The sequence below is a fragment of the Mus musculus genome, chromosome 3 (genome assembly GCF_000001635.26).
Source record: "Mus musculus strain C57BL/6J chromosome 3, GRCm38.p6 C57BL/6J".
In the NCBI taxonomy this organism is placed as follows: Eukaryota; Metazoa; Chordata; class Mammalia; order Rodentia; family Muridae; genus Mus; species Mus musculus.
In genome coordinates this window covers 36,424,642-36,551,663 of record NC_000069.6, presented here as the reverse complement: position 1 = coordinate 36,551,663, position 127,022 = coordinate 36,424,642, and the positions used below count along the sequence as shown (strand labels likewise).

The 127,022-nt window shown below is 43.8% G+C and overlaps 3 protein-coding genes, 1 long non-coding RNA gene, 1 other non-coding gene and 1 pseudogene across 5 annotated transcripts; 5 read left to right on the top strand and 1 right to left on the bottom strand.

Moving 5' to 3' along the window:
- Positions 11,567 to 12,495, top strand: Gm11550 (predicted gene 11550; annotated as a pseudogene).
- Smim43 (small integral membrane protein 43) lies at positions 30,252 to 36,037 on the top strand. The gene is made up of 3 exons (NM_001384269.1): positions 30,252 to 30,500; positions 31,197 to 31,311; positions 34,544 to 36,037. Exon 1 carries the CDS (start codon positions 30,273 to 30,275, stop codon positions 30,462 to 30,464), a length of 192 nt encoding a protein of 63 aa, NP_001371198.1. The 5' UTR covers positions 30,252 to 30,272; the 3' UTR covers positions 30,465 to 30,500; positions 31,197 to 31,311; positions 34,544 to 36,037.
- An 8,817-nt stretch (positions 36,038 to 44,854) lies between these two features.
- Positions 44,855 to 51,860, top strand: Gm11548 (predicted gene 11548). The gene is made up of 4 exons (NR_040590.1): positions 44,855 to 44,972; positions 47,325 to 47,372; positions 49,370 to 49,496; positions 49,955 to 51,860. It is a non-coding gene; the product is annotated as a predicted gene 11548 (long non-coding RNA).
- A 17,504-nt stretch (positions 51,861 to 69,364) lies between these two features.
- 1810062G17Rik (RIKEN cDNA 1810062G17 gene) lies at positions 69,365 to 75,727 on the bottom strand. The gene is made up of 3 exons (NM_028183.1): positions 75,425 to 75,727; positions 72,097 to 72,180; positions 69,365 to 69,888 (listed from the first exon to the last, which is right to left on the bottom strand). The coding sequence occupies exons 1-3, from the start codon at positions 75,527 to 75,529 to the stop codon at positions 69,688 to 69,690; spliced, it is 390 nt and encodes a 129-aa protein (NP_082459.1). The 5' UTR covers positions 75,530 to 75,727; the 3' UTR covers positions 69,365 to 69,687.
- Positions 75,728 to 75,776: 49 nt separating this feature from the next.
- Anxa5 (annexin A5) lies at positions 75,777 to 102,741 on the top strand. Its single transcript, NM_009673.2, has 13 exons — positions 75,777 to 76,091; positions 76,204 to 76,234; positions 86,329 to 86,413; positions 87,602 to 87,696; positions 89,670 to 89,783; positions 91,131 to 91,221; positions 94,126 to 94,205; positions 94,615 to 94,671; positions 98,100 to 98,193; positions 99,382 to 99,477; positions 100,968 to 101,026; positions 101,230 to 101,352; positions 102,258 to 102,741. Exons 2-13 carry the CDS (start codon positions 76,232 to 76,234, stop codon positions 102,318 to 102,320), a joined length of 960 nt encoding a protein of 319 aa, NP_033803.1. The 5' UTR covers positions 75,777 to 76,091; positions 76,204 to 76,231; the 3' UTR covers positions 102,321 to 102,741.
- Positions 76,140 to 76,203, top strand: Mir7009 (microRNA 7009). Its single transcript, NR_105976.1, has one exon. It is a non-coding gene; the product is annotated as a microRNA 7009 (primary transcript).
- Positions 102,742 to 127,022: the final 24,281 nt, after the last annotated feature.

Sequence of the window (127,022 nt, the reverse complement as noted above, 5' to 3'; positions counted from 1 at the left end):
ATTTAACAACTCTGAAACGTTCCAGTTGTCAGGACTGTAGTTTCTGGTCTTGCTCTCTGTTCTCTCCAGCTGTCCCTTTTCTGTGCTGCCTTTCTTCCAGTCCCGGCTGCTTTTGAACTATTCAGCTGCTGCTTCCTCGGCTGTCCAGCTGCCCGGCCTTGCCATTGTCTCAGCGTGGCCGCCAGACTGCACAGCTGCGTATGCATCACCGCTCTCAGCTGCCCCAGCTGCTTTTCCCGTTGCCCCCTCAGTTCACAGAACAGAAAGAGAAAAGTTTCCTTGAATCAGATGCTTCAAATCCAGAGAAGACAGCACAGGGTAGTGCCTTCCAAGCATCTCACTAGGTGATCCTGAGCATACATCTTCTATTTTTCTGGATTTTTTTTCCTCTCGTAAATATAATGGTTTAATTATGGAAAACAAAGAAGTTAATGTTTTTCTACCATTATTCTTCAGCGTGTACTAAATCAGTATACCTTTGAATTCTACTGTGTTAAAATGTTTGGTTTATGGGCTGGAGACGTGCCTTAGAGTTAAGAACTGTTGGTCTTCCAGAGGATCTGAGTTACCAAACACAGCAGTCACATGGGGTGATGCACAACTATAACTACAGCATCGTGGGATCCTAATCACTCTTCTGGCCTCTGAGGATACGGTGCACACATGCATAAACACAGAGACATGCACTCATACACAAGTACCTCCATCTTAGTAGTATGCAAATCTCCTTTTATCCTTATCATTGAAAATTAGTTTATTTGTTTGCTGATTTTCTTGTTTTTGTTAAAAGATGAGAACAAGCTGGGCATGGTGGCACACACCTTTAATCCCAGCACTTGGGAGGCAGAGGCAGGCAGATTTCTGAGTTTGAGGCCAGCCTGGTCTACAGAGTGAGTTCCAGGACAGCCAGGGCTATACAGAAAAACCCTGTCTCGAAAAATAAAAAAAAAATTTAAAAATTAAAAAAAGATAAGAACAATAGTCAGGTGGTGGTGGCACTCTCTAATCTCAGCACTTGGGAGGCAGAGGCAGGCAGATCTCTGAGTTTGAGGCCACAAAGGTCTACACACTGAGTTTCAGGACAGCCAGGGCTACACAGTGAAACCCTCTCTCAAAAGAACCTAAATAAATAAGTTTCCTCAAAGTTTGTTGTATGTTTTATTTGCATGCCTACTTTACATACTTGCATACTTAGGGGTACAGAAAAGTTTCTCAGGTGAAAAGAAGGCAAGAATGGGGAAAGTTTAAGATGTCCTAACATGGAGTTTACTAAGGCTCGCGATACCAAAAAATCTGACCCAAACTGTTCCTAAAAGCTATGGCTGAGTCCAGAAGACTGACAACCAGCTATAGTCAGTATGTTGTGTTCTCAGTGTCAGTGGGTGGTCAAGAAGGCTGGGCTGGGTAGAAATACAGCTGACTGATAGTTCTTTTACTCAGGCAGCAGGAAGAAACCAACAGCTGCTGAATAAGGAGTCATGTTGCCCAACCCCACTGTCTTTAATAACTTTTTTTTTTTAATTAGAAGGAACACTTACTATAAGAACACTAATAACCCTAATAGTGCCTTTCAGAGTTCCAAAGTGCCTAAGAGCATTCAGCATCTGTCTGTGCCCCAGGAAGAAGCAGCCCCCCTCGTCTATTGCACAGAAACTCTGGTGATGCTGTGAGAATTAACACTCACTTGGGGGGAGTTACAATATAAAGTAATTAAAAGCAGGAACTCTAAATTGTTTGAGCTGGAATTAGCCTTTGCCTTTGACTGTTTCTGAGATTCTGGACAAGTTCTTTAGCGTGCTGGCTAGTGTCGTGTCAACTTGACACACAAACTAGAGCTATCTGGAAGGAGAGAACCTCAATTGAGAAGACATCTCCATAACATCCAGCTGTAGGGCATTTTCTTAAATTAGTTATTAATGGAGTGAGTGGGGTCATCCCTAAACTGACGGTCCTGGGTTCTCTAAGAGAGCAAACTGAGCAAGCCGTGGGAAGTAAGCCAGGAAACACCCCCCCTCCATGGTGTCTGCATCATCTCCTACTTCCAGGTTTCTGCCCTGTTTGAATTCCTATTCTGACTTCCTTTGGTAATGGACAGCAATATGAAAGTATAAATTGGATAAACCCTTTCTTCTCCAACTTGCTTTTTGGTCATGGGTATTTCATCACAGCAATAAGAAACGCTAAAAAAGTCAAGAGCTGGAGAAGTGATACGTGCAGAAAGCTAAAGCAATGCGTGGTGGAAGAGGAAATACCACGAAAAGGCTTGCATGTTACCATGTTTCCTTTTGCTTTAGAAGTTGTAGGCTGTGCCCAGGTTGACCCTCATAGCCCCCCCCTCCTTTTATTCCTATCAGTGATACATTGTAGTCTCCATTTGTAAAACTTCCAGAATGTATTATTTAGTAAATACTTGCGTTTTTATTGTTTTAAGAACGAGTGGGGGTGGGGGTGGCACAAGACTTTAATCCCAGTACCAGGAACCCAGAGGCCAGTGAATCTTTGTGAGTTCAAAGCCAGTCTAGTCTATGTATTGAATTCCAGGCCATCCAACACTGCAGAGTACAGCCCTGTCCTAAAAGAAAAACAAGAAAGAGAAGAAAAGAAATCTCTGCTAGAATAGGGAGTAGACAATTCCCTCAGTTCAGAGAATTTAGAGTCTCTCTTCAAAAGACAAAATCCGGGCTGGTGAGATGGCTCAGTGGGTAAGAGTACCCAACTGCTCTTCAAATCCCAGCAACCACATGGTGGCTCACAACCATCCGTAATGAGATCTGACGCCCTCTTCTGGTGTGTCTGAAGACAGCTACAGTGTACTTACATATAATGAATAAATAAATCTTAAAAAAAAAAGACAAAATCCTAAGCAAATTAACAGTTTCACACACTGATTGGCGCTGTCTGAGTACTTGACTGTTTCGTAGGATTCTAGAAAGTGGTGACCTTTAAAAGGTGTTTCAAACAGAACGAGTTTGCAAAGATCAAGGCAAGATCGGCTCATGTGGCCAGCGGACAGGAATTGTGTCCACACATTAGTTCATTAGGTTTCGAGATAGCCAACAGGCTGGGGGATACAGTCTCTTTGAGCTCTTTGATGACAGATTCGTGTTTGTAGAACAGTTTCATACACTATTGGGTAAGCTAGTCATTTGAATATTCGGCCTCTCACAGCAAGCACTCAGTAATTTCTCTCTTTTTTAATTTTTGTGTGAATGTGTGTGAAAGTGCATGCCATAGCACATGGGGAGGTCAGAGGACAACCACTCATGCCATGCCTGCCTTCTGATTTGTTTGAAATGTGCTCTTGTTATTTGTCCCTCGGTATGTATCCCAGGCTAGCTGATCCAAGAGCTTTTAGGCCTTCTCTAATTTCTGCCTCCCATCTCGCCATATGATCTGACATTGCAGACACACGCAGTTCTGCATAATATGGCTTCTGGGAATCCAAATTGGATCCTCTGACTTCCACTGCAGACACTTTACTCATTGAGCCCTTGTCCCAGCCCATGTGATTTTTCTTTCTTTCTGAAATAAAACAGACTTTTATAGACATAATCTATTCTTTCCTGCAAGGCAACTTGGTAGTAGGAAAAAATTGTTTTGTTTTGTTTTGTTTTAGTTTGTTTTGTTTTGAGACATAGTTTCATCATAGCTCAGGCTAACCCAAAGCTCGCTGTCATCCAGGGTATGAGTAGCCCAGGATAGCTATAAACTCATGATAATCCCCCTGCCTCAGTCTCCCATATACTGGGATTATAGACATGAGCCACTATTCCCAGAGAAGATTATTTTTATTAACTGTTGCAGTTATTGAACTTTAATGTTTAATTTAATGTCAACCATTAAATTTCTTCAAATAGGATCATACTTTGTTTTTAAACATTTTTCTATTTATTTCATGTATGTGAGTACACTGTAGCTGTCTTCAGATACAGCAGATGATGGCATTGGATCCCATTACAGATGGTTGTGAGCCACCATGTGGTTGCTGGGGATTGAACTTGGGACCTCTGGAAGAGCAATCAGTGTTCTTAACCACTGAGTCATCTCTCCAGCCCCATACTTTAAATTTTTATTGTTGAGTGTGGTGGTTTGTATAAGAATGGCCTCAATTAGGTTCATATATTTGAGTTCTTAGCCAACCAGGGAGTGAAAAGATTTTGAAGGAGTGAGGAGTGTGAAAAGATTAGGAGGCATGGCCTTGTTGGAGTAGGTGTGGCCTTGTTGGAGGAAGTGTGTCACTGGGGGTGGACTTTGAGGTTCCACATGCCAGCAATAGATCCAGTATCTCTGTCTCTTTCTGTCTGTCTGTCTGTCTGTCTGTCTCTCTCTCTCTCTCTCTTTAGCTCTCTCTGTGCGTGTCTGCCTACAGATCAGGCTGTAAAGCTCTTAGCTACTGCTCCTACCAGCACACTGCCATGCTCCCTACCATGATAACAATGAACTAAGCCTCTGAAAGTGTAAGGAAGCCCCCGATTAAATGCTTTGTTTTATAAGAGTTGTCTTGGTCATAGTATCTCTTCACAGCAATAGAACAGTGACTAAGACATGGGGTTAGCTGGCAGCAATGCACATAAATGTCGAGAGAGTTGCAAGGTAGGCAATCTAATGGCCTTTTTAAAGATCATATCCTTATCGAAGGAGATGGTGAATGTGTCAGTTAATGTAACAAATGTTTTGTAGCTGTGATTAATTGAAATTTTGAGGTTCATGAACTATCCTGGATTATCTGTGAGCAAGCCTCTTGTAGTTACAAGAGTCTTTAATAGCGGAAGGCAGGAAAAGGAAAGAGACTAGGCCATGGTTGTGATAGGAGCTGAGATCCAAAAAGAAAGCAGGCACTGTCCATTCAGCTTTGGAAATGAAAATGGTTTCTAAACAGAAGGTTGCCTTATGAATACCTTTTAGATCTCCGATCAACAGAGTTCTAAACTGTTATGTTGCTCTGAACCCTTGAATTTCTGGTAATTTGTTATAGTGATGTCTTAGTTTAGACCACTGTGATAATACGCCATGGGCTGGGTGGCTTATAAACAACAGAGATTTGTAACTCACAGTTCTAAAAGCTTGGATGCTCACAATCATTGCAAAGCCAACTTGATGTCCAGTAAGAACTTGTTTCCCAGCTTGCAAATGGTTCTCATCTTGATCCTCACACAGCAACAAGGTACAGGACTTTGAAGGTCTCTTACAAGCACAGTATCCCACTCACTAAGCCTCTTCTCTCATGTCCCAAACATCTTCTCAAGCCCACTTTCTCAAACCATCGAATGGGGGGAGGGGCCAGGATTTCAACACAAGAATTGGCAGGTAGGGCAGGAGATGAGTATTACAAATCGTTCACCTACAGCAAGAAGCAGAAAGTTAGTTGTCAGATAGCATAAAAGATGTGTACTGAAAATGGAACTTCAGATAAACACATTATTTTGTTAGTGTGTATGTCCAAATGGTCCCAGATATTACAAAAAATATACTAAGTTGTTGGGAGCACAGCATGAAGGTCTTGGTACCCACAGTTCTCCAGGGAAAACCAGCAGTGTTGTGTAAACAGGGTTGTCCTCTCAAAGGAATAGGTATGAAACCTGTTCTTCCATCCAACAAGCTGAGAACTGGAGATGATCTGTGGTGTCTAACTGTTGAGCCAGGCCATAAGCTCCTACAGCCAGAACTGAAGGTGGCCAGGAATCTAAATGTCCTTTAGGGTCAGGGACTCCCCCAAGCTCCCAGAGCCAGGACCAGAGGTAGCTAACAGCCCAGAAGACCTCTCTATCTGTATGACCACACCAGGCCAGAGCCTTCCCTTAGGCCCTTAAACTAGTACAGTCAGCCTCTTTCTAGAACTCATCTTCTTGGACGAGATGAGTTTCAATATAATTATGATTCCTTGTACACCAGAGATTGTATTATACCAGGAAACATTTTTTTTCCAGCTTATACTGTGTTTAAATTCGTTGGGAATAAACTACCTGAGACCAGACTTCCCAAAGTCTTGGTCCAGGTTGAAGAAGTCAATCTGACCTGATTTGCTGTTCACTTTCCTTCCTGCCATGACCACTGGAAGGGTCCCGGTTACTAAGTTGAAATGTTTTATTTTATTTGAAATTCAAATGTTACTGAACTTTTCGTAATTTTTTTTGCTAACTCCAGAAACCCTGAACTAATATAATTTACTTATAGATTAACTTCTGAATAAATTGTGAGAACTATTTTTTATTAAATAACCCCCAGACCCCATTCCAGAAGAAACTGAATTAGAAACTCCGAGAGTGAGACTTAGCGGTCTGACGGTCCCAGCCTTTATTTAACATATTGTAGTTATTCTAAATCTACCTATTCTAAATATTCTCATTGTTCTAGATCAGAACCTCTATTCTAAATTTCTTGGAAAAAAAATACAGCCAGTCTCATGTAGCTCTCAGTGCCCGATCTGCTTTGGACAAAATGATGGCAGATGTAAGCTCCTCTTCCTCTTCCCAGTGGGCGTTAGCTACTTACAGAGTCCCAGAATTAGAAGGGATCAGAAAAGCACGATGAAATTCCCTCTGTGTGGTAGGCAGGGTAAATCTAACAAGCAGGATGAAATTCCCACTGTGTAGTAGGTGGGGTAATTATAAAAGGGAGGATGAAGTTCCTACTGTGTGGTAGGTGGGGTATCTATAAGAAAAAGAAATGCTTTTCTTAAAACATTTCCAATTCACTCTTCATTCATATTTTGTGACCTTCAGTTACAACTTCATCTTGAAGCATATTTAACATTGTGATTTTTTTTTTAATGCTAAATGCTAAGAGCAATTTTAGGTCTTCACTGGTATGGTGGTTTTAATATGCTTGGCCCAGGGAGTAGCACTACTAGGAGATGTGGCCTTGGTAGAGGAAGTAGGTCACTGTGGGGGTTGGCTTTGAGACCTTCCTCCTAGCTGCCTAGAGGCCAATTTTCTCCTGTTGGCCTTCAGCTCAAGATATAGAACTCTAAGCTCCTCTGGCACCTGCCTGCACACTGCCATTATCTTTGATGCTAATGGGCTGAACCTCTGAACCAGTAAGCCAGCCCCAATTAAATGTTTTCCTTTCTAAGAGTTGCCTTGGTCATGGTGTCTCTTCACAGCAATGGAACCCTAAGACACTGGAAATTGCATTCTGTTTATCCCCTGCCACAGCCTTTCTTCACAATAAACATCTCCTCCAGTGCTGTATTACTTACAACAAGCCAGCATTCCTTACCTTATTTTATAAGTACTTTACAAAACATAGAGAACTTGAGTAATTTTCCCATTTAAAAAGCGAGTATGTGCAGAACCAATATTTATAACCATTTAGCTTATTGCCAGTTCCATTCATAGCTATACCCCATTGCAGGATATTTGATCACACTGTGAACCCTGAGATTGTGTTGTTGTCTGGGAAAATCTGTTTCTAGTTGTGGTGTGGCTCAACCTAGCACACACCTTTAATCCCTCTGGCTGGAATACAGACACACCCTTAGTACACACATTTAATATCAAACAATGGAAGTAAAGTTAGTTTGTAGAAGGAAGCACCCATATTTAAAAAGGATGTCTAATAGAATGGCAGACAAAGTGACAAATCAGAGAAAGATTTGACAGAATAGGATCTGCTCAAACTCTCATAAGAACAGAGAAGAAAGAGATGCTACTTAAGAGAGAGCAGTGCAGGAGGAAGGAAGCAGTTTTACAGGGAGAGTTTTACAGGGACAGGTTGACGAGAGAACAAGCTAGACTCAATGAATCAGACAGACAGAATGAATCAGAGAATGAGGAGGAGCCAGAAGCTTAGATGAAATTGCCAAAGGTAGTTTGAGACCAAGAAGAGCAAGTCAGTCAGAGGCTGAGAAAGACATCAGATTGAATCAGTAAGCTTGGAGAGGAGTTTGAGCCAGAACAGCTGAGTTGAACCAGCCAGCCAGAGTTCAGAAAGAACTAGAAAGGGCGAGCTTATTCAGCAGTAAGTCTCAGAGCCTGAAAACATTCTAGGCCTAGATTAGATTGTATGAAGGCCAGAAGCTAACAGGACTAGGCCTAGGTTAGCAGATGGAGACAGCAAGCCTTGGAGAAAACAATTATATCAGGCAAATAAAAGTTAAATTTACATACCCCATCTTCCATCTTAAAATGGGAACCCACTTTCTGCTAAGTGTGTTTTCCACACCTTTACTATCAAACCAGGTTGCTTCCTATCTATACTGGTTGGTTTTATGTCAACTTGACACAAGCTAGAGTCACCAGAGAGGAGGAAGCCTCAATTAAGAAAATGCATAGACAAGATCCAGCTGCAGGCCAATCCCCTATAGGGCATTTTCTTAATTGATGATTTATGGTGAAGGTCCCAGACTGTTGGGGAGTGTGCCATCCCTAGAATGGTGGTTTTGGATTCCATAAGAAAGCAGGTTGAGTAAACCATGAGGAGCAAGCTGTCAGCAGCACCCCTCCATGGCCTCTGTATCAGCTCCTGCATCCAGGTTCCTGAACCATTGGTGTTCCTGACCTGATTTTCTTCAGCGATGGGTTATGATCTGGAAGTGTAAGCCAAATAAATTACGTTTCCTCCCGAACTTCATTTTGGTTAGGAAGAAAGCAAGAGTATCACATGGCCTTACAGCAATAGTAACCCTGACTAAGACACTATCTTTTAATGTGAAGACTTAAGCACCTCTCATTTGATTACTCCATCTCACAGAGAACCAACTGCTGTCATTAGGCTATTCAAACTCAATTCACATAAGTAGGGCTCCCTGGTGCAGAAACATGACAAGGTTTAATGTGGACCAACGCATAGGCAAGGAAGAACATAGTACAGGACCTTCACTATAAGGAATGGAAAGATTGATCTTCAAGCTCGGTGGACTCTTAAAAAGATGTTACACAGTCTTGGTGACTCCATTATTTCTAACCTGCTGGGATGCTGAACTTATGTCATCCATCAACTGGTTGTACAATTAGTGATGTAGCACTGACTTTGTTTCACCTCTTCTTAAAAGAAGCGGATGTGGGTTTAGAAGCTGCAGCTTCAGCAGAAGTGGGACACCATCCGACAACTCGGACTTTTAGTGAATGCCAGTGGGTCGCCAAGGTCATAACATGGCATCATGTAAGCCCCATCTGTCAGCAAGCAAAGCAGTGTTACATTGCAAGAGCATACCAGTGGCTTGTAGCCTCTAGAAGGGTCCCTGAGACTCCCACCTTTGAGTATTTAGGGCTACTATCATCTGTTTTTCTGGAATAACTTTCTTCGCCCTTCTGCGGATCCCTTCTCACTGTTGGCTGAGCAGAGACCAGGTGGCTTTCCCAAGGTCACACAGCTCTTTAAGTCAGAGTTTTAATGCAGGCTCTGGCTTGCTTCTGGTCCACGTTCTGAAGCTCTCTCTCCTATGACTCTTGCTGATAAGGGTTTCCATTTCACAGATAAGTGTGTTTTACAAAGAAGGTACCTGAGACCATGGTATGGCCCGAGACACAATATGACAGCTTAATAAATAACTGTGGAATGTTCGGCTTTGCAGAATTATATCCTTAGGAAGGAAAATAAAATACATGTTTTATTATAACTAAATAATTATTTGTTTATAATAACTAACTAGTTGTTATATTTAATGGTTTAAGGTTCCCTGTGTGTGTGTTACATCAGCTTTGCAAATTAAAAAATTTTGTAAAACTAATCTGACTTTACTTGAACATTAGATTATCTGGCAAATTTGGCTTAGACTGAGCCCATGCTTGCTTCTCACCCAGTTCTAAGAGCAGGCAGACCATATTTTTGGGAACTTGTTTTAGGATATTCTCCAAACACAGTAAAGGGGCTCCCCCTTTTTAGTTTACAGTTTTGATGCTTCTGGATATTTGGGGACTTCTGTTTGCCTCCAGATAAAATATTATTTATATGCATAAGTAATGAGGTCATAAGACATTTTCTTCATAAGTTTAACTTTTTCTAAGAGGAACAAGATGATGGCACAGCCCCGAAGAACATTTAAATATACAACAATCAACTGGTGCCCATTTGAAGCTATAACTCCATCAAACTGTGGGGATGTGCCAACACAAAATTAGAACATCTGTTAGCAAGAAAAGTTCCAACAGGAAAATGTAGGTAGGACATGAGTCATATGGTATGACATGCTCGCCTTGTAAATAAATCCTATTTAACTAAACCTATGTTTGGAAGGAGTTTTTTTGTTTTTATTTTTATATTTATTTATTTATTTATTCATGCAAAAGTGCTACATATTTAAGCCACTGACCTCTAGTCCTCTTACATACTTGAGCATCTCAAGGTAATAGACTTTGGGAATAAGTCAGTCATCATCCTTGTGGAAGCAATGCTTTCTTTTCACAAGTAATTTGCAATCATTAAAAGCCAGCAAATAATTAAACCATGCATGTTTTCCTTTCATTGTGTTGTTGTTGTTGTTGGTGGTGGTGGTGGTGTTCAGACAGTATGGTCTGACACGAAGGCTAGTATTAAAGGCTATAAAATATTAAAATGTGGAGCCCTCCCTTACAAATACTGTTGTTAGGAGGCCAGCCTTAAATTCCACAGTGCTGGCTGGTCAAACTAGCAGTTCACAGAGATAGCATTTTTAAAATGATGTTTTAGCTCCCACTGGGCGTTCCAGCCAACAGCCTGAATCAGAAACCACTGGGAAAGGTCTGGCTTTAGTTCCAGAGCCGTGAATCACATCCCACACTCTCTTCTCCCTTCTCTTCTGCTTTCAGAGTGTGGAAAGGTCTCAGCTGAGTCATGGAACAGCTACAAATGATGGAGGCACCAGGAGAGAAGCAAAGCCAGTTCTGGGATCCTGAGGCAACACTAACAAGGCATGGTGCTCACATCAGGCTATGTCCCTGCCATGTCTGCAGCTCACACTGAGCTTGCCTCTTGCTGTCAACTAATGAAAACCTGGTCTTTATTACTTGATTTTTCTGTCTCATGTGTCTTTGATGACATTTCCTCTCCTTTCTTCTAGGGCATTGTAGTTTCTCTCACTTTTCCTTTACTCTTTGGCCATTTCTTTTCTGCTTTTTTGGGGGATTTTCCTCTTCACAAAGTGACCAGGATGCAATAGCTCTTGACCTCTTGCTGAACTCTGGATGCTTCCAGATGTCCCATGGGTATTTCTAGTTCTCTCTAGCCACATGGACTTTGATATATTCTCCACAAACTTGTCATCCTTTGTGTCCCACCTGGTGAATGCCAACACCCTAAGAAGCCAGTTTTTATACTTTAATTTTCATTTCCTCCCTCACCACACTCCCCTTTCCTCATTAATCCCCTGAGTTCAGATGACTAGAGCCAGGCTGGTGACCTAAGACCTATAAATTGTTCAGAACTGAGACATTTCATATAATTTAAACCATCCTAAGCTATCTAACCATTCAAAATATGTTTCACAAGCTCTTCTACACAACGAGTTGTCTTGGGCATATTAGTTGATAAACAGGTTTCCCCAAAGGAACTCAAAGCTGCTTTCCACAAAGAAGGGCATCAGGGCTCTCTGATCCTCCCTGTTCTAGAGACAGCTGCATCTTATGCAGTGCCAGTGCCAGTGCCAGCATCATCCCTTAGACACGATGGTGAAGGTTAGAGTGAACGGATTTAACCTGATTACCAGGGCTGCCTTCTCATCTGCAGTTGGCAGAGTGGAGACCGTTGCCCATCAATGACCCCTTCATTGACCTCAACTACATGGTCTACATGTTCCAGGATGACTCTCCCCATGGCAAGTTTAGTGGCAAAGTCAAGGCTGATAATGGGAGTCTTGTCATCAATGGGAAGCCATCACCATCTTCCAGGACAACTCTGGCATTGTGGAAGGTACTCATGACCACAGTCCATGCCATCATTGTCACTTAGAAGACTATGGTTGGCCCCTCTGGAAAGCTGTGTCATGATGGCCATGAGTTTACCCAGAACATCATTCTTGCATAAACTGATGCTGCCAAGGCTGTGGGCAAGGTCATCCCAGAGCTGAACGGGAAGCTCACTGGCATGGCATGATCTCCTACCCCCATTGTATCCATTGCGGATCTGACATGCCGCCTAGAGAAACCTTCCAAGTATGATGACATTAAGAAGATGGTGAAGCAGGCATCTGAGGGCCCACTGAAGGGCATCCTAGGCTACACTGAGGACCAAGTTGTCTCCTGAGACTTCAGTAATAACTCCCACCCCTCTGCCTTTGATGCTGTGGCTGGCATTGCTCTCAATGACAACTTTGTAGAGCTCATTTCCTGGCATGACACAGAGTGGCAGACCTTGTGGCCTACATGGTCCCCAATGGAGTAAGAAACCCTGGCCCACCCACTCCAGCGAGAACACTGAGAGCAAGAGAGAAGCCCTTGGTTGCTGAGGAGTCCCTGTTCCAACTCGGTCCCTAAGATCTTCCTCACAGTTTTCTATCCCAGACCTCCACATTAATGGGAGAGGTCTAAGGAGCCCTACTCTCTTTAATACCACCAATAAAGTCTGCTGCACCCACAAAAACAAAAATAAGACAAAACAAAACAAAAAAGAAGTAGACTGTGTGTATTCATTGCTGAAGTGGTTTTAAATGGAAACACTCAGGTTTTATCCTGAAAGAGACACATGCTAGTGTATTACCATTGTGTAAGCTAAATTCATAGCAGTAAGTACTGAGAAAACTGATACATAAAATTCAAACCAGTGAGTGAATGCACTAGAGTGGTGAGATATTTGTTTTTGATATTTGTAAAGCAGCATAGATAAAAATCAGGAAGACGCAAGATCTGCTTAGCAAGAATATAGCTGCTTGAAGGGAATATTTGGCTTATTATCTGAGTAGACTCAACAGCCCTGGGAATTGTAGATGGGTGGCTTCCCTTTGTGGTTGCTTCTTGTGAGCTTATATATGCTTTGTGAGGAGGGAGGGTACATGTGTGTGTCTGTGTATGAGGATGTGAGTGTGTGTGTGTGTGTGTGTGTGTAGATCAGAGGTCAACCTCAGGTGTTGCTTCTCATGAGTTGTCCAGACTACGTGACCAGTGAGCTCTGGGGATCTGCTGTTCTTCACTGCCCCAGCAATGGAATCACAGTCATGCCACCACACCTAGCTTTTAAGTAGGGACTGGAAGTTGAGCTCAGTCCTTTCACTTCTCGAGTCCCTACAGACCTGTTGTGACTGTAGACTTACAGCATTGGTTAGCAAGACTTGATTCTGTCCCAGCAAACTGATGGTTGGTGAGCTTACTTACACTGTGGAGTCCTGAGCTTAGCCGTATAGCCATGCACTCACACTTGGTGATACATGGTGGCTACTGAAGAGCCTCCAGGGAGTTAAGAGGCACACAGAGGGATGCTTCCTGGGGTCAAGCTCATCCCACTCTCTCTGTGGGTGTTGGGAAACAGCTGGAGAGAGTTCGGGCCATTAGCAGGAAGCAGGCTTGATGTCAGAACCCTTTTGGCAAGGAGCATTTGCTGGTCCCTGTATGGGGAGTGCCAAGATTTTTTCTGAGCTGCCAAGAACAAGTGTGGGTGGGTGGGAGAACAGAGGCAAAAAGAACACCACAACTCCATCTTTGACCATGAGTGGGAATAAACAAAGAAAGGATGCCCCCAGAGATGGGACACAATCATTGATGGCTTTGGGATGGAAGACATGACCCACAGTGGGTGTGCTTCAGATGGGGAAGGCAAAAGAATGGCCAGACCATAGATGCTCAATGATAAAGTCCCCAAGAAGCCAAGAGCCTCCTCTGACTCAGCCAGCTGGGAGAGGGAGGCAGGGCTGCCACCGCATTGTCTACTAAGCAACTGGCCTCTGCAAGAGTAGGAGGTGTTCTTTGTGGCTGATCCAAAAATCTCACCGAGGACTATTGAGAGGTGTATAAAACTGAAGGGACCACACATTTTCCTGAGGACACCAGGGACCCAGCCCAGAGGGTTGATGTCCTCACCCTGTGCTTCCTCAGGACAGCAGGAGCCCAGCATTCAGGAACTCAGTGGGACAGCTCTGCACAATGGCAGGGAAATCTTTGGAGACAGGAACGGCACCCTGAGTCTGTGAGTCCACTAGGAAAGACGAGACTGGCTGCTGTGAACCACTGCCCAGTGACAAGGAACCCCAGAGAACAGGCTCTCAGGACCATGAGGTTGAACTATTTCTTGCAACAAGGAGACATCAGCAAGTCTTTGCAAGCCTCCAGCTCTTTCTCAGTTCCATAGCTTCAGATCTGAGTGTTGCCTGAGGCCTCATGGGCTGTGCCCTCTGGGCAATCTGCTCCGAACACTATTAGACAACTTCCTCAGATGAAGGAGGAGCTCTGACTTTAAAGCAGGATGTGGGACACAGTGCTGCCAGCAGATGCCAGGATGCTCATGATACACACAGTGGAGCTCTGAAGGGGCTGGGGCTCTTGGGCTACTGTCTGGAGGAGTTGGAAATGGTGTGGCCATCAAGGTGAAAACATTTGAAGCTGAAAAGGTTTAGAACAGAAGGGAGAGGGCCCCACCCATCCTCCAGCTTCCTGGGCCCCCACGTCCCCACTCTCAATCCACTAAGTGCTAGCATTCTGAAGCAGAAAGACAGGAGCAGCCCAGACTGACAAATCCACTCTCATTCTACCAAGGCTCCTTGGTAGGATGGCTGAGAATCTCCTTTTAGGGAGCTAAGAAGAGAGATGAATAGAGTGGGCCATGGAGACAGAGTCTTCCATATGTCCTCAAATTTGCAACCTTCCTGCCTCAGTCTCCCAAGTCCTGATATTCTAGGTGCAAATCACTACAACCAGTTGTATTTTTTAAAAGTGATTTTATTCCTTCTCCTTGAAGACATAAACATCACACTGTTTGAAGCCTATCATTATTTGTTCAAAACTTCAATAAACTTCTATTTCTTCTTCTGTTTCAACTGCCATTCCTATTTCCCCTTAGTGTTTTATCCTAATGCAATATAATTATGCTGAAAATATCTTACTAGTTAATCTTTTTTTAACCTTTTGTTTTGTTTTGTTTTGTTTTGTTTTGTTTTGTTTTTTTGAGACAGGGTTTCTCTGTATCGCCCTGGCTGTCCTGGAACTCACTTTGTAGACCAGGCTGGCCTCGAACTCAGAAATTCGCCTGCCTCTGCCTCCCAAGTACTGGGATTAAAGGCGTGCACCACCACCGCCCAGCTTTACTAATTAATCTTATCACAGTTCATTACGATCATATCCAGTGAACATAGCTGCAAAACAATTTCTATTGTACTGACTTTCTGTTTCAAGCGCTAGCAACCTACTTTTGATTGAAACGGCAGAAACTACAATCGTAATGAATAATCACGATGACCGTTAAACAGCACGGATAACTCGGGAAAGACACGGATAACACAGGAAACAGGAAGCAAAGCTTCCGGGAAGTCTCAGATCCAAGAGCCTGCGTACCCGGACTCTGTCAAGCTCAGCCCACAGAAGGGGTGTGTAGCTGCATGACCCTGTTTATGCAAATCTGAAAAAAGAGGGAACTCCTTTGGCCAGGATAGTCAAGCATTCTGGAGGTAGGCGAACTGTGTTAGAACAGGCAGGCAGCCAGTTCTTACTTAGTGAGGCTATCAACAAAGCCATGACCCAAAATAAAACTTTTGTTCATAAACTTTCTTTTATTGGTAAAGACCTGAGACTTCATAGCAGGAAAGATTGACTTATGCCTGGCCTGGTTTGTAGACAGGGCAACTGGGCAAAGAGAGAGTTGGAGCCCCCAGTTCTTAGGAATGAAGCCCAGGCTTCCAGTGCTCCGACAGGAAGTCACCACCTTCTAATGGGAAGTAGAGTCTAATGTTATATGCTTCTTGAAAATGCTTCATATTCTGGGGTGACAAGTAAAGTTCTCAAAGTTGTATCTACAGTAATAAATTTAAACAAATTTCATATTTCCATTATTAACCTTCTAGTAAAAAGATTACCTGCACTAATAATTCACTTAAAACATACAACTGTTTTTACAATTACTTTTATATGCATTTCATAACTGGAGAGTACAGCCGGCATTGTTGCAAAACTTATCTCACAAATTAATTTCACATTATAAAAATAAATTGCAGTGTGAAAAGTAGCTTTAGATATACTGTCACTGTGAGTGAGCTAATTTTTACAAATATTTATTCATAGTGTTTTTAAAGAATGGCAGATACAACAAACATTCTTTTACTAATATTCTGTTTGTGTTCAAGCTGAGTGTAGGTATTATTTTTCCATAACAAAGTGAATTTGGGAAATTCATTAAAAATGCAGTTCATGGGTAAACCAGCTTTCTGATACTTCTGTGAAATGATTATTGTGTTATAAAAGGAGATGCAGATCACAGATTACCAACTACTTGGTAACAAATATTGTTCAAGTATTACTCACTGTTGCTAAAGAAATATATAAAATGAGACAAATTTATACTCAAAATTAGCTGAAGACTAACTAATAGAATCCTTTTCCTTGGGGTGAAAAAATGCAGGATTCTCACATCTTAAGCCCAGACAATACATTGGTATGTGGCCTAAAGACCACAGGAACAAACTCACTGCCGCTCTGGTTATCTGTACAATACCTGGATAAGAACATTCCTATCTTCATTCCATCCTGGATTCTTCCCTGGGGAGACATAAACTATATCTATCCCTTCTTCATTTGTTCCCAAGGACAAACCAAAGAACAATTGCACCAAAGTTTGCCCCAGGTAACCAACTGTTTGTTATAGAGCCCACTCGCCTATAATATGGGGGAAGGGTTGCCTGCCAGAGCGTAGGTGACCCCCCAAAGCAGCTCCACTGGAAAGTCTTTAATCAGCACTAATGCCGGTTTCCCTCACAGGTGCCCCTCTTCCCCAGCCTCCCCTAGTGTATGTACTCTTGTATCTACCAAGACTCTGAAGTCATGCATAATTTGGGAAGGGTTGCTGACAAATGCCTCCGAGGAGCTGTGGACTCTCAGGTAAACAGCCAATATAACTCTGCTAACCCCTCTTCCTATGAGGGAATGTCAGTGGTCAGCGAACCTGATGGCAATGGATACTATGCAAGCAGGGACAGCTAGGGCCAAGGTCTACAGCTACAAGGAGGGGCCCATGAAACCCCATGCCTCTCAGAGGGACTAGAAGTTATAGATCATGGGAAAGGGGATGCCATTCTTCAGTGATGTCACCATTGACAAGTTGCCTGTGCTCCGGTAGAGAACCTCATAGCCATTCTTGTACTGGCAACTCAGTGGGTCACACACAGAAAAAAAGACAGGAAAGTAGGAGGGGAAGAAGAGGTCAGGTGGGTTAGGGAGGGAGGTAGGGAAGGGGAATGGACGAAACTGATTAAAATTTGTTATATAGACTATGAAACAAAAGTCAGGCATGGTGGCGCACGCCTCCTGATCCCAGCTCTGGGGAAGCAGAGGCAGGCAGATCTCTGTGAGTTCAAGGTCAGCCTGGTTAAAAAAGAGACAAAGCTTAATAGAAGCGGAATATTTGTGATGAGCGTTTATATAAACATACGTTACAAGTTTTTAAGTCGTTGTTGTCGGCTGTTTTCAAATCAAGTCGACCTGGCTCTCAGGAAATAATCTGTGGTCTGTTGGTTTGAAAAACCAGTCTGCACAATAGAAACATAAATCTCCTTTTACCTGAGAAATAGAAATTCCAAGACTTTGGAAACGAGTTTGGAGGTTGAACAGTAGGGAGACTGGAGACCCCGTTATTATTACTCTGTGAGTTCAAGGACAGCCTGGGCTACACAAAGAAACCCTGTTTAAAAATAAATAAATAAATAAATAAATAAATAAATAAAATTATACACATATATGTGTGTATATGTATATATATATGTGTGTGTATATATATATATACATACACACACACACACACACACACACACACACACATATATATATATATATGAAACAAAGAATGAAAAAGGGAGAAAAATAAAAGGCAGAAAACAAACCATCATACAACCTCAAACAAACAACAAAACACCAGCAAGCAATACTGCTCACCACAGCCTCACTAACATGGCTGCCTTTCTCACACCCTTTCCAAGTAGGAAGTGCTTTGGGCTTGCTCAAGGAACTTGGAGAGGTCTGTGTCAACAACTGGGAGCCTCTGGGGGCAGAGTCCTTTCAGTTTCAAAGAGACTCTAATACCTCAGCAGCTGGTTCAGGCTGGTGCCCAGGTTTTCTATAAGACAAAACACAGGAGAGAGACTTTTCACCACAGAAGAAAGAGTTAAAAGAAAGGCAGGGCCTGCCCCTGTGGCCTTGATGATTTCCTCTGGGGAACTGCCCTGCTGTGCTCAGTCGTGCTTCCTGGTTTGCAGTGAAGTGGCTGGTTAGAAACAGTTCCTTACATGGAATAACTAGCTAAAGGCAAAGGGAATAATGTCTGGACTGCTGGAGATTGCAGAAGTCTCTGATGTGGGTCAAGGTCCTTCCAAGAGCAAATTGCTCTCCAGGAAAAAAAGGCACTTTGGATTTTGAACCATGCCTATCATTATAGCAGCTGGGGACAATTCACCCGGATAATCTCCCTCTTCCACCACCCCTGGTTTTGGCAGAAAGAACGTAAGCCCTTTGAGTCTTGGAACTAGAGGATGTGGAGATAATTGTGTGTATGTCCCTAATTTAGGGGGACAGAGACACAAAGAAGCTACCACCATGGCCAGAGTTCAGGACTTGTGCCAGCAAAGACTGTCCAGAATGCTGGCCCCTTACATATGGTAGAGCTGAGATCCAAACACTCACAGAGACCACAATGTGCGAGGCAAAGATTTTAACTGGGCCAGGTCACCTGCTCTCTTAGGCATCAGGACTCAGCAAATGACCCCCAGCGGCCGCAGGGAGAACCTTCTATAGCTCTTTCATGACCTTTGCAAGTAAACAAAGCTTAATAGAAGCGGAATATTTGTGATGAGCGTTTATATAAACACACGTTACAAGTTTTTAAGTCGTTGTTGTCGGCTGTTTTCAAATCAAGTCGACCTGGCTCTCAGGAAACAATCTGTGGTCTGTTGGTTTGAAAAACCAGTCTGCACAATAGAAACATAAATCTCCTTTTACCTGAGAAATAGAAATTCCAAGACTTTGGAAACGAGTTTGGAGGTTGAACAATAGGGAGACTGGAGATCCCGTTATTATTTAACCCATATTAAAGTCAATAGTGAAGGCAGAAATGGGGGAGTCTGCTTCTAACATTAAGCTTTTACCCACTTTTTCCACAGCACCTGAGAATCCAAGGGAATTCCGCAGGGGCGGGAGGGGGCTGGGGGAAGGGGTGTCACTTGGTAAATAACCAAGGTGTCAGCAAACAAAGCTGACGTCTGGCTGGTTTCCTCCTGCAGAAACCCTTCCAGCCGGCAAATACAGGAGAAAAAGAGGGAAACGGGTGAGGTACAGCGGTGTTGGGCACTGAGTTATGAGAGGTGGCTGTGGTACAGCTTGGGTGGGCGGAGAAATTCTTGATGTATCGTGAAGTTCCGAGCCCGTAGCTCAGCCCTACAACCCACAGAGTGATTGATTATAAAGAGCACAGACGGCGGCGGCGCCGGAGGAGAAGGAACAAGCACTTCTTTTGGGTATGGCAAAGTTTCTGTTTCATTATTGAGTGTAATCCGACCAACAGATTTCAGATGGGGCGAAACCTACAAGGGCGTATTGGTAGTCAAGTACTTTTAGGTTTATCAGTACCCTGAACATTTTCTTTTTACATGCTCTCTGGGTCATAAAGAAAAGAATAGGACAGTCTCTTCGCTGTTGAATTTATCACCCATGGCTTCTGACCTTGTAGGAAAAGGGCTAGAGTCCATTTACACCTCTGAAACTGGACATCTTGTTTAGGGGTTGCGATTTATTCCTCTAATGGCAGCACGTTCGTTAGATCAGAGTGTGCATAAATACAATTAAACTGTACCTGTTGAGATCTCCAGAGGAAAAGATCCCGACGAGCTGTGCGTATATTTTCTTTGCTTGCTTTACACATTATTCTGCTTAGTTACAATTCAACTACTGGATGTCTTTAAACTATTTTAGCATCATCTGACAGATAAGAAAAGTGATGGTTTCTGCAAAGTACTCTCAGAAATGCCAAATTTTAAGATGATATAATGTGGTTTTGTCCAAAATAGGACAAAAGCAAGCCTTGGGGACTGGTTGGATTGCAAGGCCAACAGTGCCACCAGGGCTACAGGCTCTGTCTGTTTGCTTTGCCATGCGTTATCCAGTGAGTTTACCCTGGGGCTGTTTCTGGAGGATGCAGGCTGACTGCCAGCAGAAACTTGGATGCCATTCTCATTTGCTTATATATGGAGAAAGAGGAGAGAAAGAAAAAAAGAACAGGAAGGGAGAGAAGAAAGGAGAGAGGGTGGAACGGAAGGGGAGAGGAATAGAGAGGGAAAAAGAGAGACAGAGAGAAAATCCTTAAGTGTGTATTGTAGGATCACATTAACCTTCAGGGCAGAAACTCTCTTGGGCTTCCTAAGTCTTTTCTCTCTTCCCTCCTGTGGAGATCATCTGGACCACCTGCTGTGGAGGAAACCTCCCTGCCCCTGGCTTCTTGAGGTATCTTGGGAAGTGGCAGATAACTGGCCCCTACCTCTTGCAGAAGGAGTCAACTCCTCCAGCACTTTGGTGGCCCTCCCAACCCAATGACAGCGAGCTCTGTAGTACTGATCAGTCCTTTGTGCCTCCAGCCCGGGCCGTGATTCTGTGGTATCTAGACTTCACTGTTTTGCATCTCTCCCCACTCAACAGCCTGTATGCCTACAGATGATGAAGCACTGTTCAGCTTTCGGGAAGGCTTACTCATATATTTCCATTAGATTAAGTCAATGTAGGCCACAGGCTCTCTTGTGGACCAAAAATAAGAAATCATTCTATTCTCCGAGTGCATTTTTAGACCATTCAGGACCCACTTCTCAGTTTTATCCATGCCATAAGGGAAGAGGGAGACTCCTGAATCAAGTCGGAATTCTGATTAAGAACACTGGGTCTCAGTGGTAACTGAAAGTGTCCAGGAGACCCAGCTGGCAGGGTAGAGTGCCCAAGTTAACAGCACTTGAAATACCAGGGCAGCTCACAGCACTGTGTCGCATAGAAAAGGATAGAGTGTTGGGGGCCAGGGCTGGGATCCAAGTCTGGCTGTCTCAGTGTTCACTGTGGATGTGTGAACAACAGCTTGGAGCACCAGATGTGAGCGCTCAGGCTGCGGCTGAAGGAGTAGCCAGATCTGACAAGCTACTGACTCACCAAGGAGGCCTTGGGTTATAAACGAAGGGCCCTTTCCCTTCACTTTCTTTTCGTCTTTGGGTAGCCCATTTTAGCCTTAGCCATACTTTACCTGTGCTTAAGCTCACGCAGCTCCCAGCATCATCAGTTCCTATAGAGTCTGTAGACCTTGTTGGTGTCAGCAGCCTCACCACTGTTAAATAAAACTGGGTTGAGCAAAGATTTGCTGCTCAATAATGCTAAGATTCTTTCTTTTGCTCCATGACAGTATCAATCCAAGTCTCAGGTTAACCACAGTCATATTGACTCCAATATTCCTGGCTAACTTACCAGAAGACTCTAATGTAAACAAATCCTGCTTGGTCACGATTGCACTCTGCCACTTAATGTGTGTCTTCAGTAATGGATGGATTTGATACATCATCTGTTGTGTTTAAGGCATTCCATGCCAAGAAGAGAATCTCAACTGTTTTTTGCAGAAGTTTTCTATGTGATAAATTCTGGGATCATCCTACAGCCCTGGTGTCTTAGTTAGGGTTTTACTGCTGTGAACAGACACCATGACCAAGGCAAGTCTTATAAAAAAACAACAATTAAATGGGGCTGGCTTACAGATTCAGAGGTTCAGTCCATTACCATCAAAGTGGGTGGGAGCATGGCAGCATCCAGGCAGGCATGGTTCAGGAGGAGCTAAGAATTCTCTGTCTTTATCCAAAGGCTGCTAGTGGAAGACTGACTTCCAGGCAACTAGGGTGAGGATCTTATGCCCACACCCACAGTGACACACCTACTCCAATCAGGTCACACCTATTCCAACAAGGCCACACCTCCAAATGGTGCCACTCCCTGTCCCAAGAATATACAAACCATCACACCTGGGCTGCCTAATTTTCTGTCAACCTGAGTCATCTGGGAAGAGGAAACCTCAGTTGGAAAGATGTCTTCATAAGGTGGGGCTATAGGCAGGCAAGCCTGTAGGACATTTTGTTAATTAGTGGTTGATATGGGAAGGCCCTGTCTACTGTGAGTGGTGCCATCCCTAGGCTGGTGGCTTTGGGTTCTATAAGAAAGCAGGTTGAGTAAGTCATGATGAGCAAGCCAATAAGAAGCACCCCTCCATTGTCTCTACATCAGCTCCTGGCCTCTAGGTTTCTACCCTACATGAGTTCCTGTCCTGACTTCTTTCAATGATGGATTATGACGTGAAATATAAGTCAAATAAACTCCTTCCTCAGTAACTTGATTTTGGTTGGTTTGTTTGTTTTTATCATAGCAGTAGTAATCCTAAGACCCTTACAGAATCTCTTCCCAGGTATCCCTGCTTCTTTCCTGTCTTCCCTTCTCTCTTCCTCCTCATTGACATCCCTAGATGGTTATATGAGACCATCATAAGTAACTCATCACAGATGTCTTGTCTCCTGAAGAGTATCTCATTGTAAAAGCATTGCATAACCATCTCAGCTATTCCCATGGGATGGAGTGGAGAAGAGAAGGTATGAACTGTGGATATTGTTGTTGGGTTGATGTGACAGCTGTTGGCTAGTTAACTTTATACAACATCTTCAAGTAGAATGACTCACCTTTCTGCCCTCCCACAGATGAGGATAGCCTCACAGCTTTTCCAATCCTCATCTGACGTTTAATAAGCATGAATAAGGACAGTTTCAAGAGACTGTGTTTCAAGATTCCAGTTTGAATCACTTAAAAATGGACATGGAGCTATATTGGTGAATGAACCAGAGGCAAGGAAAATGTGTGCATCACAGTGTTGTGGGCAGTATGGCTAGAGGACGTATGAGATATTATTGGCCATGATGACCGGGGCTGCTTTCAGCCTTTACTGACTTGGACAGCATGTCCTGGGGCCTGGAGACATCCACAGAGTGTGGATTCCATCCCAGAACGTAATGAAGAGCTTTAAAAGCTACTTTAACTAATCAGAGCTATCTACAACTAACTCAGTTCTCATGGCCCACAGCACCTAGGAAAATGTGCAGAAGAATCCAGTCCTGTCCATCACGATCACACCACCTCTCAAGATCAGAGCGTGGAACAGAATGCTTCTTTTGTTTCTCTTGTTCATTTCAGACCAAACTGAGCCAGCTTTATACAGGTTCTGGAAGCTTCCTGCTCCTTCGCCCCTGCCCCCTGCCTTCTCCCCCCACCCCACCCCACCCCCGCCCCACTCCCCACTACAAAGCTGCCTCCATCCTGTAGCAGCCCCAACAGGTAAGCTTAGGGACTAAAATATGTCCACATTCTATTCTGGTTCCCTTCTAGTTCTGAAGTACAACCACAACAATAAGACAAATAAGCTCTGTGGGCTCTTAGCTCTTTCTGTAAATGTCCGTGGTGCTGGTTATGACATGGGATACTCTCTATGCAAAAGGAGAGGTAGGGAGGAACCAGGAAGCCGAATAGCTTTCAATAAAGCACCACAGATGTTATAGGTCTGACGTTGGAATCTGGAGCAGCATTCCTATGGGGAGGAGACAAAAGGCTTGAAAACGCACAAATCCTGATGGAGGGGGTGAGGGGAAGAGTGGAAGTATGTGCACCATCCACTCTGTGGGCGATGGGATGGATTCCCCCATTCCTACCTGTGCAATACAAGGGCTCTTTTTAGCTGAGGAATGTTCATAGCTTTAATCTGTAGTGGGCTCCTCTACTTTTAGGAAAACTTAGGCATTCTTTCCGTGAATTTCCACTAATATGCATACCTAGGAAGAGAAAGATTTGTTCCTTTGAGCCATCTAAATCTTGGAACCCAAATCAGATGATATAAAATGTTATCACAGCCTAGGAACATGGAATACATTAAATATGTTTCTTATGGTAACAAAGCTAGTTTAACTGCAAATTCTATTGAGAGTGGATTAAGTATTTATTAATATTTATATTTTTTTAAGTTACTGAGATAGTGTGTAATCTAAGTAGTTACCTTTAGGAATCTGAGCCTGGCAACATAAAGCCTTTAACCTTCAGCCTCTTTCCAGACCATTCTTCAGGCTGATACTAGTTCACTTGACATTTTGTCCTTTGAGTTTTGTTTTTTCCCCTGAGGCAGGGACTCACGCAATCTCGGCTGCCTTTGGATTACTGAGCCTCCTGTCTCCTCTCAAATTCTGGGGTCACAAGTGTGCTCCACTACATCCACCTCAACCCGGAAGATTTCCAGAAGAGGGTCAAGCCCTTTCATCCTGGCCTTTCAGGCTTCTGTTTGTTCTATTGCATTTGTTCATTCTGCCTCCAGGAGCTCCTCCTCCTACCCTACCTCACCTTGGGGACCCCAGCTCTTGGTGCAGACCCAGGGTCCCCTTAGCTCTTTCTGTCTACCCTCCTAGCTCATCTTCATGCCTTTGAGTCAGCTTCTGATCTGCAGAAACACTTCTTCCCAGGGACCCCCAGTGGCCACACTGGGCTGGAATGGAAATAAACAATTTTCACTATCCTTCCTGCCCTCCATTCTGGCCTCTCCAGAATCACTCTTAGGTCTCTTACCTGACCTCCATATGCTGGGACTCAGGCTCTTCATGAGAAGCCCAGTCCCCACAGCTCTCTCTCTCTGCCCTCTCAGCTACTCCTCCTAGCCCAGCCCCATTCCTCTGTGTCACTTGCTGAGCGGCACAAGCAAGCACTCTGTTCCAGGGACCCCAGAGCCACCACACTTGCATGGGTTTCCGAATAGGCAATGGCCAAAGAGTAAAACAAGGCCAGATATTTATCCCAAGAAACACTGCAAACATTCCAGATTCCTAGATCCCAGCGCAAAAACACAAACGTGAATAGCCAAGACAATATACTCCTTAAGAACCCAGCTACCCCATTTCAATAGGCCCAGAGACAAGCAGTTAAGATGAAGCACAAGACAAGCATGTCAAAATAGCAACTATAAATATGTTCAAGGACTTTAAAGAATAAATGAAGAAATGTTTTAATGAAAACCATGAAAACACAAACAGAATGAGATAACAAAAACATTTTAAGACGCAAAAGTAGAAACAGAATCATTAAAGAAAAGTCAAACTGAAGTAAAACTTGAAATAAAAAACTAAGAAGTTAAAAAACAAATAAATGAACAAACAAAAACCGAAAAACCCTCAGAGATCAGCCTCACCAACTGACTAGAAGACATGGAAATAAAAGCTCTCAGATGTTGAAGACAAGGAAAGAAATGGTTAACTCATTAAAGAAATGTAAAATATAAAAAAAGTCCAGGCACAAAACATCCAGGAAATCTGTGACACTATGAAAAAACCAAGTCGGGGCTGGAGCCAATGGATTGGCTAGATGGTCAGGGACTTGGAAAGATCACAATTGGAAAATTGGTGAGAAAGACATCTGGGGAAGAAGTATGTGGATAGATCTCTCCAAATGGGCAAAGGATGTGAAGATATTTGTGTCCCATGTAAATGCTCACCAAAAGGTGACTTCAGCCGAGGAGGAGTTCAATAATCAAGTGGATAAGATGACCCGTTCTGTGGACAGTCAGCCTCTCTCCCCAGCCATCCCTGTCATTGCTCAATGGGCACATGAACAAAGTGGTGGCTCATCCGAGGAGGGCACTGGCTGTTCTTCTACATGGCAGCTCACAACTGTCTTAACTCCAAGATCTGAAACCCTCACACTTGCAGGCAAAAACACCAATGCACATAAAATAAAAATAAATAAAATTTAAAAAAGGAAAAAGAAAAGACCAAATCTAAGAATGATAGGATTAGAGGAAGGAGAAAAACACAGGTCAAAGGCACAGAAAATATTTTCAACAAAATCGTAGAGGAAAACTTCAATTAACCTTAAGGAGATGCCTACAAAGGTTCAAGAAGTATACAGAACACCAAATAGATTGGACTAAAAAAAAGAAAGTCACCTTTGCACATAATAATCAAAACACTAAACATACAGAACAAAGAATGGCTGTTAAAAGCTTCAAGGGGAAAAAGACCAAGTAACATATAAAGACAGATTTATTAGAATTACACCTGACTTCTCATTGGAAATGCTGAAAGCCAGAAGGGCTTGGATAGATACTCTACAGATCCTAAGAGACCACAGATGCCAACCCAGACTACTATACCCATCAAAGCATTCAGTTATAGCAGATGAAGAAAACAAGATATTCCATGATAAAACCAAATTTAAGCAACACCTATCTACCAATGCAGCCCTATAGAAGATGCTAGAAGGCCAACTCCAATCTAAAGAGATTAACTGTATCCAAGGACACAGAGCAGGTAAGAAATCAGGTCATCAGGTCATTCTGGGCTTCAGTTTTCATCCTTGAAACCAGTGGATATCTAGCTAGTGCATGAGGGTTGTTTTTGTTTTTGTTTTTGTTTGTTTTTGTTTTTGTTTTACTCAAACACCTTGTTGACTATAGTGCTTATCTCATGTGCAATGTGTGAGCAATGCTTTCCTAGTCAGTCAGCATGCATATCTGCAAGCTGTCTTTAGCCACCTCTCCTAGCTGCAGGAGGAGAACCCCTCGAGTACCAGTGGCAGCTTACAGAGTGGAAACAAGGCAGAGGTCCCCATTTGGGAAGGGCCAGGAGTCCGGCTGCTGTGGAGGTGGGTAGCAGGGACCAGGTCCTGACCCTGAGATAGTTCTTGATCTCAGAACACCAGCATGTAGACATATGGACATCTCTAACCATTACCCCCAGTCTGTCCTTTCCCAAGTGTGAGTCTGGCATAGAAGATGTTTAGTCATGTTTCTGGAATGACTCTTCATGCCCGTCTCTCTGCACTGTGTCAGAGTAGGGCAGAAACTATATCTGATACCCAGGTTTCCATAATAGCATGAGGAAACGGAAACTTAGCTTGGGGATTTGTTCTCTTGCCAAGATTACATAAAACAGAGAAATCTACCCAGAGGAACATGTGGTGCTTCCAGATCTGGGATTTTGGAAAGTCTGAACTCTTAAATGTGGAAAAGAATTTAGGTTCTACTCAATAGCCCTGTGAGAGTGGGTCGTTAGATAACACTAGCAATAGGCACTGGTCCTGATTGGCCCATTTTCTGGGGGCAAACTCTCTGCCTTGTTTGAGTTTCTGTCCTGACTTCCATCAATGATGAACAGTGACATGGAAGTGTAAGCCAAATAAACCCCTTCTTTCCCAAGTTGCTTTTGGTCACAGTGTTTCATCACAGCAATAGAAACCCTAACAAAGACAATACCTTCACTGAGCAAGCATGGTTAGGGAGAATCAAGCAAGAGTATGTAGCAGACCCATCTGACAGCAGCAACAGACATGCCACAAATCCATTAATAACGGAGATGCATAGAAAAAATCAATGGGAGGATGAGGCTTGAGTAGTCATTTGTTGTTAACATTATTAATTTATACAATATAATTTCTAATAATAGCTGTATTTTAGCAATTTTCTTGAAACACTTAAGAATAATTCCTAGGAACCAACTCCAACATAGATAGCCCTGTCTACAAAGTAGATCTATATCTCTATGCCTCTGTATCTCTATATTCTATATAGTGTATATATTTTTATATAGTACATATATAGTGTGTGTATATAGAAAGAGACAAAGGAAGAGAAAGAGAAATAGAGACAGAGGCAGAGAGATAGTGAGAAGAGTGAGATAGTGGTGGACTACAACTATCTATCTATCTATCTATCTATCTATCTATCTATCTATCTATCTATCTATTACCTATCCATCTATAGACTGACTTTGTGCCCAGCAAAGACTTGTAAAAATTTAACAGTAGCCTGTAATAGCCAAGATTCTAAAAACAGAATATTGGTGCATGACATACATATAGAAAAACAAATTGTTAACATCCCAATCATGTGACTCTCATAGCAAATCCAAGGGAAAAGTAGGCAAAGGGAACACAGACTGGGAAGCTGTAGCCATCGCAGGTAGAGCTGAGACTAGAACTGAGTCCTGAGTCCTTCCGTTTACTCCCACCATCCTGTCTGTGTGACTTGTGATATCACTGAAATGATGTCACTTACTGTGCTCAGGCCATTACTTAATCTGGGATGTGTTTGTCAGGCCTCATCCCACAATCTCAGTCTTGGCAGCTCTCGAATCTTTACACATAATGAGATAAAATTGGAGGTCTGGGAAGTAGCTTAGGTAAACTTTAGTGACAGCCAGACTTGAAGGCCTCCAGGAAGCTTTTCTCTGGAGTTCAAGCCCCCAGACCCTAGGGATGTGAACTGTTAGCCATTAGGGCGTTGCAGAAGCGATGACTTGTGACTTCTGCAGCTAGTGGGCACAGGCGCTACAGCCTCTGCCTAACTCTGGCCGCTGCCTGATCTGTTCTGCCAGATGCTGGTGCCTATGGAGGCCTATGGAGAAGGCCATTTCAAAGGGACTGAGGCCTGCCACCATTAACCAACATTACTCCCACTGTGAGTCATCTGTCCTCACAGCTGAAGAACCTGGGCTGCAGAGCAGTCCTCAAACAACAGCAGCTATTCACCCAGATTTTAAAACACACACACACACACACACACACACACACACACACACACACACACACACCACCCCACACAGCAGGGGTGGATGCTCAGGGTCAACTTGGCCTAAAATTTGCTTTGTAGTCCCAGCTAACCTCAAAATCATGAGCCTCCTGCCTCAGTACCCAAGTGCTGGGACTGTGTGGTGTGTGTCAGCACACCTGACTGAAAGTAACTTCAAAATATTCTTGACTCACAGATCCCTGGAGAAATCAGCAATGTCCTTGCTGGTTTTAGCCACTGAATTTGGGTAACTAGTTACACAGTGTTAATGTGGGTATGAGGTGTCCTTCAAAAGTTTCAGGTGCCTAGGGAGTGGTCCCCAGCTGGAAGTGGCAATTGAGAGATGGCTGAATCGTGAGGATGCAAACTTCATCGATGGATGAACGAATCCATAAATAAATTCTGGCCAGAGTGGGCCCTCAGAAAGTGGGGCGTGGTTGGAGATACTAAACCACTGAAGGTGTGGCTTTGAAGAATGCCTGTTGTCTCTCCCACTTCCACTGTCTTCTCTTTGGCTGCCTGAGCCCAGCCGCCTGTCCTGAGCTTCTTGGATAGTGCAAGAGGTCTAAGAACAGTGGAGCCAGCTAACCAGGACCCAAACTCCTGCAGTGATGATCCCCAATCACCCGGCCCTCCTTAAAGCTGATTTCTCCCATGCCTTTTGTCATGTAAATGAAAACTGACTGGCACACTCAATAACAAAGAACTTCCTTTCTCACAGAGCTTCACCACGGAGGTGTGGGTAATTTCAAATACGGGGCTATTGGGGGTCTCACAAAGCACCTGGAAGACTTTATGTCTCTCTTCTCTCTTCTCCTCTTCTCTTCTCTTCTCTTCTCTTCTCTTCTCTTCTCTTCTCTTCTCTTCTCTTCTCTTCTCTTCTCTTCTCTTCTCTTTCTCTCTCTCTCTCTCTCTCTCTCTCTCTCTCTCTCTCTCTCTCTCTCACACACACACACACACATTGAATTTCAAGTCAACAACAGAAAGCTTTTGTAAAATATCACATTCGAAATGTCGAAATGTCTTTGGCTGTTAGTGCTCTGTAAGGACCTATAGCACAGAGGAGGGTGTGGGGAAGCAGCCTGTTAGTGCATGCCTTCTGCAGTTCTAACAGGCAAAGCAGCTTGAAGTGGAACCGTGGATGCGTCGGTAGTTCACTTCACAGCTAGGAGCATCTCCCAACCCTTCAGACCGCACCTTCAGGCACCTTTTATTTTTTCTGTGTCTCTTTTGGAAAAGTGCAAGTGGCGCAAATTACGAAGAACCTTAACTACGAAGGGAGGGGACAGAGGTTCCATTGGCTGTCCCCAGTGAGAGTCTTAAAGACACCTGCAGGCAATCAACTGTCCACACCGGGGAACACTGAACCATTGCTCCTCGTCTCCACCCGCTGAAGTTAGCTCTCCAGAGCTAGCTCGCATCCCCACACAGAAGATCTGCGGCGCTCGCTGGTCCCGGGTCGGGCGCTCCTGGGGAGCCGCGGAGGCCGGGCGGACCACAGCGGAGCTGGAAACCCGGGGGCGAGCGTGCGGAGCCTTTCCAGGCGAAACGCAGCGCGCACCGCCCGGGCGGCGCCCAGCATGGAGTGGAAGCTGAATCTGCTGCTCTACCTAGCGCTCTTCTTCTTTCTGCTCTTCCTCCTGTTCCTCCTGCTCTTCGTGGTCATCAAGCAGCTGAAGAACTCGGTGGCCAATACGGCCGGGACCCTGCAACCCGGGCGCCTGTCCCTGCACCGGGAGCCGTGGGGTTTCAATAACGAGCAAGCTGTGTGACCCAGCTGGCAGGGTTTCAGCTCCGCCGGGATTCAGGTACACCCCTCTAGAGCAGCGGCAAGGGGACACACTCTCTTCCTTCCGGGACTCTGGGCCCGCTATAGAGCAGAGGACCCCAGGGACAGGAGTCTAGTCCTGGACCCGAGTTCTTCTAGAGTAACCCTGATTTCGAGAGAGGAGACTCGGGAAGAGAGGATAGCTTTGGGGGATGAGAACAGTATGCACACCTGAGAACTCTTCTTCCCAGACCAACTTCACTGTATCTAAGGGTGGAAAACTCTATTATTCAGTCAACTTAGTTCAGCCACTTCCAACAAAATTATCTAAATACTGAAGAGTGCGAGCTTTGAGAGGCGTTTCAATGGTGGTGCCCAAGAGAAACGATTCAGTGGCCTCCTGGGGGTGGGAGATTTCCTCCTATTCTTTATTGCTATTCCTAGTCTAGCCTGAGGTTTGTCAAAGGTGAGTTTAGACTCTGGGACAACAGAGGGCGAGTAGAAGAATGAGTCGCTGGAAAATGACCTTTGGATGTTGGCTTGGAGGGCAGACAAGGGGCTACTTTGTATAGTGTAGGAGAAGCAGAGGAAGCTGGTGTGAGGGGAGAGGCCTGTTTGTGGTTAGTATAGTAGACCTTTTGGAAAGGGCTGTCAGGAGTAAAAGTCACCTGTATGAGGTGGGGCAATGGTAGTTTGAGAGATCCTTTCGTCCATCAGATCCGATTGCTTTTCCTAGATCTATGTCATCGGGACCCAGACTGGTACCCTTGACCGGTGACACCCAGGACCGAAACTCCTATCACAGCCTAGGAGCCCTGCAAAGCCGGGGAGTGGAGGAGATCTTGCAAAAGGTTTGTTGGAGCTCCTCCCTATGAGTGACTGTCTCAAGATCCAGGGTTTCGGAAGAGATGGGTCCGGATGCAAGAAATAGGTACCAGGAAATTAAGGGTTTTTCTCCTGCTCTGAACTGGAGAGCTTCCCCCAGAATCAAGAAGTCAAGGTGATTTCAGAACCTTTGCAAAAATGAACGAGGAGACCAGGGTTTGTGGGAATTAGAAAGAGAAGCCAGGGGCATTTGCAAATTTAATAGCCACCCCTCCCATCTTTTTTGAAAACAGTAGAGGTGAGAATATCATTTGTTTTCAGTAGGGAGGGTTTGGAGTTAATTTTCTCAGGACAGGACAAACTGCTACAAGGAAACACTCATTTTACACACACACACACACACACACACACACACACACACACACACACACAGAGAGAGAGAGAGAGAGAGAGAGAGAGAGAGAGAGAGATTGAGAAGAGAGACAGAGTCAGAGATAGAGACAGAGACAGAGACTGGAGTGTTAAGATCCTTAACATTAAATTTTGCCTAGGCTGATAACACAGAGAACTGTTGGTATTTTAAACAAAAGGGAAAACAGGTCCATCTCGGTGAGTCACTATCAGAAATGATTTTTGCCTGAGACAGTAAGTTGATTTCGTACATATTCTATTTCATTTGGACACAATAAAGCCAGTCTTAAACAAAGAAAATGGTTCATTTTAGCTATTATGTCTTGAGTAAATTCTCATCTCCTTATCACATCTTTATCAGAGCTATAGTAAGGCTTGCTTTTGATTTCCAGTCTGAATTCCAAACTTAGAAGACATGAATATACATTATGATTTGCACAATAATCCTCTAATTAGCTGATATCTCTGCGGTGATGTTTTGTTACAGGCCAGCAAAGTTAATATGAATGTGGACAATAAGCGTGGGAGTGATTAACGAGCAATTATGGTTGTTTATAAGGACAGAAAGTAATGATTTCATACCTGATAAATAATCAGAATATAAACTATTTAACCACCAGCTTGGCTTCTTGACTTTGTAATTTTTTTCATCTTCCTGGCATTTCTGCCATCCAGAAGTGTGATCCACCCCAACTCTTCACTGACTGCAGAGAACAGAAAACTTGGGCATCTCAGTACTAGGCTGAACTCTGTGCAGATTAATAGACAGGTTGCTAAGAAAGAACTGGCTGCCTTTCCATTTTGGGCTCAGGGCCATTTTATTACCACTACACTAATTTGTTAATTACTAAGTTCTCATTTGCATATCCTCGCCCAAGCTCCGCCCAAGCCCCGCCCAAGCCCCACCCAAGGTTGTGTATTCTTCCCAGCTGGGATCTACCTGGAACTTATTTCTAAACGACGGGAGTTAGGATTCCTCATATCTGTAAAATGGGTTGCTGGCACTTTCTGCCTGCTCTTTTGTTAGTAATTCTGCCTTTGAAAATTTGACATCTGTAGAAGAAATGCCTTTTCTAATTCTTTTATTCCCACTACCATTTTCCAAGACCCAGCATAAGATTGATTCCCCAGAGCTACTTCTCTTCCATCTCTTCTTTTCCTGAGGTAGAGACTTGCTATGTAGCCTGGGTCAGCCTGGAATTTGCTTTGGAGACCAGATTAACCTGGGGCTTTTGGTGATCATTCTGCATTCTGGTATTACCATAATGTGCCACCATGTTTGGCTTAAAAACGTACATTTGTACTAGAGCTAATGCGCTGACATCCACAATATCACTTCTATGTATTGATCACTCAATTCAGTGACCACACCTTGGCTCTGATAGTATATGTCAGTTCTAATATGTGTATGACTAAGATAGGGCCTCATTCTGGAGTCCAGGCTGACTTGGAACTCAGCATCTGCCTGGATCACCCACCATGCCTGGCCATATTTTGAAAGGTGATATAAATGTGAATTAGTCACTAAAACATTCAGTAAGTCAGGGACATTTAAAATAACTGCTCATTTTGTGAATGTAATTTTATTATAAAATATTATTGATTCATTTTTGACAAAAAAACCCTCACAAATGTTAGAATGCAAATTTCCTACATTATAAGGAAATGGGCCATAATGATAAAATGCGTTATTAGTGTTTATTTATTATTATTATTATTATTATTATTATTATTATTATTATTATTTTGGTTTTTCGAGACAGGGTTTCTCTGTATAGCCCTGGCTGTCCTGGAACTCACTTTGTAGACCAGGCTGGCCTTGAACTCAGAAATCCGCCTGCCTCTGCCTCCCCAGTGCTGGGATTAAAGGCTTGCGCCACCACTCCCGGCTAGTGTTTATTTTAAATGTTGCTATTTAATAGTTAGGTATATATTTTAGTTGTTTAAAATGACTTCTCCTCTTATTAGCACAATCTTGATTATTCACTAATTTCTAAACTTGTAATATAATGAATCTACAGTCCTGACTAGAGAAGATCATTCTGTTGAATGAGAGTGTATCACATTCCCATTTGCAAAATCTAAAATGTCTGATAAAATAGGTTCCTATGCCCACACTTCAATTGCAGGGTACAGGTGTAGCTGCGGGCCTGATGCAGTCTGGTGCAGCCCCACAGCATGGGGGAGTCACCCAGAGTGAGCCCCGCACTGGCTTCTGGGGAGAAAGGGCTTGTTTTTGGTTCATTGCAGAGGTGGAAACTTGGAATAAGGTATGCAAAAAACATGCAACACCCTATTTTTAATGTGACATTATAATGTTCCCAATTTTGCCTCGTTTCAGAGTAAGTACAGTAGAATTCAGTTATAAACGGTGAGAATTTTGAACATTTTGAATGGTTAAGCCATTTAAAGAGAGTAGGGAACGGGGTTTCCCCCTCTAAACCATATGATCTAGAGACTTTTAGAATCCTAGTTATACTGATGTAGAAAAAGTATCAGCAGAGCTCTGTATATCAAAATAGCTCTGGGAGCTAGTCTGAGCTACTTGTTCTTATTTAAGCTCGATCCGTAATTAAAACTCTAAAATCACTAGAATTAGTCGGGTATTTGTATTACATACAAGCGCAAGTGAAGAATTGAGCTCTTGATGTAGTGGGGTCTTGTTCATTTTGTTTTTTCACTTGAATCAGTTACACAGATTCTTCCAATATCCGTTTGCTAGTTTGTTTACATAAATAAATAAGGACCCAGGTTAAATGTCCCAGTAAACAGGGGCTTGAACAAATTAGGGGTCTTGTTATGTCTCATGGAACTCACTCTTTATATGAGGCGCTGTTTGTTTTTCAGATTCTTATGTGATCTCCGTGGCTCCCCAATAGAAGGAGGAAGCAGGGAAGAAAACAGAATGTGCCTGTCTGAGTCCATCTTCCTTCTAAAGAGTTTCCCGGGGACCAGGACTACGTCACGGGCCACTGTCTTTTAACAATATGGATGCTGTTGCCTTCAATCAAAACCCAAGCTCTCTAGATTAGGACAAAGAATCCTGGGTGGACAAGATCCAGAAGTCTATGCTCTAGTACAAAGCACAGTTGTGCAGAAAGCAGTGTTCAAGATGGAACTCCTGGTTCCCACACAGCCCCACCGATGTGGCTGAGCAGAGTGACGATGTCTCCCTAGTTCTCAAGAAATATTTGTCAGGACTGGCTTCCTCTCTGGTCAGCTGACTCCCCTGTACCAGGATTTTCTAGGCATGTAGCCTGGAAGCCTTACATTTGTGTGTGTTGGGGGATCTGGAGGTTGAGGGGGTCTTCATAATCTCCTCACGGAACTTTGGTAACAGATCAACATAGGTTGTTTTCTTTTGCTCCTTTTTGGTCCCCTCCATCACGTTCCAGTTAGTTCAATTTTGGTGGCAGCTAAGTTTGTGTATTTGATCCCTATAAAGGCCATCCCTTCCATGCACAAGGAAAGACACTCTGCTCAGAAAGGCTACCTCTCTTCCTTCCACCCTCGATCCAGGAATATCCCGGGAGATTGCCTCTCGAGCTGCTTCTACTCACAGCCTACGTACTGGCCAAGCCGAGGGAGAAGAAACACTTCCCACACCCAGAGCTGTGCAAAAGAACTTTCTGTGATATGAAACTGTTCTATATCTGTGGTGCCCAATACGGCAACTACTAGTCACATGTGTCTAGTAAACACTGAAATATGGCTAACGGGGCTTAGCTTTTATTTAATTTCACCCGAGACAGCCACTTGGGGCTAGTGGCTATTGTATGTACAGTTCACACCATTCTCGTGTGTGTGTGTGTGTGTGTGTGTGTGTGTGTGTGTGTGTATTAGAGTCAAAGAGGGGAGGTGGCTGCTAGCCATGAACTCCACATCCCATGGTCTTCATTGTTTTTCTTGCTTTCAGTTTTTCTCCTTGATGAAAAAGAAAGTCAGTATGTTAGCTCTAAATTGAGAATGCTACCATCTACCTATTGCATGTCTTCTTGTACCAAATGAGATAGGTTTCAGTGATAATTGACCATGGTAAAAATGGAAGTGTTGATTCACTACATCTCCATATTCCCAGTCCTTGCCCCTGACCAAGGTCACATTGTCCTAGGCACTTTATTCCATTTTAGTTCTCTTTTTAATATTGTGAATCCCAAGCAATTATTGTATATGTTTTTCAAAATACCTAATGGTTTATATTTTTTAAGGCTGTAAAATAAAAATTGACAATTACATGTAACTCAGGTTTTGTGTGTATGTGTGTCTGTGCAATTTTTAGTAACTTACTACCCAAACTTTATTGTATTGATTAGGATATGAATAAATGGAAAGTGATATTGATTTTTGTATCAGATTTCAAATTTTTTTTTCCAAGACGGGGTTTCTCTGTGTTCTCTGTGTAGCTCTGACTGTCCTGGAACTCACTTTGTAGACCAGGCTAGCCTCGAACTCAGACATCCGCCTGCCTCTGCCTCCTGAGTGCTGGGATTAAAGGTGTGATCCACCACGCCCAGCTGGTGGATTTTCATTTTAATGGACATATTTATACGCCAATGAATACTTTATTTAAAAAAATATTAAATGAGTCTTCTGTTATGGTCAAAGCTTGAATAACAGTAGTTGTCTCCAGGCTCCCAGTTTGTATTGAGTTTTAGAAATTATTAGACCGCCGCAGACATATTCCTTTCACAGACGCATAGTCTCCCACCTGTGGTTAATCTATGGATTTAATTGCAAAGATTTTTTAAAAGGTGTATTATTAATTTTGAAGTTTTTAATTTATCCATGTTTTGTTCATTGCTTTCTGTGTCCTCTTTAGGTGACATTTGCCTACTCTGCCCTCACCCTGGCTACCAAACGGGATTCTGCTCTGCCTTCTTCCATACTAGAAGTATAGTTTTAACTTTTACTAATCTATTTCTCATCTTGAATTGAGGTTTGTACATGGTATGGAGTAAAGAATAATTTTCCCTTTTTGTAGAAACATGCCAGCTTTCCTAAAGAAAGCTTTTCTCATTCCTTCACTCTTCCTTTTCCCTCCACCCTCTCTCCTTCCCCCTCATTTGTTGGACACACTTTACATCCCCACTGTGTCACTGTGCCTCTTTCATCGACCCCCAATGTGTGAATAATAATGGGTCTCTTTCTGGATCTCGTCTGTTCCATGGACCCCTCCAAATGCCAATGTCTTAGTCACACAGTAAGTCTTATCATTTACCATAAATAGTATGAATAGAATTACTAACACGAGCTTCTAGTCAAAGGCTGAGAGTGCACACTAGGAAGCTTGAGTACTTTGAATTAAAATCAGTAAGAAAACTCCAATGGAGACTAGGATTCCTTCATTTAAATCTGAGTCCTGATCTGGGGTGTTTCTCAGTCCTGTCTGTCATGGCAAACAAGAACCATACCCTTTACTGTTGGTACAGGTGGGACAAGCAGTGTCCCTGAAGTCAGAGCTCAGGGATGAAGCTCTGAGTTGGTTTTCGTTGCACATAAGCCTACACATAAACTTTCTTTACCCAGTCTATGATGAGTACAGTTCCCTATGTCCACGTCATCTACACTGCTCCAAATCTTTGTATGGTCTCGTCTTCATTTGCTGACGTGGGGCAGGATGGGTTGAAGATACAGGTAGTTTCTGAACTTACTGTCTATAAAAGTGGTTGGGAATTGAATGGTGTCCAGGAAGAGAATATATGTTTTTATGTTTCCATGAACAGAGCAAGAGTGTCCATCTCGATACCCACACAAACTCTGCATTTTGGGGATCTTTTTGTCTATCAGCATGATCTGCCGAGGGAGGCTTGGTTGTCCTTGGCGTTAAATACGTTTCTAGTTTGAGCATTGATAATTTCTCTGTGTTCTTTCATCAGCTTCCCTTCTCTGTCTCAGCGTTTTTCAGTTCTTCATTAGTCTTCAATGACGCTTTGTCTTTATCGGAGAATTTTACTCATACATAGGAACACAATAAGATTAAATCTTTCTCCTTTCCCTAGCTCCCATTAAATTTCTTCATCATAGCTACCAGATTCTGGTGGTGGTAGCGGTGGCAGTTTGTTTAAGATATGGTCTCAGTCAGCCTATACTCAAAGTAATCCTCCTGCTTCAGGACCCTGCCTTAGCTTCCTGAGTGCTGGAATTATAGGTTTGAGCCACCATACCCTGCATGACCACCAGATTTTTATGTATCCTTTTAGATATGAAATATATGTCTAATATTAATGCACATATTTACATTTTAAAATGGAATTATAATGTAACTAAATGTAAAATGTAACCAAATGACAAACTATATACAAATTTTGTACTTTGTTTTAAAATGCATCATCTATTTCATATTCATTTATTAATCAATATTTACTGAAGACCTAGACATAATTCTAGTTTCTTAGGCTTGATTCATAAGCAAAAAAGACAAGTTCTTTTCTCATGGGGCTTCCTTATACTGAACACATGTGACTGCCTCTTTCTAACAATTTTGTAGTATCCCAGGGAAAAGACCCTTTTGCTCAACTAATGCTTTCTTACCTGGAGTTGTCTAGGTTTTTGGCACTTCTGGGTACATGTGTTCCATAAAACTTTGTAATACAATTAAAAAAATTCTAAAAGTAAAGGAAGCAAATTTTCTCTCAGTTTAAAATTTTATCTATCTATCTATCTATCTATCTATCTATCTATCTATCTATCTATCTATCTATCTATCCAGTTTTTTGAGACAGGGTTTCTCTGTGTAGCCTTGACTGTTCTGAAACTCACTCATTGGACCATGCTGTCCTTGAACTCAAAGAGATCCACCTGCCTCAGCCTTCAGAGTGCCGGGATTAAAGGCACGTGCCACCATGACCTGGCTTAATTTATTCTTTAAACAGTTCCCACAGCTTGAGAGAACAATTTTAGGATTACTGAAAAAATTAAGTACAAAATAGTTTTAAAATATACCCCTTCCTCGAGTGACACAGTCTCCTCTATTACTCTTAAGATCCTGTAGTCGTATGTCATATTTTGTGTGGATGTAAGATTTTTTTAAAAAGTTTATTTGGAGCTGGAGAGATGGTTCAGCAGTTAAGAGCACTGACTGCTCTTCTGAAGGTCCTGAGTTCAAATCCCAGCAACCACATGGTGGCTCACAACCATCTGTAATTAGGTCTGATGCCTTCTTCTGGTATGTCTGAAGACAGACACAGTGTACTTATATAATAAATAAGTAAATAAATAAATCTTTTTTATTTAAAGATTTATTTATTATTATATCTAAGTACACTGTAGCTGTCTTCAGACACACCAGAAGAGGGCATCATTATGGATGGTTGTGAGCCACTATGTGGTTGCTGGGATTTGAAATCATGACCCCTGAAGAGCTGTCAGTGCTCTTAACCACTGAGCCATCCCTCCAACCCATGGATGTAAGTTTTAAACCTCTGTGGGCAGATACACTGGAACTCATTGCTGGACGACCATTGGTCTGCTGGCCTTGTTACCTCAATGTTAACTGGTGCCTGCACAGCTTACATTAAGATTTACTCTGTGCTCTAGCTCTGTTTTAACAAGCTGATGTGACATGTATTGCCATTACTACATCATAAAGAGGTTTCGCTGCCTTAAGATCAGTGTTCCATCTCTTTTATCTCTTCCTCTCTCCTGTAAGCCCCAGGCAACCACAAATCCATTTACTGTCTCCAGCTTCTCCCCTCAGAGAGCCATGCAGTCATGATCAGGCAGGGCTGCAGCCTTTCTCAGATGACTTCTTTCATTCAGCAAGGTGCACTTAAGCTTCTTCCTTCTCCTGAATGGCCAAGGGTTCATTTCTTTTGACCTCTGATGGATATTTCAGTGTCTGGCAATACAATGTTTTTTCATTCACTCACCAAAGGACATCTTGCTTCAAGTTTTGCAATTATGAACAAACCTTCTGTGAGCTTTTCCATACAGGATGGGTAAACACGATGGCGCAAGACTGTTTTGTAAAACGACTGTCTGGCCTTCCCAACATGAGTCCCAGTTACCCTGCTGGGGAGCCTCTTGAGCATCCACCATCACTGGAATCTCTGTCTGTATTCTCATATTTATTGATTTATTGTGCAGGAAAGGTGGAGGGGTGCATGCCACCGCACACGTGTGGAAGCCAAAGCACAACATGTAGGAGTCAGTTCTCTCCTTCCACCACATGGGTTGTGGAGATCGAACTCAGGTCCTCAGACTTGGTGACAAGCGCCTTGGACCAATGAGCCACCTCACCAGCCCCCAGTGCTTCTATTTTTGAGAGTTAAGCAGGTGTGCAGAGTGTATCATTGTTGTAATCTGCAGTTCCCTGGCAACACAGGGTGCTGAGCGTCCTCCCACATGCTCACATGACATCTCCTTATCGTCCTTGCTCCAATTTATCTTTAGACCTTTGCCCACTTTAAACTTGACCATTTTCTTATTGTAAAATGTGACTTCTTTGTATGTTAGAACCTTAGTTTTCACAGTGGTGGCTTGTGAGTATTCCTGCTTTACCGTCCCACACTTGTCTTTTTTATTCTCTCTACAGTGTCTATTGATGAAGTATCTATTTATGATGGAATACAGTTTACCACACTTTTCCTCTTGTGGATTTTGGTGTTGCATCTGGGAATTGTTGCCTAAACCATTTTCTCGTAGGGTAAAGTCCTTAGAGGACTTTATTTTTATTTTTTAACTCTTCCTTCCTTCCTTCCTTCCTTCCTTCCTTCCTTCCTTCCTTCCTTCCTCCCTCCCTCCCTCCCTCCCTCCCTCCCTCCCTCCCTCCCTCCCTCCCTCCTTCCCTCCCTTCCTTCCTTTTTTCTGTTTTAGACGTTGTCCAGAACTAAGGATGTTTTTCTGCTACCCTGGGCTCTGACTCCTTTTCTAAACCCCCTCCCCAGCACGTGGTTGCTTCTCCTCTGAGTGTCTGATCTCCATACCAGCCATTACATGGCTTCTTACTGTCTCCTTCATTCTCTTCCTGAGATGGAAGGAGGAAGGCAGCTGGAGAGATTTACAGGTGTATTAGTTAGGGTTCTCTAGAGTCACAGAAGTTGTTGGTGACTTACAGTCCAACTCCCCAACAATGGTCAGTAGCAGCTGTGAATAGAAGTCCAAGGATCTAGCAGTAGCTCAGTCCCACAAGGCAAGCAGGCAAAGAAGTGAGCGTCTTCCTTCTTCCAATGTCCTTAAGTAGAAAGTGTGGCCCAGATTAAAGGTGTGTTCCACCAAGCCTGGATCTGGGACTTGCTTTGTCCCAGATGACCTCCAACTCAGAAATCTCCTTGCCTTAGTCTCCTGGGATTCATAGCCACTATGCCTCAAGATCTCCATACCAAGATCCAGGTCAGAAACTTGTATCTCCCAGCCTCAAGATCAGGATCACAGTTGCCGATTTGTGGATGCAGGGATGCAGGGAAGTGCTTGCTGAAGGGAGCCTGTTACGGCTAACTCCTGAGAGGCTTTGCCTGAGTCAGACAAATACAGAGGCAGATGCCTGAAACCAACCATTTGGACTGAGCACGGAGGAGTTCTCGATGGAGGAGTTGGAGAAGGGACTGAAGGAGCTGAGGGGGTTTGCAGCCCCATGGGGGGGGGGGCGGCGGAGCAACCTTGTCAACCGGCTAGACCCCCCAGAGTGCCGGGGGACTGGACTACCAACTAAAGAGTACACATGGAGGGACCCATGGCTCCAGCTGCATAATGTGGCTGAGCTTGTTGGACATCAGTGGGAGTAGTGGCCCTTGGGCCCTTGGGCCGATTCCCTAGGAATGCCAGGGCGGGAAGGCGGGAGTGGATGGGTGGGTGGGGAGCACCCTCATAGAGGCAGGGAGAGGGGGGATGGGATAGGGGGTGTCTTAGTCAGGGTTTCTATTCCTGCACAAACATCATGACCAAGAAACAAGTTGGGGAGGAAAGGGTTTATTCGGCTTACACTTCCATACTGCTGTTCATCACCACGGAAGCCAGGACTGGAACTCAAGCAGGTCAGGAAGCAGGAGCTGATGCAGAGGCCATGGAGGGATGTTCTTTACTGGCTTGCCTCACCTGGCTTGCTCAGCCTGCTCTCTTATAGAACCCAAGACTACCAGTCCAGAGATGGTCCCACCCACAAGGGGCCTTTCCCCCTTGATCACTAATTGAGAAAATGCCTTACAGTTGGATCTCATGGAGGCATTTCCTCAACTGAAGCTCCTTTCTCTGTGATAACCCCAGCTGTGTCAAGTTGACACAAAATTAGCCAGTACAATTGACCCCTTGTCAACTTGACACACAAACAAATCACTAGTAAGCCTCAACCCTTACATTCTTATTCATCCCCAAGATTTAAATAACTTTAAAAGTCCCACAGTCTTTACATATTCTTAAAATTTCAATTTCTTTAAAATAGCCATCTCTTTTAAAATCCAAAGTCTTTTTACAATTAAAAGTCTCTTAACTGTGGGCTCCACTAAAACAGTTTCTTCCTTCGAGAGGGAAAATATCAGGGCACAGCCACAATCAAAAGCAAAAGTCAATCTCCAACCGTCCAATGTCTGGGATCCAACTTACAATCTTCTGGGCTCCTCCAAGGGCTTGGGTCACTTCTCCAGCCATGCCCTTTGTAGCACACGCGTCATCCTCTAGGCTCCAGATGCCTGTACTCCACTGCTGCTGCTGCTCTTGGTGGTCATCTCATGGTACTGGCATCTCCAAAACACTGCATGACCCCTTCAGTCCTGGGCCATCAATTGCAACTGAGGCTGGACTTTCACCAATGGCCTTCCATGGCCTCTCACAGTGCCAAGCCTCAGCTGCTCTGCTCAACTCCTTCATGCCTTCAAAACCAGTACCACCTGGGTGACCCTTATACATTACCAAGTCCAGCCACAGCACAAGGTACAACTTTGGCTATATCTGGAACACAGCCACTGTGCTCTCAGAAAACACTTCCCAGAAGATGTCACCTCAATGATGCTGGTCTCTTCTTAATCACTGCTAATTTCTTAACTCCAGCTAACCAGCATCAATAGTCCCAGTAATGCAAAGTTTTTGCTTTAGTAGTTCTGGTATCTTGTTAATCACAGCTGATTCTTCAGCCCCAGCTAACCAGAACTACAGAATCTTCACAATCAAAACAGCAATGGCCCTGAAAAGAGTCTTTAATTTTCCCTCTGAAATTTCACAAACCAGACCTCCATCTTCTGCAGTGTTCTCAACATTATCTTCCAAGCTCCTACACAACATCTGACAGAGCTTTTAACAACGGGTGGATCTTCAAGCCCAAAGTTCCAAAGTCCTTCCACAGTCCTCCCCAAAACATGGTCAGGTTGTCACAGGAATACCCCACTTCTGGTACCAATTTGTCTTAGTCAGGGTTTCTATTCCTGCACAAACATCATGACCAAGAAACAAGTTGGGGAGGAAAGGGTTTATTCGGCTTACACTTCCATACTGCTGTTCATCACCACGGAAGCCAGGACTGGAACTCAAGCAGGTCAGGAAGCAGGAGCTGATGCAGAGGCCATGGAGGGATGTTCTTTACTGGCTTGCCTCACCTGGCTTGCTCAGCCTGCTCTCTTATAGAACCCAAGACTACCAGTCCAGAGATGGTCCCACCCACAAGGGGCCTTTCCCCCTTGATCACTAATTGAGAAAATGCCTTACAGTTGGATCTCATGGAGGCATTTCCTCAACTGAAGCTCCTTTCTCTGTGATAACCCCAGCTGTGTCAAGTTGACACAAAATTAGCCAGTACAGGGGGTTTCCGAAGGGGAGACCTGGAAAGGGGAAAACATTTGAAATGTAAATAAAGAAAATATCCAATAAAAGGAAAATAAATAAATGAAAAAACATCAGGATCACAGGTGAGCCTTTCACTTCTGGATTGTAGTTATTCCAGATATAGTCAAGCTGACAACCAGGAATAGCCACTACAACAGGTTCCCGACTGTAGGAGATTTCTCTTCTAATAAAATCGTCTTTGAGTTATGGTTCCCAGGACTGCGTGGTTCTGGCTCCTCTTCCTCTCCTGTATGTTCTATCTTGTCTCCTCATCTCTGTCTTATTTGTATTTTTGTTGTTGTTGTTGTCTGGGTCTGTAATCCATTTTGAGTTAAATTTTATGAAAATTACGAAGCACAGATCCCGATTATTTCTCCCCTTTTCTCCAGCTTTGAATGCGGACGCTCATTTATTCCAGAGTCATTTTTGAAACCAATTATGTCATCAAAAAGTAAGTCAGGGGCTTAGTGGAGAGATGGCTTAGTGTCTAAGAGCACTGGAGGTTCTTCCAGAGGACCTGGGTTCAAATCCCAGTACCCACAGGGCAGCTCAGGACTGTCTGTAATTCTGGTTTCAGAGAATCTGACACCCTCACATAGGCATGGATACAGACGAAACAAGAATGCACATAAAATAAAATTAAATACATTTTTTTAAAAGCAGATCTGTATCTCTTCATACTTCAGATCGCTACCTAGTAATTTGTTCTGGCTCTGGCTCTCATTTGCTGTAGCCCAGGTTGGCTTCAAATTTAAGGTACAGGTGAAGAATGACCTTGAACTCCGGATCCCCTACCTCCACATACCCTCTACCCCCTCCAGGGCTGGGATTTCAGGCATGCACCTCCATGCTCAGCTTTGTTTACATTTCTCTTGCATAACAGAAAGGGTGGCCATGTTTTGAACCTATTAGATATTTAAGCCCTTAGATTCTTGATCTGGCCAGCCACTGTAGGCTGAGACCTGCTTCCTAGTTAGGACTGGGTTGCAAATGAGAAGTTCAAACTCAAACTGGGGCAGCAGACAAAGGGAAACCTTTTTTTTTTTTTTTTTTTTTTGACCTGCTCAAGGAAAGACCCTGAAGTTGATTTAGTTAAGGCACAGAGTCCTACTGGATATAGTGGTGCTTCCCTGTAATCCAGGGTAGCCACACTTCTTAGAGCTCACACCCACCTGTGACGCCACTACTACTGGGAGGAAACTCACTGTACTGGCTGGTTTTGTGTGTCAACTTGACACAGTTGGTGTTATCACAGAGAAAGGAGCCTCCGTTGAGAAAATACCTCCATGAGATCCAGCTGTAAGGCATTTTCTCAATTAGTGATCAAGGTGAAAGGGCCCATTGTGGGTGGTGCCATCCCTGGGTTGGTAGTCTTGGGTTCTATAAGAAAGCAAGCTGAGCAAGCCAGGGGAAGCAAGCCAGTAAGCAGCATCCCTCCATGGCTTCTGCATCTACTCCTGCCTCCAGGTTCCTGCCCTGTGTGAGTTCCTGTGCTGACTTCCTTGGTGATGAACAGCCATGTGGAAGTGTAAGCTGAATAAACCCTTTCCTCCCCAGCTTGCTTCTTGGTCATGACGTTTTGTGCAGGAATAGAAAGCCTGACTAAGACACTCACTCAAGGCAGAGACTACATCCGTTATCCAAGGTCAAAGTCTAGAAGCTGTATTAACAAACAGCTGCTTATGTCAGTCACCACCTGACAAGGCCAGGTGTGCCAGCTAGGTGCTGCAGATATAAGGACCTTAGCCACCCCAGATGTCTCTCCACGAGGACAGATCCTCGTCTTCCCCTGTCTCTCTCTCTCTCTCTTCTCCCCCCTTGTTCTTTCTTTGTTCCCTATCTTCCTGTTTCCCTGTCTGTATGTCTGCATGTCTGCTTGTTTGCCTCTCTCTCTCCTTCATGTCCTGAGATGTCTTTCACTCTCCCCTCCCCCAATAAACCTCCTACACCAGATCTGTTGTGTGGCATAATTTCTCAGAGACACACCTTGGCGTGGGCCCACCAAAGGTACTCCACCCCTCGCTGGCATTCTTATCCTACCAAGCAGTTTGCCTCTAACTAGGAGGGAACATAAGTAGAGGACAGGCATCATTTTGAACTAAAGACCTGCACAGATGCCAGGGACTTAGTCAAAGAGAATAGAGAGACTGGCTCCGGTTGCAGACCACCAAGCTGAAAAGAGCCACTCATCTGACTTAGCAAGACAGCAGCCATGCCTCCCTAGCAGGCCAATTTAAATCAGAACAGTACAGATGCTCTCTCTCTCCTTGTCTTAATCCTTGCACAAAAGAAACAGTGTGAAATACCCAGATGCTCTCGTCCTGTCCCGTCTCTGCATTACAAGCAGGGTAATTTTGAAACAGCCAATGTCCTTTTGTTTTGTTTGTTTGTTTCTGTTTCCCTCGAGTTCTTTTCTGTTCATAGAACCAGTCTATTCAGCTCGCTGGAACATGATTCTGTTTTTACAGAATGAAATGTTGTCTGATTCTAGACTTCAAAGTAAAACCATAGATAGATTCGAGTGTCATCAAAATCCAGTGTTTCTCTCAGATCGCCTCCCAACTCTGCTTTGGGTGTTTGACTCTCCCTCAGTCACAGTTATTGAGCGCCTGCATTGTTTCAGTCACTGCCTAAAATGCTGGGAAAGCAGTGTGAACGGGCAGGTGAAGCCTGTGTGTGTGTGTGTGTGTGTATGTGAGAGAGAGTGTGTGTAACTGTGTGTGTGCATGTGTGTGCATGTGTGTGCTCACGCATATATATGTGTGTGTGTGTGTGTGTGTGTATGTGTGCGTGCGTGTTTACATAGACACGTGGAGGTTGAAGGTCAACCTGGGATGTTGTTCCTCAATTGCTGTCCAACTTGTGTTTTGAGACTGGGTCTCTCACTGACATGAACCTTATTGACTAGGCTATTGATTAGATTGGCTAATTAGTGAGACTCAATGATTTACCTGCTTCTACCTTCTTAGCACAGAGATTATGATAACATTGAGACCACTCTTCCCAGCCTTTGCTCCTGGGGAAGAGCTCAGGTCCTCTGAATGACTATTAGTGTAATATTTGAAAAAGATGAACCTGAGCCATGCGTGGTGGCGCACGCCAGCCTGGTCTACAAAGTGAGTTCCAGGGCAGCCAAGGCTAGACAGGGAAACTCTGTCTTGAAAAACCAAAAAAAAAAAAAAAAAAAAAAAAAAAAGAGAAAGAAAAAGATGAACCTATAATCAGTATGGATGTTAATTAGATATGAACTTATATAAATATTGCATTATCAATGCTAATTTTTATATAGTAAATGTAGGGTTTTTTTGTTTGTTTGTTTGGTTGGTTTTTTTTCGATACAGGGTTTCTCTGTATAGCCCTGGCTGTCCTGGAACTCACTTTGTAGACCAGGCTGGCCTCGAACTCAGAGATCCACCTGCCTCTGCCTCCCGAGTGCTGGGATTGAAGGCGTGTGCCACCCCGCCCGGCTAAATGTAGGTATTTTTAACAGACACTTTATAGAACCACAACAAGCTGTGAAAAGAGTTCTCAGGCTCACTTTGTAAAATCCTAAACCTGCTTTATAGCTCTATTCTTCCTGAGTTCCAGATGCCACAGGCAACATAATAAGGGTAGCTTGGTGGCTGCTCTGTGCCCCAAGTCTCTGAAAGACACATTAATTCAAGGGTAAAGACTCCTTTGGCATCATCTCAGGAAACAAAGGTGGAATTCTATAGGGCTGGACAGCGCCAGGAAGGGGTTTCTGGGAAAGCAGATTGGGCAATATGATGAGACTCTCTTTAAAACGTTTCTTTCTTTGATGTTCCATTGTAAACTTTTGAATGTATCATCTCAGCTTTGTGTTTGGGCGTTATTTGAATTGTTCTTTTTTCTATTCCAGAGCCATATACCACAGATGTGGAGTACTTAAAAAGTTGAAATTGTCCTTGTAAGTCTAATATAATTAGTCTAATATAATTAGTCTAATATAATTAGTCTGCCAGGTTCTTTGTTGTTGTTGTTTTTCTTCTTCTAGTCTTAGGCAATCTCATAAAAAGACATAATTTTTGAAACAGAACAAATAAAAATATGATTTTTTTACACATTCAAAATATCCACATATCTGAGCCTGTATGGTAATTTTACAGTCAACTGTTTGTTGCTATGGACAGCATTAGCTTCTAAATTTACTCATCGCATATGTACCACAGAGGTACTTCAGTGGTTCTCCATGTTTTCACACTTGATTAACAGAGGCAACACAAGCCTAAACACCTTTGCAGGTCAAATGGATTGTAGAAAGGCATAAGGGTGTGTGTGTGCGTGTGCATGTGTGTGCACACATAAATGCATTTATATGCATTGAGTGCCAGTGTATATGTGGTTGCGTATCTGTGTTGTTTGTATAGTTGTGTATCTATGTGTGCATTTTTGTGTAGCTGAGTGTGTGTACTTTTACATGGTTGTGCTATGTGTCATGTGTTTCTGTTTGTGAATTGTGTATGTGTAGGTGTATGTAAGCACATATGCACACAGGCATGTGTGTGTGGGAGAACGGAGGGCTCTGACCAGCTTGATGACATCTTCTGTACCTTCAAATATTCTTCAGAAATCATAAACATCATGCAGGCCAGACAGACACAGCAGGATCACGTTCCGTGGTCAGGCGTGCACAAGGTGTCCAGGTTATTTCTAATAATAGGAAACCTGAAGGGACATCTCAGGAAGTCCTTTTATCCTAAGATTTCCATGTCAGAAGTGGACTGAGATTTTGCAACTTCCGTGTTACATGGCCTCTGTGTACTTCAAACAAACAAACAACCAACCAAACAAACAAACAACCCTACATCCACCAAACCCGTGAGAATATTAGCCTGACCACAGTTTTAAAATGTGTGAAAATAGTCTGATGCTAAAAATTGTTTTCAAAACATCTGTGCTACTGTTAAAAAAAAAAAAAGTCACTATAGAAACTTTCAGTAAATATTTGACAACAAACTCAATCTGGTGGCTGCAGGATGATTCAATACAAAGTAGTTACTCAATGTGATAGCATGTAGTTACTTAAAAGCGAAATGTAACAAGTTGATTAGGTGGCTCAGCAGCCGAGAACACTGGCTGCTCTTCCATCGGTCCCAGGCTCAATTCACAGCAGCCCTATGGTGGTTTACAACCATCTGTAACTCCAATTCCAGGGACTCTGATGTCCTCTCTGGCCTTCTAGGGCACCAGGTACACAAACTGCATAAACATATATTCAGGGAAAACACCCATACATACAAATTAATTTCTCTAAAAACAAAAAAATTTCAAAGTTGCGAATTTAAAAAATAACAAAAGTAAAGCATAAGAAGCCCGTGTAGCGACAAGACAATATTCTAATATATTATGCTAGAAGTCCTTCCATAAAATTTTATGTTTACCATTGCTATAACTACACAAACCGCACATACAAATAGGCCATAAACAAATAAACGTAACTGTGAGCTCTAGGGTTCTCTGACTTTTTAAGCTTTAGAACTAGCTTGCTGCTTAATCATTGAAAAGTGAATTCATTACTGATAGACTCACAGGTGGAGGCCAGTGAAGTCGCACATCTGGGCGAGGAATGATGACATGCCAGCTGGGCACGAGGCAGGAGGATTTCTGAGTTCGAGGCCAGCCTGGTCTACAGAGTGAGTTCCAGGCCAGCCAGGGCTACACAGAGAAACCCTGTCTTGAAAAACCAAAAACTAAAAAAAAAAAAAATAATAATAATAATAAAATAAAATAAAAGGATGCTTTATTAACAAAAGAAAGAAAACCTGGTTCTCCAGGACTCTTGAGGTACAACATCTTCTGTATGATTTTTTTATCCCTTTCACCAAAAAGTATTAAGTCATATGTTTGCGTTCTTTTTCTGATAATATTCCATAAAAGCTTTCAATTATTTTACACCCTTCACAGGTTACTGTCTTTGCCCCATGCTGCAGTTTGGGTAAACATGAGACATTGGGAGAGCTGGGGAGATGACTGAAGATAAACTGCATACTGTGCAAGCTGGAGGACCTAAGCTTGGATCCTCATCACCCAGGTAAAAAGCTGGGCGTGTGTTATTAATAGTAAAATATAAAAACCAATTAGTGGCTGGTTAATTGCTAATTAATGGTCAAATGTTTTGTGTGGCTCTGGCTTGTGGAGTGTGAGCATGAACAAAATAGGGGGGCACCTCACCTTTGTGGGGGTTAGTTTGAGACAGGGAGACAGAAAATAAACACTAGGTGTAATCAGTGAGTTATTGCATATATTTAAAGGAGATGGTGCTGCCAAGAGATAAAGTGGAGCCTAGTGAGAGCGTTGGGGTGGAAAAGTAGAGAGCCCATGGTTGTCAGGCCGGCGAACAGAAGAGGTCCTGATGGGGCAGCTGAGCAGGGATGCCTGGTGGGGATGCTGCAGGCTGAAGGGACAGACATGCAGGCTCCCTGCTGTGGCTGGTGCCAAGACTCACTGTAGATTCCCTCTGCCAACACATCTGGCTTCCTGGGTTGTCAGGGTACTCACCATGCATGCCAACGGCACAGCAGAGTATGGCTCAGAAAGGCTGCCACTGAAGAAGAGGAACTGCAGAAATCCACCTGGAATATCAATCACATGTACCCCAACAAAACATACCTGACTCGCCGGTTTTCACCCCGCTTTGTGGCTACCTGCTGACAGCTATCATACTGGATTTTGGTGTAGATTGACACCTCACTCAATCCAATCACACAGTCTCCTTTGCCTCTGATCACACTGCCTGATCTTTGAAAGCAAGACCCTTTGCCGGCCCTATGTGTGTGGTACCCATGTCCATCAACAAGGTTCCTCTGCATCCTTGAGCTATGAGAAGTGAGAGGCTGCCACTCTCAACCTCTGTTTCTTCAACACAAGCAGGACAGTGGATAGCAGCTTTCGCGACAGCTATGCCTACTAGTCATGACAACACTTGTATCTGCTGGTCCTTTGAGTCGGACTGCACTGTTCTGCCTGACGTCTGGCCAGGATGCCCATTTCAGAAGAATTTCTATTTTCTTTCTCATTGTTCCCCAACAGAAATGATCTCACCGTGACTCAGCTCTAGCTCATGGATTCCCCTTATGTATTACTTACTGCTTGATGCTCCCAGTTAGAGAGGCAGCACTAAAAACGTCAGAGCACTGACATCCTGGACTCAGTCCCTCAGTCCCCCGTATGAAATACAGAGATGATGTGCTTCTGTGTCATTGGACTCTGTGAGGGACACGTGCTAGCCGTTTAATCCCTGAGCTATAGCAGTTTTTGAGACAGGTCTTCATGTAACCCAGGCTAGCCTTGAACTTTCTCTGTAGCTAAAGATGAGCTTAAATTCTTGGTCCTCCCCATCCCAAATGCTGAGTTTGCAGGGATGCCCCCATCATACCCATCTGTGCAGGTACCCGAGGGGGTCCGAAGAGGTGTTGGATCCCCTGGAACTGGAGTTGCAGGCAATTGTGAGCTACACAAAATGGGTACTGGGAATCAAACTCCAGTTCTATAGAAGAGCAACAAGCATTACTAACCACTGGGCCATCCTTCCAGCCCCCATAACCTTGAACTTTTGACTCTTCATTTCAGCCTCCTCAGTAGTTTGGATTACAGGCCTGGCCAGCAATAATCCTTTTGAAGTATATTGAACACACGTGCCTGTGTGTCACATATACAGACTATTCAATGGCTGTCAGCTAGCGTTTTCTCAGGCCAGGTCACCTGGCATTGCTGGCTTCTTACATCTTGCCCTGGCACATCTTTTCTCTGATGAAGCACTACTCACCTTTTGCTAGGGTTTCAGATCCACTTAGCTTACAGCCTATACTTGTATAGAGATAACTAAAGTCCTTGTCCTCTACCCAGCCTTCTTAGTCTGTTTCTGTGCTATTGATACCTCTGTGTACTAGCTACATTTCTGTTGCCGTGATGAAACACCCTGACCAGGCCAATGGAAAGGAAATTATTTGGCTTCCAATTCTATAATTTTGAGGAGGTTAAGATCTCAAGCCACTAGTCATATTATATATGTAGCCAAGATGAGGGAGAAATGAATGCCCTCACAAACTGGCTTGCTACTGGCTGGCCATTGCCTGTGTTGTACTATTCACTGCCCAAGGGAATGGTGCCGCCCACAATGGACTGGGTCTTCCTACATCAGTTAATAGTCAAGACAACCCCTTCCCCAAAATATGTACACAGGGCAACCTGTGAGATAAAATTTGTCAATCACTTTAAACCCATGTCCCCTATTTTCTTACAAGGAGTATCTTTCCCGGGAAAGGGGTCCATGCTTAAGATTTTATCTCACTTCAGATTTGTCCCCATATGTGTCCTTCCCTGGTAGGTCTGGGGAGGTCCTAATTAGCTTCATCTTGGAGTCTTCAATACAAATCCACGTGAAGTGTTTACCTGGCATGCTCAGGTTGTGTTGTTGGTTTGTCTTGACTCCAGCATCCCGCAATGTCCCCTGATAGAGTGTAGTCCTTATGTCTTAACAACTTCCTCCGTGCCTGCCTTTCTTCATATCCGCGGCACATCGTTGGGGTCGAGAGTTCACCGTTATGACTGGAGGGTTCTGCAGACTGTAGTTAGGGAACTGTTATGGTCCTGATGTGAATTCTACACAGCATGTGGGGGCTGGCACCTTTAAAGGGGTGGTCCTGGAGAAGATAAGACTGTGATTCTGAGTAGACTACAAGGATGCTGCACACTGGTCACTTGTGATAGATGTTTGTTTCTTTTGTTTTGCCTTACACATGCTAGGCAAACACTGTACCACTGTGTATAAGCTATGGCCCTAGAACATTTATACTTTTTAAATATCAAGTGTGTGTATGAATATGTGTGTGTATTCGTGTATGTGTGTGGTATGTGTGTGTGTGTGTGAGGGTGTGTATGTGAGGGTGTGTATTCTAGTGTGTGTGTGTCTGCATGTGCAAACTACAGCCTATACTTATGTGAAGGTCAGAGAACTCAGCTCTCTTTTCCACATTATGGGTTTTTGAATGGTACTCAGAATTTGGGCATGAGAAAAAGAGCCAGCCTAAGAAGAAGTGGCAGCTGCCCAAGTGTGGGAGAAACCAGGATGCAGAGTTACCTGAAGCCGCATGAAAGCATGTAAAGAGGGTATTTAAGGAGAGAAACAGGCCTGGTAGACCCCTGACATTACACCCTGGCCTTGATCTTCAGCACTGTAAGGAAACTAAAAATCCACAAAAGACACAAAGTGGCAAATATGAGGTCCCTGGCCCTGGCAGCAGGGGTGGCTCTCTGGGCTGCTTGGGCCCAGTAGATAACAGTGGAGTACTTGAGAGCAGTGTTACCCACATCTCTCCTGAGCATGGGCCACAAGATCCCACGTAATCACCTTCATGGCGCATCTGGTGTTCCTGGAGGGTCCCGATAGAGAAGGCGTGGCAAGTCATCCTGTTGGAACTATAATCCCTTTCTTTCCTTACTTTCATTTATTTTCTTTTGGTGTTTTTTTGAGACTTGGTTTCTCTACGTAGCCTTGAATGTCCTGGAACTCACTCTGTAGACCAGCTTGGCCTCAAACTCACAGAGATCTCCCTGCTTCGGCCTCCAGAGTGCTGAGATTAAAGGCATGCACCACTACCGCCTGGCTCCTTCTATCTTTAAACACCTCTTTTAACAAGCTGTTTTAGACTTCCACTTGGAATGGAAAGGTTTTTTGTTTGTTTGTTTGTTTTTTGTTTTGTTTTTTTAAGTCCAGAAGTTGCCTGAGCCTACAGCCTGGCAATGCACCAGAGGAGCAGATGCTTGAACATGCTGAGTCAGCGCCTGGAATCGCTAGGGCCACGCACGCACAGCTGGAGAGAAAATAACCAGTCAGTAAAAATAATCTAGGTGAATTCTTTGCTTCTTAGGCAGGGTCTCACATAGCCCAAGATGCTTTAAGTTCCTACGTAGTCAAAGAGACCCTGAACTTCTGGATTTGGGATTTCAGGTAGGCACTGCCCTGCCCCAAGAATATACTTACCTCTGTTCCTTAAAGAGGACTTGAAAAGAGGGAAGAGACAGCAAGACTTAAAATATAAATATTTTCAGAAGACAAAAAAGGTTAATATATTTTGCTGTTAGTCATTTCAAGCAGAAGTGTGAAAATCACTTTTTAAAAATGCACGGGAAACAGGCAGTAGATATATACAGGCCAGGCTTCTCTCAAAATGTGTTGGAGCATCTGTAAAAAAGTGTATGTGATTTGATTCACTTCAAACAAAGCTTAAGGCAGGAGCAACACAAAGTAAAATGCAAATAAAGGAGTAGGCAAAGAAGGTTGAAGTAGCAAACGAGTCCTTTTCTCCAGGAAGGAATGGTTGTTTTCAAATCAAGCGTTTCTCACATGAAGGCTGCCAAGAATTTTGTATTTGTGAACACATGAACTTGGTCTTCTGTGTATGTGTGCACAGTGTGCATTACTATGTGTGTGGGTGCTGATGCAGGTGTCTGTGCTGATTGCGTGAGTGCCCCTGTGCATGTGGAGGCCAGAGTTTGATGTCCAGTGTCTGCCTCATTCCTTCCCATCTTAGATATTCAGGTATGGTCCTGTACTTGAACACAGAGTCCCCTGATTCAGCCAGTCTAGCTAGCTGGAGAACTCCTTTCTCTGCCTTCTAAGCACTGGAATTACAGATGGGCCATCACATCTACCTGACATTTGTGTAGGCTTTGGGAGTCTGACCTGGTGCCCTTAAGCTTGTGTGGCAACAGTCTCACCCACGTATCTCCCAGGCTCTCGTCCCCTCTCTATGGACACGTTTTCAGTGTATCCCTAACTGACCTGGAACTTGTTATGGAGCTCAAGCTGGCCTTAAACTCAGAAATCCTCCTGGCTCTGCCTCTCACGTGCTGAGATTAAAGGTGTGGGTCACCATTCCAGGCTCTCTCTACTTTTAAAGTTAAAAGAAACAGTTTTTTTTCTTATGAATAAGCAACTTTGCCTTTCTAGACTAGTTTGGTTAGACAGGCATTAGAGAAATTATTTATTATTAATTTCCTCACTCCTGATTTTAAAACAACCATAAACTACTTGACGCTGCTAGATTCCTGCTGTTACCTACATGTTACGGCGTGTGTGTGTGTGTGTGTGTGTGTGTGTGTGTGTGTGTGTATGTGTGTTAGGAAGCTCCACTTGTCTTCAGGGAATCATGCATCAGGGATGCGGTAGGTTATAAAAGGAATCTGAGTCATGACTCTATGAAGCCGCTTGGGGGCGGCATCTCGCCGCTGTCTCTTGCAGACGTGGCAAAGCTGTGGGCCCCAAAGTCGCAAAAGCTCTTCAGAAAAGTCTGAGAAGCCAGTTCAGCTTCGGGCTTTCGGGCTTTCTCTGCCTGAGCCTCTTCCGTCCTGGTGAACGCTTCAGTCCTGAATCCTGGGTCTGAAACAGCTTTGTCCACAGCAGGCTGTCTCCAAACCTGGGCAGAGGACTATTCTAGCAATTCCGTGCACAAGGGTAGGCATCAATGTTCACCCAGGACAGGCGGCTGGAAGTGACTACCCACTAACTCAAGCAGAAAGTCTTAGTATGGAAAGTCTCTTATTTAGTAGCAATAAATAATGCCTTTCCTACTGGGATCCAGGACCCAGCTAAAAAAATTTGTCTCTCTGCCAGGCCAAAACCCACCTGAAAGGCTAAGCCTGAGAAAGTCACTAAACTCTGTCTTAGCGGCTCTTCTTGGCACTGGCCTTCTTCACTGGCAACCAAAGCTGCCAAGTAACGCAGTGTTCCCAACATTAGGCCCGGGACCAAAAGTCTTTCCTTAAAGGATACCCCTGCCCCTTGAGAAAAACGGAACATCTAATTCTATCTGGGCGCGCGGGGAGCAGTCTCTAAATGTGAGCATTCATGAAGTAGAACGTTATAATTTGTTTGTTTTTGCAGATCCCTTGAGGGCAGTGAATGAAAACACGGGCATGGTCCCTTCTAGGTATGGTTGAGAGAAGGTTTTTATTGTAGATAGGAGGGAGAGAAGAGCCAGAGGCATCTGGACGAGTACGGATGGACGGAACATGGCCAGCAGAGAGGAGAGATGGGAGGGAGAGAAGAGAGGAAGAAGAAGAAGAAGAAGAAGAAGAAGAAGAAGAAGAAGAAGAAGAAGAAGAAGAAGAAGAAGAAGAAGAAGAAGAAGAAGAAAGAGAGAGAGAGAGAGAGACAAGAGAGGGGACCAGGAGAAGAAGAAGAACCAAGAGGCCAAGAGTCCAAAGGGTAACCAAGAAAGCCAGAGGTCAAAATGGGTGGGTTATATAGAAACAAGAACAATGATGCTCAGAGGCTGGAGAGGTTTGGGGCGGGAGGTAGGGGGTGGTACTGAGAGATGCTGAGAGAGCCTGGCCACTAGCATCCGCTTTTGCGAGCTAAATAGGCATTTCAGTTAGCCTTTTGTCCTGAGTTTCTCTGAGACCTAACAGGCAGGAGCCATCAGAGAACTGCGCAGGCCTGAAAGACGACTCAGGTCCCTTGCACACACTGAAGTGAGACTTCTGTGAGTTGATTCTCTTACACACTTCAGACAGAGTCCGCCAGGTGGCGCTGCTTCCTGCTTCCTATCAATTGAGGCGCTTCTCCAGCCAAGAGAGGTCACAGCCCTGGGATAACAGCACAAAGCTGACGTGATTCATATCAGGCAGTTAGCAAATGTCCAGCCATGATTGCTGCTGTTGTCATTACTAAATAAAAGATAGCTAAGGAATCATTAGCTATTGGTCCTGTGCCACCTCCAGGGAGGAGGTACAGGCATTACAAGTAGCTCAGCTCAGGATATTAAATTAGCCATTAGCTCAGGATTTTAAAAGCGAAACCATTACTTTTCGGCACCCTTGACCTGCCTATTTTCCGGCCAACCTGACTTTGCCAATATATTGTGAAGCAAGATGGAGGTCACCACCACAGGGCTAAGCTTCTGACATGGAAATATTGATCACTTTGGTTTGGGTCCAGGGTAAGCTGAAAGAAAGTCTCCAGACATTGCTGGTTGTCTAATAGAAAATGCAGCTTCCCAGATAGTCAGCTTTGGCAGGACTGGCATTGAGGCTGGGTACTTTCTCCTTGTCTGGGGCCACAAGCAGTTTCCCCTCACACAACTCTGATGAAAGTTAAAAACGCCTGGGTATTTTTTTGTCTACTTAATAAATGATCTGTGACTAACGGTGGGCTATAATATATTGAGGCCCCCTCACTTCTGTTTTGTAGCTGGATGTAGTACAATTTTGATGGAAACTGCTAGGGGAGATTTTATGCATTGGTATTTTATTATGGCTGTATAATATCTAATAATGGTTTGGCTTATAGTCTTTTTAAAAAGAAATTGTATTCTGTACCTCACAGAAGTAATTCCAGCACGTCTGCTGGTGGCTGGAGGAAACCCTAACAAGCACATGGTTTGGTGAGTCACTGTTCCTGGCCCCTCAGCAGTAACACAGGCTGAATTGGGTGCTACCCCAGGAAACTTTGTTTTATTAATTTATTCTCTCATATATAACATCCCAACCACAATGTCCCCTCACTCCTCTCCTCTCAGCCCCCTGCCCTGCCACCTCTTTCCTTCTCATCCACTCCTCCTCCATTACCTTTCAGAATGGCGCAGTCCTCCCAGGGATATCAACCAAACATGGCATATTAAGTTATAATATGACTAGGCAACTCTCTTTATAATAAGACTGGACAGGGCAATGCAGTAGGAGGACGGGGTTCTAAAGGCAGCAAAAGCATCATAAACAACCCCTGCTCCCTCTGTTAGGAGTCCCACAAAAACACCAAGCTAAAATAACTAATACACACACACACACACACACACACACACACACACACACACACACACACAGAAAGGCTAAATAACAAGGAGGGCTCAGGAGGGGATGCACGGATCTCCCTGGGAAGGGAAAATAGAATAGATGTTGTGGTGGACTGAGGGCAGGTGGGCACAGGAACAGGAAAGAGCCTGATTGGGTCTAACCCAGGCCTCTAGGAAACATTTAATGACAGTCCTGTGGTTTGTTTGTTCTGTTACAACTTGAAGCAAACTCAGGGCATCTGTGGCCAGTGACTCACCTACGAGAACATTATCTTTGGCCATTTAACCTCTGTCTCATTTTCCTCCTCTTGACGAATGACAATGATAAGAATAACTTCTCTGTCCCACATAAGAAGCTTAAATAAAGTCAAAACCCTAAAATACAAAAACACACACAGTGCAAGCTTCACTCCTGGATAACAGAGCCCCGAGATATCATTCTCTTGACTGTATGCCCCATGACATAGATCTGGCTGAGTTCTTTTCTCTCAGAGGCTCTGTTTACAAAGGACTCTGATCTCAGGTAGCACTTCTTCCAGCATTGTGAGTGATGATGTCTCAGTGCTGCCTAGCAACAATGGCCATAGCAACAGTGAGTGCACACTGAACATTAAGAACACGCTCAACAACCCTGCGAAGGAGGCTCTATCATTAACTTCCTGGATGGAGATGAAAACAAATGAATTATTTGTAAAGTGCCACAGTTGAAACAAGGACATCTAATTAATAAAGCCCCACTCTCGACAAACATGTACTGAACAGACATTTGTTTCCTGTGTGTTTGAGACTCTGAGAATTGAGAATAAAATTCACTTCAAATCCTCAGAAGACTTGTGATCCAGCAGGTGACACAGACATACACAGAAGAATGTTCATGGGACGATATGAGAACAAGAGGCCAGTGTTTGGTACAATGGAAACACTAACAGGGCAATGACAGTTTTCTGGGTACTTTTCTTAGGGAGATAAAGAGACCTTTGAATGAATGAAAAATGTCCAAGGCTGTTCCAGAATATAGACCATAGATTGCAAGAGTTCTCCATTGCTAAGGTAATTGTGAGACCTATTGAGATAAGATTCAAGCTGTCATTAGTCACTCATCCCATTATTTTATTGCCAGGATTATCTTTGGGGAAAGAAAAATAATACGCTACTATTAGACTTGAAGCAAAGTGGTTGCGTGTATCGCTCTTATCAGCGAACCCAGCGAAAGTGATAAGCATTACCCTGTCCTGCAAAGACAATGTGCTGGTTTGATGTTTCTTCTCTGTGGTGACTTGCTGCCTTCAGCACTGGGCTTTAAGATGATGGTCTTGAGTTTCCCTCTGAGCTGTAAGTAATTAGAGATGTCTGGTGCTGCGCCCTTCCTCCGTGGATCCACTTTCTCTGTTGAATACTTGTTTTCTGTGTTGTTAGGGAAAATGTGAAGTGGTGGGGCTCCTCCTGGGGCAGGCTGCCCACCAGGCATATGTTTGTGTTCTTCTCCTGATGGGGCTGGAAGAGAACTGTGGTTTGGAGAAATGCCTTTGGTCTGGAAACGCCCATCTGTAATGCTCTATGGCTTTCAATCGGGGAATTACTTAAGGGATAGGAAATCAGTTTCCATTTTGATGTTTCAATAGAGTGCAGTCCCTAGAAGCCACTACTTTATTGTTGTATCCTGTGCTTCCCCACTCAAAAGTACAGTTTAATGGAAGTGTCACGTACCGATCTCTTTGGGACCAGCGTTAATATGTATAGGCAGAGTTTTAAGCATTTTGAAAGGTTGTTGCAGAATCCAATAATAGTGAATTCCAAGCCCGCTAGAACAGGCTTCCTCATGAAACTGTGTTTTGTGTTCTGAGAGGAGAGAGTCTGTAGAGGTGTGGATAATGTATTGGGAAAAGGATGAGGGATAAGCCTGAGGGCATGAGGACTGTGAGGGAAGAAAAGTACATAAGTGACACTTCCCAGAGGTCTGCTGTGCATCACACCAGCCAACACACATCATATTTGCACTGAAAGCAACTGCAGGCTGGGTATCTGAAGCTCTCAGTGTGGTGGGAGAATGGAAGAGATGGAAAAACAAGGAGAAGGATGGGGAAGAGGATTTCACGGATTGCAAAAACAAGTAGGTGAAAGGGAATCGAAGCAATCTCTCCTGCTGTGAAGAATCATTGCTCCTGGGAGTTTGAATGGGAATGGCTTGCATAGGCTCATATGTTTGAATGCTAAGTTCCCCTCTTAGTGGAACTGTTTGGTAAGAATTGGCAGGTGTGGCCTTGTTGGAGGAGGTGTGTCCCTGGGAGTGGGCTTTGAGATTTCAAAAGCTCACACCAGGTTAGTCTCTCTGTGTCCCCTGTCCCCCTGCTACCACTCTCTGCCTGATGCCTACAGATCAGGATATAAAGCTCTCAACCACTGCTCCAGCAGCATGTCTGTCTGCTCCCCACCATAATGACCATGGACTAACCCCCAAACTATAAGCAAGCCTCCAATTAAATGATTTCTTTTATGAGAGTTGCTGTAATCAGAGTGTCTCTTCACAGCAATAGAATAATAACTAAGACACTGAGCGATATCCATGCGTGTGAACCTCTCTGATCGATGCCGTTGCTTCTCAGAGGTTGGCTGAGCTGCCTTTTCCTGGAATTTCCAGAATGTTACTGCTATCTCTTCCTACCCTACTGACCCCCCAGTTATCAGGAGTCTCAGACTCCTTCCTAGTTGAACTTCTGCTATTCTTCCCTTACCCGTCATTTCCCCTTCCCTACCTCCCTGCACAGCACCAGGGGAGGCCAGGCAGGCTGGGAAGCAGGCCTCCACACAGGATCAGCCAGTGGCAGTAAGTCACCCTCCACAATCAGGAGATGGTGAGAAAGGCAGGGTCACCTCCCCTCAGCACAGATTTATCCATGAGGCAAAAATGGGGGCTCTTCAGGTCATATGCCTGCCAGTGTTTCAGTGAGTGAAGACTTGAGTGCAAATTTCTGGACACTTGAACTCATGGAGAACGAGTCAGCCTGCATGCCCAGGAAAACACTCAACAGAGAGCTAGTCAGAGCAACCTAGGAGAAACTATCAGCACAGTGAGGAATCTGGCCTATGCCAACATACCCGGCACCTTTTAATTTCACAGAGTGGGATGGCCCCAAACCTGTGGGGCTTCTAAAGATCTCTGCTATTACTAAGGTAATGGCTTGTTATTTCATTGTAGACCAAAGGCTCACACTCTGTAAGACTGTAAGAGGCTTCTGCTAACTCTTATACATTGTGTCTTACCTCAAAGTCCAAGTCCCTGAATGCAACATTACTTGCAATATTGAAGGATCTTTAGAAATGCAAATAAGTAACAAGGTACCACACAAGAGTTACCCTGGTTTAAATGGAAGAACAGAGGACAGTCAAACAAAAGCGCTTCTGTGAGCGCTCTTCCTGGATACACAAAGTCTTCTGTCAAAGTCATTAAAATTCATTATAAGCATCTGCCTTGTGCCTGATACCACCCCAAGTGTCTTCAAGCTTATTATTCTTATGAAACCCTCAACAGAGTCTGGGAGGTGGATGATGCTGTTTTAACCTTTTAATGATTCAAAAAAATAAATAAATAAACCCACACGCTCTCTGACAATCATCTTAACAGGTGGTTACTTCATCACAGCAAAACGTCACCACCCTCCTGCCGTCACAGGTGGATGGAAGTGTCATCAATTAGTACTAGTAAGAACAATGACAGCTGCTTAGAAGATGCTTGAAGAAATTAAATCTAAAGGCAGGCTTTCTGGGCCAGAAGAAAGCACTGGGAAAGAGTGCAGGGTTGAGGGGAGGGGAGCGGATTCCTGTCTTGAGCCCGCTGTCCTTTCACATACATTTCTGCACTGTTTATGGTAAGACACTAGAGCCAGCATGGGCATCTATCCACAAGGACTGTGTGGGCCAGCTTTACTTAGGGCAGAGAGTACCTGTGTGCTGGAATTCTACCCAAAGCTAGGACAAATGAACGGAATTTGTCATTTTATAGCCAAGGACACACAGAGATCAATGGTGGGTAAGTGGGACATGTTTAAGTTTGCAACATGACTTAAGAGCTTATGATATTGAGCACATTTTCATTTGTATGCTTCTTTCTGTGAGTTTTCTTTTTAAATTTACTTAACAGGAAGTATATTTTCCTCATTCTTTTATATTCTCAGACAATTCCAACCCAGTAACTATTGGGCAGCACTATTTAAAAAATTGCATATCTTTACACGGAAGTTAGTAACCTCCGTATTCTTTTGGATCATCTGCAACTGTTGTGTGTAAGTAGGACCCATGATGGAGACAAACGTCCTCGGGTTACACTCCCTGAGCTGGAATCCCAGTTCTTCCGTTTACTAATCTTTGACCAGAACCATTTAACCAGCGTGTACTTCAGTTTGTTCGTTCATAAAGAGGGGACAATAATAGCATTTATTTCACAGACTGTAATAAGGAATTAGATGACAAAAATGTTCTACATGCAATAAACAATAAATGTGAGAAGCTGGTTTGGGTATATATTGTACTTCCAATATATATTTGGCTTTAAGTAATGACAGGGTTTATTTTTGTAGCCCTGGGTGACCTGGAACTCACTCTATAGACCAGACTGGCCTTGAACTCACAGGATCTGCCTGCCTCTGCCTCCTAAGTACTGACACTAAAGGCATGCCACCACCAGCTGGCTGCAGTTTTTCCTACAAGTATTAGTCACATATACTGTTTGTATTAGTCAGAGTTCTCCAGAGGAACAGAACCAACAGAATGAGTATGTATTAAAAGAGACTTGTAGATTGATCGGTTTACATGACACAGCCTGGCTTGTCCAACAGTGTCTGTCTTAGTCCTGCAAGCCTGGATGACTTCACAGTCCCATTCAGGTGCTGAAGGCCTAGAGGGCTCCTGGGGGGACAACTGGTCTCCACATCATGTTGGGAGACAGAAGAATCTGGGTTATGATGTTAGCGAAGGACAGCAGTGGTGGCAGCAGCAGCAGTGGAGGCGGCAACAGCATAGGTAGGTGAACTCAGAAAGGAGAGGCCAGGTCAGGTCCTATTTGGGGTGTGGCTTCCTGTTTCAAATAACCTAGGAAAGTACCTCAGGGCCGTGCCCAGAGGGTCCTCATGTATGACTCTACATCTTGTCAAGGAAACAAACTTAACAGTTGTAAAAAAGAAATAAACTGAAACCATTTTGAATAGGGGGTCAGATAAAATTTAATCTCCCAAGACTTCCCTGGGTAGCTGACATCCCATTTGGCAGAAAGAGACATGTACGTGGGTAATTGACATCCCGGTTGGCAAGTTGAGACATGAATGCTAGGCAAGTCACCCCACCACAGCTGACTAATTCAGCCAATGGGAACAGGATATGTGTACCACAAAGACATGTTCCCAACGACATCCCCTATCCCTAAATCCTGATTGGTAGAAAAAGGTAGTTGCAACTTGGCACAGATATTTGTGGCTTTCAAGCTTAAAAGCTCTGGAACATTCTGCCTGGGGTGGGGTGGGGTTGCAGTTCTGATGGATCAGTAGTGACTGGATCACAATACATTTTTGTCATCTGCATTGACCTGGTGTTTGTGTTGTGTTGGATCTAAGCTGACCCCACAACTCAGTCACACTGCTTGTGGTAACTAAAGTCTTTGGATTAGATGTCTATTCTGTGTTTTTCTTCTTGGTTTCTAGGGATCCCCCCTCCATCTTTTGGAATTCCCTTTGACTCAGTGCCAGGTGTTGCATTTTAAAGTCACACAAGTGCCACGGCCATAGCCATCTCCAAAGGACATGGGTCTTCTCTCCATTAGGCACCTGAGACTTTGACAGACTGACCTAGCTCCAGGGTGCAGTGAAGGTTGGCTGCCTGCCTGCCTGCCTTCCTTTTATTTTTTCTGTTATTTCCTCTTTTTTTTTTCTTTCTATAGTTTTTATTTCACATTTCTTTTCCTTTTTTCCTTTTCCTTTTTTTCTTTTCTTTTCTTTTCTTTTCCTTTCTTTCTTTCTTTTTTTCTTTTTTTCTTTCTTTTTTTTTTTTTTTTTTTCTTTTGAGACAGGGTTTCTCTGTGTAGCCCTGGCTGTCCTGGAACTCACTCTGTAAAACAGGCTGGCCTCCAACTCTGAAATTCGCCTACCTCTGTCTCCCAAGTGTTGGGATTAAAGGCATGTGTCACCACTGCCCGGCTAGTTTTTATTTCATAAACTATATGTAACAGGGCTTCAGACCTTAGTGGGCCCCAGACCTTAGCGTAACTGACTCCATGATAGAAATGCCATTCAGACTGTAAAACTCAGTAGCAGACAGCACCATCTGCCAAAACTGAAACAAAGGCCTAATCTGTCAGCCGCTCTAGTTCTGGGAAAGTCTCAAGATGTACCAACCTTGCTTTTTGGCTTCTGTAGTTCTGCTTCTGGCTAACTGTTCTCCCTAACTGAAGTATGTCAATCTAGAACATGGTTTTTATGTTTTTTAGAAAGCTCACTTTAAGAAAGATTCAGTGCTATACTAGAATTTGGACACCCTTTGTAGTTACTGGTCAGCTAATAAAGACTTTCTATTGGCTTAAACCCATGTCTGAGCAGTCTTCCGGGGTGGAGACCTCACAATACCTAGTGTTAGAGTCATAGCAAAATTAAGTGTAACTGTAGAGATCTCTGTCTTCGTCCACACAGAGTCTTCCCCATCTATGACATCGTCTATCTTGGTAGTACTTTTGTGAACTGCTGAGCCTGCACTTGCATCACGATCATCCGATGACCAAAGCTTACCACCCACCCAGACCTCGCTCTTTACAGTGCATACGCTGCATGTTCCGGCATTGCACATGCACACACATCACATTAACACATCAAGCAGAGCGTTGCTCCTTCCCTAACACTCTTCTTGCCCACCTAGACCACCCTCTTTCCCAAACCTTGGAAGTGTCAGTGTTTTCAGTCTCTATAGCTTTGCCAGAAGTCATGGAGGGAGTCCCTTCTCCATAAGGTCCTTGGAGGCTCTCTTCTGTCTCAGACTCAGCTGGTTATAGATGAGTTCCATCCAGGGTCTACCAGGGCCTGGGTGTTCACCATGGCAATTCTCCTGAATGAGTCTTTTTTTAGACAAAACAAAAGGCCCAGGTGTTCATGAAATGAAATTTTTTGGTTTCTTTGGAGACTCAGTTCTGTCATATGTTTTTCTGGAAACTGTCTTATGAGAGGATATTTTTGCTGAAGCAGACTCATGGGAAGATGCTTTGCTGAGAACAGACACATAACGTTTTTCTGGAAGCTGCCTGGAAAAAGGGCATGCAATGCTTTGCTAGAACAGATGCTTGGGAGAACATTCGATGTGTGGAAAGAGTATAAATATAACCCAACAGACACTGTGTGGTATCGGTTCCCCTTGTCATTCTTTGCTGATCATCATTTGTCATGACTTTGGAGAGAGAGAAATGCACCAAAGAACTTCTGGTGGTGTTTGGCAGCTTCTTGACGATTCTGTAGACTTGGGCGGATTGGCAGAGCCTCGTGGTTTCTTCTGTAGCACACCACCCTTGCTAATTCATGAATGATGTTTGTGAGTGGATTTACCTACCACTGAGGGTTCCTGTGAGCTGAACTGCTGCTATCCTGACAGTGCAGATTGGATTCACTCCCCCAAACTATTTCTAAACAGGTCCACATCTTCCTTTGCCCCATTAACCTTTACTTTGCACTACCTCTGGTGGGTGGTGGGCTAGATGGGAGGTTAAAACATTTAAGTACACTTATTACAGTAGGTTTTGATAAGTAGCATGCTCATTATCAGAGAAGCTTTCTGCTTGATTTTTCACGAAGCTCCAGAATTTGGTAAATAGTTTGGTAGAAAACCAGCCCGGTCTAAGCTCTACACCTTCTTGTTAGGACCCCAAAGGCCAAGATTCTGCAGTCTCCTCGCCCTTAGTGGCTCTCCTCTGGTCGTTGCCTGGCCTCTTGACCTCTGCCCCAGTGCTCAGAGTGAGCCGCTGTCCAAAGGAAAAGCCAGTTTCAAAACAGGCTTCTCCAGGGTGCCTCCTTCCCTGGGGTCATCTTGCTCAACCCCCAGTGTCTCAGCAACCCTTCCAAGCTTCTGAGTGATCCTGATCTGTGGCCTTAGCCAGCCTTCCCAGCAGCCCCTGCACGTCTCTAACCCTAACCTTTATCTCAGCTGAAGGGGTTTCTGACATACATTCATAGCAGACGATTTCTCTTTTATTCTGTATTTCTTTCTATTGATAACAGTATGAGCATGGTGACCATGGCTGCAGCCACACTTAGGAGGCGAAGGCAGAGAGATCAGGAGTTCAAGGGCAGCCTGAACTTCATGAGATCTTGTCTCAAGAAACAGCAAATCAAACCAACCAACCCAAGAGATTAATAATAATCCACTATAAACTTTGGATGAAGAATCTATATGTCTCATTGTGTGTTTAATTTTACAGATGACTTGCCTTAAATTAGCATGTTGGTATATTAACATACTCGGTTACTGGCCACTAAAATATTATTCTGTGACTTTTTATGAAGTTAAAATTTTATCATATTTGTTTTTATTTCTCTCTGTCTCTCTGTCTCTGTCTCTCTGTCTGTTTGTCTGTCTCTCCTCTCTCTGTGTGTATGTTCACGTGCCATGTCAATCAAGAATGAAGGTCAGATGACAGCATGTGGGAGTTAGTTCTTTCCTTCTTTCCATGTGGGTCCTAGGGATAAAACTCAAGGTGGCCAGTAAGCACCTTTACCTGCTAAGCCATCTTGTCAGCCATATATCTGTGGATTCTAAAATGGCTATTAGGTGATCAGAATCCCCAGATTGGATAGTGTATATGAGACCGAGGCTGGGGATGATAGCACACACCTGAAATTCGGCACTAGAGAGAGGCAAAAGGATCACCATTAGTTTGAGAATTTGAGTATAGCCTGGTCTACACAGTGAATTCCAGGCTAGCCAGAGCTACATAGTGGAACCCTGTCTCAAAACGAAAGAATAAAGTAAAATAAAAGAGCTGATCAAGAGATTGTGGAAACATATTTATAACTAAACACTTTAATTCTAAATTTCTATTTTACTTTGGGTGATAAAACCTCAGGAAATTTGGGGTTTTCTTGGGGTTGTATATTAGCAGCAAGAAGCTTATGAATTGCCAAAGCATCAAGGTTGGGGTGGGGGAATCATCCACTCAAGATGTACTCCCAAGTGGGTGCTTCCTGGCTGCTCATAACCCATGTTCCCTTTAGAGTCCTGCCTTCCTCTGAACACTTCATTCATGAAGGGCGAAGGGCTTGCCCTGCTCCTGCTCCAGTCTAAAGAGAAGAAACTGCATGTGGCCTAGCAGACATGTAAACCCTGTGCACACATGGCCCTGGGTCTCTCTCCAGCTGTAAAATGCTCCCAGTTGTCTACACACGCTAGCTAATGATTTTTCCCCCTTTGGGCTTCGCTGTCTCTGGGAAGAGAAGTGTAGCCTGTCCTTCTGCATTTATAGAAATGATGTGACAACAGTACCACCATGTTTGACCCAGTATTTTATGTTGCATTTTAGTTTTACTAAAGATGTAAGGTTTTGCATATCAAACTAGGAATAGCCCTGCATGTTCTCTAGAGGAATAATCAAGCAGATGAAATGGGAGATGTGTGATGCTTTGGAGAAACTTGGTTAATGTTCAATAAATACCACTGAACTGGATGCAGGTCCTCATGTGCTCAGCGAGCTCCTACTCTGTGTTAGGGTTTACAGTAGACTGAACTGAGTTGGTTAGAGGCCTCACCTCAGCCTACCCCTGATTTAACAAGAAATACGGGTGAGAAAAGGGATGACTTTCAGATTAAAAATGGCAGCATGAATACATGTTCATCACTATCCCTCCCAAGATTATAAAAAGTGACTGCGAAGCGATTTTATATAGCTAACAAGGCATGCAGTCATAAAAATAGGCGTGAAGCATATGTGGCTGTGGAATTCTGGAAATGAGCTGGGTTAGCTTTAAAACCAATGTTAGGAGGCAGAGAGAGTGGAAAACTCAGTTGGAATCAGGAAGGCTGGTGGTCTGAAACAAGGAAATTCAGAAATATGTTAGAGACATCAGAATAAAGGTTGAATAAGAGGATTTACTGCACATCTGTGAATGAAGCGAGTTGGCACCCAAACTTTTACTGGGGTAGTTGGCTGGGAGCAAACCCAGAAGAATCTAACACAGTTAAACTGCCCAGCTCACTCTAGGGGTGTGTTCCAACCTCTTTTCTACCGTTTGTTTGTTTATTTGTTTGTTTCTTTGGAGACAGGGTCTTGCTACGAGGCTTAGGCTGTTCTCAAACTTCACCTGTCTCTTAAGAGCTGACACTGCAGGCAGGTATCACTAAGGAGAGATTTTTTTTTTTAAATGTGAATCATCAGACATTCAAGCTGAACATATATCTTGATGGATATAAACAAACAAAATAGATACACAGAAGCAGCAGCTGAACTCAGAGAGGAAGGAATCTTACAAACACAAATCCCTATAGTTATTACTGTCTTCATGTGGGTAAGAAGAGACGTGCCTGGGGTAATGGGAGGAAGCTGCGGTATAAAACTGTTCAGAGACTCTAATATAGCTTTCTGACAGTAAATGTAGTAGAATATTTCAGAAGTTTGGAGGGTGAAATTTAGGAAGTTGTCCAGAAAGACGATAAAAATTTAAGAAATAGAAAGAGAATTCATTAGAATTCATGAAGCCCAACACTAATAAGAGGCATTCCAGGAATAGAATTCACATATATGGGGAATGGGGTGAGATATTTTCAGGGAGATATTTGAAAAGTCGTTCCTGAGTACTATGTGAAAAGATGCTACAGAGCCCCAGAGATTAAAAAGAGCAAGAGCCAGAATGGCTTCTGGAAAATGACATCAAGCCTAGAGTCCTTCCCAAGCCTGGGTCCCTAGTCAGCAACAAGGTAGGTTCAGATATGCAAGTTATTAAAAGTTTACCACCCCTTTCCAGTCTTTATCAGGAAAAATACTGGACTACGGGATCCATAAAGTCAGCAAACGAGCCAGGAAAAAGACGAACTAGGGTCCAAGAGCATTTGGGTAGGCAATCACTCATTCCAGGCTGCATGACCCAAGGGGGCTGCTGGATTTAGAACTCTCTGGTGGGGAGGGACTGGCCGGGACAGACCACTCCACTGAACAGCTGGAATGATGTTTCCACGGGAAGGTTCCCGCACTGTTGTGAGTTTGCATGTCTGAAAGGAATTCCTCTAGGAATTTAAAGATAAGAAAGCTGCAGACACAGATGAAGGCATTGAGGACAACGGGGAAGCAGTGGGCAAGTAGAATCAGCTTGCTCCCTGGACTCCTTTCTGACGTATGTTTGTTTACCACGGTTATGTAAGCACTGGCTAGGGTTCCAACCAGGATTTGTAACGATTGGAACGCATGGGGAGATCACTAGATCGTTAACTGGTGTGTAGGCTCATTAGCTATTATTCTTTTTAAAATTCTGTATAGTTATAGTAGCTAACATAGAAATTAATTCCAGAAGGGAAAAAATGGGGGGTGGGTGGGGGGAGAGCGTCAAAAAAATATACTTCCAGAGGACGGAAGTTGGCAGGCTCTAGTAAGGCAAAAGGCTTTTTAACTATAGAGGCAGCAAACATTTTTGACTTTTAAATTGCAGGGCTGGCAAGATGGCTCAGTGGGTAAGGCGCTTGCAGGGAAAGCCCGGCAGCCTGAGTTCCATCCCTAAACCCATGTAGAAGTGGGATGAACTGACTCCCCGAAGTTCCTCTGAAACCTCTACGTGACAGCCAGAGCCTGTAGTCCCCCATCATATACACAAACACGTGCTAATAAACAGTTAAATATAACTATTTTAGTTTAGTATTTTTCAACATACTAGATGTTGAAAAGAAATAACATCTTGCAGCTTATGTTCTTTAGCTTGAGTTATAGACTGGTTTGACATTCAGAACTTAGAATCTTTATGACGTCAGATATATTCATTTTTTTAATCATGTGCATCTGTGCCCACATTGCCTTCATTCATATGTTGAAACATAATGTAGAGTACAAAAACTGTTTAAAAGCATGTATAATAATAGCTATATCAAACTTAGACATGCCAAACAATGCTGTATGTTGCTTTTTATTAGATTCATAATTGTGAATATGTTATATACAAATGAGCATAGCAATGGATTCTGTAGTTTTACTTTCTGGACATAAAATACAATGATAAGGCGTGCCCTGGACAGACCCAGGGGACCACAGAGAGGCCTTTACCTTGATTAGGAATGCCTCAAGGCAGGCTCGTGACCTGTGAGCCAGCTGGCTTGCAGCCTCCTTGAACTAGGACACCGCATTGGCTTTCACCGGCTCCACAGGGCTCCTCTCTTGCTAACATGGCCATCCTTGTCTGTTACAGCTGCAGCACAGGCGTCCCTAGAGAAGCCTCAGACTAAAACTGGGAAGGCTTTGTTAGCATGTTTTCCCTCTTCATTTCCCTTCTGAGCTGAAGTCCTCCTCGGGTGGCCTCTTGGGATTCCTGGACGATGAGTCATTTGTGGCCAGCAAACGCGCCCCACAACACACCGAGTGCTGGGCCTTTTATACCCTGGAGGGCCCTTTCTTCTGCAGCCTACGTTTTTTCTTTGCTGGGAGAAAAGTGAGGAGAAAAGATTGTATCCCAGCTGAGGCGCCAGGGGCTTCCCCTTCTCAAGGGCAGATTCTGAAAGTCCTTGGAAACACGGGCTTTGCTTTACTTGGGTGTTCTGAAACCTACATTTTAAAAGCACATTTTTATATTGGAATTGCATGCAATTTTACATCATCTATACACATATATTGAAATAGGAACCTTATGTTTATTTACTAGTAAATGCTGAAAACATTCTTTTTTTTGTGACTATATTTAAATCCACAAACCTCGCATCACTTTAGAAACTGTTCTCTCTTGTGCTTTTAGTCAACTAATAAATTCCTCCCCTAAAATAAGCAGCCCTTCTGACTTATTACTAAACTTCATCTAGATGGAAACAATAGATTAGTCCTTCCTAAGTCTCATTCCTCTTGTTCAACAGTTTTTTTCTTCCTTCCTTTGTTTCTCTGTTTTGTTTTTTTTTTCTTTTTTCCTACTGAGTAAGAATGAACTACATAGTATTCACCTACTCACCTACCTTCTTCCAGTGCAGAAGATCAAAACCAGGGCCTTGACAGATTATAAAAATGCGACTCAGATTTCTTGATTGGTTTCCTAGGGACTTTGTAGGATTCACATGGGTTTTCTAGAAAGGTGGGAGCTCAGATGAAGAGACTGTCTGTTTCCTTTCCAGAGTCTTTAAAGCCATGTAAGCCGTGAAAGAAATTTGGAACTGTTCTTTGCATGTCATTCTATCAGACACTGATCAGACAACCGGCTCAAGCTATCCCCAGATAACCCACTCAAGCTGTTCCCCAGATAGCTCACTGAGGCTGTTCCTATGTAGCCCATTCAAACTACCCCCAGATAATCCTCTGTTCCCTGTATAACCCATTCAAGCTGTTCCCCAGGTAACCTATTGGAACTGTTCTTCATCACAATACTTTAAACCGTATCTGAAAGTGAAGAAGTGGGGAAAATAAAGATAGGTCACAGACATTATTTAAAATCCATGAATATCATGACCTTGGAAGGTGGCCCTGGAATTTCAGTCATGTTGACCTCCAACACAGACTGTTTGAACATTAATTATGCCTTTGTAATAGCTTACCCTCAAGGCCACAGGATCTTACTATGACTGTAGGTCAGGAATCCGGAACAGGCTTGCTGGATTGTATGACACTTAGGGCTTTCCCTGTGGTGCAATCAAAGTGCTGAGATAAGCTGAGGGGCTCCTTGAGGTGGTGGTGGTGGTGGTGGTGGTGGTGGTGGTGGTGGTGGTGGTGGTGGTGAGTCCTTCATGGTGTCTCCTTGAGGCACCAGGAGCAGCAGGGCAAGGTTAAGCCTCTAACTGCCCACCCTAAATGCTGACTCTAAAGGCTTCTCTTTCAGTGGATGGTGCAACACACACATCTTGCTCATACATGTACGGTATGTCTCTCTAGTGGAAACACCAGAATGGCTGCCCCTGCAGCCTCACTCCTTGTTATAGGCTGCCAGCACACAAGCAGGGTGGGGCTGAGGTCTCAGTGCCTGCCCCATATCTCCTTTCCACTGTATCTTTTGTAATAGGTTTTATAATAGCTTTTATAATGAATTGATAAGTAGACGTAAATCTCTTACTGAGTCTTGTGACTCACCATTCAATTTTATATGAAACCTGAGGAAGAGGCTGTAGGAAACCTGATATATAGCCATTGTTCAAAATTGTTGGATGAGGGGGGCTAGGAAATTGGCTCAGCACTCGCTGCTTCTGCGGAGGATCTGGCTTGATTCCCAGCACCCATAAGGTGACCCAACCATCTGTAACTCTAGTTCCTGGGGGATCTGACATCCTCTTCTAACCTCCTTTGGCACCCGACATGCACATGGTATATATACATGATACATGGAATCAACATGCTTATGTCCATAAAGTAAATCTCCTTTTTTTTTTCCTTTTAAATCTATTTTTTTCTTTTTCAACCCAGGACTCACAATGGGTGTCTGAAATGAAGATAGTCTTATGGGACTAAACCCATAGTCTATCAGGTAGATCTTTTCCCCAGGTAGAGTCAAAATTCAATTGGAGTTTATACAATTAGTATCTGAGGAGTTGGAGAATTGCTTATTGTGAATGGAACACCCTTCCCCCCACCCCAAATTAACTAGTATATGAAATCGTTCCCCCTTTTGTAAAACTTTGAAAAACAAGACCAATGAAATACATACGTCACATACATACACAGAGACTGATAAGAAATTGCTCATGTGGCTGGAGAAGCAAAGGGTTGTACCATCTGCCATGCGTATGCAGGAGGTCGGGAGGCTGGTGGGAGAGCACAGAGGAGAATCATGAGTAAATCCTAATTCCAGTCTGAAAGCCTGAACCTGAAGCACAATGGGAGGAAGACTACCATCCAGCAGTATGGCAGAAACGAACCAGTTCCTCCTGGCCTTTTGTTCTATTTAAGCCCTTAGCAAAGGGGGTTAGGCCTACCAGGGAGGTGTCTGTTTTACAGAGTTTACCAATCCAATGCTAGGCTATTTCAGAAATGCCTTCATAGACATAACATAGAGGCGACATCTAGCCAGACATCTGGGTACCCTGTAGCCCAGCTAAGCTGACACATAGACCTTCCTACTGCCATGCGGAGCTTTCCCTGACTGATTCCCTCACTACCCAGTAGCTTGCTTAACCTGCCAGGCTGCGTGCTAGCTAGACAGATTCGGTGTACCTTTCCTCCCACCCCCTGTGCTCTCAGTGTCAAAGGCAAGGCATAAAATACATTCATGGATGAATGAACAGAGTGAAAGATGCAAATGTTAGCAGGACTGGAGGCTGGAATGAGGTGGAGTGTGTGGGGCGATGGTGTGTTGGTAGCCGGTAGCTAGGCTCACAGCTCCGGAGCTGTGAATGGATTTAGAGAGATGTATTTTCATTTTTGAGTGGGATGGGTAGGGATTGAATCATCAGCATGAGAAATGAGGGCTGGGTTCGGTGGCCACAGTTTTTGGAAGGAGAAAGAGGCACGAGGAATTGAAGTCAATCATTCTGTTATTTCAAGAATTGAAGAAGGCAGCTCCTGTAATTCCAGCCAATACCCCAAACAAGGGAAAAATCAAATCACCATCCAAGGTTGCATACTAATATGATCATAAGACACAGTTTTAATCACGAATGGCCTTCTACAGATTCAGACACTGTCTGAGAATACATCCATTCGTCTAGGAAAGTTCTCTCAAAGTTTATTTTGATATCACTTAATAATTCTGAATACTAGGAATTTGTGGTAAGTTGTAACCTTTGTTGAAAGGCAATAAACCCATTTTACACTGCATTCATGCTCTGATGTATTCATATGCTTTAAATATGAAATGTCTCCCATAGGCTTCTATGTTTAATAGTTCTCAGCTGGTGGTGCCATTTTGGGGAGATTATAGAAATTTGAAGATTACATCTGGTCTCCTTCCCCATTCTGCCCTGTCCATCATGAGGCGAAGAAGTTCTTTCACCACATACTCCTGCCGACATGATAGTCTGTCCAGGAGTGTGGGCCAAGCAACCATGGAGCAGAGTCCCTAAAGCTGTGAGCCATTAGGTCATTTTGTTCACAGCCACACTAGTGTGAACTCCTCAAAGGCCTGTACTGTGGGAGGGGCTCAAGGTCCAGCAGCAAATGAGACACAGGATATCTGTCCTTTCCTAAGTGTATTTTGAAGATCCTCTCATTGCTTATTTATTTGTTTGTTTGTTTATTGCAGCACTGTGGACCAAATCCAGGGTCGTGTGCACAGTAGGAAAGCACTGGACCCCAGAGCTACATCCCCTTCCTAACTTTACTTTGGATTTTAAGTCAGAATCCCACTAAGTTCCCCAGGCTGGCTTTGAACTCCCTCTGTAGACCAGACTGACTTTGACTTTTTCATTTCCCTGACTTAGATTCCTAAGCAGCTACATCAATAGGCCTACACCCTTAGGCCTGGCTAGCCCTTTAAAGACCAAAGCATTCTTTCTGAAAGAGTCCTATGACATATTGTAATTATTTATCCAAGATCCACAGTCTAGTCTCCTGTTGGGAAGTTGATTAGCTTTTTTATTTTTTGTTAAATACAAATGTTTTGAATAAAAATAATGGAAGGGCATCTAATGTTATGAATCTCCAGAGTCTCTGCTTTTAAGTTCTTGGACAACACATCCACAGGCTGTTAGCATAGTGGCTCCAGACACCGTTCTGAAGATGTCATCTGGTGAATCACTCCCAGACTGATATGCTGAAAACCCAGCTTCCAAGATCATAGGATTGCTTTTAAGAAGCGTTAAATTATGGACATTCCACTTTGTGATTGGGAGTAATGCCCTGATAAAGGAGGCTTCAGAGGCCAGTGAGCATCTTGTGCCATGTGATGCTTCAGTGAGATGAGGTTCTCTGAGGAAGCCGACCCTCACCAGACCCTGAATGTGCAGAGCCTTGATCTTGAATTTTCCAGCTTCCAAACAGCTGAGAAATAAAATTCTATTGCTTGTAAGAAACCAAGTTACAGCATCTCGTGCTTTCTTTCACAGTGTGCCCTCTCCTCAGTGCTACGCTATATTTAGAATATTAAGGTAGGCCATTTTATGAATGTCTCCTAGGTGCTCAGAACACTCAATAGCATTCAGTCAGGCTTCCTTCCCTCTAGTAGGAAAGGCTTCTGAAAAGCCTTCTTGGGAAATAGTGTTCCTCTGCCCTCTCATGCATGAGCTCTGCCTTTCAACACGGAAAGTCAGCTTGCTCCTCCAGACTGGGGTCCAGGTGAATAAGCTAATTGTAATAGGATGTAAAGGCAACATTTGCTGGGGAAGATCAAAGGTCTGGGTCTAATAATTTATGTTACTCCTTGGCTGCAGGGCGGATCACTAGTCACTGCCAGCCGTAAGGCAGTTTTCCACAGCACTGTTAAACAGGCTTCTGCGGTCTTAACTCCAGAGAAGGAGGACACGGAGTTGAGTAGATGTAAGAAAAAAAAATACTTAGGTCAAAGACTGAAGGAGATGCTAGTAGAAAGAAAGTAGATAAGTGTGAGCGACTGAGAGATAGGTGGGCCTTAAAGGAATGCGGGGGCGAGGAGGCAGGGAAATGGTTGCATCGAAGTCATAACCGTACTTGAAGGGTCAAGTGAGAGGATCCCTTAGTGTAGGCAAACAAAACAAAACAAAACAAAAACCAAAGTAGTCTAGAAATTACAATTCCCTGGGAGAGGTGCTGGAATGTCTAAGGCTGTGGGAGCGGCTAGGTCCCCAGAGAAGGGGGCGCATGAACAGGAAAAGCAATAGGACAAGGGTACACAAGGGAAAATGGCAGGCTTCCCCTCCTCAGCGGCAGTTTTGTCTGCTTTTCCAGAAAACCATCAGTCTACCTATCAGGGCCAGACTCAGCATGTGGCAAGGCTCCCCCAACCCCCACCCTCGGTTAGCTTCTTCTTGCTCAAAAACCTGATTTTGATCCTTCTAGAACATCCGCGATCCTTTTGCAGCGTCTTTAGGCCTGGGGGCGGGCGGGGGGGGGGCGGGGAAGCTCCATCTTAGTCACCTTGCACCTGGGGTCTTTGAAGTTACAGGCTGAGTTTGGAAGTGAAACCATTTCCGCTCTGAGGCTTTGACACTGCCAGGTACAGCTCTTAAAAGAGCTGCCCATCAGCTACACGGACATCCAGAGGCAAACACTAGCACGAAACACTTGGAAAGCAGTCTGGAAAAGGTCCTCACTGTCCCATGCTTAGAGTGCGGTGCAAGACGCTGTGAGGTGCCGCTGTGACAGTCCCTAACTCTCTAGACACACCCAGACCCCTGGGCCTGCAGCGCCTCCAGCGTAGCGAAGAGTGAGCGAAAAGCCCCACGCAGGCGCAGGAGCATAGAGGCTAGGACGTGGCAGGGCGTGTCCTGATGGGGGCGCGGCCCGGGCTGGGACCTAATTAGGGAGGTGGCCATGGTAGGGGGGTGGCCTTGTCTGAGGAAAGTACCGTATCCAGGGATGTGGCAGCTGCCTGGGACAAGGCGGGGCTTATAGTGCAGCGTCTCTGGGGGCGGGACCCTGGTGGGTGTGTGATCTTGGCAGGGGCGTGGCGTGGCGGGGCCAGGTCGGGCTAGGCTGGGCTGCCCAGGGCGTTTCCGTTGCACGGAGTTGTGAAGAGTACTGCCTTGTCCTTTGGCGTGTGCATCGGTCCTGCTCTCACCCGCAGCCTGCGCTCTACTGCCTGGTAAGTGGCCGTAGTCCCGGGAGCGACTCCTCCACCAAGGGCTCAGGGCCCTTTTGGGGTCAGGGGACCAGAGCTCCAGTGACCCTGTCTCTCTTTTCCCCTCTCCCTGCAGCTCCAGTCCACTCCTGACCGACAGCATCATGGTAAGCCGTGTGACCGCGACCAGGGCGATCGGGACCCTCTCTGAAGGCAGCTGCCTTCGCAGTCTCTTGGTTTTCGCCTTTCCCATCTGTGTCCCGCTCTGTGTCCTCTCTGTGACCTCTTGGGTGTCCCCCTCCGTGTGCGCTCTCCTGTTTTCTCCCTCGCCCCGGAGTGTCCGGAACCAGCCGGTGTTTCTCCCCGGTGCATGTGAATCAGGCCGCCCCAAATCCAGAGTTGCCAAAATTAGATCCGGAGCAGGAACAGTTCTCTTGGTCATGTGAGGAGAACGCCCTTTGGCTTCCCCTATTTTTTTATTTTTCCCGCAGTTTCCTGTGTTTGAATACTGGGTGTGCGTGGGCAATCTCCATGGTGCTTCAGGGGAGCTTTTTCCAGCGCAAGGCGCAACTTATTTAACAGGAACCGACTGTGCCTTTTCTTTCTCTTTTTCTGCTAAAGGCAGTGAACCAAAAAGCTGGGTTTCCAAAGTAATGAACTGGCAAAACGAGTTCTGAATTGAATTTGCCTTGGGATTCTTTCAGAAGTTGACTTCCGAATAGGTTTTTGTTGTTGTCATTGTTTTAGGAGATCTCTTAGTATTTTTCAAGACTGTAGCAAAGAAAAGTTGATTTTTGTTTTGTTTTGTTTTGTTTTCCAAGCTAGGGTTCCTCTGTGTTGCCTTGGCTGGCCTCGAACTCACAGACTGCCTCTGCTGAGGGCTAGAACTAAAAGCCTTCACCACCACCGCCCAGCGTATGTAGTAATTTTTCAAAGCTGGTCATGTGAAGAAGTTATCATACCTAAAATATTCCGCCCTGAGGCAAAGTGGTTATACCTGGAATCCCACATCTTGGGAGGTAGAGGCAGGAGGATCAGGAGTGAAAGATCATCTTTGGTCATCAAGGGCCTTGGCTTTAACAGGCGGCCTCAACAAACAAAACAACAAAGCTTTCATCCTGAATGAAACTAATTTAATCTTGCCAATGTGACTGACCTGTTCAGAGTCTGGACAATCTTTTAAATAAGTGTTTCAGCCTACTCAGTGTGCCTGAAAACACACACACACACACACACACACACACACACACACACACACTCACACACTCGATCTCTCTCTTCCTCTCCCTCCCTCCCTCCCTCCCTCCCTCCCTCCCTCCCTCCCTCCCTTCCTCCCTCTCTCCCCTTCCCCCTTCTTCCTTCCTTCCCTCCCTTCCCTCCCTCCTTCTCTCCTTCTCCCCCTTCTTCCCTCCCTCCCTCCCCCCCTCCCTCCCTCCTTCCCTCCTTTCCTTCCTCCCTCCTTCCCTCCTTCCCTCCCTCCTTCCCTTTCTCACCAGTTAACTAGCTTGCTTGCTTTAGTACCATTGGATAAGATTTCATGACTCTTCCCAAGAGGCTGTGGAGGGATTAAGATGATTTGGTAACGCTATTGAGTTTATACAGTGTACAGTGTTGCCATTCTCTGGGTTTGCACATGAATAGATAGTTTGCTCATATTACCTCAAGGGGACCTTGGATTTAGGTTCTTCAGCAATAAAGTGCATTTTTTTTTTTTTTTTGTGGGATTAGCTTTACTCCTCTGAGGAGTTTATTTTCATATGTTGGTGTGGTGATAGACATGGTGATTATCAAGCCTCATAGAACAACCCCTCCATCCTTGCCTATTTGGCTTACTCTTAAATAGCTTGTAAATTTCCCAGGGATGTCTCCAGTGTTTTGGTTTTGACAAGGTCCTGATGTGCAGCCCAGGTTGGTTTGGAAGGGTAGGCTTCCTCTTTCTGTGAGACCCCCTTGCCTCAGCCTCCCAAGCCCGGAAATGACAACCGTGCCACCGCAACCGTGCCACCGCAGCCAGCTTGCAGCTTCTCAATCAACTATTTTTCACTATATCCACTCTTTATAGGTAGTATTGGAAACACTGTAGCACGCTGAGCTTTTCAGTGGCTTTGTCAGTAATCTTTGGAAAGCACATAAGTAAACCACTTCCTTAAAATATCTCAGATTAGGGTAGTGTTTTGTATCTTGCATTTGGTGATACAGTATGCCCACCCACATTTTATAAGTGCTGTCCCTCCCTCTCCCTAGTGGTTTTGAGGACCAGATCTCAAAGAGTTCAGCCTGGCCTTGAACTCAATATGTAGCTGAGGATGACTTTGAACTTTGACCCTCCTGCCTTGACTTCCCAAGTGCTGGGCTTACTGGTGTGCACCCCCATGTCTGTCTATAGCTGCATTCTGCTGTCCTCTGGATTCTGATGTCGTCTAGGAAAACTGGAGCTTTATGTTAGGTTTCACAGAGTTTCTTTTGTTGGAAGAACTTTTGTTGACCCAAAGGATAGGAACCAGAGACTTGCATTCCATGACATCTGGAGAGGATGGTATTAGATTTCTACCTCAGAGGTGTGTGCTTCAGCAACTAAAAATGCATTGTTTAAATATTAATGTCTCTTGCTTATTGAAATAGTTTTCCACTACAACAATTCTTCATATTTATGAACTTTGACTATGTACCTATATTAATAATTTACTTTTACTTATGTTGGGACTGCACCATTTATAAAAGTACAAAAACACAGAGGCAGGTGTTTAGGCAGAATATGAGTATGACCATCTTGCTAAGAATTTAAATAGAAAGAATTGGTTGAGCTAGGTAGTGGTATACTCCTTTAATCCCAGCACTCAGGAGGTAGGGGCAGGTGGATTTCTGTGAATTTGAGGCCAGCCTGGTCTACTGAGCAAGTTCCAGGACAGCCAGGGATACACCACAGAGAAACCATGTCTTGAAAAAAAGTTGTCTGTATCTCATAGACAAATGAACCATTTCATAAATTTTAATTCTGTTCAAAGATTTCATTTTCAGGTAATCAAATTTTAAGAATTTAATTTTGGGCGATCTGAATTTAATTTTACTAGTTTTGTTGTTCTTTTTTTTTTTTTTTTCTTTTGGGGGTAGTTGCTTTTCGAGAGGGTTTCTCTGTGTAGCCTTGGCTGTCCTGACCAGGCTGGCCTCAGACTCATAGAGATCCACCTGCTTCTGCCTCCCAAATGCTGGGGTGAAGGGTGTGCACCATCACTACTCAGCTGGTTTTGCTGTTCTTAAAGAGTTAATATGTTCACTAGAGTAGGAATGTCATGAACACAAAAACTGGGCTGTATAAATGTTCAGTAGAAACTCCAAGAGTACCAGTTACCTCTGTGATGTGTATTTAAACTGTTTAAGAGTTGGTTGGAAGATTTGGGAGTTGGTTTAGAATTGTGGACTCATAGCAGTAATTTACCAAGGCCCCTTGCAGAGCTGGCAGGATCAGAGTAAACACGTTCATTTTCTCTGAGCTCATTACAAAGGAATCTGTGGACATTGACTTCCATCTCAGGTTGGTTATCTCTGGGTCAAGGTTGCCTGTGGCCCATGGCCTGATGCCCCGGCTCAGTGTGGCACAGACCCCAATCCCCTTGACTCTGGCTTCCTTTGTTTTCTGAGAAAGCAACTTGGCTGCTCTGCAAGCCACCGAACCCTTCACTGGCATCAGCAAGGCCTGGTTTCCTTATCGTTTACCTGAGCTCCTTGGAAGACCTCTTCTGGTGTTTAAGTGACCTAGAGATATGTGGATTGTGACTTTCTTCTGTTAATGACTTCAGAGTGCAAAACAGTAAATATATTTCTAATCGTAGATCCATTTCTGAAACACACTTTAGTTGCATAACTGTCTACTATTCCAAAATTGCACAAGTGTATTAGTTGAGTTAGAAGTGTTGTTCCTAAAGTCTTTGCTTTAAAAGTGTTTTTGATTCATCCTTTCTTTCTGTTACTAGCTCACACAGTATGCAAACATGTAAGCCACTGGTTGGAAGGAACGCATACTGCAGTTGGCTTCATTTCTTGGGACTCTTGCTTCCCTTGCCTTTACTTTCCCTTTGTGTGTGCATTCAGACCATTTGGATATTTGCTTTCCCGCTCCATCCAGGTATTGTCTCCTAGGTCTTGTGAGACTGGATAGCATAATTGGAGCTGTGACTAAGAGTTGTTGCTAGGATGGGTACTTTGCCAAACTTTTCAAATGCATTATCTAGTACTTGAGATACATTTTGGAAATAGGTATTACTCTTTTTTGAGGTGGCTTTGCTGGCACTATTTGTGTAGGATAAAGGAGGGGAGGCATCGGAAGTAGGCACAGTGGGAACAAATGCAAATGCTTAGGGCATGTCGGAGAATTCGGCAGGATGGAACTTTAGTAGCACTGCCAGAGTGACCATAGTAAGGGAGGTGAAAGGTGCCCTGTCTGGGAAAGGGATACCAGGGAGAGAGGCAGAGCCAGACCCCAGTGATAGGAATTGTTCTCTAGGTGGTGGAGAGCCCTTCTTGGGCCATTAAAGGTGAGTATGCCTGGACCAGATTTGTGTTTAAGACAGAGTATTATGGAGCTAGCATGGTGGCTGCATTCCTGGGGGCTGTAAAAGAGAGATAGCCTTGTTGCAGTTGGAAGGGAAACTGGATCACTTGGGAACGTGTTCCAATAGTCCCAGGGAGTGCCTTACCACCACCACAGAATTAAACTAGGTACTGGCAAGGACTTTATTATTATTATTATTATTATTTAGACAAGATCTCACTCAGACACAGGCTTGCCTTGAGCTCACAACAATCCTCCTGTATCAGTGTCCAGGTCCTAAGAATACAGGCATTAGTCACCATGCGGGACACAGCTGGGCCTAGATAGGAGGGACCTATGGGAGAAGGGGACCACCTTGATAAGTGACGGAGGAGGTGTCTGATGAGGGCCAGGTGCAGGACCGGCCGGCTGGCGGCTGAGTTTAGGCTTGGACAGAGAAGACAGAACTGGATTTATTGAATTTGAGTTCCCATCAAATATTAAGGTAATTAGTGCTCACATTAGGCAGGCAGTTCACAACTGCCTGTAACTCTAGTTCCAGGGGATCAAATGTCTAATTGTGGCCTCTGTGGGTTCCCATACTCTGGTGTATATAGGCTCACATAGGTTCACATGCATACACATCAATTCAAAACAAAAGCTTTACTGGGCCTGGAGAGATGGTTAAGGGCACTTGCTCTTGCTGAGGATCCGGTTTTTCCCAGCATCCACAACTGCTTATAACCATCTGTTCTAAGTAGCCCTAGTTCTAAGGGGCCTGATGCCCTGTCCTGGCATCTGTGGGCACTAGGCACTTGTGTGGTGCACATGCATGCACACAGTCAGACACTCACATACAGAATTTCTGAAGTGTTTAGGCCGCACTTCCCACTGAACAGCAAGGTACACTCACACTCCCCAAGTCCTCCCTCATCTCTGCTGATTTTTATATTATTTATCTCTGTCTATAACTAGACAGTGCTTGAAATGTTTCTACCTTAGCATAGTTTAAGTCATAGTCATTAGATTTGTGCTTCTGAAATACACAAGGAAATAAAGCTTCGAATCTGTTGACTCATCTATAAGCCTGGTTGTTTTCTGATCATCTTGCAAATGGATTGGTTGGCTGCTTTCCAAGTGGTGTTGACAGAATGCCCCTCAGGACAGTTAGGTGAAGCAGCAGGCTCTCACCTATCTCGAGAACTCAAAGGAGCTGAAGCTATTGCACACATCAGCAACAGAGACACCTCCCTCACTGCTGGCAGCTTCTCAGAGCACACCTTGTTTCTTTCATTTACCAATGTTTGCCATTGAAAGACATTCCGCACTGGCAGGGAAGGTTAAAACCAAAACATACAGCAGCAAAAAAATACACACCAAAGATTTCTTTGAAAAAAAGCCTGGCACTGGGGACAGAACAGGGCCTCCCATACACTAGGCAAATGCCCTGCTACTGAGCTGTATCAGCAGCCATTTTCTTTGTTGTTTTTTGAAACATGTTCTCACTAAGTGGCCTGGGCAATCCTTGGAAGTCACTCTGACTCCAGTTCCTCCAGTCTCAGACTCCTTAGTAGCTGGGATTATAGGCTTGTCCCAAAAGCCCGACTAAGAGAATTTTAGGTCATTGTCTTAGGGTTTCTATTGCTTTGATGAAACACCATGACCAAGAAGCAAGTTGGGGAGGAAAGGGTTTATTTAGCTTACACTTCCATATCTATGCTGATTATTGAAGGAAGTTAGGACAGGAACACAAACAGGCCAGCATCCTGGAGGCAGGAGTCGATGTGGAGGCCACTGAAGGATGCTGCTTACTTAGTGGCTTGCTTCTGTTGGCTTGCTTTGCCTGCTTTCTTATAGAACTCTAGACACCAGCCCAGGGACGGCACCACCCACCATGAGTTAGGCCCTCCCCCATTGATCACTAATTGAGACAATGCCTTGCAGCTGGATCTCATGGAGGCACTTCCTCAGTGGAGGCTCCGTTTCCTCTGATGACTCTAGCTTGGACAGGGTCAGGGAAGGATTTGGGTCAGTGCTGAGATCATGTGTCTGACCTAGATGTGTCATACCCCTGGGTCCTGTTAGAGTCTGACCTTTTCCCAGTGTTTATTCCTTTTGTAATGCTCAATTGTATCAGGCTCACTTTGCCAGCTGTTCTTGACCATCCAATGTCTTTTCCCTTTCTTTCCTTCTTTTCTTCTCTTCTCTTCTCTTCTCTTCTCTTCTCTTCTCTTCTCTTCTCTTCTCTTCTCTTCTCTTCTCTTCTCTTCTCTTCTCTTCTCTTCTCTTCTCCTTTTCTTTTCTTCTCTTCTCTCTCTCTCTCTCTCTCTCTCTCTCTCTCTCTCTCTCTGGTTTTTCGAGACAGGGTTTCTCTGTGTAGCCCTGGCTGTCCTGAAACTCACTCTGTAGACCAGGCTGGCCTCAAACTCAGAAATCCTCCTGCCTCTGCCTCTGCCTCCCAAGTGCTGGGATTAAAGGTGTGCGCCACCACTGCCTGGCTCGCTCGTTCTTTCTTTCTTTCTTCCTTTCCCTTTCTTTCTTCCTTTCTCTTTCTTTCTTTCTTTCTTCCTTTCTTTCTTTCTTTCTTTCTTTCTTTCTTTCTTTCTTTCTTTCTTTCTTTCTCTCTTCTCTCTCCTTCCTTCCTTCCTTCCTTCCTTCCTTCCTTCCTTCCTTCCTTCCTTCCTTGACAGGCTTTCTCTACGTAGCCCTGGCTGTCCTACAACTAACTCTTTCTATAGATCAGGCTTGCCCCAGACTCACAGAGATTTGCTTGCCTTTGCCTCATCTTAATTCAGTGATAAGAATGTCTTGCTCCTCATCAGTAGGTCGCCTTATCACAGGGAAGATTAGTGGGCCTTTAGTTTATTCATCCAATCAGACCTTCCCGTTTCTCTGGGAGGGGGTGCAGGACTCTGTTTTCCTGTCACCCCAGCTTTCCAGGCAACAGATTTATCACATTAAAGACTGAATGAGAGTTAAAAAGTGAGTTTTACGTTGTGAATAGATGTTGTGCATGCAAGTGTCATACATTTTTCTTGTGGGGAATTGTTGGTGAGAGATGGCGTTACATGAGGATAAGCTGAGGCTGCGTGAGGGACCGGAACCTGATACGGATGAAGCTTATACGGATGAAGCTTATTTTGGTAGGGTATGGGGATTTCAGGAAATGGAGGCTTCCCAATGAGTCACTCAGAATCAGATTGCATTTTGTGTGGGTAGCAAGGGGCAGGCAGAGCCCTAAGTAGGGTTCTGTCCACATTACTCATGCATATGACTCACGTCTGATCTGCTAGTGCTGCCTGCCACGTGGCCTTACTAGCCCTGTATGGAGTGGAGCACAACTGTGTCTCAATCTCTAGAAAGTTGTTAGGTGTGTATCTGGAAGTTATTTCTTCTAGCAAGTAGTGTGATCTTTAAGATGTTTTCCTGCCCTACACCTGTCAAGCAGTTTCCTCCAGTCCCTAGGATCAGGTGTATGTTTTGAGACAAATGACTTCTACCTTTTGTTCAATCTTTTCCATGTTTAGCTCTATCTGCAGTTTCTTCATAACTTACAGATCAGATCAATATTTCCCTTTAAAGTGCATTTGCAAACCGTTGTTTGTGAGATGTGACTTCCCCGAGGCAGACCATCTCACTGGCTTGCAGCATACTTTGTCTACCTCAGGGATATATCTGCCACACCCTCCTGTTCCCATCTCTGGGCCGCCCTTTGTTCTGTCCCCTCCTCCCCTCTCTTCTGTCTGCTGGATAGTTTTATGCCAACTTGCTACAAGCTAAAGTCATCTGAGAGGAGGGAACTCCTGTCAAGAAAATGCCTCCATGAGATGGGCTGTAGGCAAGCCGGTAGGGCATTTTCGTAATTAGTGATGGATGGGGAAGGGTCCAGCCCATTGTAGGTGGCCTTATCTCCGGGCTGGTGGTCCTGGGTTCTGTAAGAAAGCAAACTGAGCAAGCCATGGGAAGCAGTAAGCAGCATCCCTCCATGGCTGCTGCATCAGCTCCTGCCTCCAGGTTCCCACCCTGCTTGAGATCCTGCCCCACCCACTTTTGATGATAAACTGTTACACGGAACTGTAAGGGAAATAAGCCCTTTCCTTCCCAAGTTGCTTTGGTCATGATGTTTCATCACAGCAGTAGTAAATCTAACTAGGACATCCTGGGAGCCTCTTTCTTCCCATCTTCTTGCCTTGGGAGGTAGCTCAACACCTCATGGTTAAGGAGCCACAGGCCCTTGGCTTGAGTCAAGTCTTAACTCCTACTTAGTTGCTTGTGAAGGATTTGCTAAACTGTTAAGTTGGTGTCGTTTGTCGAGTCTTACAGAGACACCCACAGCACATCCACACAGCACCAGTGGTGTATGCAGCAGGTAGCCGCTGCCTTTCTGATCCTGATCACCCCTCTTTCCTTCCTTCCACCCACTTCTTCCCGCCTTTTTAATGCGTCTTGATGTACTGGCTCCCTCCAACAGCAATGCTGTCACCTGCATGACCTCGTTACAGCCTTCCCCTTTCCCCAAGTGCCTGCTGTGGGCTGTCCAGTCTAAATTCCAAACCAGCACCATCGGCTCCAACTCCCGTTCCTGCTGGCTCCCGCTCCACGCTCCTGCCCGTTGCATCTCTTCAGCTCTTCCTTCCTTTCCCTTGTGCCACCTCTGGCAGTCCTCTTGGCCATATTCTCATAGAGCCCTGTGTCCCACCGCTGTCAGTCAGTGCCGAGCAGAGGCAGCGCAGACCTTTACTATTCGTGTGACATTTGCAGACTTTTCCTGTGTTGATTTGTCTATCCAACCTGATGCTTTTTTCCGTTCCACTGTAGCGCTTTGCCTGGAGTACTAGGTCATTTTAGTCTTGTGTGGTTTTGTGCATGCTGACAGGTGACATGCTGCAACCCCTGCAATTGTCTAGTTTTATGAACTTGGCAACTTTACAGGCAACTTTTAAGTCTTGGGGTACTCCCCCCTTGCCGCCTCAGTTTCTTCTCTTCCCACTTCTGCACTTTCTCTCTCACGGTCTCTCGGGTGTATTTCATATGTGTGTGTTCATGTGTGTTCGTGTCTGTGTGTGTGTGTTCATATGTGCGGTCCTGATCAGTGTGTGCACCTGCCTGCTCTGCTGCCCTCGATTATTTATGTGCCCATCACTTTCCTGCTGTAGGAATCATGGGAGCTTAGTAGGACTTCATATGCTAATATGAAACAGGAAAGCTTATAAAGAAAAGAGTATCTTTCAAGGTACTCCTCCGGCACACACATTACCAAGTATTTTCAGAAATTGCTGAATCATCTAAAGATTGCCAGAGCTACAGGCCCTAGACTCAGTATGAGGGCCACGGGAACCAAGAGCTGTGTTTCCAACTGAGTGCTCAGGGCGGGGCTTCACATTTTAATACAAGCTCGATGGGCTTCCGGATTGAATGGGGAGAGACTTAGCCAACAGTGGAAGGCAGGTGAAGCAGGCGGCGGCTTTGGTTGGGCAGGATCACAGTGAGGGAGAGGAGGGATTTGCCCCTGATGAAGCTACTCTCAGTGGGTCTGGGTGTCTTCTCTCCTTGGCTGGCCTTGTCACTTTTCCTGAAGTGGTTGCTTCTCCTTTCAGTGGGTCACAGATCTTATCAGAAGGCAAATTTGCTTAGAGACCGAGCACCGCATAGAGCAAGGTCAGATGGGATTCTCTAGTTACCAGCTTTTTGATATCGGTTACAGTGTGAATAGTACTACCCTTCCTTTCACAGGCTACGAGAGGCACTGTGACTGACTTCCCTGGATTTGATGGCAGGGCTGATGCAGAAGTCCTTCGGAAGGCCATGAAAGGCTTGGGTAACGTTTAATTTTAATTCTAAAAGGTCAAATGAGGGGTTGGGGGATGGGGGGGGGGCAGGGACAAATACATTCAGATAATGAGGTCATATCTTAGACCATCAAGTATCATCAGCTCTGTGCTGTGGGGGTCACCTGTCCAGCCTGCACACAGTGTGAGGCCAACTGCTAGCTCAGTGGCCCAGGCCATTCAGTGTCTGCTTCTGCTTAGGAAGCTCCAACAGACCCCCCCACCCCCCACACACACTGGTATCTTTCTAAGGGTTCTCCTGTGTAACTGTCTTATCTACTCTCAGATTCCTACACCTGAGTCTTGAAGGGGGTTGGTTGCCTGTGGCATCCCCAGACCCCCTTTAATAGACTAATCTCACATGACTGTTTGATATCCCTGACCCAGCCAGGCCTGCAAGCCCTGTATTTTTCTGTTCTTATTCTAAGCCTGTCCTCTCTATGTGACTCCCTTTCAAGGCCCTGTTGGGTGTCTCTTTCCCCCAAACTCCTTTCTACTCTTGTTAGCCAGGAGACCTTTGACTGCGGAACACTTGGACCTTCCCTAAGGCACTTGCTAGTCTGTTTTAATGTTATCCATGCTAAATCATCTATAACTTGAAGCCAGGGCCTATGGTTTTATCTTTTCTTAATCTCCTGCAATACCAGCATTAACATGCTATGTGAATAGCCATTATTAGGGTAACTATGCAACTATACATGAAAGGCAGGCATGCCAAGGTTTTAAAAATCCAGGTGTGTTTGTACACTTACTTTAAGTCCAATTGAGAATAGAAGGTATATATATATATATATATATATATATATATGTATATATATACACATATATATATATATATACACATACATATACACATATATATGTATATATATACACATACAATATTATGTATTATATATAATACTTTGTAATATATTATACAAAGTATTACATGTATATGTTTTACATATATAGGTTATATATGTGTTTTATATATAGTTATATGTTTTTATATATGTATATCTTCACATATATATATGAAATATAGTTTATATATTCTTAACTTTACATTTCATTTTGTATAAGCTGAGCTATATTTTTCATAGAGGGCATTAAGAGTAACTTCTGGTATAATGAGAAAGATGTTTAGAAAATGGGTGCATGGGAGGCAAGCTTTCATTGTTAACCATCAATTTCAGGTACCGATGAGGACAGCATCCTGAACCTGTTGACATCCCGAAGCAATGCTCAGCGCCAGGAAATTGCTCAGGAGTTTAAGACTCTGTTTGGCAGGGTAAGACCACAGCTCATTCAAGGTGGAGTGGGTGTAGGTATGAGTTTTTAAAAGAGTTTGAGGAATAAAACAGTCCCCAGTATGTGTAGGAACATTTTTAGGACCCTTCCTCTCTACCTCAAGATGTACTCCTCAGATGTCCTCAAGAATAGCTCAGTGCTCTCCCGCAACTTGCTCACCTCTCTCTGACCACTTTAAACCATCCCTGGATGATTAAACAGTCAGTGATAGTGATAGAGTACAGGCACAGTACCAAAAAAATTCAAACCACGCCATTTAGAGGATAGTGAAAATTAGCCTCACCAAATTGTTTTTCCATGCTTGATGCTTTCAGGGGGGTGGTGTCAAGGTGCCAGGGGTCCCATGTTGGTAACTGCCTCTCGTCTTTCCTCTCTACTTTCATTAGATATATTGTTTAGGTATATACCTATATTGCAATTATTTAAATTATTTGATTTCTTACTTGATTAATAATTCATAGTAAAGATTAAAATCTTACTGCGAACATATGTGACACACCGTGATGTAGTCTTGTTATTCCTGACAGTTTACATTTGTTATTTTACTGAGAAACAAATGCAGTGTGAGACCAGAAAGTGTTCTCTATCTAGTGTTGCTGGGGACAGACCCTAGGACCAGGTGCTCTCCACAGAACCCAGTGCAGCCCATTGGAAGATGTCTGATCCCAACCCTGCCGCCTAGCATGCTGGGAAACACTATTTCTGTCCATAAATAATAGCACACATTACCACATTAAAGGTGCCTCTTAACCAGTCAGAAGCATAACAATGATCATCAACTGTATGTGGGAATGCTAGTAGATAGATTAGAATTGGATAGCAAAAGAGAAGAGATCGTTTAGATATTATAGGATAAATCTTGCTTTTAAAATATATTTGTGAGTTTTGAGAAAATCTCGCTTTTTCTTTTTTGTCTTTTTTTTTTTCATTCTGGGGGTGGGGGTTTGACCCAAAGCCCTGTAAAGTGTTACACAGTGCTCTGCCATTGAGATGCAACCAAGCCTTTTGGGGGAGCTTTTATAAGGATACTTCTGCAAGGATGCTGAAGAATATGGATGCTGAATATATGCTTTACATGGCCCAAGTGCTCAGCCACAGAGCAACATTTCTAGTTAGCTTTTTGGGTGGGTGGGTGGATGGGTGGGGCTTGGGGTTGTGAGGTAGAATCTTATATAGAGAGCTGAACATAGTGTTGTCGGCCTGTGATTTTAGATATTTCAGAGATTGAGATGAAACCACATGTTCAAATCCTACCTGGAGCCAGTGTGGTGGCCCATGCTTTTAATCCCAGTATTCAGGAGGCAGAGGCACATGACTTTCTGTGAGTTTGAGGACAGTTTGATTTACATAGTGAATTCCAGGACAGCCAGAGGTACATGATACAGAGACCCCCATCTCAAAAAAAAAAAAAAAAAAGAGGAAGAAGAAGGAGAAAGAGAAAGGGATGGGGGGAGGGGTGAAAGAAGGAGGAGGAGGAGGAGAGAAGGAAGAAGAAGAAATGGCAAATCCTACCTGGGGTACAGAGTGAGTTTAAGATTAGCCTGGACAGCTGCTGAACGTTTATAAAGGGCTGAGAATGTAGGTGTTTTCCTGGCAGGAGGAGAGCCTGGGTTTTTATCCTGTCACATATTACCAGGCTGGCCTCCTGCTGCAGCCTTTCATATGCTGGAATTACAGGCATAGGTTACCACACCTAATAGCCCACCTTGTAAATGGGTCTCATTTTATTTTGATGGCTAAAGCTAATGAAAACATAATTAAATCCCTTTGTAGATAAATACTGGAGTTTGAGGTTTAAGGTGATGAGGCTTAGGGTACATTTCTTAGGGCTTTGTTTAGCACAAGTACCTTCTCTAACACTCAGAGCAGCAACATACAGAATTGACTAGAGAAAAGGAGTTTCATTTCTGTTTGGGAAGACTGTGGTCACCAAGTTTCTGTTTTCTGAGGTAGGACCTTGTGGATGACCTGAAGTCTGAACTGACTGGAAAGTTTGAGAAGTTAATTGTGGCTATGATGAAGCCCTCACGACTCTACGATGCCTACGAGCTGAAGCATGCTCTTAAGGTAAAAGGGTGCAGACAGGGGACGCTTCTGTCCTACAGAGTGCGGCTCTATTTTGCTAATTATCCTGTGTTTTATTTGACTCATTTTGGCGAAGGCTGCTCAGACAAAACAGTGGGGGTCAATAAGAAGGAAAGGGGAAACAAGCCTAACAACTGTGCGGCTTAATCTTCCTGTGTAGTCAAAAATATTGTCTGTAGAATTTTAGCGCACTGGAGTTTTATACCTTCATTTTAGATCTTTAGGCCTTGAAAATGTTACAGATGAAGTATTTTAACTTTTGAGATAGAAAATGTGGAAGTTGACTGTGTTGCTCGGACAGTGACAGAGAGTGGCTTGTCCTTAGTAGGTTAGCAGGGAGTGGCTTGTCCTTAGTAGGTTAGCAGGGAGTGGCTTGTCCTTAGTAGGTTGGTTCTGAATGGGCAGAGGAAATAACAGCTCAGGGATTGGGATGGCACAGTGGAAAAATAGGAACCACGCAGTCAGGAGGCTGCATTTGCCGAGTCTCTGTGCTGTTCTGCAGTTGCAGTTTGTAGTAAATGGGATCTTAGGGCCCTGAGAAGAGGGCTTTTTAGCAGAATACATCTCAAGCAGTATTAGCAGCAAAGATCTTCCCATAGGGATGGACTTTGGGATTTTAGTGCTTGAGTTTTTGCAAAGAAGCAGACAGAGAACCTATGCTCTCTTAGTGTTAGTTGTCTAACACTAAGTTTTAGCCGTATTTCTATTTATACGTTGTGAGGTAGCAGTGTAGATATGACTTTTACAAGTACAGAAAGGAAGCCAGCTAAAATTGTTTTTCCGAAACACGGAAAGTGTGTTCCAGCAAGTGTTCTCTGTTAGCCATGCTTCAGTTCTGGTACCCGTGATGATCGGTTTATTGGCTCTTGCCCGCAGCTAACTGGCCCCAGGACTTTGGGCTTGTAGCCAGGCAGGAAGCAGGCATAGAGAAGAGACAATTGTGGTCTACCACCCTCTTTAAAGACATCCCCCATTGACCTAAAAACCTCTCATTAGTCCACATCTTAAGGTTTCGGTCGCCACTCTGGACACCAAATTGTTAATGTTTAGCTTTTAGGGGATAGAAGTAAAGACCTCAACTATAATGATGTGTTTGATGGACATAGAAAAGTCAACTCTATTTTTCATTAGGCAAAATAAAAACTAGACTAGAATTAGATTGATGAATTTCAAGCTCTAATAATAAAACCTGTATATGAGGAGAGCCATGTTGTCTTGGATATTTTTGTGATTATGTAATTGGATAACATCCAGGGAAACAGCTTTCTTTTCGTTTCTTTTTTTATCTTATTGACATGTTTTCTCTGTTAATAACAAACCTTCCAACAGGGAGCTGGTACAGACGAGAAAGTATTGACCGAGATTATTGCTTCAAGGACACCTGAAGAACTCAGTGCCATAAAACAAGTTTATGAAGAAGGTAAACAGATGGAGTTTATCACCTGTCCTTTCTGTCGTGTGGATGTGGTCATGCGTAGATGTGGTGCTAGGCCATACATGATTGTTGAATGGAAGAGCTGTAAGTCAGGCTATTCTTCTTCAGTAAAAACCAAACAACAACAAAATAATCAAGGAACAAACTCCCACCATTTCACTCCTAGCACTTAAATAACTGACAATGCCTGAAGGGAGATGCAGGTTATTTTTGCCCAGGATTTGCAGACACTTTAAGAATAGAGAGGCGTTTTCCTCTCCATTAATTTAAGTTTCTTTAAATAAATTCAGTTTTGTGGAAGATGTTAAGAGCTAGGTAGAAGATATTTTGGGGAATGGGAAGAGAGACTGAAACCCTTTCTGCATTGGAGTAGATAGAACATTAATAAAGTATACTGTTCAAAGTATATTGTTCAGCTGATGGATGTGCTTGGTTAAAGTGTTCTGTATTTTGGTTGTTATTTTTAGTGTGACCTATTTGTGTGTGTGTGTGTGTGTGTGTGTGTGTGTGTGTGTGTGTGTGAAAACAAAGTCTGTGTTTCAGTCTAGTCCAATACATTCAAGTCCGTGAAATGAAAGTGAAGGAAGACTGCTCTGATCTGTCAGGTTTTTCTGTCATTGGACTCGGTCTGGAATGTTAGCCAGAGATTGTGGCTCTCACGGGAATGACATAGAATTCAGATGGGATGCTTTTAGCCCCTGGATCAGAACGGTATGGAATTTAGGGCAACTACATAATTACCCAGGTCTCTTTCCAGCTTCTTTTTGTAGTCAGTATGGTTGCTACCACTGTGGCAGAGGTGGTACACATATCACATTGAGGCAGCTTATTAGATGTGGTCTTCGAAGTTCTCCATCTTGGGATGCTGATACTGAGGACTGAGCATCCGTGCTACAGTAATTGTGCATGTAAATGTGCATGCTGCATTCTGCTCAGTGTGTTGCTGGGTATGGCTCTGTGTCCATTGCTGCCCTGGCTGTCATGAGGAACATAGCAGGCATGCACACTACAATTCTTGTCTTTAATGACGTTTCAATAGTTAAAGGATGGTAAACTTTTAAAAGTTGCATATGAAAAGTATTACAGACAGGAGGGAGAGGGTATCAAGTCTCTAGTTCTTAGAGGAGGCTTCAGGATACAAATTAGATAGTGGGATTTCAAGAGCAGGTGACTTACTAAGTATCCATTGGAGAATGTGTGGGGAAAAAGAGTGGGGTTTGTACATGTGCACACACAGTGCCACATTACTTAGCCTTAAACATGGAACATTTGCACAGGTCAACAGGGAAGGTATTATGTTATATGGAGTGAGCTGGGTGCAGAAAGACAAACACTGCGTGACCTTACTTTGGTAGAATCCAAATGAATGATAAAACAACTATAACTGTTGATAGTAACGTGGTGTTTTCCAAGGCTGGACAGGAGGGATGGTGAAGAGGGGAGATGATGGGGGCGATGATGCACACCAGACAGTGAGATAGGGTGGAGAAGTTGTGGGAATCTGGTTTGTAGTATGGTGACTATTCCTAGTATTCTAATGTGTACCTGGGATTGTCTAAGAAACTAGATCTTAAGTGTTTCGCCATTCACAAAAAACTATGTGCTGGAACCAGTTAGTTTGTGGTAACCATTTCACAGTGCATCAAGCATGATGTATACCTTTATGCATGCTTTATTTACTCCTTGTAACGTAAAACTGAGGAGAAGAAGACAGTATAGATTTCAGTAGGTAAAGGTGACTTGGCGTGGACCCTGGGCTGAGGAGAGTAGACATAGAGAGACCCGATGGCACCTCACTCTAGGGAAGGGCATGTGTGTGTCTGTATGGAGATATCCTGCACTAGGTAGGTAGGCAGTTTAGGGCTTTTTGCGTGCCTGGATGACAAACTTGGCTGATGGGATGTTGATGGGATGACTATTCAGTTGAAAGAAGGAAGGAGATTTGAGTCTAGGGGTGTGTTAGGTGGCTAGCTCTTCAGGGAGGTAACGAGGAAGCTGTGTAGTGGCTATGGCACCACTGAGGTTGCTGGGAGTCAGGGAGCATGAAGAGTACTAACCAGAGGAGCAAATGTTTGGGAGGGGACTTGATAACTAGTTACAGGTATTGGAACAGAGGAAGGGACTTGATAACTAGTTACAGGTATTGGAACAGAGGAAGGAATCAGCGATGCCTACAAAGTTTTGTATTTGGGTGACTGGTTCTAATGCACATAAAATAGAAGCTCCAAGTTTAAAAAATATTCCTGCCTTCAAACAGTGATTAAACATTGTAATACCTTATAGCAAGAACACCTTAAGATGTGGTTTGAGAGTTAGTGAAAGGGTGTAGGCCCTAGTAGCTCTCAGTTCTCTGCTTTCCTGTGACCTTGGGCTGAGGAGTTGGAACCCAAGGTGGAGGGGTTATACTTCAAGATATCATTGCTGTCTGTCAGAGGTGACTTAACTGGTACAAAGGAACACTATCTAATTAGGGGGAGATACCACCAGGCAAAGACAAGAATTCATAGGATGAAAAACATCTGGCAAAAAAAAAAAGTCACATAAAACATTTGCAAGAAGCAGAGTTTCAGTTTAGCATGATCAAACTTTTGAAGCTTTACACTGTCACCTGTGTTTGCATATTACTAACTGCATTTGGGGAGAGCATGTGGAGTGGCTGCTATTATTTAGGCTTGAGTGAATGCTTTTGGCAGATGTTAACAGAGGCTACTTTCATCCTGCACTCACTTATCGAATTTGCCATCCATCTTTGGAACACTGAGAGATGGGGCAGAGAAAGGATTTTTGTTAATCAAATATGCCTTCTTTATGCCTCGTTCACCTGATTAAGGGGGCAGGGTTTTCTAATTCAGAGATGCCATGAACAAGTATGAAATCATTGTTTTGCAGAATATGGTTCCAACCTGGAAGATGATGTGGTGGGGGATACTTCAGGGTACTACCAGAGGATGTTGGTGGTCCTCCTTCAGGTACTGGTAGAGACTTAACATAAAGGAGTTGTTGGAATGACCTGCCTGTATTAAGTTAAGGCCACTTAAAAGTCTTTCAGTGATTTCTTGTTTGTTCAGATTCTCACTGTAATGACTGCATGCTGCCTGTGTTTGTGTCTCAGAATATCTGATTCAGACTGTAAATAGCCAAATCATTCATTCATTCATTCATTTCAGGCAGCTATAAGCATCCCTTTCATCCATAGTGCTTAAAACCAGCAGGGCTAGACTGGTTTGGACACTACTGTGCAGTGGTGGTATAGCATGATGTAGGATTGCTATGATTTTAGCATAAGCATAGTTTCTCCAGGAGAGAAAATGCCTTATACATAGGCATCAGGTGCATGCAGAGGCTCTGAAGTCCAGTATGTGATGTCATTTCTTACAGGCGAATAGAGACCCTGATACTGCAATTGATGATGCTCAAGTTGAACTGGATGCTCAGGTGAGTAAATATTCTATAACAACTTTGTTATGACTTAGAAATTAAAAAGAATTTATAGTAGTGAAAAGCCACAGTGTATATTTTAAAGACCTTTAAAATATGTATCTGACAACTCCCTACAAAATATATGACCCATGTAGGTAGATACATTTTTCTTATTCTGATCTGGCCAACAAAATAGTTTAATTCCAAAGCTGAGGTAAAAATAAGCAAAGTTTGTTGTAAGTTATACTTAAGACATGTTCTTTTTCTATTATTCACAAAATGGAAAATTAAAAAAATAAAAAGCCTCATATTACCATTCCAGTGCCAGGATGGAATAGATTTTCTTAGTAGGATAGAATAAGGAAAAATAAAGTGTTTATGGTTTAAGTGGAATTAGAAATGGCAAGGTGGTTTGTTTTAGGAAATTCTCTGTGTTTACTGTGACAGTGTTCTAAACAGGATGGTTGTTGTCTTGTCGACTCCCAAATGAACAGTTTCACTTCAGGGACTTGTGAATCCCAGGGCAATTTCAGTGTGGTTTATAAAACAGTCAAACGTAAGAAATAAACATTCGGAAATATGAGTCAGGACAGTTGAAACCTGGGAATTGGCCCTAGAATACTTGGGTTCCTAGAATCACCTGCTATAGCCCCATCTCTGCTTACGTTCTAATTAATGTGCCACTGAAAATGGGAGATCTGGTCGACCACTCTATGCAGTTGCCCACAATATGCCATCTGATTTTGCTAAAGAGGAGAAAGGCATCTTATTTTGGGTGGTTGATTTCTTAACAGCTTCAATCATTGTGGTCCCTGCCTCACTGGAGAAGAAAAAAGGAGACATTTACTGGGGACTCCCTGTACAGTATTTCACTTGTGTTCTGTCTCGTAAATGTCAGCTTACGGTGCCCCATTTCTGTCTAAGCCCTTCAAATTTAGCATTTCACTGTTCTCAGGAGAAAGTTCGAGCCCCTGAAGGTGGTTCTTAAGCCTCCTCATAATCCAGGTCAGAGGAGTCAAAGGTCCGTTCCACTCTAGATGCTTTCTACTTGGCCCTTTCTGACCTTCAGGTCATGAGTCAGGAGGCCCTTACGAAAAACTGTAGCATCCTCCTGTCTCCCTGCCTCACACTGAAGCTGCCTGCCTGCCTGCCCACCTGCCTGGCTGCCTGCCTGCCTTTCCAGGGCACAGAGTCAGGTTAGTTCCAGCCTCTCATCTCTAACAGTGCTGGCAGTCAGTCAGTAAGTGATGCATGAGGAGGCGCTGCACTCAGCTCTAAGAGGCCTCTCCCAACTGTGAATAAGGCAGCAAGCCCAGGCTGTCTGAGTAATCGTGGAGCTCCATCCCCAGCCTGGCTCTGTGACTCTAGCACCCTTTCTCTTCCACTACTTCATGTTCAGTGTTAGCTCCCCATTCTGATTTCCTATAGCATAGGAAACATTTACTAAATATAGGTTAAAAGCTCGTCAGACCCAACATAACTGCCTTCTTGTAGATAAATGGCATGAACAGTCATCCTCCTTCAGGGAGGGGCTTTGCTCAGTTGACAAAGACAGCATTGCTTTCTAGGCTTTGATTCCTCTGGGCTTTCGTGTGAGATGATACAGTTCTCATGTTCCTGCTCTCAGGACTAGGAACTCTGGAAGCTTTTCAGTGCTTACAGCGTGGGAAGCCAACTATAGTCTCAGGTGACAGTGCTGAGACCTACATCAGGGTCCCGTGGGCAGACTTCCCAGCACAGCTGATGTAATCGGCACCGTGCTCTGTGAGATGCTTCTGGAAAGTAGTCCACTTGGGCTTTCTCATTGATTTTTCTCCATCCCATTTGTTGCCTCTCACGGTCTTGGTCCTGCGAGTCACTTGCAGATCCTGGGCTTCAGCTCCGATACTACAGGTCTGAGTTGGGCCATGGTTCTCATACCGTCCCACCCACTGATGTCATTATCTGGGGACCGTGTTGATTACCTAGGTTGTGGGCATATCACCTACCTGTTACGCAGCAGACGTGACCATTTAGAACGTAAAATGAAACTTTGTATGTGTGAATACTGTTATTGGGGGACTTCTTTAAAATCTCCTGATGGAACCCAGGCTCTCTGCCCTTGGCCATGGCCAGGAGTAGCAGAGAGCAAGCCACACTGGTCATGTGCTCATGTCTGTTCTTCTCAGCAGTTCATCCTTTTGCAGACTGCTCTTTTCGGGTGTGGGGGAGAGCATGCCCTTTGTACCTTGTAGCAAGGCCCTTCAGTTGTCTTCACCAGGAAGGATCTGTGATTTGATGTAAAGTAAGCTGTGATGGTGGAACGGCTTTTGCATAAACCTCTGAGGTTTTTCTCTCCTGACTCCTAGCACTGAGGAAGGCCTGTTATACCAGGAATCTGATAAGCCACAATAGATCATTCACTTGGGAACTGAACACATGCACAGTATACTTTACTTTTTTTATAATTTTAAATGCATTAAGTAAACTTAGACTTTTTAAAATGTATTGAACTGACTTAATATTTTAACAGTGTTAAGACTGATACTTATCATCTTTCTTGCCAAATGTGTTCTCTAGATACAGGATTGAACTCTTAGAGAAAGGAGGGAGAAGGAAAATGGAATCTGTTTATTTGACACAAAGATGTAGGAAAGGGTCTTTTAATTCTCTGGAGATAAAATAAAAATAGTTCTAGACCACTATAATGCACTTGCATGTGTCTACCAAGATCAAGAGTCATATTTTCACAGGCTAGCCACTGCATGTCTTATTAATATTTGGAGTGTCCTTATGGGCAGAAGGCTATCCCTAGCCAAATTGTATTCCTCTTGGCCCAACAGGGATCTGTATGATAACGAAAAACAGTAACTAAAAGGTTAACTGTATGACATTGTGAAGACTGGCCACATCTCAAGTGACCTCAGATTTCATAATGCTCACATATACGTTTTATAAGCTTGTACATGAACTTAGGTGAGCATTTAAAATTTTTCCATGTCAAAAGTGAATATGGTACTCAAGTGGTGTCAAGAATATTTATTAAGTTCTCTATAGATGCCAACTCCACAACATTTTAGCACACTATGGTGTGTGTAGCTGGGTGCAAGGTATTCTATAACTGACTCTGCTTAAATCACAGATGTAAAGAGGAAAATCTGGAGTTTACTTTTATGTCACGTGCTGTAAACATGACAGCAGCCATAGGATGAGCAAAGCAAAACCCAAGACAGCGTCTCACTGAGTACTTTCCAGTCTGTAAATCAGTCTTCAACAGTGAGATGCCAGGAACTTTCCCAGCACCCAGCATCTCTCCTGGAAGATGGGACATTCCAGTCAACATTTGCATGTAACATGTGCTTTGATGTCACCCATTAAGCTGGTCCACGGGCAGGCAGATTCACTGTTCAGGAAGGGGCAGGGTGCTGGGACGATGAGTGATTCATCAGGGTGGTGTTTTACAGGCATTGTTCCAGGCTGGAGAGCTGAAGTGGGGGACAGATGAAGAAAAATTCATCACCATCTTTGGGACACGCAGTGTGTCTCATTTAAGAAGAGGTAAGTAAAATTGTTTGAGACAAATTCTTTGGGAGATCTGGGAAGTGCATGGGGAAGTCTGACCTGATACCTGCCTCAGAGCAAAATCAGTTTTCACAGTTCGATCTGGAGAAATCTCAGATGTTCTTGATACTGCTACTGTAGTTTTTGCAAACGAGATGTCCTTCGCAGTCTCTTCACTGTCAGAGGTGGTGAGGGGCATCATGTACCGTCAGACACCAAGAAGTGTCTGATGAATTACCCTCAGGAGACCAAGAAGTCTCCTCAGACTTGCTGTGCATCCATCCAGTTCATATGGCCGTGTCAGTTTAGAATAAGTTCAGTAGCAAGTGACAGCGCTCATCGTGGCTTTAACAGTTGTGCTTCACTTCTGTGGCTGTGATGTGGTTGGTTTGGCAGGACCACGCATCTTTCTGTGTCCCTGCCACACTGCTCTGTGCCCTCGTGTTCCTTCTTTGTTCATTACCTCATCTTCATAAAGTGCTTCACAGCAAGAAGAGGAGAGCAAGTCCAATTAGTCACATTTGTCCATCACTTTTTAGAAAGAAGGAGAAGGGCTTTTCAGAATCTCTCACAGCAGATTTACCTGTTGGTCTCATTGATTGCAACTAGCAAGGGGCCAGGAAGTCAGCATTTATGACATAACCATTTATAAACCATGCATGGTTGCTTAAGGCTGAGTGTTACCTCCACAATTAAGCCTATCAAGATCCACAGGCAAGCCACCTGTCATGTCTTCTCCTTATTTGGAGTGTCCTTCTGGGCAGAAGGCCATCTCCAGGCAAATTGTATTTCTCTTGGCCTAATGGGGATCTGTCTGTTAACTCAAGACAATAACCAAACCTGTATGACATCGTAAAGACTGGCCACATCTCCAGTGAGCTTCTGGAAGCAGAGACAGGAGGATCAAAGTTGAGGCCCCTCTGTGGGACATCACAAAGTCCTGTCCCAGAATTCAAAGCTAAACTGAATTTTAAGAATTCCTAATTAATAACATTGTTATAGCATATGTAAATCATTGCTTAGGGCTTACCTCATTGAGGCTCTGAACACAGGGATCTGACAGCAAGGAGGATGGGGTGGGGAGGCTCTGCTTGGATAGATAACAGCTGGTGAAAGTTACAGCTCTTTTTAGAGGGAGAATCTCTTCAGCAAGTAAGGACACACATTCTGTTCTGTGTTTTCTAGTGTTTGACAAGTACATGACCATATCAGGATTTCAGATTGAGGAAACCATTGATCGAGAGACCTCGGGGAACTTGGAGCAGCTGCTCCTGGCTGTCGGTAGGTGAATTCACAGTGTGTAATATTTATTCTTATACGAGTTGCTTTCATCCACTTGAGGCTAAATCTGAACATAACCGTGTTTCTTCATGGAAAGTAGGAGAATGACATAGCAGTGGAGGGAGCAAACTCCTGAGTTTTCCTTTGGGAAGTCCGTGTTGGTGTTCTGAATACATGGTTATCTGGTTATTTACCGGATTATATGGAAGCACTAAGAACATTAGTAGGAATCGTCTTAAAGCCACATTAAGAATAATACTATGGCCCTCTGATGTCTTAGACACCATCATAGAGGTTTGCAAGCGTGGCTTGTCTTCAATACCCACAGGGCTTTAGAATGCTTTGAATACTCTTCTCACAGCTCATTATACTGACTAAGAAGTTATTATCTGGCTAGAGATAAATCCGGGTCTTTGATGTGACAGAATATGGGAAGAGGTTTTTTTTCCCCAGGTTAAATAATTTGGAGTTTCGATTAAGTGCTCAGAATGACTGGAGAAGTGAATTTGCAGGTGGTTATAGTTTTTAGATGCTCTCCAGATCCTGCAGGCCCAGGTCCTGGACTCACATGGTCTGAAGGCTGCCTCTGTCTATTCTGAGCATTTGTGCAAGAACCAACTTTAAAAAGTAGCCTTTCATCTGAGCACACAGTCAATGAGTTAGACACTTGGCTCTTTCATGATGAAGACACACAAGAACGTCACCGTTGTTATGAGCACTTAATTAAAACTCCAAATTATTTAACCTGAAAACACCCACCTTCTTTCATACCAAACACACACATTTGTTTTTCTAGCCAGATGATCATTTCTCAATCTGCCTGAGAAGCTGCTTTTTGTAATCTTTGAAAAGGAAGAACCGAGAAGTTTCAGAGCTCAAGGATTGTCAGTTTTATAGCCTACAGAGTTTTTGTGTGCTAGGTGTCGTTTGCTGAGTGACTCTGGTCTGCACGCCCTTAACCTATGTCAGCTGTGATGTGGTGGGGTGAGCTGCCATAGGTTAAGTGTTTGAACTGCAAAGGATACATCCAGGCTGCTTGTGTGAATTGTGAGATTTAGCTCAGAGATTCCGGAGAGGTTACAGAAAGTCAGTCCAAATGTTTCCAGAGATTAGAGTAGTATTCTTGTATCATTTGATCAGATATCTTGGAACAGAAACTTCCAAGCTACTTATATAATTTATCGGTGGTGAAAGCTGTGGCATTATCACCACCCAGGTGCCAACAAAGACCGCAGAGAACAAAGGGGCACAGAGAAGAGCCTCTTTTCCAGGGCCTTTCTGGACCCGCACAGTCCTCTGAAGAGAGCCAAGCTAGAGAGTCAGAAGACAGCTGCGGAGGGAACCCCAGCAGCTTGCAGATGCCCCTCTGCAGGGCACCTCACTTTTACACTTAGAAGCAGAGCTAAGAACAGGAGACAGTGTTTGCATTTTGATTACATCATTCTTCATGTCCGAATAGCTTTTGACAGTTGTACTATGTGTTTTCTTAGTGAAGTCTATTCGGAGCATACCTGCCTACCTTGCAGAGACCCTCTACTATGCCATGAAGGTGAGTAGACACCCTGCATCTAATAAATGCAGCCTTCTCTAGCTCTGACTATGCTTCATGTGACAGCCTGGGGATGCATGTCTCTTTCCGATGTGTAGCCTGTTTCTTCTACGTTACCAGACTTCAATGATTTACCTCAAACCAGGGGCATTTGGTGCTGTATGTGAAGACTTTTAACACCTGCACTCTTTTCTCCTTTAAAGGGTGCTGGGACGGACGATCACACCCTCATCAGAGTCGTGGTGTCGAGGAGTGAGATTGACCTGTTTAACATAAGGAAGGAGTTTAGGAAGAACTTCGCCACCTCCCTGTATTCTATGATCAAGGTAGAACTTTGGTTTACATTAGAAACACAGAGCCAGATCGGGCAGCATGAAGGAAATGGATGGAAGAATCCAGTTCCCGTGCTAAGTTAAAATATTAGTCATAGGATTAGAGGGGTTCTAAAGAAGGATAAAGGGGGAGCTGGGTTACAGCCCCGGCCAAGGCTCAACCGACCCAAGGCTTTGTCCGTTTTTAGAATGTGTGCTTGTGTATCCATCAGTATCAGCTGCCTTTGTTAGCTCCTCCCTCTCGTCAGTGTTTCTTTCTTCCTTGTCTGTGGTCACTGTGCCCCTGGTGTCAGGTCATAGCTGCAGCAAGAGACCCCTGTGACCTTGAAGTGTGGCTGAAAGGAAGTCTCTTGACATCTTTCCTTGTGGACCACGTGTAGAGAGAGGTTTCAGTTGAGCAAAAGCGTTGGATTTAATGTGTGTGGTGTGTGGAGCTTGGGTTGAGGGTTGCCAGCGAGTCTGTGCACTTAAGACACTAGCATTTCACACATAAGCGGCATGAGGGGAGCCCAAGGAAGGCATGCCCTATGCCCATGTCCGAGGCAAAGCCACAGCCCCTGAGAGGCCCTGCATGCCTTTGTTACCCGAGAGAAACTGGGCGTCTGTTTGAAGGCATGATGATTTAACATACTTGGAACGGCTTCTCTGCTTCTCCATGGAAGAACACAGTCCACTCCATTAAGAGAACAGCCCTCGAGGGGTAAAATTAGAAAGTTAAACTGAGCGGTATTGGTAGGAATTTCCCTGTGTAACATTCCTGTTGTGAGAGTCATGCAGAGAAGTTGCCCAGTGGGGAGAAAAGTCACAGGAACGATAGTCACCCTCAGCCATTTCCTCATCTTTTTATTTCCTGTGGCTTTTGTGAGTCATGGAGTTGACAGAGTGTGTTTGGGTTCCAGGGCGACACATCTGGAGACTATAAGAAGGCCCTGCTGCTGCTCTGCGGGGGCGAGGATGACTGAGAGCCGCCTGGAGCGCCCTGTGCCTGCTGCCCACCATCAGCTTTCCTCAGCACCACACTTGCTTGCATTCTGTGCCTGCCGCGCTGCCTTACACTAGTATGCTAATGACCAAAGGTGTCTTAGATGAAAGCAGTGTCCCGCCCTTCTGATGTTCTGTCTACAGTAGGTAGTGACCTTCCCATATCTCTCAGTCCAATGTCTGAGTTATTAATATTGTCTATGAATTGCTTTTTATATCCTTTTTTAAAGCTTCATTTATATTAAGTTAATAACCCTATTATCTTGATTGGAACCTTAGCGGTGAAATTGTGAACTCTTGGAAATGCTGTCAATCAAGCTTACTGCTCTAGCAGACCTGCAAAATTATGATGGTAGTATCCAAAACATTGGCGACAAATAAAAACATTCCCTTCCCTCCAAATCCTGTGTAGGTTTGTGTTTAGAAAGCTTATTTAACAATGATATCCCTTTGAAAGCAGGCACTTGACAGTAGTATTAGTTAAAGCTAAAACTATAGTTGGTCTTGGGGTACTAAAACATGCAGTATCGCAGACTGAACTTCCTAATGCGGTGAGGTAAAGGATGGAGAGAGAATGGGGGGTGGGGGATGGGAGGTGGGGGTAGGGTGTGGATGGAGGAAGGGGGTGGGGTGGGGTGGAGGTGCATGTGTTCCTCTGTGTGTGTGTGTGTGTGTGTGTGTGTGTGTGTAAAACAGTTTCCTGGTGGGATGAAAGCTGGGGAGGGGAGGGTCCCCTGGTGGGAGGAGGGGAGGTGAAGAGAAGAGATTTATTTCCTCACCAGCTAGGACAATACTATGGAGCTTCTACTAGCAGCAGAAAGAGTAAATTTTGCACAACCTAAAATTTCAGTGTGTTCGAGTTTGCTTGTAACTCTGCTCTTTACCTTCTCCTCCTCCTCCTTGAGATAATTGTAGAAGTTTCTTCCTCCAGTCCCATAGTCCCAGAAATAACCTAATGGCTCATAACCTAAGATAACCCATTTATTCTAATCCATGTTCTGCCACGAGGCTGGTTACCTGTGCTCAGGCACCACACGTCTGTCTCATCACAGATAACACAGACAGTACTCTTTAGGAAGCCATTTCTTCAGCCTTGCCTTCCTGTTTCCCACCTTTGGGTGCCTTGAAGTGGAGTTACCTTGACATTTGTACATATGCTATATACTCACGGCTACTTTTTTTCCTAAGTAAAATGTTAATATCCTTATTAAATAATGACAGCGATCTTTTCACAGACCTCACTGTTCTACAAAATAACCAAGGAAACTGTAAAAATTGTGTGTGTGGTAATGTGAAGTTGGACACCCCACCCACCCATAAACACACACACACACACACACACACACACACACACACACACACACACACACTCCCGCCCAAGCTCCATAGACGCAGAGCCCAGTCCATCACATAAGCGGTGCAACACACACTTGCCGGCTCCTGAGCGATGAGCTGACTGTGCTGGCCCACACCTGTCATCCGTACATCGAGGAGGCTGAGGCAAGAGGATGTTTCGAGTTCCAGGCCAGCCTGGGCTACAATAGGAAACTAATCAGAAAAAGAAAATGCTTTACCGTGTGCTGTATTTTCCAGTTTGTAACGCCCTGCTCCATCTTGCTGTGAACCTGCTGTGAAAACAGTAGTTCTTCTCAGATCACTTTTAAAGAGACTCATTAGTTAATCTGAATGAGAGCAGTGAACATGTATCTCTTCTTTGGAGAGACAGGCTTATACCACATAGCCTAAGCTAACCTTCATCTCCAGATACCATCCTCTGTATGTCTCCCTCCCTCCCTCCCTCCCTCCCTCCCTCCCTCCCTCCCTTTCTCTCTCTTTGGGGAGGAGGTGGTGGGTCTGGAAATTGACCCTAGCAGATCATGAGCAAGTATTCCACCACGGAGCTACACCCCTGCCAGAGTTGTCAAAGCTCTGCAGAATTGGTGCCTTTATAGACTGGTAAATAAAAACCAAGCCGGGACATTGAAACCAACATGGATGGACACTTAGGAACTTTCCAATCTTTTGCTTAAAATGACATCACAGTTAGAGACTTTGCCTTTCATAAAGTGGGCAGGTCTTAATTTGATGTGTAACAGTGCAGTTCCTTTTACAAATAACGTGTGTGAAGATAACCGGGCAATCGTGAGGAGAAAGATAAGATTAGTTCTGAACTTCCTCTATTCAGTTAAATCTCAAAATAGTAAACGTGGTCATTGCATAATAATTAAGTCATGTCCTCGTGTTTCGGGCTAAGAGTCTCTGGAAGTAAGTGTTGGCATGGAGTTAGAGATGCAGAGGGCTTAAGGAAAGAAGGCAGGAAGCAGAACAGGTCAGGTATCAGATACTTGTAAGCTCAGCTCTTGGGGTGCTGAGGGAGAACTGTTATGATTTCATAGCCCAGACTGGGCTACAGAGCAGAAAAAGCCACCACAATAATGAAACCTAAAAATGGTTTCATTTTTAGCAGGTGAAAGATAGCAGAAGCCCCTAACACGACACAGATCCAAGTTGCATCAAGATTTCTCTCTGCCAGGAATGGTGAGGATTGTCAGGGATTCAAACCCTGGATGATACAGTGTCGTCAGAAGACTGGTGAGGGTGGAACGCTCACGTGACAGAATGGGATGTGAGCCAACACACACTGGCATCACTTATCAAAGCTATGAGGGCATTTACTGTCTACCCTCCAACAGCACCCTGGGCACTTGTCCCAGTTATGCATGATACACACACAAGGCTCTCATCATGATAGTCTATTTTAACGATAACCTAAATATCCATCCATATAGCAGACTACTCTAATAAAGTAGTGCATAGAACTTATAATAGTTTTTTATGAATGGTGGCATGTCAGAGTCTCCAATACCCTTACTGAGGAATCAGGGTTGAGAAAGAGTACCCATAGCATTTCCTAACTCATGTTTGAACAGTAGGAGGTAAGGACAGGGCTAAAATTATAAATTAGCTTGTATCTATGTGAAGAGATGCTGAAAAGACATTGGAGGCAAGCATTAAATTATTTCGCTGTAGACAAGGAGAGCACCAATCTAATTTGCCCTTGATGGACTCTGTTCATGCCCATGGTCCTAAGTAGTTGTAAGCAGCGCCACCTTACGCTTGTCCAGGTTTTAATGAATGCTGTGTGGAGTGGATTTGGAGGAAGTGGTATCTGTAGCATGGTGACATAAGTCTTAATATGTTCAATTATTAAACTGATGTGTGAATACAGCTTAAGGAATACAGCTTAAGTAAGCTTAAAAGAAAATTACCTATAAAATAGTTGTAACTCTGGGGCTGGAGAGATGGCTCAGCAGTTATGAGCACTGACTGCTCTTCCAAAGGTCCTGAGTTCAATTCCCAGCAACCACATAGTAGCTCACTACCATCTGTAATGGGATCTGATGCCCTCTTCTGGTGTGTCTGAAGACAGCTACACTGTGTACATATAAATAGAATAAATCTTAAAAAAAATAGTTGTAGCAAGGCATTGGTGGCATACACCTTTAATCCCAGCACTTGGGAGGCAGAGGCAGAGGCAGAGGCAGAGGCAGAGGCAGAGGCAGAGGCAGAGGCAGAGGCAGAGGCAGAGGCAGAGGCAGAGGCAGAGGCAGAGGCAGAGGCAGAGGCAGAGGCAGAGGCAGAGGCAGAGGCAGAGGCAGAGGCAGAGGCAGAGGCAGAGGCAGAGGCAGAGGCAGAGGCAGAGGCAGAGAGGCAGAGGCAGAGGCAGAGGCAGGCGGATTTCTGAGTTTGACGCCAGCCTGATCTACAAAGTGAGTTACAGGGCAGCTAGAGCTACACAGAGAAACCCTGTCTCGAAAAAACAGAAAAAAAAAAAAAAAGCCTAAACAAACAAAAAGAAAAAAACCAAACAAACAAAATAGTTGTAACTTAAAGGCACAAATGTATATATATATTTATATGTGTGTGTGTGTATGTATATTATATATGTATATGTAACATATGCATATTTATTAAAAAGGTAGTTCCTTTAAAAAATAACTCCTGTAAAGATAATTGGTCAATCATTGACACCCTCCTCCTATGACCTTTAACTGCCTATGTATAACCCTTTCATATTGAAAGCAAAATAATCATAACTCCTTAGAAATGAAGGCCAAGGACTTGAAAAAAATAATTTACAGAGTAGGTGAAATAAATTATTTTGAAACATGTGAAATGATGGATAAAATCACTCATGACAGCAATGTAAAATAATATTACAGTGAAGTGCAGGTTTTACTTAACTAAGCAAAGATGAAGCAGGTGCGGATAAAGGCCTCACATGCCACGCCCTGCACAGCTCCAGGACCTGAGAGATGGTAAGGGAACAATCCGAAGACAGACGCACAGGTAAACAGAAATCTGGGATGGAATGGACTGGAATCTCTAATGGAGACACTGCAGCGTCCCAGAGGCTCAGAGTCTATTACACAGATTTGAACAGACAGGGGGGCTATTACAAACAGATAAACTAGGAAGCAGGGTTTATGACATACATCTGTATCAAAAAGACGTGTTTGGCTAATCTCCATCCCTGTAGGGGACTAATCTTCAGGCGATAATATCTCAGAGGAAAACAGCTTGGTGGACGTTTTCCGTATACACTGTCAACACCCACACATGGACCAGAGGAAGGCTTTGTGTTACTGTGACAGGTACCCAAGACAACTAGTTTTTAAAGGTTTTGTGTTTATTCAGAACTTTAATTCCACAGTGAATTGGCAATTGTTCTTGAACCCATGGATCCAGTGCATTACAGTGAGTATGAGTGGCAGAGAAAGGTGGTCCCTTATTGCCACCAGGAAGCAAGAATGGAGAGGGGAGGGGCCAGAGTCCCATATCTTCCTTAAGAGCACACCCCCAGTGACCTAGGTTCCATTAGGCTCTGCTTCATAGAGGTTCCCTCATCTACCAATAGCACCACACTCTGGTGTCCAAGTCTCTAGCATGTAACCTCCCAGCCCCTGCCCAAGTTCACTAAATAATGACTCTGAGACTAATCACTTCTGAATAAATGCTTAAGCCACTATCCCAGAATCCTCTCTCTGCTTTATGTCCCACCTTCTACATTCTGCCTAAGCTAACAGGCCAACAGCGTTTTTATTGACAGGTGAAGTTTCCACAGTACACAAGAGGTTCTCAGTACACTAGCATATATATATACATATATATTTAATTAAATGTATATATAAAATATTCTTTGCTAAATTCATCCCATCAAACTTTATAATACCCACACTGAACCCCGTTTTCAACAAGTGCCTCTCCTACTTCATGGCTCTTTTAAACAGTTAGATTAATTAGATCCAACGCTCTAAAGTGAATTTGATTAGAGCTGTTTGAATGGCTGTGGGTAGGAGTCATTTACTGGAAGATGAACAGCGCAGCAGCGAGCACACACAATTGAAGAAAGATGAGCGCCCCCCCCCCCATGTCGTGTTTCCTGGCTCCGTTCCTGCGCAGTCACTACTGTTTTTCCTTTTGTCCCGCGTAGGGACCACACTGTGACCTTTGTTTTGACCCCTCTGTATTCTGCACTGCCTCAGTTTTTCCTAAAATGGTAGATTTACTCTCTATAGCCAGGTGTATTTACAAATATCAAAGATATATCTACCACTAGTCTGACAGCTTAAAATGACACAAATTATTTTCTTGCACTTCTGCAGGTCAAAAGCCCAGAATCTACTCCCTTGGCTGAAGTTCTGGCTCTGGCAGGGCTGTGTGCCTATGGGTGGTTGCCGGGGATCCAGTGTCCTCAGCCCTTGCCTTTCACCCCTTCCCACCCATCCCCCCTCCCCCGCATTGATCCCTGCTCCACTGTAAAAGCATCTAGCCATGCTGCTGAGACTTACTTCTATTATCTAGTCTGACCCTCTCTGATCCTCCTGCCGTCCTTTCCTTTTTAAAGACCTTTATGATTATACCAGAGCCCACTGGCTAATTCACAAACACTCTCCATCTCAAGACCACATCTGCAGAAGTCTTTTTGTTGTCTGAAGTCTCCAGTCCACAGGCTTCAGGATAATTAAGTGAGGGCAGCTCATCTGGGGGTAGGCAGACCTTGTCCTGACTCACCACGGGTAGCAAGCACCTTCATTTTCTGTTAGGAACATCATTCTCTGTTACCATAAAAGTGACTCTGTCAACTATTGCATTCTAGGCTAACGTGGAGCCTCCCAATCACATGGCTTTGGTTATTAATTTAGCTGATGTAACCAGGAGGGTCATCTTGTTATGATTTGCAAATTATACCTAGTTTTAATTTTCAAAAGTCTCTGGGACACATATTTCATTTCTTCGCTGTCTCTTTGTGTTTGTCTCTCTGTGTGTGGTGCGGTATGTCAGTGTGTGTTTCTGTGAATGTTTGCTCTCTCTCTCTCTCTCTCTCTCTCTCTCTGCCTCTCTCTCTCTCTGTGTGTGTGTGTGTGTGTGAGAGAGAGAGAGAGAGAGAGAAAGCGTGAGTGAGCTGTCTATGTGTGTGTGTGGTGTGTCAGTGTGTGTTTCTGTGAATGTGTGTGGTATGTCTATGTGTCAATGTAAGAAACAGAGAAACTGAGAGAAAGGTGTGGGTGCCTGTGTGGTGTGTCAGTGTTTCTGTGAATATGTGCAGTATGTCTGTGTGATAAGCCTGTGTGTATGTGTGTGTCTTTCTGGTGTGTGTGTGTGTGTGTGTGGGGGGGGGGTGGTGGTGGTGTTGGGGGTCCTAATATCTGTGCAGTATATTTTGTGTCCGGTAGGTGGTGCTGTTGGCATGGAATTACTTCTAACACCTTCAAACTGCTCTTCTGATTAGAACGTTTGGAAACTCTACCACTGTTGAAGGCTATTCTTATAAAACCTTCATTGACAGCAGATATACCCTGATCTAAACTTTAAAGCCCAACTCATCCATTGTGGGTTTGGAGGTGTGCTGTTTTATCAGGTGGGATATTCAGTTTTGTCTTGGAGAGTGCTGTCTGCCTATTTATCCCACTCTTCTTAGAAAGAGTTGCTGCATTTGGATCACAGAAGTTGCTTGGTTGTTGTTGTTTGTTTTGGTTTTGTTTTTGCTTGTTCATTTATTTGAGACAGCCTCTTTGTTTCTAGGCTGACCTTGAACTCTCAATCCTTCTGCTTCTACCTCTTAAGTGGTGGAATTAGAGGCATGGGTACCTATACCAAGCTTATAACTATCCCCGCCCTCCATGTGTGTGTGTGTATGTGTGTGTGTGTACTCATGTAGAGGACAGAAAACAACCTCAGCTATATGTCAGCCCTCAGGGGTCATCGACTTTGAAGTCTTTACTGTCATTTGAGACAGGGTCTTTCACTGGCCTGGAACTCATCAAGTAGGTTAGGCTGGCCAGCGGTTAGCACTGGGGGGAGTACTTACGGTGGGATTTTAGCAATCTGTGTGTAGCTAAGCCTAGTGTCTAATTCATTTCCCTCCTTGCACACTTGTCCCTATCCTCATGACAGTCATCTTAACTGTTTCTTGAATGTTTGTAATAGCCATGCCCATGGGAAGTCTGTGGCTCCGCTATAATTTTCCTTCTAGGGATTTTTTCCTGGAGCTTTTATACTCTGATTGGATTTTTATCTTGTACCATGCTGTACACTTGTCATGCTGGGACTTCAGGATGCCAACATTTGGTGGCTGCAGTCCTACTGCGTGTCCTGGTTCTCCAGAGATGGAATACCCTTTTTGAAATGACACCTTTTCTCACTTGGCTTGCCTCTTTTATCCCTCTGTCCCTCTTCCCTCTTAGGGTAGAATTAGCTCCTGGCTTCAGTGCTCTGTGCTCACTGTGGAATGTCCACATTTTAAATTGGTTCTTCTGTCTCGGGCCTCACTTGATTATCCTCACCAGTATGCTGTTGGGAGTTCTTGAGTGATAGCTGTCTGTCCCCTACTGCTTCGTCTCTGTGTGCGATGGCCTTTGATGACCACCGCAACAACTTTCTCCTCCAGCTTTGCTTCTCAGACATTTGATGACCCGTCTCTGTGTTGGTTTCTCCACCACCATCCTTGATGTAAGAATCTGTCTGTACTCTCGTTTTGGTGGACTGTGGGGTTTACCGCTTAAACTGCTCCCTTAGTTATGGTTTTGTTGCTGTGAAGAGGCACCATGACCTCGACAACTCTGATAAAGGAAAACATCTCATTGGGGCTGGCTTATAGTTTAGAAGTTTAGTCCATTATCGTCCTGGCAGGAAACATGTCCACATGCAAGTAGACATGATTCTGGAGAAGTAGCAGAGAGTTCTACATCTTCATCCGAAAGTAACAGAAGACTGTGTTCCACACTAGGTATAGCTTGAGTGTAGGAGATCTCAAAGACAGTCCCCACAGTGATACACATCCTCTAACAAGGCCACACCTCCTCCTATAAGGCCACGCCTCCTAATAGTGCCACTTCCTATGGGCCGAGCATTCAAACACATGAGTGTATGGGGGCCGTTCCTATTCAAACCACCATAACCACTGTCTTGAGTAGAACATTGTAGGAGTTGATGTGGCGATTGGCCACCACCTTAGCTCCTTTGCCAGCCTCTCACAGTTCCCATACCTTTGTCTGGCCTTTGGTAACGCCCACCGCTCCACCTGTGACTGAATCACTGCATCTCCATGTAAAGAAGGCAGTGTTAAATCACAGGGTCTCTCTCTCACTGAGATGATCGGTGGGTATCCTGACAGCTGGGTCCTGCTGCTCACCTTTGGCCCAGCTCAGATCTAGTGTCATGGAACTCTCTTCCTGTGTTCCTTTGGCCTCAGCATTAACTTAATCTGTGTCACCAGCTTCATCAGCATCAGCCTTCTCCCTGCCAACTAAAAGTCACCACCCCTGCATTCCTGTGATTGCACAGTGTGCCTCCTTGGAACTTTGTGATCCAGACCGCCGCCCATCTCTCCTGAGGCGGTCTCCACTTTAGTTCACTTCCAAGTGGCCCCCTGCCCTGTGGCCTTACTGTTGTGAGCTCATTTTTCTTCCAATTCTAAATGCCTTTCTTGCATTGGGCCCCATCTTCTCCTTCTTCCTTCCCAGATGGTGCTGCTCAGAGGAATTTAGAAATAGTTTATAGTCCCACATGTCAATATGTGATCCCACACCCGCCACTGCTGTACTCTGAACATTTGCATTCCTCAAAATGCTTATGTTAAAATCCTTACCCCCAAAGTGATGAAGTTAGGAGCTGAGCCCTCATAAAATATGCCAGAGGAACCCAGGCTCTCCCTCTCCCCCTTCTTTTCTTTTTGATGGGAGGATGCAGAGAGGAGCCATCTATGGGCTAGAAAACAAACTTGTACTTGATCTCAAATTCACCGGCACTCAGATTTGTGAACATTCCAGTCCCTGGAGCCGTGGAGAAGTGAATAAGCCACTGTGTTATATATTTAGGCACCCTCCAGCTACACACAGCAAGCAACGTGTGCAACCTCAGGAATAGATTTTCTCCCAAGAGGGTAGAGCTTGGCAGCTGAAAATAATCTTACACTTGTGCACACACACACACTCAGAGTCCATAAAAAGATAAATAGTTTATTTTATTTGTGGTGTTAAAATTATATAGAACTGCAAATTTGGGAGAATTTCTGTGAAAATTTGGGGAGCTAATAATAAAAGTAAAAAATTAAATAAAAAAATTAAGTAATAATAATAAGGAGGATTTGTGTCCTTATCTTCCAGTTTGCTGTCCTAGCATCATCCCATATGCTTACATTTGCCAAGAAAGCTTCAGAAAATCCTTTGTTCTGGGGAGCCAATCATTGCTCCTGTCCAGTCCCGTAAGCTTGCCTCTGTGGCCCTTTTTAGCCTACAGAATCCTCTGTCCCTGGCTCCCACTTCTTGGTCCAGGAGCACTACTTTCTATTCTGAGTCCAGTCACAGCAGCTCTTTTAGCCCGGTCCCTACTTCATGCTCATCAGCTTGCCACTAAAACCCTCCACCCTTGGGGCTGTAATGGCCCAGGGTTACAGAGGAAGGGTTGGGGAAGCTTCAACCCTGGAAACCTCAAACATGAGGACCACAGAAATTAGCTTCTTTCCCTCTCCCAACCTATACTATAAAGCTGCCACCCACACCATCAACCCTAGTAAGAATTTATTACCATGACAGTTATCAGTTATAGCAATTTAAAAAGTGATAGTTTTTTTTCCCTTTATCCAGGCTGGGTCCCTAATACACAAGACAGAGACTATTAGATTTATTTAAATAAGTTTTATGGCACAATAGTTAGCAGCTACTAATCTATTCTAATCTTCTAAAATAATCTGGCAACCTTACAAGCAAAATCCCTGAGATACTTGCATTTTGGTATTGATCTGGCTTTCTCTGCCCTAGGTGAGTTCTCATGGTGACTCCTTGACCTCCTGGCGAATCCCATCCCCATGTCTCTTTCCCTCCCTCCCTTCCCTCTCTCCCCTAGCTGGGACCAGAAGTCCCACCCTATCCTCACCTCTGCCCAGTCATTGGCTGATCAGCTCTTTATTGACCAATTAGGGAATAAATGGGGAGCAATGCTTACACAACATTGAGACAGGAGAGTCTTAGAATAATCATTACAGTGCCATGTCCAGATTGCAATCAGATGTGGGGGCATAGAAATCAGCATTTGAAATAATATGAGGATAATCTTTACACTGCACACAATAAAATTATGCCAACACTTCAGTCCTTGTTGGACCTCATAAGCCCTCCTCCCCTACCACACACATACCCTACAGCCCCTGAGTATGTAGATGAAGCATTTTCCAACACCCCTGCCCTGACAAACACCCCCCCCCCAATAAACAAACAAATCAGTTTTCTGAAGCTGTTCCTGGGTGGGCTCATTGCCCTCACACTTATGCCAACTGAGACCCTGCACTGCACTGGTCACACCTGGCTAAGCATCCCTCCCTCCCATCTGGCTAGGTGTGCAGTAGGCTCAGCTACCCAGAGGGAGAAGCAGACATGGGCGGTAACTCCGCATCCTTTACCCAGTGAAAATTCATTCAGTTTTCAAGATCTATTTCAGCCTCAGCCCTGTGTCTAAAATGTTCCCATTTCTAGGAGTTGAAAGAGAGCCCTGTGTTTCTGAGTGTCCTATCTACACCCTCCAGGCAACAGGGATTTATGATTCCATGGTCTTCAGTATCTTTTGGATCTTTTCTCTGGCAGAATTCAAGTCCTTAAAGCTGTTACTGAGCCTCACACCCTTCTCTTCCCAGAACAGTGTGCAATTGTAGAACCCGAACATTTTGATGATTGATTTTATTATTTTCAATTCTGATGAACACTGAGGATAAAGCCATATATGAGAGAAGAGAGACAGAGAGAAAGACAGAGAGAAAGAGACAGACAGAGAGAAACAGAGAGGGATTGTCATTCTGATTATGATAATGAGTACATTTGTCATCAAGGAGACTTAATACTTTGAAGACAAAAAACAAAACAGGTCATGATAACCTCATTTTTTTTTGTTGTTGTTGAAAATGAAAATAATCACGCAAGTCTGGAGCAGATTATTTAATCACCAAAGTGCTTGCCTTGGGAGCATGAAGACCTGTGTTTGAGCCCCAGAATCTATGTTAAAGTAGAAAAAGCCTGGTGTAGAGACGCATACTTGCAAGCCCAGTGCTGAGGGTAGACAGGGAGATTCCCAAGGCTCCCTGCCTAGCCATCGTCTACTAGGTGAGCCTCAGGCCAGTGACACACCATGCCTCCAAATCCAAGGTAGATGGTGCTCAAGGAGGAATAGCTCCTGTGACTGCTAATTACCTTCCACATGCATGTACAAATACATTGACGTGAAACTCTACATAAGTACACACACACACACACAACCCTACATACGCATAAACATGCATGTGCATGTTCTGAGAGTGAAATGGCAGTTGTTTTGGGAAGCTCTAGAGATTTTAGAGATCACAAGAACATCAACGTTTCAAATAACAGCAGTGAGACTTTGCTCAGTGAGAGAAGTAATCCTGGTTTAGGAGAGACTTTCTGTCCACTGGAGAGGCTGCCAGCTACACACTAGCTCTCCTGACTTACCAAGCTCCATCTTTGTGGCTGGGCTGGACTGCTCAAGAACATGAAGCAGGCTGGCAGAGAGTTAGAGAGGACACATGGATATAATGTCAACAAGCTTTTGTAGTGACTCTCTTCAGTATGGTTCCATATCATTAAAGAATACAGTTGAATTTTCAACACATATTGGATATGGATGCTCATCAAAAGTGTTCATTGTGTAGGGTGTTTCCTTTCTCTCAGATCAGGGGTAGAGTGCTTGACTTGGCATGCAGGCGACCCTAACTTCATCACTGTCACCTGCCAAATCAGAACAAGCATGGTAGACACACTGAAATGAAGCCAGAAAGAGTCCATGCAGCCATTCATTGTTCTCGCTGTGTTTGCCTAAACCATCAGGTCAAGGATAAAACTTTTTTGTTGCAGTAAATTGGTGTCATTGTAAAAGCCTTTATCTGGCCTGCAGTGAAGGTGAGAGTCTTGGTTGGATTCCAGGTGTATCTACTGTAGATGGGCCTCATGGAAAAGGAATATCCTAGCAGCAGGAGACGATGTCATGTGGGTCCAAACTATGAAAACAGACACACAACACACATCAGTGGGGTTGAGTGGAAGCATGTCTCTGCAGTCAGACTGCCCGTGATGTTCTCCTGTATCAGTCACTAATTATGAAACAGAGCCACTCACTCAATTTCTCTGTTTCTTCAGTTGCCAAACAAAGAGGATGTGAACTCTTCATGAACTCTTCGTGAGGATTCCAAACTAATTACCAAGAAGTTATACCTGAAATGCATGGGGTTACCGTGCCCTCTGCCTCCAGCCGTAACTGGCCGGTGGAGAACACGACTGGCCTTTGATGAATAGCATGCCCCTGAGAGACCATCCTGGAGTACTTAGTGGTGGATGACGTGATCTCACTGACTCTTTTTATTAAAAGACAATCTTAAGGAAATTGTTCATTTTAGTTTATTAGAGTCTATAGCTAGGTTCTATTTCTGGGTCTATAATTGTTCCTTCTTTCTTGACATTGGTGAAGGAACAAAGACATTATTTCTCCCATTTCCATCCAGAAAGGAGAGGCTGGCTTTGTGTTCCTCCAAGGTCAAGCTGAGCAAAGCACCTGAGAGTTTGGGGCAGCAGAGGCAGGGGAGGAACTGCATGGGGTCCACCTTGTGAGAAGACAGGCTGGGGACAGAGAAGAGGAGGTCTCAGCAGGGAGGGGATAGAGGTGCCCTTTTTCAAGCACTGACTTAAATGCTAGTCCTTTCCTGGTGGTCCTGCAAGGTGGCAGAGGCTTGGATGAGCAGCTGACATGAGGCAGGAGAATGTCCTGAAACTGCCCCTTCAAAGGACACATCTGTACTGGAGTGGTAGTGAATGTCTATAATTCTGGCATTCTGGGGGTAGAGCCAGGAGGATAGCAAAGTGAGGCTAGCCTGGTCTACACAGTGAGTTGCAGGACCACCATAGATAATTTAATATATCCTACCATCTAAGAATAATATCATATAAATGACAAGACAGTCTCAAAAGCAAAGAAAAACACAATAAACAAATATATCTAAAGGAACCACTTCCCTAAGATCTTCAGAGAGAAGGGATTGTCGTAGAAACCTAAATCCTTGGAGAATCAGTTTGCAAGTTTCTTGTGTGGTTTCAAGGGTGGAGGTGCAATTTACATAGCACTTTAAAGCTTGGAATCCTTATTAAAACGAGAAATGAGCCAAAATTCAGATGTCTTGTGACCCAAGGGAAAAGATAGAGATAGTACGGTGTGAAATTTTTGTGTTTCATTATTATGAGACAATATGAAGTATTTACAGGACCCATGAAGCCCAGCTGCTGAGTTTCCAAACCAGATAGCAAAAGATTTTTTTAAAAATTTTTTATTAGATATTTTCTTCATTTACATTTCAAATGTTATCCCAAAAGTCCCCTATACCCTCCCCCCACCCTGCTCCCCTACCAACTCACTCCCACTGCTTGGCCCTGGCGTTCCCCTGTTCTGGGGCAAATGGATGCATCTGGAGGACATCATCCTGAGTGAGGTAACCCAATCACAAAAGAAGTCACTTGATATGCACTCACTGATAAGTGGATATTAGCCCAGAAACATAGAGCACCCAAGATACAATTTGCAAAACAAGAAAATCAAGAAGAGGGAAGACCAATGGGTAGATACTTCATTCCTCCTTAGAATAGGGAACAAAATACCCATGAAAGGAGTTACAGAGACAAAGTTTGGAGCTAAGATGGACTATCCTGAGACTACCCAACCTGGGGATCCATCCCTTAATCAGCTACCAAACCCAGACACTATTGCATAATGCCAGAAAGATTTTGCCGAACGACCCTGTTATAGCTGTCTTGTATGAGGCTATGCCAGTGCCTGGCAAATACAGAAGTGGATGCTCACAGTCATCTGTAGGATGGAACACAGGGCACCTAATGGAGGAGCTAGAGAAAGTACCCAAGGAACTGAAGGGGTCTGCAACCCTATAGGTGGAACAAAAGATTTTTAAAACACCTGCTTTTGATGGTGATCACCACACTCCAGGTCTGTGACTGTCAGACACAGTAGAACGTTCTCTCCCCAGGATGTGGATTCTTTTGTGGAACAGAAGGCACAGGAAGCAGGGAGCCCTGGTTTGTGCACCTGGTGTAGGGATCTTGAGGGTGACTCACTTGAAGGGTTGTTCCGGATCATGCCTCGGCAGTCCAGGCCTTGAGCCCCTGCTGAAGCAAAGGCCTTGACATATTTCAGGGACCTCAGGGTAGCAGGATGTAGGTAGCCTCTTTATGAAGGTGTGATTTATTTAGGTATTTCTTGTATACAACAAGTCTCTTTTTTTCCTAATACATTTTGTTCAAGTAAAGGTCAAATTTCACATCAAAATCATTGAAGAGAGAGAGAGAGGAGAGAGAGATACACAGGCAGACTGACTGAGTCTAATTTAATTCTGGCTAGACTGAAGCAAAAATAATATTATCTGTTCAGAAGAGAAGAATATATTACATTAGTACCATTTTTCTGTATAGAATTTGATCAAAAATATTTATACTATTTGACATAATAATTCTATTTTCTTAGAAATAACCTGCCACAGACCCTATGGGTCCCTTTGTCTGCGTGGAACGGGTCTCTGGTCACAGGTAGGCAAAGAGTCGGTGAATGACAGACAGACCAACACGCGAGATTGTGTAGAATCTGAATGTAATTTGACAAATTGAGCATCAGATTTTTTATACAGAAGAAAATAGGGAAGTTAGGTGGCACATTGGCAAGGTCCAAATGAGGTTACCGGATGCTTAATGACTCTTACACAAAACAGAGGAATGTAAACACAAAGACTGGCAGGAACTGAGCAATAAAATAACTGAGACAAAGTCAGCCCTATCTAAGGTCAGTTATAGTCTTAGAAGCCAGGTGTGAGGTCTTTACACTCCTAGGGCAAGGGCTTTCGCACCCAAGTCATGGTTCTAATTAGGGAGTTCCATTCTAGCTAACCACCTCATGAATAATGCAATACTCTAAAACCACAGCCGGATCTACTTCCTAAACCATTGTAAATTCCTGTATATGGGAGAGACTTGGCTTTTATTCTAAGTGATAGTGTAATACCAGAGGCAATTCTGAATGTCACTGAATAGGCAACATTCTTACTGAATTCCAAGCCCATGGTCAGCTCAAGGACTTTCTAGCACATTGGAACACTGGCGACGGCTTAGCTATGTCAGAATTCAATCTTAAAAGGCACTTAAAATAAGAAATACTAAAAGAGAGCACATGGATCCATACACCAGACTAACACGGGAATAGGGTATGAGTATACAGGTTATGAGAACGCCAAAACTCCAGGAGGTGAGTTTCCGTGATATTCTTTGCCTCGTGAGCGCTTCCAGGCCTCTCGGCCGGCCAAGCAGACTTCACCGGACTGTGCATGGCAATAACCTAAGGAAATACTCTGAAATGCAGATAAAACTCCCAACCTATAAAATGTTCATTATAATTTTATTTGCAGTAGTTGGAAAGAATCTGAACAAAATTATTTGGGAAATAATTGGATAAATGATGATATGTATGTATAATAAAATGCCATGTAGTAATTAGATGAAATATTTTGAAATAAGATTTTATACCATGAAAAATATACTAAACTATTAGTGATAAAGCAGATATACTCTTTTAGAGAGACTACAATTCCATAAAGAAAGCATACAATAAAAATAGTAGATCCAGCCCATATGGCTACCTAGAGTAACATTAGGTTCACACATATCTATTTCACAGTAGAATACACAGCAATGAAAACAAACCCTTGTCCCATCAAATAATTTTGAAATAATCATTTTTCCTTTTTTTTTTAAATTTATTCTTTTCTTTGCACAATACTTCCTGACCAGTTTCCCATTTCTCAATACTTCCCCATGCCCTAGATCCAGTTCTCCTCTGTTTCCCTTCAGAGGAGAGCAGGTCTCCCAGGGAGCTCCACCAAATATGGTTTAGCAAGCTACAATAAGACTAGATACAAACCATCATATCAGGGCTGGGTGAGGCAACCCAGTAAGAGGGAAAGGGTCCCAAAAGCAAGCAAGGAGTCAGAGACAGCCCCACCCCATCCCTGGTCCACACTGTTAGAAGCCCTACAAGAACACCAAGCCACACAGCCATAACATATAATCAGTCACATGCATGCGGGCTTCCTGATTGTGGATTCAGTCTCTGTGAGCTCCTATGATTCTGTGGGCTCTGTTCTTGTGGTGTTCTTGACTCCTCTGACTACTACAATCTTTCCTCCTCCTCTTCCACAAGATAGCATGTGCTCAAAATTAATCTTTGAAATCATATTGTTGATAACACATATGTAGGTAATGAGAAGCCAGGGGGTGGGGCTGGGGTGGGGTTGTGATAGCTGAGAGGAAAGTAAAGTAGGTAATTATATAGTGAAGAGGAAATCTATGACTGGGGAGAGACAGATGGGCGGTGCTGGGTAACATTAGATGTCTTGACCTGGAGAACAGTTGCACAAGAATTTGTTTGTACAGCTATTAAAATCTGTGCATATGTTTTATGCAGTTATAAATGTCACTTATAGCAAAATACTGGAAACATCAGAAAGAAAATAAAGTATCTTGTAAAAGAAAAGCTGATGGCAAAATTATAGTTGACCTTCGTTCTTTTCTGTTTAACCTATTTCCCAAATTTCTTTAATCATCTTTTAGTTACCAGCTAACCAGTCAAAAATAAATAAAGGCTATTAAGATTGTCATTATGGCTGTTAGATCTATTATCTATCTCTGTATCTATTTCTGTATATCTATCTATCTATCTATCTATCTATCTATCTATCTATCTATCTATCTATCTATCTATCTTCTATCATCATCTATCAATCATCTATCTATAATCTATCTTCTGTCTTCTGTCTGTCTGTCATCTATCTCACCTATGGATAAGAGAGAAGTCTAGGCTGGGGCTCAGGGGATGTTGGGGACATTTGTTCCCTCTGATACTCACATAATGATCAAATTATCTAAAGATACATTCTTATCATAAAACATGGTCTCCTATAAAGGTTTCAATTTGTTTGAAAGCTCAGAAAAGATTGCTTTAAAGAGAGAATTTTATTAGCCTTGACATCAGAGCTTCAACAAATGCGAAGTAAACAACTTAGTCAAGTGTTTGTGTTGGAAAATTGAATTGTAGAGGTCAACCAATTGTCAAGAATACATTTCAGCAAATGGTTTCCCCTGAAGAGAGGTTAAAACGGGATTCAAAGCCTGCTGAGGTTGGTATGCAGGCTTTAAAATCTGCTTCATTTTCAAAGATGCATAGGCTACTGGGAAAAGAGTAAAATCATGTTTTGCACTATTATTTTAAAATGGATTTGCTATTACCATATATACTCCGCATTTGTACATGATACTTTACAATTTATATTTATCCATCTGGAACAACTATAGCCTTTATAATATGGAGATAATTATTTCATAGATTTTGTCAGATTTCCAATGTGATTCACAAGAATCACAATATTTTGCCCTATTATTTTCCTATTTGAAAATTAATCTGAACAGATTTTACAGATTATGTACAAGATAGTTCTTCCAAGGTTTTCATTACACAGTGATTGTTTAATCTTTTTTTCTGTCTTTGAAGACACCAAGGACTTTTGAGGGAAAAAATTCATTTAATTATTATAGAAATTATATTCCTTTTTTTTTTCTTTTGAGATACCATTTCTCTATGTAGCCCTGGTTCACTATATAGACCAGACTGGTCTTGAACTCACAAAGATCCACTTGCTTCTGCCTCTAAGTGCTGGAATTAAGGGCTTAAAGGATTTGTAGCTCTTCTTTCTCTGGGGGCTGGGGTGGGGCTGTTGGCCACCCAAGGATAAAGGTAGCAGAAAGTGGGGCAGGGTTTAGATGGCCTGAATAACCATGGTCTGACTTCTGGGCTGGGCTTCAGCAAGACAGTTCAACTTTATTCCCAGTGACCAAGGGCTCTATAGGAATTGGGGCCTGGGTAGGGAATTCCAAGATGGATATACAATTGGCTAGGGCTGACAACTGCCTGGCAGGTTCTTGTTGGGAGACAGGAAGGTGAACCTGTAATCTGACCATACACTACATGATTGTTCTCAGAAGGATTTTTTTGGGGTGTTGAGGTGGGGGTTACAGGCAGGAAGGTCTGATTGGTCATAACACAGTACGTACTTAACATATGGTGATGTGCTTAATCATGCAGAGCTTGCAGGAAGCTTTGTGCAGGCTCATCTTCTAGATAAGGTTAGGCACCCATGCTTAGAGACACTCTCCAGATAAAATCAGGCATAGAAGAGGAAGCCCTGCTGAGAAAGGGAGCCCTCCATTTTTTCTTTTGCCAAGCTTATCCAGACACAGTGGGCTTTGATCTTAAAGCAGGATCTTCCAACAGTGTGTGCAACCACACCCAGTCTTAATATTCCAAAGGTATAACATAATTGTTCTGGAGCTGGGGAAATAGCTCAGTTTGAGACAGGCTGACTACATGACAGGCTTCAAATTGGCAGTTCAGGAGACTAGGCCTAAATATGTTTCCAAGGACTGGTCAAATCCAGGCAAGTCCACAGCAAGTCAATTACTGAAAAACAAACAAAAAACCAAACAAACAAAAACAAAAACAAATCCAGGTCTCAGGCAGCCATCAGAAGCTGCCTCACCACTTGGCCTGAGGCAAGGGCAATGGGTCAGCAACAGTTTCCAGACTTCCCCAGCAACAGTTTTCAGTCCCCCCCCCCCCAGTAATGGTTCTGGAATGTCCCTAGAGATAGAGCCAACATATTAAGAAAAAGGTCCCCTACCCCTCCCTAGAATTTCCCTAATGTGTTTAAATTGGGCCTGTGAGCTCACTCTAGTGCCTCCATCTTAGTAGAGGGTAGACCCCAGCATGCTGGACTTCTGCAGAATAAAATGCTTTTTGCTTTTACATACTATGTGAGTCCAGGGTATCATTCTTCCGTGAATCATGGACCCTTACAAGTCGATAGAGTGTTTGCTATTTGTGTTGGTACCCGCCCCTCCCCCAGCCCCCTTGTGGCTGTTCTGGGAGATTATGGAGCCTTGCTGGAGGTGGGCTTTGAGAGTTTATATCTTTCCCCCACTTGCAGCTTACTCTCTCTGCCTTCTGTGAGTGGTTGAAGGTGAGAGCTCCTATCATTCTGCTCCATTCCTGCTGTCATGCCATCCTTGCCATTATAGACTCTCTCTTGGGAATACAAGCTGAAATAAACCCTTCCTTCTACAAGTAACTGCAGGTCATGGTGTTGTATTATAGCAACAACAACAATAGAACTAACACATCATGGAAGCACAGGACTTGAGTTTGATCCTCAGAATCTGCAGAAAAATCTGAGCCTAGTAATGCATATTTGTTATATCATTGCTGGGTGATAGACACAGGAAGAACCATTGGGTGGTTTCAGTAAGAATGGCCCCCATACACACACACACACACACACACATTCTCTCTCTCTCTCTCTCTCTCTCTCTCTCTCTCTCTCTCTCTCTCACACACACACACACACACAGACACACACACAGACACACACACACACACACGTGTGTGTGTGTATATATTTTAAGCATATATATATGTATATATATATATATATATATACATATATATATATATATTGGTAGGTGGTGGTGGTGGGTTCGAGACAGGGTTTCTCTGTGTAGCCCTGGCTGTCCTGGAACTCACTCTGTAGACCAGGCTGGCCTCGAACTCAGAGATCTGCCTGCCTCTGCTTCCCAAGTGCTGGGATTAAAGCCATGCACCACCACTGCCCTGCAGACACATATTTGAATGCTTAGGGACTGGCATTAAGGAGGTGTGGCCTTATTGGAGGAAGCATGTCATTGGGGGGTGGACTTTGAAGTTTCCAACGCCAAAGCCATGTCCAGTGGCTCACTCTTCCTGCTGCTTGCTGATCTAGAAGAAGAACTCTCAGTTCCCTCTCCAGCATCATTTCTGCCTGCACGTAGCCATGCTTCCTGCCATGACAATGATGGACTAAGCCTCTGAACCCATAAGCCAGCTCCAGTGAAATGGTTTTCTTTATAAGGAGAGTTGCCGTGCTCATGGTGTCTCCTCACAGTAGTTGAAACGTTAGCTAAGGCAAGAATACATATGAACACTAACACTTGTATACTCACACAATCATAAATTCACATGTCGAAAAATTCAAGATCTAAAGGCAGATAATATGACCACTGCAACAGAGAATGTGTTTGGCAGTTTCAGAACAGTCCTTCCTATTTACTGGAGTATACTGGGTTCTATCACACAGAAACACTCTTCTCCTCTTGGTTCTGAACCAGTTAATGTGTGCATTTTCATGGGGAACCTATTTCTATTCAAATATAATCGAGATGATAGTGATAGATCAAAGAAACAATTGCATTCAGGTCCTTCTTGAGCCAATGAGTTTATTGCTGTTATTTATAGGAACTTGCCTGTAACTCAACTGCAGTCACATTACCAAAAAGCCCATCCCAGTGTAGGTGAGGACTCACAAAAACGGTACCCCTGAGCCTCCCTGCGCAACCTGTATCAACAGAGTCTTCTCCTCCACGCCGATTAGCTACTGTTTCTATAACCATAGGGAAGAGCCTCCTGAGTCTTAGAAGTTTCCTGTGAGCTTCATGAGCTGCCCTAACACCTACACAAGGGAGTGTTTTTAATCTGGAGGAAATAGTCACAATGTTGACTAAATAAAAACAAAAAACAAGGCAGAAGATGTGCAAAATTTACCTTCATTGCTGGGATGGGAGACCCTGGCCTACCTTATGTCATGAATAAGAATGGCCTCAGAATTAGATGCACAGGGTACTGGATAGGCTGGGCCACACTGTGAAGGAAAACCTGAGCTCTCTGATACCACCAAGGGTGGTGTGAGTCAAGCACACCCATTTATTCTCTCCAAACTTAGCAGTTAACCCATTTCCCCTCTTGAGGATCAATAGGCGAAAAGGGAAGAAAGAAAATGGAATAGGGAATCCTAGAGAAAAATTCTCTTACTGGTCAATGAAAATGGGAAATTTTCTTTTTTTTATTTCAAATATAATATTTCTATGGTTATACAAAGAGAACAAAGCAAAAGAGGAAATTGTGGTTCCTGAGGTATCAAAATGGTACACAGCAGGGTTAGTGTAGCATGGCCGAGGCTGCCGTCCATAGACAGCTCTGCTGGCTGGCTGGTCTCTGGGTGACATCTGGCATAAGGTTTTACCAACACAGGGGCATCCTTGGCAGGTGGGAGCCAAGGAATACCACAAAGTCATGCCAGGCAACAAACCTCACCAAGAGATTTATCGGGAAGAACATAACGGCAGCTGCCTCTGAATGGAAGGCGAGACGGCAGTGGGCCGGGTGAAAGGGCGGGCTTTTACAGGGTATTTGGAGCATGCGCAGTGAGATAGTAAGAAAGTACAACACTGCTGGAAGCATTACTGGCCACTAACTCTCAAATATTGTTTGGCCATTAATACTGAGTCACAGGGGAGGAGATTTCCAAGTCTCATAGCCTGTGGGTGGCCAGGGTCAAAATAGTTTTCCACTGGCCTGTTGTTACCCTACATCTGGGAGTGTGTATGTTGCTCCTATCATGGGCAAGGCTGATGAGAGCTGCTCACTGTATCTAAAGTGTGTGAACAGTGTGCACTTTAGTTCTTGTAGTCTAGAGTTTTCATATTGTTAAACAGAGAACGCCTGCATGACTAGTCTCTGGTGAAAATTTTGGGGAGTGAGATGAGTGACCCTTTCATTCATGCCTGCTCATGAACCATGGCTCACGGTATCCTATCAGGAGCACTTTCAAGAGCATCTGCAAGGTTTCCATTGTCCATAGGATATTCCACTGTGGACTTTGCTTTGTGTCATTTGTCATCAACAACACTGTTAATTGTCGCTGCTGAGATCAAAAAATCTTACTGAAGAATCATTGAACTCAAAGTGTTCTTGTGGTCTTTTGGCACAATGTAACATAAATTATATTTGTCCCCTTAGTTCTCAGCAATTTTCGATATAAAAAGAGAGTGTAAGGAGATTTATCTGTAGGTAGATAGTGAGGATTACCAGACTCAGCAGGATGGTAATGGAGAGGCCATAAACCCATGGTCTGTGGTAAACTGTACTAAGTTAATATATCTAAGCTGAGTTCTCATTCCTGCCTTGTCCTGGGATAGCATAGATCATTGTTGTGTAGCAATTTTATCCTAGATTACACATTCCATCTTTGAGGGAAGTGCTTTAAAAAGAACGGTGTTCTAAACTCTAGAATCTAAGGGAGAGTGAAATATTCCATCCTGCAGGTTGTCTAGTGTGCTCATTAAGTCCGGGAAGTAAACAACTCAAAGGCTTCAGGAAGTTCCTGAAACTGATTAGATACACTAACCTCTACCTCTTCAAGCATTAAGGACTGCAAAAGAGATAACCCTCTGCTTGGATCAGCCATGGCCCCTAGAAACAGAGACAGGCCCTGCTGCTTGGAAGAGGCTCAGATCAATTGATCTGCCTGGAAAGGACTCTCTCCAGCCCATTGATCTGCCTGCAGGTTGTGTAGCATACTATAGGTTTTTAGCTTTTATGAGCTGTCATGCACATTCGGGTGGGCTTTATTGATGAAGTTGTCTTTTAGTCATTTCTGCTCCTGTAAGTAGCCCTTCACCTACATTACTGTAAGTAAACCCCATAAAATTCCAGGAATTTGGTGGTGCCTTTACTCACACGATTCTTGCTTCCCTGCCTGGAGTGATCAGATGCTGGTTCGCATCTTCCCTGGACTCCATTCACATAGCAGTCATGCAGGATGATTTGCATGAGGTTGGGAGGCACCTGGGTAGCTCTGTGTAGTAGCTGAGTGTAGCCTATAGTTCTCCCTTCATTTTTCTTCTATGTCTGCCTTCAGGACTCAATGTCCATTCTTCCCAAGACGAAGGACACTGGTGTCTTCTGTGAGACACAACTATTTCAAAAGTGGAGACTTAAAAATAGCAAGTAAGACAAGTTCTTAAGTAAAAATAGCAAGAATTGGGAGAGGCACTCCCACCATGGACTCTGAATACCCTCTTGTTCTTGTTCAGTGGCTAGCAATATGTTTTTTTCAGGGCGTGTAGGGTTTATAGATGTATCTATCATAGGGGATGAGATCTTCCACTTGGACAAAGAAGAGATTTGCTTGCCACTTCTATGAAAGTGGACGGTTCTCTAAACTCAGCATCTCTCAGCGGAGATGCAAGTCAGTACACATGCAGTAGCCACCTGGCACCCTCTGTACAGCATCAATGGGACTTGAGGTTTGAGACACTGATAATAAACATGGTGGCCTAGCTCTCTGCTTCACTGTGAGTAACTACATATTTTATCTCTGATATAGGAGTTTTGTGTCCTCTGCTCTGGAATCAGCAGGAGGCTGACTGGTTAGCTTATCATGGGCTCACATCCTAGTGTGTCAGGCCTAGGTCCTTGTTTTGTGTCTTTCTCTTCCCATCTGTCCTCAAACACAATCAATTCCTACAATGTGTTTACTTGGATCCTAGATTTGCGTTAGAATAGATTCTCACAGAAATTGTGTTTTATGGATATTTCATGATGAATGTTTCTCCATCAAACCTTGACTTATGGTTTGCCTCACAACAAACTTCATTAATTTTTCAAAACTGCACATTTCCCTAAGTTCTATCTAAATAACAGCAACAGAACATTTCACACTAGATATATTATATGAAACATGTGCCTGAAATTTTGGAATTAAAATATTTGGACAGTCACTCTAGTTGATCACATGAGGAAAAGAATTTGTGAAGTTGAACAGAAAATTGAAAACAACTTCCTATTTTTGCAGCATTAATTTTATGTAAGTGCTGGAATAATCTGTTATATACTATTCTGGAATTTCTGTTTCATTTCTTTGTGTCTGAACTATCTCTTATCTAGGCATAGGTAATGTTGGGTTTCAGACCTTGGACAAGCAGCTGAGGTGCCTATTTGACATATCAAAGTGGACCTGGCTTCCAGATTCTCCCTGCCAGCATCCCCCAGTCTGGACCTGTTAAAAGGTATGGCTGGCATACTCTTGCCTCTATCCTGACCTTTCTAGCTCAGGAGCTGGGCTTTCCCTTGCCACAGAGGCTTTTCCCTATATA

Excerpts from the sequence above, each read along its gene's own strand:
- Smim43 (NM_001384269.1), top strand. The coding sequence starts at position 30,273 with ATGGAGTGGAAGCTGAATCTGCTGCTCTACCTAGCGCTCTTCTTCTTT.
- 1810062G17Rik (NM_028183.1), bottom strand. The coding sequence starts at position 75,529 with ATGGGCAGCTCTTTTAAGAGCTGTACCTGGCAGTGTCAAAGCCTCAGA. Across the intron at positions 72,181-75,424 it reads TCAAAGACCCCAGGTGCAAG|CCTCCCGACCTCCTGCATAC; the intron begins GTGACTAAGATG and ends CTCTCCCACCAG. Across the intron at positions 69,889-72,096 it reads AATTTCTTATCAGTCTCTGT|CAAAGAAAAAACGTAGGCTG; the intron begins GTATGTATGTGA and ends CTTTTCTCCCAG.
- Anxa5 (NM_009673.2), top strand. Across the intron at positions 94,672-98,099 it reads AAGTTGAACTGGATGCTCAG|GCATTGTTCCAGGCTGGAGA; the intron begins GTGAGTAAATAT and ends GGTGTTTTACAG. Across the intron at positions 98,194-99,381 it reads TGTGTCTCATTTAAGAAGAG|TGTTTGACAAGTACATGACC; the intron begins GTAAGTAAAATT and ends TGTGTTTTCTAG.